General features: G+C 40.9%; 1 protein-coding gene and 2 long non-coding RNA genes across 4 annotated transcripts; 1 reads left to right on the forward strand and 2 right to left on the reverse strand.

Moving 5' to 3' along the window:
• Window positions 1-7665: 7665 nt before the first annotated feature.
• Window positions 7666-22125, reverse strand: LOC111096374. The gene is made up of 4 exons (XR_005354023.1): window positions 21754-22125; window positions 12422-12531; window positions 8721-8828; window positions 7666-7828 (listed from the first exon to the last, which is right to left on the reverse strand). It is a non-coding gene; the product is annotated as an uncharacterized LOC111096374 (long non-coding RNA).
• On the reverse strand, window positions 13525-14442 carry LOC100682577 (complement component 1 Q subcomponent-binding protein, mitochondrial-like). Its single transcript, XM_038526903.1, has one exon. The coding sequence runs from the start codon at window positions 14145-14147 to the stop codon at window positions 13674-13676; it is 474 nt and encodes a 157-aa protein (XP_038382831.1). The 5' UTR covers window positions 14148-14442; the 3' UTR covers window positions 13525-13673.
• Window positions 22113-92316, forward strand: LOC111096376. 2 transcript variants are annotated; one of them, XR_005354025.1, is made up of 5 exons: window positions 22113-22545; window positions 77456-77538; window positions 88596-88683; window positions 89458-89513; window positions 91790-92316. It is a non-coding gene; the product is annotated as an uncharacterized LOC111096376 (long non-coding RNA). The 2 variants fall into 2 exon arrangements; XR_005354024.1 differs by lacking the exons at window positions 89458-89513; window positions 91790-92316 and having other exon boundaries at window positions 22114-22545; window positions 88596-89449.
• The last annotated feature ends 51863 nt before the right edge of the window (window positions 92317-144179 follow it).

Here is a 144179-nt window from a genome sequence, read left to right on the forward strand (position 1 = left end):
TACATCAGCAGTTCTCAAAGTGCTTTCCAGGACCTCCGAAAGTCCCTCTTTCGGGGAATCTGCTAGGTTAAATCTATTTTTTCAAGATGGTCAGATACTACTTGTCTTCTTCCCTCTTGTCATTCTCTTACCAGGATACAATGGAGTTTTCCAGCAGATCAAATACAGAAACAGAAATGAGAGTCCAGCTATCTTCTATGGAGCCAGATAGGAGTGTGATATACAAAAGGGCAAAAGCAGTGCCATCCTTCTCACTCATATTTTTTTGTTTTGAAAAATATACTTATTCACAAAAGTATTATTTTACATTAACACATAATGTTTTCCTGTTATTTTGTAAAGATTTATTTATTTATTTTAGAGAGAGAGAGCTGGGGGAGGGGCAGAGGGAGAGAATCTCAAGCAGACCCCCTCAAGCAAGCTCCCCTCTGTTGAGTGCAGAGCCTGATATGGGGCTCTATCTCAGGACCCTGAGATCATGACCTGAGCTGAAAGCAAGAGTCAGATGCTCAACCAATTGAGCTGTCCAGGTGCCCCTTGCTGTTATTTTTAAAGTAAATTAAGACAAGACATCATCAGTTTAATTTCTAATATAGTTACCATTTATAGATACTATTACCCACATAACCAAAAGCACTCTGGGAGCCTAAATAATTTTAAAAGTGTGAATAAGCACTGAAACCAAAAAGTCTGAGAATCAGGGCCTGTCACATATCATTTACATGAAATGTCCTTGTCTTAGCAAGCTTCCATTATTATATGAGTCCAATGGCATGTTCCTTAGAAGAGAAGTCAAATACACCAGGCATGTGTAAGTGTGTTAACACTTTGACAAGGGCTATAACAAATGGTTCCATCATCCATGGAGATGACCTCTGACCACCCTGAGCCAGCTTGCTCTAGAAAGTAACCTCATGCATGATCATGCTCTTATGGGCAGAAGCCAAAGGGCTGAACATGAGAGAAGCTGGTGGCTATGGGTCTAGGAGAAGGGAAAGATAGTCTTGGACTTGGATTGGTGCCTGGGGATACAAACACTCATGGGGAGGAACACTGGCTATCTACAAAATTTTTCCCTTTGGTATTATTCCTTGAGAGCAGAAAATCCATTTTCGGAATTCAGCTCTTGCCTGCACTGCGGTTTTTGTGAAGACAATAATTAGTAGCTTTCAGTGGATTTCATGTGAAAGTCAAAGTGGCTCCAGGCTGGACCAGAGATGGATACATGTCCAAATGTTTAAGCAGAAATTTAAATAGCTGAACCACAAAATATTTGGATTTGATTCCAATTCCCGTAAAGTAGGTGCCATCTTGGAACTTCCTGTGACTGTATTCTGCTTTTCTCAGAGCTCATTGACAAAAAGTCTTTCCAGCAAGCAGTGCTTTATTAGCACATTAGTGCTCCCCCTCTCCATTCCATTCTAAGAAAAACCTCACACACCCACAGCCAAAATTCATTTCCATTCTATTTGCAGAATCCAAATAATAGCTTATTCACACCAGATTTGACAAAAGTCATAGTCTCCTTAGGAGTAGAAACAAGTATAGCTTTATTCAACGAATTAGTTTTTATTGAATAACCCAAGACATCACATGATAAGAATGAAGAGACACCCAGCCCAGTCTTTGAGCGCTGGGTTGTAAGTCCCTTAAACATTAATATTCAGATTTCAATGATTCATTGTTTCTTCCTGCTCATACATTGCTACACATACCTCAAAATTACCTTCAATAATTTTAGGACCCCTTAAGGTGAGGATGCTTGGTTATGTCCAATCAGCTTAGAAATTAGCTCCTAAGTACATTCCTTATTTATCCAACCTAAATAGCACTTTCCAGCTCTGATACTTTCAGAATGCTATATGTAGCACTGAATTCTACTCCTGAAACTAATATTACACTGTATGTTAATTAATTAGAATTTAAATAGCTTGAAACATAAAAAATACAGAATGTTATTTGTCATTATTTGAGCTTGTCTTTCTTATTTATAGGTGTGTGTTCTGACACCCTTTTTGTTAGAATGGAACTCCATGAAGCAGGAACGTTATATTCCTTAGTGCCAAAGCAGTGACTGGTACATAGTAGGCTCTCAGTATTTGTTGACTAGAAGAATGAAGTTGCAATATCCTTTCTGAAAACACTTTTTCTCCGGACATAGCCACTTACCTCTGATGGGTCCACTCTGAATCTCAGGGTTTTAAGTTCTACTAACATCTGTGGTTGTATCTTGGGGGGGGGACAGGCTCAGAGAGAAGCATAAGGCAGGGGATTCTATCACCAAACTGCCCATAGTCAACTTGTGAACAGTATCAGTCAGGGTCCTTCAGGGAGCAAAAGTTAACCCTAAGTGGACAATTTGAGGAGAGGGTAATAAAGGGACTATCTATAAAGGTGCAGGAAAGGTTTAAAGAATCTAATGAAGGATGCTGTTGTCCACTTTGGCTAATGATGCCGGGAGCTGTTCTCTTTCTGGAATCCTGAGAATGTGATCATAGGGAGAGGGCTACGTGAGAGGGGTTGGGGCATTCGGGAGAGAAAATATGGCCACCTTTGCAAAGTGCTGCTGGAACAGAGCCAGAATTATGAAGGGAAGCTTGAGAGGCTGCCAGTGGGGAGAGGACAAAGAGAGATTGGAGCCCTCTTGGACTTGCTTGGTGGGAAAAGAAGCATTATGTACAGCAACTTCTGGATGTGTGTTTGTGATTGCCTGATGGTAATGCTGTGTTCTCAAAGTGACGACAACCACAATTACGGGCTTTATCCTGAAAAATTACCTGTAGATCCTCAGACCTGTGCTATTCTAAATTGGGAGTAGCAAAGATCTGCCTCCATTCCCACCCAGGGAGGATGAGGAGGACAGAGCAGGCAGTGTGTTGGGGAACAGGACACCCTGTCTCTCCCCATACAGAAATCATGTGTTAAAAGTGTCTGGCAACCAGTCAGTGACCACAACATGGTCAGTAATAATTGTATTAGACTCCCAATAGATAGTTGGGCTTTTGTAGGTTTTTGTGGCCTCTCTTAGACACTTGAAACAAGTGGAACTGGAATTTGTGAGTGATCTTTCAGTGATATCATCCAGAGTTGTCCTCAAAAGAAGCAGATCTATCACACTCAGAAAGTCTGGCTCCAGAGCCTTTGCTCTTAAAGCATTTGTGGGTGCCATACTTGTGTCTCTTTGGTTTCTGCTGTTCTTGGGCACCAACAGCTCCTTACTGCTCCCTAGGCTCTCTCCTGATGAATCTCTGACTGGAGGCTCCAGTAGACCAGAAGCACTGAGGAGTTAAAACTAAGGAACATCCCTCCACCAACAGTCAAGATTTGGTCACTGGAGTGATTTAGCCTCCAGTGGGAGAACTCCCATACCAGTTCTTCACCGTCTTGCATGGCTTCCTGGTGGGACTCAGCCTTGGGAGTCTTGCTCACCCACAGCATGACCTTACTCATTCCTGCACCCTGATTTGCTGTCTTCCCTTCTCTGGCCTGCTGCCAACTCCTCTCCTAGTTCTTTGTGGGATCTTCACCCTCACAAACTGTTTATACTCAGATTCCTGTCTCAGGGCCACTTCGGGAGCAAAACAAGCTTAACATATTGCCCAATCTGATCTCCTTACCTTAAATCTCCCTCCTTGCTCTAGTGTTTTCAACTTTCTCGTAAACTCCTCCATTAGGAAACAATCTTATATTGATTATTCATACCTTCAAGTGAATTGAAGTTAAAGCGTCATGATTCTCAAAATTTCTCACATTTAATACAGTCAACCAAACTGATTATGCTTTACCTTTATCCTTCATGAGCTCTAGGAAGAATTCAACAGAATTGACTTTCTTTTACTTAAATCATTCTTCTGCTTTGCATTCCAAAGTATCACCAAGCTCTGTCCCTCTTTTATCTTCAATGACCTGCTATGTGTTCATTCTTTGGAAAACAGCTACTTTTTGGAAAAAGAAAGGAAGGACACGTGTATGATTCTTGTCCCTTTGCTCTTCCTCTCCACCTGCTGGAAGTAGTCCGTTGGTTTTTATGGTGTTAGTGATTGCATTTAAGCTGATCTAAATCTGTATCACCATAACTGGCTTTTCATCAGAATCCGTGTCTCCCATTTTTTATGTTTCAAACATTTCTATATACATGCCCCTTTTTCTCAAGTACAGCCTGTGTATATAAAGGATAATTCTTGATCTTCACTTTAAAATATCTCCTTTTGGGATGACTGGGTGGCTCAGCGGTCTGCCTTTGACTCAGGATGTGATCCCAGAGTCCTGGGATCGAGTCTTGCATCAAGTTCCCTGCATGGAGCCTGCTTCTCCTTCTGCCTATGTCTCTGCCTTTCACTCTCTCTCTGTGTCTCTCGTGAATAAATAAATAAAATCTTTACAATAAAACAAAATAAAATATCCCCTTTTATTAAGTTGCCTATTTATATGAAAGGTAACACCATTCTACAATCATCTGTCTTTAAAAGTCAGCAGTCAGGTGTGACTCGTCCTTCTCTTTTGGCTCCTCAACCCCTTATCACTTCCTAACTCTTCTCTAGCCACAGAATCTCTCTGTCTAGTTTGCCCAATAGAAGACTGGGCTAATTTTCCTCAAATTCTGCATACATCATGTCCCTATTGTAGCACAAAACAAAACAAAACAAAACAAAACAAAAAAACAACAAAAAAACCAATAGTTCTCAACTGACTTCAGGATAAAATTCAAATTTCTCAGAACCATGTGTGTGCTTTCCTGTCTTTCTTCTTTTTAAATTTTATTGCTTGAAAAACCTGTTCTGGTCTAATTAAAAACTCTTTATTCAATTTATTTTTCTCTATTTTTCCAAAACAAATTCTCCTTTCCAGCCAGACTGGTTGATCCAGTGTCCCTAAACATCATGCTTACTCTTATCTCTGGGTTTCTGCTCACTATGTATAGTGGAGAACATATTTTGAGCCCTTACTGAGTGGTAGGTGTTACATAAAATACTCTCATTGCATATTAGCTCATTTGTTCTCTACTGTAGCTCTACGAGCTAAAAATTATTGTCTATACTTTATAGATAAGAAAGTGAGGAATGAAGAACTTAAGGTACATTGCACATCACGTAGCTGGTAAGTGGTAGAACAAGATGAGAACTCCCTTCTGCCTCAGAACTGTTAAGGAAATACCCCGCCTCCTCCAAACCTGAAGATCTTTTCAATATCATGTCCTTTCAGTGTTATACTGGAGCTTTGTCTAACGGGCTTCAAGAAAGCACCTGATTCCTCAGGAAAATGTACTTTTGTTTGACTTCCAATTGACCATTGATCGGGACCCAGATTCCATAAAGTTATGTTAACTTAGTGAAGATTGTTAAGTTGCAAATGATATTTATGCAGTAGACAAAAGTTATAGTTTTCTTGTCCTATAGAACAAGAACCAATTTTATTTTTAACTTTGCAATTTCATTTCGACATTTTGACTCTAATTAACAACAAGTCTTTTGATTTCTTCTTTATTCTGTTGAGTCAGCGTTATTATACTACTGATTTCCTCATTAATGGGCTAAGTGGATCTTAGAAAGATGTATGTTCTATATTTTTACAAAAGTCATACTTTTAGCTTTTTGAAAATTATGCTTTGACAGCAAAGAGCTTGCACTCTGAATTATTGTGCTAATATTATTAACTCAGTACCTACCAGTTCCAGAATGCCTGCCCCTTCTCTAGCCAAACTTTCAAATTTAAATGAAGGCTCACCTCTCCTCTTGAAATCTTCCCTAAATATCCTAGCTCATGCTCATCTTTTTCTTCTCAGAACTTCTAGAATACTTACTGCTTTTAATGACACACTATTTAATTTTACCTTAGTGTCTTACTCATTTATCTAGATCTAGATGTAGCCATCCATCTATGTATTTTCTATCCCCTCCAGGTGAATAGAGAGAACCTTATGAAGTATTACTTCAAGAAGATTTTGAAATTATTCATGCATTCTCCCAACCTACTCTGTCCCCAAGGTGCCTAGAATAGCTTTAGGCACAAGGTATATGTTCAATAAATACACAATGAGTAAAATTGAATTGAACTTTGAAGATTAGCCTTTGCTATAACTCATACTTCTCCTAAATTATATTTAAGCCACTCCAGACAAGACAGAGAGGAACTGTATCCAAGAATGAGTAGCCTTTAGGAAAGAATAATAACGATGAGGAAATTTTGTTATCACACAAGGAGGGGGAAAACATCTTATGTAAGCTCAAGGATCCTAACAGTTAACTTTAGAATTTACCCTCATAGTTAAATCTCATTCCAAATGCCACTTCTCTCAAAAGCCAGCCCAGTGGCAATCTGTGCTTTCCCCTTTTAACCACAACTCTGTTTAATTTCAAAACAAGGGCAGATAAAATATGCTAATACACAGCAAGTCTCCTATTGCTATTCATTAGGAAGTCCCTTTCCAGTGTGAAAGTCCAGTCTTCCGTGAATTCACAAACAAATGATTGCCCTTGTTACTGGCATTCCACACCGGTGATAAAACATGGGAGAGAATCAGCCTTGGCCCAATTGTGTGGGTTTTTTCCTGGAAGGTGCTGTGTTCTTTGTCTTTAATATATATGGAAATGTATCTATGTACACTTGTAGGATGTTTTAAAATAAGTGTATTTCTACCTGCAGAAACATTAGTAGAAATCCTCTGAGATTTCCATTTGGTGGTGGTGGTGGTGGTGGGAGCAGCGGCGGCGATGGTGGTGGTGATAGTGGTGTGTTTTATGAGTTCAAAGTCTTTGCGCTTGAGCTATAGGAGCCTGCTGTAAGCTGTGGACTGTTTAGCATGCCATGTGGGCCACAGTCTCTGACATCTTTAACTAGAATAGCAAAGGGCTGGGAAAAGGAGCACGGTAGAGTACTAGCAGCCACGAGAGAGCAGGGTTGGAATGCTGGCTCTGACCACAAATTGGTACACAGAACTTGTGTTTTTCATTAGAGTTGCTGCAGTAATGCTGGTTTCTAACATTCCGAAGGCTATTCAGACTTATATTAAATTAAATTCTCCTTTAAAATCACTCTATGTTGGAACAACATGAAGGATCAGACTGTAATCAAGAAACTTCAGGAAATAAGAAAAACTAAGTCTAGCTCTGGACTTTGCTTATGCTATTGGTATGAATGTGCAACACGCATTACCTGTGATTCAGTAGTTAATTTGGAATGTATCTGAAAGATACAGTATTGCTTTGAGCTTTTAATTGACTACTTAGTTCAAGTTTAATATATACAATATATGCAATTTGTGGATTATAGAAGCAACTCTGAGTGACCATAATACATTTATATACCAAAGCACAAAGATGAGAGAGTACGTTTTATACTGTGTATAAATAAACACTTATGCAAACCACATATTTGTTTAAATATACTTAAACATTCATTTGTGCAACCTACAGCTAAAAGTTCTGACTGGCAGAACTCAAGCATTAAGAAATTTGCCTCTTATTCTATAATCAAACCCTCACCATAGTCAATTCTATCATCTAGCTAGCTAACCAACTCTATTTCTCAAACACATACACATACACATACCACACACATACACAGAATTTATACCTGCACAATGTTTTGAGATCCGCAATCAAGCACATGTATTAGTCAGGCTAGGCAGGGCAATGTTGCAGTAATGGACAAATTTCAGTGGGTTAACACAGAGTTTATTTCTCCCTTATGTAAAACACCCAAGGAGTACAGACAATCTTCCGGACCGCTGTCCTCTGTGAGTTGGCTGAACAATCCAGGTCTCTTCGATCATAGAACACTTCCACATCAACATGTGCATCCAGAACTATAGCAGAAGAGAGGTAATAGCCTAGAGAGTCAACCATAGTATTATTGCCTGTTGTTCCCATGCATACTTCCTTGGCCAAAGTAAGTCATATTGCCTTATGTAACTTCAAAGAGGTAGAGAAAAGCTATCCTCCCATGTACCTGAAAGTACATATTGGTATGTGACAAAATCCTATCACATGATTAATATAACCTAATGAATGTGACTGATTTTGAAATCAATCAACTAATCAGTCTGTCTCTCTGTCACACACACACACCTGTGTGGGGGTGCGAGATTTCTGGGGCACAAGTGAAGGCCATCCTTTCTTTCTGCAAAATATACCAGCCCAGATTGACTACAGAGGCAAATGGGACATTTCTTTAACTGAAACTTTATTTATTTTTTTAGGTATTTCACATTAGGCCAACATCCAGTCTTTAATGAGGAAGATTTTCAGTTCTCTTTCTGAAAGTAAGTTGTAAAACAACGATAGCAACAACAAAGCCACAAGTTTTTCTTTCTCAGTAAGAGTCAAGATGAGAAAAGAAAAGAGGAAGCAAGCAGGACTCAGGGAGTGTTTTTTTTTTTTTTTTTTTTAACAATTTTATTTACTTAGTCATGAAAACCACAGAGAGAGAGAGAGGCAGAGACACAGGCAGAGGGAGAAGCAGGCTCCCTGTGGGGAGCCCAATGTGGAACTCAATCCCAGGACCCCGGGGTCATGACCTGAGCCAAAGGCAGACGCTCAACCACTGAGCCACTCAGGTGCCCCAGGAAGTGTATTTTGTTTCAAGCCAAAAGCTTGAAGGCTTGTAGGCTTGGGGTCCTCCCAAGAAAAAAGTGTATTTTCAGCTGTGATGGGTCTAACAAATGAGTAGCATGCAACAGGCTTTTCAGGTTCTAGAAAGGAGGAGTAAGGGAGTCCACTTACAAAAGGCCTTCTCAGCAGTGTTTCTCCCATGGAGGCTGAGAGAGATTGGGGCATCAGGGAGAAAAGAGACAGTCTCTGTCCAGGAGGGCTTCACAGCATCCAGGCACACTGCACGCAAGGACAAGTGCTGTTGTATATACCCAAAGCCCTGCATGACCTAGCCCCTAGCTACCCTGCTCCAGCTTGGTTTCAGGCTGCCCTGCATCCCTTCATCACCTGCCTATTGTCTCTGTTCCCACCATGCCCAATCTTATTCTAATTCTTGAGTAATGTGCCCTCCTGAATAGGGCCTTTGCATAAGCAGTGCCAAGATTGCCTTTCCTCATCTCTCCCCACGTAAGTAAAACCTATTCATTCTTCTGACCTCAACTCAAATACCACTTCTCAGAGAAACCTTCCTTGATGGTCAGAACCATCATTATTCGTGTATCACATGCCCTGCCTTTTAACAACTTCTACGGTTTGTGATTATATATGGATTGGTGTAGTGGTCTGAATAATGTTGCTCTTCTACCAGTCTTCTAAGCTTCCCAGGGACTGTATCTTTTTTTCCCTAACTTTGTATCTTTATTCTCTCTCTCCCTCTCTCTCTTTTTTTAAAGATTTTATTTATTTATTCATGAGAGACACACACACAGAGAGAGAGAGAGGCAGAGACACAGGTAGAGGGAGAAGCAGGCTCCATGCAGGAAGCCGGATGTGGGACTCGATCCCGGGACTCCAGGATCACACCCTGAGCTGAAGGCAGGCGCGAAACCACTGAGCCATCCAGGGATCCCTGTATCTTTATTCTCTATCCCAGTGGCCCAAATGTGTTAGGACTTCAATAAATATTTGCTGAATAAATGCAATATCATACAAATAAATGACCACAATCTCTCATATTTTTATAGCTCTATTTAGGTATCAAGTACTTTGCCTATATTTTCTGATTTTATATTCAAAATAGACAAGTTGAGCAGTGATACGTGCTTTTAGGGCCAAGGTGGATGGTGCTCCAAAGCTATGATTTTCTATCCAGTGCTCTGACCCTGTAAAAATTACCACACTCCCTTGAGTCTCATCCCTCTGTATGTAAAATAAGTGCCAGATTCAATGCAATAAAGTGGTCCTCCAAATAAAGAAGAAAAAGATCAATGCCCAAGAAACAAATGGACAACTGTATAAATAGAAAATTGGTAACAGAGGAACTATGATTAAAATATATATAAAAGATATTATTCCTTAGTGAAATGCTGGGAAGCAGGTCACAAATGTACTCACGTTGTTGTTCAGATACCCAGAGGAAATGTTTCTTTATTCTAAAATGTAATCTGGTCTCCCTCTAACTCTTACTCACTGTGCACCAGGAAAAAAAAAATCTGCATCCTGATTTCAGAAAATCCACATTCTAAGAAATGTATCCCAATCTAGTAACTGTAGTCTGCAATGATGTGATCATTTAAACAGTCTGCCAATAGTTTTGTTCAATGGCCCTAGGTAAAGAGGCCTGTGTCCCAGAATTCTACCTATTTTCCTTGTTTCTCTGTAACCTGACATTGGATATAAAAAGAACATTAGTGGGTACCTGTGGTGTGAGAATAATGGGGAGGAAGCTCCAAACCTGTATATCATGTCTGTGTAATGCCTTCTACTCCAGTGTTCCTGTCCACCTGCTTTGTTGGGGACCCTGATGAAGGCCATGAACTTGTCCACTATCTTTACTGACTTGGTCATAGCCAGCTGAACTCAGGGACTGGCTGTACCTCATCTCGGTGCTCACTGGCCCTCTTTCTGTCTCCTGACCACACCTTTACCCAGCCTCCTGCCTACTTCCATAGCTTCTTCTGGGGGGCCAGTACACCATGCCACAGTTGATCCCATGTCAGAACTGTTGGCTGCCAACTCAGCATCTGTACTATGAAGGAACCATGAGAGGCTTAGAATGCCAACTCAAAAGAGAACATCCTCCAGCCTCTTATGTGAAAGCTTAGATTCAATGAGGGTAATTTTGCTGGATTGACCAAAAATGGTGTGGTTGGAGCAAAGTATTTTGAGTTTAAGAAGCAGAAAATGCTTAAACCTGCAGAAAGAGGTGGCATTTAGCCAGCCAGTCTACATGAAAGAATGGGCTTCTTAGAGTTGTCTGAGGAGACATCATCTAGCATCCACTTCTCTGCAGCATGCAGGTGGGAACTGAACTGGGATGCTTTGGGGTTGAGTGAAGGATGTATCCTGGCTGGTGGTATTGAGAGCAGTAGCCAAGGACTCTGGGGACGCTTGCCCCAGAGACTTCAGGATGTTGCCTGTCTTCAAGAGAGATACAGACAGGCAATGAGCCTGTCAGAATAGATCATTGTGAAAGGAAAATACAGAACCTTCCTAGAAGGCTCTGGAAGGTGTGAGACTTCTAAAATTAGTCCTGATGGTGTGAGGTTATAAGAGAAAACCCCCAGAATCTACTGGAATGGAATTTCCCACCAGCACAGTGAGATGGAGTTTAGAGCAGATTACATTTGTTTAGGGCTAGAAATAAATGTGCTATTTCTCTCACTCTAGTGGGTGAACTAAAATTGTTACACACAAGAATGTAAATATGTAAAGAGAGGTCAGGAAAAGAGAAGAACTGAATGGTTTTCCAGAGTAACCTTTGCGGAGCAGTAGGGGTAAGCTGGAAGAGGGGAATGGCAATAGGGACCTTTCTGGGTTTTATTTATTTATTTTATTTATTTATTTTTTCCTTTCTGGGTTTTAATCTGTATTTATTTTTATTGTAGATCATTGGCCTCAAGACTCCTTTCTTGTCACTTGTGTAATAAACATATACACTAACAAGAAAATGCTTGAGTCTGATGATCCCTGTGAGTTTCTGACCACTCTGCCATCCTCCCAGCTATGTAATGGTGCCCCCTGAGGCAGCTGGCTCAGCTCCGTAGGTGCTCCGCAGGTGCTCCCCACCAGGGGCCCTAACCCTCCACCACAGGACCTTGCTACTTATCCTGTTTCACCTGTGGTGCTCCCAACTTGCCCCTTAAGGTCGCCTGAGGGAGCTATCAAATCACCGGAGACTCCTAGACCCCCCTCCCAGAGACTCAATGTCCATTGGTCTCAGGAGGGCCTCAGGCCTCAGAGCTTTAAAAAGCTGCCAGGTGAGTCTAATAGCAGCCAAACTCAGAACCCTGAGAGACACTCTCTGGAGGTCAGCCTGAACACAGCAATTGCTTCCTACCTCCGTTTGTCCTCCCTCTGCCTCCTCCCTAGTCCCTGCTATTTCCTTCTGTCAAAATCCTATCTCTCCTGGAAGACTCTGCCCAAATCCTCCCTTCTCCAAGAAGACTTTGTTCTCTTCCATCCTAAGCGCCCCCCAATGGACTTTATTCATCCTTCTTGTGTGATCTTTATTTTGGCACATTTTGCACTGTAGCTAGTTGGCTGTTTGCTTATGTCCAAGACTGGAAGCTCCTTGAGGCTGGTGGCCGGGGTTTATTCCTCTCTGCCGGGCCTCTTGGGGAATACTTTGGGTCTTATACACAAACAGTGGGGAATCGAATTGCACCAAACCTTCACACTTATTTTAGTCCAACTACATCCACACAGACTAAAGTACATACGTTTTTGAGGGAAATGGAAGGATAAATGAATCATTCATTTTCAGAAAAACACAGCTAAATGCTTCTTCCTTAAGAATGTATTCCATAGAGTTACAATCTCTGTGTACTTACTGGGTGTCCTGCCCATTGTTGGGACAGTGTCTACTTGATTGGAGGGTCTTGGATTTAGAAATTCTGACTTCGTGGAAATAAACTCATAAATTTAATCTTGTTAATGTCCTCTGGGAGGAAAAATATATCCAAAATTTTAGTTTAGTCCTACAATTATGGAGAAAACCCAAGTCCCTAAGAATCAAGAATGTGTTAAGTGGGAAAGGAGAGAAAAAATACATTCATCCTTTCCAAAATATGCACTCATCTCAAACTCTGACTCTTGGAAATGAAAGTGATAATGGAAACATTGCCATGAAGTGGTGTCATCCCATGGTCCTTGTCAGGATGCAAATCTAAATCATGCAAGCCTCTGGATTTAGCTACCAGTTTATTGGAAACACAGGGATAGATAAATACATTAAAGGACAGGACAGGGATACAGGCAGCTAACTCTAGACTGGGAAAATGTATAGGGTAAATGATGTGGTTGTGTCAAAAGATAAATTGCAAAGGGTGATAAAAAATTGCAAAGGGGAATAAAAGAAATAGAGAGGTAAGGTAAAAGAGAACTTAGGGCCATTTTTTTTTTTTTTTAAGATTTTACTTATTTATTCATGGGAGACAATACACACACATACACACACACACAGAGGGAAAGAGAGAGAGAGAGAGAGAGAGAGAGAAGCAGAGACACAGGCGGAGGGAGAAGCAGGCTCCATGCAGGAAGCTCAATTTGGGACTTGATCCCAGGACTCTGGGATCACGCCCTGAGCCAAAGGCAGATGCTCAATAGCTGAGCCACCCAGGCATTCCTAAGAGCCATTTTCAACCTGCTGCAATGGATGCCTTCATTATGGTCCTGATTCAAACAAAAAGCTGTAAAACAAAAAGCATTTATGAAATAATTAGGGAAATGTGAATAAATGAAATATATTTGATAATAGTAAAAAATTATATATCTTGTGATAATGGGATTATAAATATAATTATTACATATTATATAAAATACTGTTATTAAATACATACATATATAGTAGTATATATTAATATATACTGTACTTATTAATTATATCATTATATGTTAATATATGAGAATACGTATCTTATTATATGTCATAACATTATTAATATAATATGTAGTTTTATTTTGCCATAAAATGAAAGTGTTTAGCATTTTATCTGCTCTCCCAACTCTTTACAAAACTGTTGAGGTCTCCAAGGCTGTGCTGAGCTCCACCAACTCATCCGCAGAAGTGTTATTCACCACCCCTCAGCCTGCCAGAAAATCCATTAGGTGGTCATATAAGGCCCGGGCCAGGGAATGGATGTTGAGTGTGTAATTCATGTCCTTCCATTCAGACTCTCCAGGGGACTGAAAGCTCACTTTCCTGATGGACAAGATGTCATTCTTGTCCTCTTCTTGCCCAACCTCATCTTCTGGATTGTGACAGTCCAGCAGAAGGGCCTTCTTGCCACCATTCTTTATAACTTCAGCCACAAACCTGGGAGTGGCCGTCAATTCAGGCTCCTGTTCTTCAACCATGTGTCCTTGGGAGGGCTCCTCATTCCTATCATATGTTGGTGAGATAGTCTTGTTAACGTTCCAAGTGACAGTGATCTTTTCTCCAACAGTTTTCTGCATTAATTTGGCTTCTGTCCCATTCACTTCCAGCTCGCAGCCTCCAGACATCTTAGGGAAGGGACTTGTGCTTCTGTATCTTCCTTTTCTCCTTAAGCCCATCATTTAGGAATTCAACAAATTTGTCCCCTTAAGTGTGCAGCACATCACAGCCGCAAGCGCAGGCCCCAGCACCTGGTAGTCCCAGAGCCGCCAGGCCAGTGCCCTACTAGTGGTGGACTCCTGTGGGTGCCTTGGTGCCCTAGTCTTGAAATCTCAGAGGAAAAAAAAAAAAAAGGAAAAAGAAGAAAGAAATCTCAGAGCAACAATATAGAGTTGAAATTATATAGTATCTGGGATTTCCTTCAAAATAATCCTGGGTGGGGCATCTGGGTGGCTCAGTGGTTGAGCGTCTGGTCTGTCTTTGGCTCAGGTCATGATCCCGAGGTTCTGGGATCGAGTCCCACATCAGGCTCCCCACAGGGAGCCTGCTTATCCTTCTGCCTGGTCTCTGCCTCTCTCTCTGTGTCTCTCATGAGTAAATAAGTTTAAAAAATCTTAAAAAAAACAACAACAATATAATCCTGGGGTCAGGGAGTAAGTGGGGGCATAGACAAAATGAGATTATCCCTGAGTTAATTTTTGAATGAGTACATGAAGTTTATTATATGATTCTTTACTTATGTCATATTGTGCAAGAGCATCTAAAGTATTTTTTTAAATATTTTATTTATTTATTCATGAGAGACACAGAGAGAGAATGAGAGGCAGAGACACAGGCAGTGGGAGAAGCAGGCTCCATTCAGGGAGCCCGACGTGGGACTCGATCCCTGGTCTCCAGAATCAGGCCCTGGGCTGCAGGCGGTGCTAAACCGTTGCACTACCGGGACTGCCCCAAGCATCTAAAATATTAACAAAAAGGCATTAAAACACATCACACTCATTTAAGTAAAAGCAAATTACTAATAAAATTGTATAATCATCACATTTAAAAAAAATATCTGGGACCGGATTAATGATAAGAACTGTTTGGGCTGCTCAACCTCTTGATTTCCTTGCAGTACCTAAGGGATAAAGCATATTCTGGCTAATAATAGGGGAAGGGTACGGGCTGGAGGGAGAAATGGTGTTGATTCAAGAAAATGTTTGACTCTTGCCTTAAAAGCTGATTAAAACAGAAATTAGAGTTTCAAAAAATTAAGACAGTCTGGAGGGGTGGTGGGTGGGGGGAAGGGATAATTGGGTGGAGGGCATGAGATGGAATGAGCAGTGGGTGTTATAAGCAATTGATGAATCACTAAATTCTACCCCTGAAACTAATAAAAAAATTAAGGCCATTTGACTTATGATAAAAAAACACTACCTGATAGTGATAAGAAACACCTGGAGGTTTCATCTGAAGGTTACGAAGTGAAAAATATAGCAAAGAACAATTGGTTTTTACAAACTTTCTTTTTTTAATAATATATTTTTTAAAATTTTTTATTTATTTATGATAGTCACACACACACACAGAGAGAGAGAGAGAGAGAGAGAGAGAGAGAGAGGCAGAGACATAGGCAGAGGGAGAAGCAGGCTCCATGCAGGGAGCCCGACGTGGGATTCGATCCCGGGTCTCCAGGATCGTGCCCTGGGCCAAAGGCAGGCGCCAAACCGCTGCGCCACCCAGGGATCCCTAATAATATTTTTTTATTGGTGTTCAATTTGCCAAATACAGAATAACACCCAGTGCTCATCCCGTTAAGTGCCCCCCTCAGTGCCCGTCACCCATTCACCTCCACCCCCCGCCCTCCTCCCCTTCCACCACCCCCAGTTCATTTCCCAGAGTTAGGAGTCTTTATGTTCTGTCTCCCTTTCTGATATTTCCCACACATTTCTTCTCCCTTCCCATCTATTCCCTTTCACTATTATTTTTATTCCCCACATGAATGAGAACATACACTGTTTGTCCTTCTCCGACTGACTTACTTCACTCAGCATAATACCCTCCAGTTCCATCCACGTTGAAGCAAATGGTGGGTATTTGTCATTTCTAATGGCTGAGGAATATTCCATTGTATACATAGACCACATCTTCTTTATCCACTCATCTTTCGATGGACACCGAGGCTCCTTCCACAGTGTGGCTATTGTGGCCATTGCTGCTAGAAACATCGGGGTGCAGGTGTCCCGGCGTTTCATTGCATCTGTATCTTTGGGGTAAATCCCCAGCAGTGCAATTGCTGGGTCGTAGGGCAGGTCTATTTTTAACACTTTGAGGAACCTCCACACAGTTTTCCAGAGTGGCTGCACCAGTTCACATTCCCACCAACAGTGTAAGAGGGTTCCCTTTTCTCCGCATCCTCTTCAACATTTGTGGTTTTCTGTCTTGTTAATTTTCCCCATTCTCACTGGTGTGAGGTGGTATCTCATTGTGGTTTTGATTTGTATTTCCCTGATGGCAAGTGATGCAGAGCATTTTCTCATGTGCATGTTGGCCATGTCTATGTCTTCCTCTGTGAGATTTCTCTTCATGTCTTTTGCCCATTTCATGATTGGATTGTTTGTTACTTTGGTGTTGAGTTTAATAAGTTCTTTATAGATCTTGGAAACTAGCCCTTTATCTGATACGTCATTTGCTAATATCTTCTCCCATTCTGTAGGTTGTCTTTGAGTTTTGTTGACTGTATCCTTTGCTGTGCAAAAGCTTCTTATCTTGATGAAGTCCCAATAGTTCATTTTTGCTTTTGTTTCTTTTGCCTTCGTGGATGGATCTTGCAAGAAGTTACGTGGCCGAGCTCAAAAAGGGTGTTGCCTGTGTTCTCCTCTGGGATTTTGATGGAATCTTGTCTCACATTTAGATCTTTCATCCATTTTGGGTCTATCTTTGTGTCTGGTGTAAGAGAGTGGTCTAGTTTCACTCTTCTGCATGTGGATGTCCAATTTTCCCAGCACCATTTATTGAAGAGACTGTCTTTCTTCCAATAGATAGTCTTTCCTCCTTTATCGAATATTAGTTGACCATAAAGTTCAGGGTCCACTTCTGGGTTCTCTATTCTGTTCCACTGATCTATGTGTCTGTTTTTGTGCCAGTACCACACTGTCTTGATGACCACAGCTTTGTAGTACAACCTGAAATCTGGCATTGTGATGCCCCCAGATATGGTTTTCTTATTTAAAATTCCCCTGGCTATTTGGGGTCTTTTCTGATTCCACACAAATCTTAAAATAATTTGTTCTAACTCTCTGAAGAAAGTCCATGGTATTTTGATAGGGATTGCATGAAACGTGTAAATTGCCCTGGGTAACATTGACATTTTCACAATATTAATTCTGCCAATCCATGAGCATGGAATATTTTTCCATCTCTTTGTGTCTTCCACAATTTCTTTCAGAAGTGTTCTATAGTTTTTAGGGTATAGATCCTTTACCTCTTTGTTCTATAGTTTTTAGGGTATAGATCCTTTACCTCTTTGGTTTATTCCTAGGTATCTTATGCTTTTGGGTGCAATTGTAAATGGGATTGACTCCTTAATTTCTCTTTCTTCAGTCTCATTGTTAGTGTATAGAAATGCCACTGACTTCTGGGCATTGATTTTGTATCCTGCCACACTGCCAAATTGCTGTATGAGATCTAGCAATCTTGGGGTGGAGGCTTTTGGGTTTTCTATGTAGAGTATCATGTCATCGGCGAAGAGGGAGAGTTTGACTTCTTTTTTGCCAATTAAATGCCTTTAATGTCTTTTTGTTGTCTGATTGCTGAGGCTAGGACTTCCAGTACTATGTTGAATAGCAGTGGTGAGAGTGGACATCCCTGTCTCATTCCTGATGTTAGGGGAAAGGCTCCCAGTGCTTCCCCATTGAGAATGATATTTGCTGTGGGCTTTTCATAGATGGCTTTTAAGATGTCGAGAAAAGTTCCCTCTATCCCTACACTCTGAAGAGTTTTGATCAGGAATGGATGCTGTATTTTGTCAAATGCTTTCTCTGCATCTAATGAGAGGATCATATGGTTCTTGGTTTTTCTCTTGCTGATATGATGAATCACATTGATTGTTTTACTAGTATTGAACCAGCCTTGTGTCCCAGGGATAAATCCTACTTGGTCATGGTGAATAATTTTCTTAATGTATTGTTGGATCCTATTGGCTAGTATCTTGTTGAGAATTTTTGCATCCATGTTCATCAGGGATATTGGTCTGTAATTCTCCTTTTTGGTGGGGTCTTTGTCTGGTTTTGGAATTAAGGTGATGCTGGCCTCATAGAATGAATTTGGAAGTACTCCATCTCTTTCTATCTTTCCAAACAGCTTTAGTAGGATAGGTATGGTTTCTTCTTTAAACGTTTGATAGAATTCCCCTGGGAAGCCATCTGGCCCTGGACTTTTGTGTCTTGGGAGGTTTTTGATGACTGCTTCAATTTCCTCCCTGGTTATTGGCCTGTTCAGGTTTTCTATTTCTTCCTGTTCCAGTTTTGGTAGTTTGTGGCTTTCCAGAAATGCGTCCATTTCTTCCAGATTGCCTAATTTATTGGCGTATAGCTGTTCATAATATGTTTTTAAAATCGTTTGTATTTCCTTGGTGTTGGTAGCGATCTCTCCTTTCTCATTCATGATTTTATTAATTTGAGTCTTCTCTCTCTTCTTTTTAATAAGGCTGGCTAATGGTTTACCTATCTTATTAATTCTCTCAAAGAATCAACTCCTGGTTTTGTTGATCTGTTCCACAGTTCTTCTGGTCTCGATTTCGTTGAGTTGTGCTCGAATCTTTATTAACTCTCTTCTTCTGCTGGGTGTAGGATCTATTTGCTGTTTTTTCTCTAGCTCCTTCAGGTGTAAGGTTAGCTTTTGTATTTGAGTTCTTTCCAGTTTTTGAATGGATGCTTGTATTGCGATGTATTTCCCCCTTAGGACTGCTTTTGCTTCATCCCAAAGATTTTGAACGGTTGTATCTTCATTCTCATTAGTTTCCATGAATCTTTTTAATTCTTCCTTAATTTCCTGGTTGACCCTTTCATCTTTTAGCAGGATGGTCCTTAACCTCCACATGTTTGAGGTCCTTCCAAACTTCTTGTTGTGATTTAGTTCTAATTTCAAGGCATTATGGTCTCAGAATATGCAGGGAACGATCCCAATCTTTTGGTATCAGTTCAGATCCAATTTGTGACCCAGTATGTGGTCTATTCTGGAGAAAGTTCCATGTGCACTTGAGAAGAATGTGTATTCAGTTGAGTTTGGATGTAAAGTTCTGTAGATATCTGTGAAATCCATCTGGTCCAGTGTATCATTTAAAGCTCTCGTTTCTTTGGAGATGTTGTGCTTAGAAGACCTATCGAGTATAGAAAGAGCTAGATTGAAGTCACCAAGTATAAGTGTATTATTATCTAAGTATTTCTTCACTTTGGTTAATAATTGATTTATATATTTGGCAGCTCCCACATTCGGGGCATATATATTGAGGATTGTTAAGTCCTCTTGTTGGATAGATCCTTTAAGTATGATACAGTGTCCCTCTTCATCTCTCACTACAGTCTTCGGGGTAAATTTTAGTTTATCTGATATAAGGATGGCTACCCCTGCTTTCTTTTGAGGACCATTCGAATGGTAAATGGTTCTCCAACCTTTTATTTTCAGGCTGTAGGTGTCCTTCTGTCTAAAATGAGTCTCTTGTAGACAGCAAATAGATGGGTCCTACTTTTTTATCCAGTCTGAAACCCTGCACCTTTTGATGGGGTCATTAAGCCCGTCCATGTTCAGAGTTACTATTGAAAGATATGAGTTTAGTGTCATCATGATATCTTTTTGTCCTTGTTTTTGTGGACTGTTCCACTGGACTTCTTTTTAAAGGGGAATTTTAAGAGTCCCCCTTAAAATTTCTTGCAGAGCTGGTTTGGAGGTCACATATTCTTTCAGCTCCTGCCTGTCTTGGAAGCTCTTTATCTCTCCTTCCATTTTGAATGAGAGCCTTGCTGGATAAAGTATTCTTGGTTGCATGTTCTTCTCATTTAGGATCCTGAATATATCCTGCCAGCCCTTTCTGGCCTGCCAGGTCTCTGTGGAGAGGTCTGCTGTTACCCTAATACTCCTCCCCATAAAAGTCAGGGATTTCTTGTCTCTTGCTGCTTTAAGGATCTTCTCTTTATCTTTGGAATTTGCAAGCTTCACTATTAAATGTCGAGGTGTTGAACGGTTTTTATTGATTTTAGGGGGAGAATCTCTCTATTTCCTGGATCTGAATGCCTGTTTCCCATCCCAGATTAGGAAAGTTTTCAGCTATGATTTGTTCAAATACATATTCTGGACCTCTGTCCCTTTCGGTGCCCTCAGGAACCCCAATTTAACGTAGGTTTTTCTTCCTCAGGCTGTCGTTTATTTCCCTTAATCTGTCCTCGTGGTCTTTTAATTGTCTCTTTTTTCCTCAGTTTCCCTCTTTTCCATCAGCTTGTCTTCTATGTCACTCACTCGTTCTTCCACCTCGTTAACCCTCGTCGTTAGGACTTCTAGTTTGGATTGCATCTCATTCAATTGATTTTTAATTTCTGCCTGATTAGCTCTAAATTCTGCAGTCATGAAGTCTCTTGAGTCCTTTATGCTTTTTTCTAGAGCCACCAGTAGCTGTATAATAGTGCTTCTGACATTGAATTGTAATTCCAGATTTTGTAAACTCTGTGGGAGAGAGGACTGTTTCTGATTCTTTCTTTTGAGGTGAGGTTTTCCTTCTAGTCATTTTGCTCAGTGCAGAGTGGCCAAAAACAAGTTGTATTGGGAAAAGGAGAAAAAGAGAGGAGAGAAAGAAGGAAAGAAAAGAGAAAAAAAAAGAAAAAAGGAAGAAAAAAGTAAAAAAAAAAAAAGAGAAGAAAAAGAGAAAGAAAGAAAGCAAAAAGAAAAGGGTGGGGGAAGCAAACAGACATCAAAAAGAAAAAAGAAAAAAAAAACCCCAAAAAACAAAACAAAAAACAGAAAAAACAAAACAAAACAAAAAAACCACGGGGGAGTATCTTCGGATTCTGTATACTTTAAGTCCCTTGACTTCCCCTGGAACTTGTCCGTCTTGCTGGTTCTGGGGGAGGGGCCTGCTGTGCTGATTTTCAGGTGTGAGCACTTGGGGGAGCTGCTCTGCCCCTGCCTGGTGCAGGGCTTAGTGGGGGTTGTTTACCCCGTGAGGCCCCAGGAGGAACCACCCCAGTGACAGCGGCCAGCTCTGGAGCCCTGGATTCAGCCCCCGCAGTAACTAGGGAGCTCTCTGTCTGCAGGGCGTGGATGCTCGGGGCAGGGCCGCTGATCTGCTCAGCTGGGGCAGGATCGTCCTTGCTGTCCCGGGCCCTCCCGGTCTCTGCCTGTCCCGGGGGAGGCCGGATCCTGGGCTGTGTCCCGGCGCCCTGTGCCCGGGTTTGCGCTGTTGGATTCGCGCTCCCGGCAGCACAGCCCCCTCCGCGGAGCCGCCGCCCGAGCCCCCCTGAGCTGCTCCGGGTCCGCCGTGCGCGCTGCAGCCCTCAGGGAGCTCGGCGCACTCTCCCGGGGCGCAGGTGCCTGTTAGTGTCCCAGGGAGCCCGAGGGCATCCCCGCCCTCCTGGGTCCTGCTCCACCTCCCTGCGAGCCCCTTTCCGCCCGGGAAGGTTGGTGCAGCTCCTGCTTCTCCAGGACGGGGCTCTCCTGTCCTGGGGACACTCGCCCCGGCCTCAGCCCGGCTCCTCGCAGGGCCCCTCCCCCTTGGAGGCCTTTTGTTTCTTTCTTTCTTTTTCCCCATCTTCCTACCTTGATAGAAGCGTGAACTCTTCTCACTGTAGCATTCCAGCTGTTCTCTCTTTAAATCTCAGGCTGAATTCGTAGATTTTCAGGATGATTTGAAGGTTATCTAGGTAATTTGGTGGGGACAGGTGACTTGGGGACCCTACTCTTCCGGCATCTTGCCCCTCCCTCTTTCGGTTTTTACAAACTTTCAAGCTGACTGGGAAATAAAAAGCGGAAAGAAAGAGAAATACAGAATGAGGGGAAATGCCAAATCAGAGGCTGGAGGCTGGAGGCTGGAGGCTGGATGGCAGAGATGGGGCCGTTCATGGATGGTGAGATGTTGCTTGGATCCTGTTATGACGTTTGCAAGGATACCCACGAGTCCCATTCTTTTCCAATCTAGTCACGTGTGTAAGATGAGAAAGAATTCATAATCCGCCTTTGAACGTGAACTTCTGGAGAATGACAAACAATGAAGAGAAATAATGATAAAGATCAACGTCAAGCTGGAATGGAGCAAGCAGAAGGGAAAGAAGTCAGCATGGCTTGGTGTAAGGAAATGTGTAATTCCTCCCCACTCTGAATTTTTCGTTATTCCTGCCCCTTCTCAGCGTGGAGCATCGGCTGCCCTGGTTAGCTGTGATCATCCCAGGAAAGGATTGTCGTAGGAAAATGAACTGGGAAAAGACAACTGACTCCAAGCGTCTCAGGGCAAAGAAATAACTTGGGGGGTGACTGCATTCACATCACTCGACACACACACCCCCTAAGAGAAGACTCCCCGTGCTTCAGGAAGCGGGAAAGGCAGACAAAAGGGTGAGTGAGCTCAGCAAAAATCATGGAAATGCAGGTTGAGGAGGCATCAGAGACCACCCAATCTCCCTTCAAGGATCCACCCCAAAAAGCATATCTGAGGTCCCTTGAAATCTTGGGTGGCTGCGCTGTGTGCCTTCTACATCAAGAGTTCTTGTGGGACTGTCCCTTCTATCCTCCAGGAATCTCTGAGAAGCCTCAGGAACTGGAGCAACAGGAATGTCTAGAAAAGGCCCATTGAGGGTTTGGGGGCATGGGAGACTTGATTGAAATTTTGCACAAGAAGCTGTCAGATGTGTGATACAAGTGATAAAGTACCCGATGTGTAGAATATCTGTGTAAGAAACTGGGGATGGGTTCATAGAAAAAAAAAAAAAAAGTTTAAAAAATTTTAAATTAACTCCAGAAAAAGCAAAATTTTGTTCAAGAAGAGAATGTACTTTCAGTATATTACATGGCTCAGTATGAATAATATTCATGTTACCATAATAATGTAAGCAATGGAAGCTCATTTATTAAAAAAAAGTAACAACTCTGTTGGGTGAAAGGGTAGGATATTTATGTGGGAAGGTAGGGAGAGCTAAATCTTCAATGATCATAATATGAAAACAATTAATATTTAAAGGTGGTTGGAATCAAGAAATTAGCAGTATATTCGCTGGTTATTTTGAAATATGGATCTAAATACCACAAGAAACATTAAGAATATGTGGATAGTGGTTGCCTCTGGAAAGCTGAAATTGAGGACAGAAAGCATGAGGCAAGGATTGCTGGATTCCTTTCTTTCGGAGGGATGGCAGTTATATTTGAGCCTTTAAGCCATAAACATGTATTACTTAGATTAAAAACATTAAATAAAAAATGTATAAAGTATTTGTGCGTCATTAGATTACTGACCTAGTCATTAGTAAATTCTTCTAACTTTTAGAACCTATGATTCTCTACCAAAATATGTAAAAGCCTGCAATGTAGTGCTTGGGGCAGAGGAGGCACTTAGTCATTGTTAGTTCCCAGAAGCTTCCAGAGTCACAAACATTGTGCCTCTATTGGGAGTGGATTTGTCTGTTGAGAATGGGCTTTCACTTTGGCCATGAAAATCTGCTTTAGCTCTCTGCTTTGCCTTTGTGGTGTTGTGTACGCATGTGTTCATGTGTTACACCGTTGTCAATCAAAAAAGACTTTTATTTTTTTAAAAAGATTTATTTATTTATTCAAAAAAGACTTTTAAAAATAATTTTGTTATTGAAGCATAACATACACATGATAAAGTACCCAAAGCTTAATTGCCTAGCTTGATAAGTTTTTGCAAAGTGAACACACCTACACAATCAGTGCTCTGATAGAGAAGCAGAGCATTACTAGCAGCCCTACCAAATAACCCTCCCCTCCACTCTCTCCAACTAACTAACCAGTGTTCTCAATTCCAAACTAAATATAGTATGTATCCTTTAGTGTCTAGATTTTCCCTTCCCTCAACAGTTTTCATCAATTGCCAATTATCACAATGTATCTATGTTGATGGGTGAATAATGCTACTGTGAATAATCTGAATTTCTCTTGGGCAATTACCTATGGGAGGAACCACCATGCCACAGGTGTTCTTAATGGTCAGCATTAGTAGACATTATCAAGTTCTTTTCCAAAGTGATTTTTTTCCAATTTACAGTCCCAAAGGTTGGATATGACTGTGGCCGTGCACCTCAAGTTTGCCAACAATTATACTGTCAGCTTAAAAATTACTAGGCTCCTTGGTGAGTCGTATCTTATTATGATTTTAATTTCCATTTCCCAATGGACTAACAAGTTGAGAAATTTTTGTAGATTTTTATGATTTTCTTTCTATATTTTTGGCTTGTCATTCATTGTGCACCTTGAACCCACAATTTGATATCTTTATTCAGGTTCTAAAAATCATTTCAAATAATACTTTTATTCCATCTTCCTTTCCTTCCTGGGACTTTAATAACGCATGGATTAAAATTTTCTACCATGCCTCTTGTCTTACCCTCTTCCCTAGATTTCCTATTCTTTGTGCTTCATTATATATGTATCTGATCTAACTTATCATCAAGTGTCTAATATAACAATAAATTCATTTGACAAGTATTTAATATCAATTACTACATTTAATTTTTTTTTTTGTAAAATGGAAAATATTTTAAACATGAAAATTCTAGAACTGAAAAAATGGAATTCCTACTTTTTGAGGAACCACTATAGCTGCCATCCTGTTTTCCATAGAGGCTGCACCATGTTGTGATCCCACCAACAGTGCATAAGTGTTCCATTGTCTACACATCTTCCCTAACACTTGTTATTTCCTTTTTTCTTCCTTTTTTCTTTTATATTAGCCATTCTAATGGATGCAAGATGGTATCTCATTGTGGTTTTGATCAATGCACTTTTGATGTTAACTGCCTAAGTTTGCAGTTTGGAGTTTGTTTTATATCTGTAGATTATCTTAAGAAGGAACCTATATGTCTTCCTAAATAGTGTGTAGCAGGGACTCAGCTTGAGCCAAGCTGAGAATTTTATTCGTTAGGGCTGCCAGGTGAATTGATGTGATATGCCAGTTGGAAGTCTGTCTTTATGATGGCAGAGCCTCAGTTAAGGCCTAGGGCTCTTCTTGTCCAATGCCATTGCTTATTTCTGCCCCAGGCCCAGTCCCTGGGACTTCTGTATCCCTTGGATCCTAAGAAAAGGCTCACATTAGTAAAAACTAATAAAGGTGATTTTAATAAAAAATCTGTTTATGACATTGCTTTGTGTTTCCCTAAGGAGTAAACACACTCAGAGAGAAAGGGAGTTGTCTGGCTTTGAAAACATCTTCCAAAGTGGGAGCGATTGGATTATGAAACACAGAGAAAGTGGTCAGAAGTGGAATGGAGTCTGTCCGTGTGCTCACTCTCCTCACGAGGAAGCTGACTGCATTATGAGGGGCAGTGGATTTGGTAGGAATCATGCTCTATTCTGCAAGTGACAGCAGCGCCTGGGGGATGTCAAGAAACATCTGACTAGACTTGTTAGTAAGCTCATCTGAGCCACCCTGGATTATGTCAGGAATATTTCGGGGAATTTTTTATGGAGAATAAATTTAGAGCGCAAAGGAGAGGGCTGGTTGGGTGAAATATGGGCTATTTTTGTTAATGTGACTTCATCTGTACCCAGAGTTGGTGAAATATCAGGAAACTTAAGATGCACACAGGTAGAAGGTTTTGGGATCTAGTTGCTAAAAGGAGGCTGGCTGGAGCCTGCTGGGGTTAGCAACTGTCTGAGGAAACCTATCCCCTAGCTCTTCACACACATTCCTGAGACATAAATCACCCATGTTTCTGGAGGCCATTTCTCCCATAGCATCTCTCACTTTGTTGTACTACAAAAGCAACAACAAAAAACCCTCATGTTCATATTTTCAGGAAGTGATATCATATGTACATAATGGTGGAATTAGCCCCAGGACTTTGCTCTATTGAAATACAACAAAAGAAAGCTTTGTCATAATTACTTACAAACTTATTGTTGGTGTCATGTAACTGTATAGGCAATGATTGCAGCAGAAAAACAAGAATTGTATGCAGCTATGCCAAAGTACCAGCACAACCCACACATTATCAGTAATAATGGTACTCAAAGTAGCTTACTCTCAGGCCCTTAAAAGATCTTGGTTTGTATGTAATGCTTGTGTCTACTGTTGAAATATAATTTGAGATAGGCCCATTTTTAATACCTAGGGTGAATAGAGAGTAAAGTGATGTGTGTGTATGCGTGTGTGTGTGTGTATGTCCAACCTGCAAGAAATCCTTTTCTATATGGGTAAAGCTATGTGAACATTTATGTGCAAATGCATTTATGAAGATTTTAGAATATGGATGAATATAGCTTCATTTTTGCCCTCAATGAACATAAAATCTAATTAGAGACACAGTGTTTATCAGACCTGGGAAAACAGAAATGCCTGGGAGTGGGGTAAAGTTTGGGTTATATTTTGAAGTACCAGATGAGCTAGGGCTCAGGTCTGACCAGGCCTGAAGGGTTAGGAAGAGTCCCAGCACCAAAAGTTAAAACAAGAAGGTGGAAAAATGAAAGCTGGTTAGATTGATATATCCCCAGAAAGCTTGAGGGAGAATCTGTGACATAAAACTCCCCTTGCCCTGGCAAAGAAAATGGCCAGAATCTTTCTCAGAGCAAGGGAGAAAGCTGATCTCTGAAAGTAAGGCAACTGTGTTGAAGTTTATGCATTGAGTCTTCTGTGTGTGAAAACTTTATTTTCTATTACTGAACTCATCTTTCTCCGGAGTCCTCCAGCTAATGTAAACTTGCCAAATTGAAGGTAATCCAATCTCTTTTGGTTTAAATTCAAGTTCAGTTCAAGGTTAAGTCTCTATCAGGATGGCCCCTTTCTTCCCTCCTCTCTCTAATCTCCCAAACTGGAGGTTATATGTGTGTGTGTGTGGGCAGGGGAGGGAGGCGTGGGGAGAGGGGGATGTTCCCACTATGTCCTGGCGGTAAGAGCCAGAAGGACCAGAAGTTTGAACACTGTGTGCTTGGTCTTCATAAGTTTCTAATATACTAGGGCCAAATAATAAGGAAATGGTGCCATCTGGTTCTGGGCATTGGTACTGGCAGCCAAAGCATGTGTGGGTAGGATGAGTTATGGTCCCTCTCTCCTCATACATAAGATGTCATGTGGATTGTTTTGGGGAATTTGTCCCTTTCCTCAAGTTGGGCCTAACTTTCTTTCTTGTTTTGTAGATCTGGCAAAGTCTTGCTGAGTCTACCATATAGTCCTAGGGGTGGGCATACCACGTGAGAGCCCCAGTGGTTTCTCTGCCCCACTATGGTAGATCTCCCTGGCGAGCTAGCTAGCATTTCCCTACTAGTTGTCTTTTGTGCACCAGCTCCAGCACTTGTAGAAACTTCTGGATCCCTCATGTAGTGCAGGGAGACTAGGGAATGCCATGTTAGGCTCATCTGCTTAGAAATCTCATACTGCCCTTGCTATTCTACTGTGCTTGGCCATATTGGTTTCCATGGGAAAGTGGAAAGCCAGTCTGGATGTTCTGAGATTCCCCTTCATCTATCCAAGATTTCCATAAGAGTTTCTGTTGTCTCACACTCTTCCTTTGGCTGAGCCTAGGACTGTCTGGCACTTGGTTGACTTCTCAGTTAAGTCATATGTTTTCCTTTTCTCTATCTCCTCCAACTTGTCCTATCCTCTTATTCAACCCTATGTCCACATAAAAACTCTGTTTTCTGAGTAGACAAGGACCAATATATAATGGTGATATTTATAGAAGGGAAGACTAAAAAAAAATATATAAGGAGGAATTCGGAGGAAAAAATTATTCTCAGAAAAGCCTGGCTTTTAACAATATTGTCTTCCTATGAATCCAGAATAACTAACTTTGTGAATGGAGGTGGTATAATAATCTCTTTATTGAAAGTATCTACCCCTCCTTCCCTGGGGTAATAGACTCATGAATTATCCTCAGTATAAGATAATTCACAAGGCAGTTTATTTGCGGGAGGATGAAAAGAACATTGCGGCTATTTTTGACGTACCTACATACCTTCAACTACTGAGTAGATACACTTCTAAAATACCTTCATGCCCATCTTTTCAGCAATGTTCTCAGTGTGTCCACTTTGGGTTGGGCAATAAAAAAAAGACAACTAGTGCACCTATGTGGCACGGTCAATTAAGCATCTGACTCTTGGTTTATGCTCAGGTCCTAATCCCAGGGTCATGAGATGGAGCCTGGTGACAGGCTCCAAGCTCAGTGCAAAGTCTGCTTAAGTTTCTCTCTCCCTCTTCCCCTCCCCCACCTTAAATAAATGAATAAATCTTATTTTAAAAAAAAGCAACTCGTTATACCTCAGGAGTATGGACAGGTGTCCTTAATAAGTAATCACCTAGAATGATGTGTGGGTGCACAGATCCTGACAGGCTCCACACACATCCTACTCCATGTCCTAACTTTGATATTAAATGGTACATGTCAGGGATCCCTGGGTGGCTCAATGGTTTAGTGCCTGCCTTTGGCCCAGAGCGGATCCTGGAGTCCCAGAATCGAGTCCCGTGTCAGGCTCCTGGCCTGGAGCCTGCTTCTCCCTCTGCCTGTGTCTCTGCCTCTCTCTCTCTCTATGTCTATCATGAATAAATAAATAAAATCTTTAAAAAAATAAAATAAATGGTACATGTCACTAGGTTTCATTTTCAAAACATTCCCTCGAAGTTCAATTTTTATTTTCTTCTTCAAGCAATGCTGCTAATGAGATAGAACATCAAGTCATCAAGGTGAGGCTCTATTTCCCAAGGGCTCTTCTCATGTAAAATTTTTTTTTATCTGAAAAGGAATTTAAATAGTATAAATTCTTCCTAGACATAAATAAATCATTTCAGTTTTATAGGTGAGTTTTAACTTCCTACTACTCTTGCCTGAAATTCTTCCTACACACTGAGTTAGGTTTTCCTTCTAAGTACAAGCCAACCGGGAGACAACTGTAATTCCTGAAATCTTCCCATAAATAACAATAGTCCTCTGGAGCTTATGTTCCAATCCTGGATATTTCCATATTGTTCATCATCACAGGTATAAAAATAATAGAATTTTGTGGAGGCAAAAGATAAAATTAATTGGGAGTGGCAACCAGATTATAGTGCCTTGATGTGCCTTACATTAATTTAATTAAAATATATTTGATAAATATTTATTATGTGCCAGGCATTGGGCTGGAAGGAGATGCAAAGTGATATTATAATATTTTTAAATGATTAGGTATTAAAACCATGACTTACTAATATATAAATATCTGCACCTATGTTAGGTCAGTTTATTACAAGATAAAATATATTTATTTAGTAACCATTGATCAGATCTGGCTTCCTCGCCAAGGATTGTGCCCACAGGGACAGGAGCAAGTGAGATGTTATTACCCTAATTCATAATTCTATTACTAATCTCACTATTTTTATCCTTCTACATAAGGGTTTGCTGTGAGTCTTTAAAAAATAAAAAATTCATAACTACCTAACGCAAGTCAACAATGAATTATCTGAATTTGCCAAGCAGTGTTTAGTGAGAAGGGCTTTATGTGAAGTGGTGCTTCTTTGAAGATGTTCTCTTTGCTATTCGTTTCAGAAGACAACTCATAGCATTTTTAGTCTTGGTAGCTGCCATTTCTCTTCTGCTTGAAAATATTTCTTGCAGGTTATTATTATTATGTTTTAATCATACAATAGAAACAAGAAGACAAAAATGTCTGCTCTTGGTGAGGAAATGCTGACAGCATAGATTCATAAAAATAACCACACACACATATATACAGGGCTTTTTATTTCATAAGGTACATCTGCATGTATTATTTTATTTCTCTCATAATAAGAACTCTGGCGATATCAAAGACTTTTAAAATAGAAAATAGACCACTGGCTTGGAGCCATCAAAGTCAGATTCAGGGTAGGAAACGGATTTCCTTTTGGTCTGAGGAATAAAGTCTCTCTTTGATTTTTTTTTTTTTTTCATGCTATGCTGGCCTTTTGAATGTATGTGCTTTGGCTAATTTAGATCATTGAAATATGTACACTTCAAACCATCCAAAAGGGCAGTTATGGTAAAGGGGCTTTGACCCAATAAACCAAATATGTGAAGTCCAAGCCAAGGAGAATTTACTTCCCATGGACTGTAAGGGTACATTTTATTATTTCTCTATCTGTACATAGTGAGATGTTTCTCCTGGTACATTAGAGCATTAGAGGCCCTTTCTTTATTACAGAGCTGTACTAGCTCATTATGGTGTAACAATACTAGGTGATGGAGGGATTGGAAGACTATGGGCAGTGGAGGAAGGCAAGGAGGAAAGGAAGGAATGAATGAAAGCAGAAGGCAAAAAAATCTGCATTAAAGAAAGGGAGAGAAACAAACCAAGTGTGCAAGTGGGAGGGGCCAGGGCAGGGGTGGGTGTCCAAAGACCCTCAGCTTGATTAGAAAGGATCTAGTTATTTCTTTAAAAGAAAATTTTATAACTATATGCCTTGTACTATCTCTAGAACTATATATATCTAGATAGAGCAAAAATTAGCAACAAGTATGCTAAACATTAATAGTGATTAGTTCCAGGCTGAAATTGAGTGATTATTATTATTATTGTTGTTGTTTTCATTTTTGCACTTCTCAGATCACATCTGACCAGACCAAGCCAAAGTCAGCTCAAATGAACCCTCATGAACTCCTTTCTGGCTTTATGATTGACAGTTGGCAACATTATTCCCTCTTTGGAGAAATTGTTTTATTTATGCCCAAATGCAATTACTCACAGCCATGACCATATCATAAGTCAAAAAAGTTGAACATGTACTATGTGCAACTTGGGCTGGGTCAAAGAGAAAATTTAGAGAGCGTTTTATAAAGTGAGTTTAAATTTCTAATTCCTAAAATAAAGCTTTTTTTTTTTTCTTCTGCCAGCAAGTGGTTGTATCCCTTTGGTTCATTCTGGTCTTTGGAAAGTAGAACTTAGTATTAGTAAATGTAGGAAAACACATTTATGCACCCTGGAAAGTTATTGTTGATGCTGGTCATCGTCCAAATAAACAACCGAACTGAACTTTATTGAGATGAAAGAGTTATTACAGTTAACTCCCAGAATTACTTGGTTCCGTCTGGATTCTTGTTTTAATTGATTTAAATACTGTATGCTATCAAATTCCTATTTCCCAAGTTCAAAGAGAAGTGGATGATCCAGAGAGATGAATGGTAATGATAAGAAAAGGACAAATTCAATACTCCCAGACTATCCAAATAAAAACACAATATATTTTGATCCTTGGCCTACTAGGGAAGGAATTTAATCTTTAGTAACATAAGGCTTTTGGCTCAAGATTTTCAGACTGCTGACAAAAAAAGATGGTTGTGAACAATTTATACTTGTAAAAATAATTTGTAACTCATTATTTATTCTTCAGTAATGAACTCATATTTATTTAAGACCCAGTCACATGGATGACATGGATGATATTGCCACAGGATTTACTTGCTTATTTAAATGAAGTTAAAACCTTTGGGTTTTGGCCGCTTTATGCATTTTGCAAGCTGGGAGAATGAGTTTTTTTTAGTTAGTTTGATATCAGAATCCACTAACATATCTCAGAGCCTTTGGTCATCATTGTGCACTTTCACAGGAGAGAAGATCGTTTTTAACTTTTAAAAGACTCAGTTGGATGTAGTTCATTCTATTGCTAGTTCATTCATTGACCATCAATATAATATGGGCATGGCCCCAGCCTAGAAGCAGAGTGTTTACTAGTGAAGGCTTCGGAGGTAGTCTCACCTATTCTCTCTGGGCAAATCTCTTTCCTCTCTGAGCCTCATTTTTCTGCATCTGTAAATAGGGACTAAAATGTTATTACATGAATTAAGCGAGATGATGTAGGGAAAGCATTAAGACAGTTTCATAATACACATTTAACTTTTAAGAAGAGGCTTTAAGCTATTTTGTTATTAACAAAAATAGCTTGTTCAAAATCAACCAATCCCCCAGTGTCCTTATTGAAAACCTACCTAAAGCCATTTCTAAGCTGCCATTTCCTTCTCCACCCCTCATGTCTCTCATCTGTTCACTCAAATCTCTTATTCTGTATGTCATTTCCCACATAATCACTCCTTTCTTGAGTCTCCTGAAGATGAACAGACTTTTTATGCAGCAACATGGATAGACCTAGAGGGTATTATGCTAGAGAAAGACAAATGCCATATGATTTAATTTATATGTGGAATCTAAAAACAACAACAACAAATGAACAAACAAACAAAAAGCAGAAACAGACCCATAAATACAGAGAACAAATAACATCGGCTACTTCTTGATAAGATACATTGAAAAGGATAGAGAATCACTTCTGTGCAAAAATACCCAGGAAAACAATGCACAAACTGATTTTAGTCATGAGGAAACAAGCCCAAGTTGCTTGACTTCTTCAAAAACATCAAGGCCATTGAGGAGAAATGAAGACTAAGAAATTGCTCCAGATAAAGAGACAGAATAAACATGTCGAGTAAATGCTTGCTGCGTGTGATTCTGGGTTGGACCCTGGGTAAGATTTTTTTTTTCTCAAAATGACATTAGAATAATTAGTGATATCTGAATAAAGCTTGTAGATTAGATAATAGTGTTCTATTGTTAAGCTCCTGGTTTGATCATTGCACTCTGATTTTGTAAAATATCCCAGTTCATAGGGAGTATGCACTGAAGTATTTAGATGTATCTGCAACTGGATCAGACAGTTCACAAGAAAAAAAGAGCATGTACACATATTTACAGAGACTGAGAAAACAAACATGTAAAATAATAATAGCTGAGAAATCTGTCTGAAACATATATAAGAATTCTTTGTGCTGTTCTCATAACTGTTTTACAATAAGAAGTAAAAAAAATGAGCTTTTTCTATGATGACAGCCATAATGAGTAGTATGCCACTTAGTAGATATTTTGGGGAAAAAAACCTGTAATCTGCTCCTATTAGGAAAAGTGATGTTTTAAACAATAAGTCATTAAAAAAATGCTTTTAAAATAGAAACTGTGGCAGAAAGAACATTTTGCAAATGAATGTTTGAAAATATTTCTTGTTATCATGACTTTAAAAATTTTGAGTATACCAATAAAACATTTCCGTGTCTACACCACTTGAATGAAAACATGAAAATGAAATTAACCCATTGAAAAGTCTTCCAAATGTAGCATTTCAGTAGAATTCTTTTCTACTGTTTGTTATGCATCAATATTATCTGTTTGTTATGCAGATAATATTGCTGCATAACAAACCACTCCAGGACTAGGAGGATTAAAATAGTTTACTATTATCTCTAACAGCTCTGGGTATAGACGGGCTCAACTAGATGATTCTCACTTGGGGATCTTTCACACAGCCACAGTCACAAGGCCACTGGGGCTACAGTCACCTGAAGTTTCTTTCATCCACGGGTCTGGTGTCTGGGCAAGGTTGGCTGGGAGTGTTGGGGGCTGGCCAAGCCTCTTTCCTTCCCTACCCACAAGAATTGCCTGGGTTTCCTCATGACCTGGAACCTCCAGGTACTCCATCTTATATGGTGGCTGGCTTTCCCCAGAACAAAAGTTCTAAGAAAGAGGAACAGATGGAAGTCCAAAGGTTTCTTTATGATCAAGTCTGAGAAGTAAAGAGCTTCACTTTAACAATATCTTATTGACTAAAGCAGTCACACATTAGCCAAGATTCAAGGGAATAGAAGAATAGACTCCACCTCTCGGTAAGGAAATGACTTGCATTTACAAGGAGGGAAGGAATTGATGGTGGCCATCTTGAAGACAAATTGCCAAATTTTTGAATCCAATTTGTTAAAAATACAAGAAAAAAAAAGTGCCACATCTTTATTACTTTATAAGGAGAACATACTGACATACAGGAAAAATGGACATTTATCCATCAAACTTTAAGAAAAGGCTATGATTAATTAATTGGTGAATGGGATTTAAAAGTGAGCATCAAGATTTGGTCAGTACAATCAAGCATGTACTTCTTCGCTATAAGTTTATCTCTGTGGGATAACATTTTCAGCTGTGACAGACAATCAACTGAACTTAGAACAGAGTTTTGAATTCTGTATCATAAAGCATAGAGTCAAATTTTTTAAAAAGGGAGCATATTCGGGGTGCCCGGGTGGCTCTGTTGGTTAAGCATCTGCCTTCAGCTCAGGTCATGGTCCCAGAGTCCTGGGATCAAGCCCCACCTCAGGCTTAGTGGGGAGTCAGCTTTTCCCTCTCCCTCTGCCCTTCCCCTTGCCTGTGACTCTCTTTCTCACTGTGTCAAATAAATAAATAAATAAAATCTTTAAAAAAAAAAGGGAGCATATTCTATTGTTTATTCTTTAAAAAATTACTATTAAAAGAAAAAGCTTTTGACTAATAATATTATAAAATAGTAACTAGTTTATTTCATTTCTTTTAACTTCTATTTTTGTTTATAGTTTAGGTATATATTATGTCCACACTGTTACACGTTCAAGACAGGCAACCCACTATTGTGCTAGGAACATAGATTCTGGGGTGAGGTGACCAGATAAGAATTCTGGTTCCTATTACTTGCTGTGTGACTTTGGACAAGTTACTTGACCTCTGCGCACCTCAGTTTTCTCAACTCTAAGTAAGGGCAATGTTAGTACCAATATCATAGTTGTGAGGACTGAGATAATATAGATTCAAGAATGTAATATTTAGCTAGAACTACTACTATTAGCAGTATCTTTGAAAATAAAAACCTGCAGGGACACCTGGGTGGCTCAGTCAGTTAAGTGTCTGCCTTCAGCGCAGGTCATGATCTCAGGGTCCTGGGATGGAGCCTGGAGTTGGACTCAGAAAAGTCTGCTTTTCTCTCTGCGTCCCCCACCCCCCCCCATGCTCTCTCTCTTCCTCTCTTAAATAAGTAAATAAAATCATCAAAATAAAATAAGAACGTGCATCCGATATTGACCGAATGACTCAATATCTAGATATGACTTTGGAGAAACGCTCATGTGCACAGAGCAGCTTTGTGCAAGGATGCCCATGGAAGCATCACTTGCAATAAGGAAAAATGGAAAGTGTGTAAATGCACACGCATAAAGTACGGTCGATAGACACAATGGAATACTTCACAGTAGTTTCAAAGAGTGAGGTAAATTTACACGTATTGATGTGGAAACTTCACCATGACATTAAGTTAAAAATCAAATTATGGAACAGTGGGGATAATATGATTCCATATATGTAAAAGATAATCATAAAATTAAATCATGTACCTTTATATTATAGTAGTATATAATATAAATATTTGTATTTATATATAAATATTTGTGTGTTTATATATGGATATAAAAAACGGTCTGGAAGGATATATGCCACACTTAGTTTACAGAGGAGTGGGTTAAACAGGACTGTGGGCTGTTCTCTAGTTTATAAGTGTTTTATAAGACTGTGTCAACATGGGGCACCTGGGTGGCTCAGCGGTTGAGAGCCTGCCTTTGGCTCAGGCCCGGATCCCGTGTCCTGGTATCAAGTCCTGTATCCCGCTCCCCTCAGGGAGCCTGCTTCTCCCTCTGCTTGTGTCTCTGCCTCTCTCCTTGTGTGTCTCTCATGAATAAATAAATAAAATCTTAAAAAAAATAATGTGTCAATATAATGATTGTATAACTTAAGATAAATGTTACAAAGTGTGAGAGTCGTTCATCTAGGTGGTAGAAGGGGGAGTGCATTGAACTTGATCATTTCTTACATAATGTGGTCAGAATGGGGGAAACAGATAAAGTAGGGTTTTGATCTTTCTTAAAGACTACATTTCATCCCTCAACTTCAGGATAGTAAGAATTTTTTCCTTCATTTTTCAAGTTCACAAGTGATGGAGACGGATTTCTTGAAAACATTTATGTAGTCAGTATGACAAGCAGAACATCCAAGTATTCCTGCCTTTTGTTCCGTTCAAAACTCGTCATTGATCATAGTTTGTAAACTTAAAAAAAAACAAAACAAAACACAGTACCGATTAATCACATCCATGGCAAGAGATTTCTTTTACTACTGTAAGTATTCCACTCACTTCCTTGAGGAAAAGAAAAAGAAAGCAGCATGGCAGATTATTAAATTCATATCATGTATTATTCCTGAGTGAGAATCACTTTTCAGAAGTCCTGAGTGTAATCTTGTCTTAATACATAACTTCACTACATGCCTCCAGGTCATTGGCAGGTCTCCAAAGAGACCAAACAGAACTTCAAATATTATTTCAGATCACCGAGGGAACTTGGGAAAAGTGAGATTGATTTTGCTTTAAGTGACTAGAGTCCGGCCGGCACGGGCGAGTCTGGGCCACCTCATTCTGGGGGTGTCACCTGCGTTGCACCAGAGCTCCGCGGAACAAAGAGGCAGAGAGGGGCCCTCCAACAGGTGTCCACCGCCGTCCGGCCAGGTCGCGGCCCACCTGTGTCCCCAGGTTTGGGGGGTGGGGGGGGGCGGCTCGGGGCCAATGGGAAGAAGAAGTGACTCCTGGGATTGCAGGATCCCCTGAAGGCAAGGGCGAGTGCTCAGGGGTAGGCAGGGTCCAGGGAGAGGCCCCATCCGCAGACTCTGCCCTGCCCCAGGCACAGCCACCCTGACAAAAAACCCAAACACAGCTCGGGAGCCCGGGAGGCATCCTGCCACGTCGGGGTGCTCGGAGCCGGCTGGGGGTCGCGGGCTTTGGTGCCTGGAGGACGGGAGGGGAGGAAGAGCTTGCTCGCTCTGCCTGGTTTCCCTGAGAACCCAGTAAGCCCCGACTGGAGAGCTGGGAGCGGGGCGCAGGCTATCATCCGCAGCCCCACGGTGTTTCCAGAAAGAACGTCTTCTCAAAACGCACGGGGCGACGTGTGAGGAGCACAAAGCCCGAGGGGCTGGGAGCGCCGCGGAGGCAAGTGTCCAGGCGCCAGTGGCCCAGGCCACCGAGAAAAAGGGTTCCCGCCAGCAAAATGCATTCATGCCCCGCTGTGCGTCTGGGGTCGCAGGGCTGCACCTTCCCGGGGGACGGGGGATGGTGGACCCTGGAGGGGGGACAGGGGACGCGGGGCGGTGGACGGGCGCGGGGGGGTGGGGACGGGGGGCGCAGAGGACGGTGGACAGTGGACCATGGATGGTGGACGGAGGACGGGGGACTGGGGACCAAGGGAGGGAGACGGGGGACGGCGCAGGACCACACCCCAGCAGAAGCATCCGTGCTCATACTGAAGCCACGTTCTTGGAAACTCAGGTTTGGCTTCCCGCGTCCAGGCGCCCAGGGGCCTCTAAGGCACAGCCCTGGGATTGGGCGGTAGGACTGTTTCTGCTTTGCGGGTGTGTGGGTGTGTGGGGGGGTTAACTCCTTTCAGTTTCATTTTATTCAGATGGGCGATGCTCCCCCGCGGCTCAATAGGCAGACGTATTAGTAGGCATCGAGGATTTTTTCCATCCTCCGGGCCCTGCCCCTCCCCCCGGGCAGTCACCTCCCGCTAAGGGTCCTTCTAGCGTCTCTTTCTGCAAATACACGCACATGGCACATGAACATAGACTATGCTCCCCTTTTATTTACGTATTAGCGTTGACTTTAAATAGAGAATTTTCATCCCGCTTTTTTTTTTTTTTTTTTCCAGTTTTATAGTCTCCTATTGTATGGACATATTCGTGGACTAGTTCAACCAGCAGCCTGTAGATGAACCTTAAATTATTTCTAGTCTTTAGTGATCATACAGCATAGCAAAGGATAACTTTGTCATGTCACCTGTAGGCAAATATTCTATATAACAGATCTCCAAAAGTAGAATCATAAGGCCAAATGGCATGTGGATTTTAGAGATGTGGCCAAATTAGTCTAGATACTCATAAACCATAAACTTACTTCACTTAGCATTATACTGTCGAGCTCCATCCATGTTGTTGCAAACCCACCCAGTGATTTAAAAAAAAAAGTTGTTTACTATATTTTTCTTTTCTAGAACTTTCCACTGTTTCTTCATTACATTTTCTCTTTTTTGGCTGTGACTTTCTATCTTTTCATTTGTTTCAAGAGTTTATAATCACTTCAAAATTGCAACATGCGTGGAAGGGCTGCTTTAGCATTCTCATCAGATCATACCAATATCTGTGTCATGCCGATGTCTGTCGATTGCCTTTTTTAAGTTAAAATTTTTATGGTTCTCAGTGTGATAAGATTTTGGATTGTTTCCTAGACATTTGGGTACTATGTGACTGATTCTTACTTACATTTTTATTTTAGCAGGCAGTCAACCTATTTAGTTGAGAATCATGTCCTGATCCACTTTGTGGGCTGTGGTTCAAGTCAATTTCAAAGCCTTGGCAGTGATGGCACGCCCTACCGTGCGTTAAATCCTGAGGCCAATCTGGAAGCAGGGTGATGTTTCAAATCAGTATTGGGCTTTTCTGTCTTTTTGAACCATTGCTGTGTTGTTCTTTGTGTGTTTTATGTTCACGTCACTGAGTGTTCTGCTCTGGAGTCATACACCGATTTAGAAATTTACTCTTTCCAGTTCTGTCCTCCATATAACCTTCCCCACCATGTTCTAGTTAGGAGGGGAGGGATATTGCCTCCTTGTTGCAGGAGGAAGAATGGCTCCTACCTGTAGCACCTGGGAGGGAGGGGAAGGGGCAAGCCTTTTTTTTTTTTTTTTTGACATTTGACTGCCTAAGGGCAATATGTAGATACAGTCATTATGTTTTTGCCCTACTGGAAATTTTGGTCCTTTGTCTATAGAAAGAAGACTTTTCTTGGGCTTTAAAAAATCTGTACCCATGTACCATGCACCCATGGTGTTTCTAGGTGGTCTTCTCCAGAGCTCATGCTGTCATATATAGGAAGTGAAAATTTTAATAAAAAACAAACAGTGAACAAACCCTAGGGACTCACTGCTGGATGGGTTCTTGAGCCTGGAGGACCCTCACCAGTCTAGCTTCTTTTCTGTAACTTCTCAGTCTCCTATCAATCACTTTATAAATTTTGTCCAAGGCTTTTTAATGTCATTGGTGGAAGTAACAGGGTGGAACATGTTTGTTCTATCTCGTCTGGAACCTAATCTAGAACCTTATTCTACCTAGTTGTAGAGATCTACTCACCTTTGAAGAAACGATAACCCAGAATCTACTCTTTACATGCCCAACTTCACTGGTCCCTGAAAACCCTTATAGGCCATTTCCGTAAGTCTGAGTCACTCAGTTTGGGTTGTGGTCAGGGCCACTTTCTGATCCCACCTCTGTCCAGCAGGAGCTGCAGTGTATCCTGACTCCAGCTCCACTTGTCTCCCACCTGGGTAAGTTGAAGGCTTTCAAGCCCTCGTAAACCATGCTCTCCCCATGAACCATGGTTATTGAGGTAGTAACTCTTGGATTAGTCCTCCTGTTTATCTCTGGAGGGCAAATATTAATGTTCAGAGGCAGCTGCTTAAGCCTGTAAGAAGGAAATACTTGCATAACCACCTCATAATATGCAAAATCCTCTCCCACTAAGTCTTCAAATTTCACATTATTCTGCCTCTTCTAAAATCCTGCACCTAAATTATGCTCCCACAAGGCTGCCAGGCAAGGAAAGGGACCCCTCCCTGAGCCAGCTGAGTCCCTGAGGCTTCCTTGCCTGTCAGTACTCTAGATCTCCCTCTGCAGGACTTAATTATGTTCTGTCAAGAGTCTTCACTTGAAGCCCTTGCTGTTTGTCCCTCCATCTGGTTCTTTTACTCACATCTCTTCCTTTTTAACAAACAAAAAACCCAGCATGGAAACAGCAACAGCCACAAGAAGAGCAATCAAGCAAAAACTTTCTTCACTTTGCTCTTCTCCTCAAGCTACCTTCACTTCTTGTCTTTCCAGCCAAGTTCATTTCTTTTTTAAAAATTAATTTACCCATTAAAAAGAATTCTTATTTTTTTCTAGTTTTATTAAGATATTATTGTCTTACATCACTGCATAAAATTAAGGAATACAGCACAATGGTTTAACTCACATGTGTTGCAAAACGATCACCACTATAGGTTTAGGTAGCACCCATCATCTCATATAGATACAATAAAAAGAGAAAAAGGAAGAAATATTTTTTTCCCTTGTAATGAGCACTCTGAGGATTTATTCCCTTAACAACTTCCCTGTATCTCACACAGTGTTGTTAACTATAGCCATCACACTGTGCGTTATATCCTTAGTGCTTATCTGTCTTGTAACTGGAAGTTTGGACCTTGTAACCACTTCCTCCTATTTTCCCTTCCTGACCCCTGCCTCTGGTAGCCACAAATAAGATCTCCTTTTCTATGAACTTGTGGGTTTTTGTTGTTGTTGTTGTTGTTGTTGTTGTTTTTAGATTCCACATGTAAAGTGAGATCATACAATATTTGTCTTTCTCTGACTTATTTCACTTAGTGTAATGCCGACAAGGTCTATCCATGTGGTTGCAAATGGCAGGCTTTGTTTTTTTATATCCTTCCAAGTTTCTTAAAAGAACAATCTCTGAGTGTTCATATCCCAATTCCTAGCTTTGCTAAACTCCTACCATATCTTTAAAAATTCCACATCAAGGTCCCCAGCAACCTGAATATTGTCACTTCCAGTGAGAATACCCTAGCTCTCCCTACCCTCACTCTTTCTCAAAACAGTGAACTCTTGTGCTTCTGTGACCTCCTCCATTCTTCACCCCACCTCTCTAACAGTTCTTAGTCTCCTTCTTGGTTGTCTCAGCAGCCCATCCCTTTGACACAAATTATGATCATGATAATATGAATAACATTTTTATTGAGCTCTTGACCAAACTCTAGGCTAGGTACTTGGATAGTATTATTACATCAAATATCATCTATTCTCATTAAAAACCCACATAAAAATCCATTGTGGAAATGTGGACACTGAGAACTGTGAGGCTATTTGCCTAAGTTCATGCAAGTTATTCCATGACAGAGAATAGGCATAAGTTTTCTCAAGCTGTGCATCCTTAACCAATTTCTGAGTTCACTTAATATCCTCTCCTTGTCCACTTTCATGGTCTTTAATGAGTGATATCTATGAAGTGTTTTTCCCACTAGATTCCTAACTCCTAACCAAGTTTTCTTCAAACTTGTCAATCTGGGTGATCCTAGCAACCTCTAATTCACCATATATCTATCTTGCCTCATCCTATTCCTCTCCCTACCATACCTGATCATCCTTTAGTATTCTAGATCCTTGGAATTGGGATACCCAACTTCCACCCACTGTACAGGAGACACAGAGACTCTTCCTCTCTTCTTTGCTCATCATTTAACATGAAGTCTATCAATTTGCCTCCTGTTTCTAGAATACTGCTTTTCTTCGTTGTTCCCACTGGCAATCTCAGATCCAGGCTCTCATCTTTCTTTTGACTATGGCAATGGGTTCCTGCCAGGTCTCCTTACTTCCTAAGTCAGTTACTTGACTCCCTAAGTCAATAAGCTGTACTCCAAGGGTTTTTTTCCCCTCTAAAATATAAAAATGACAATTCTGGTTATCTGTTGCTATGTAACAAATGAAGACTTAGAAATCTAAGACAAAATTGATTATCTCTCAAATTCTGTGAGTTATTGGGGGCAGTCCTCCTCTGGGGTCTCTCATTCAGATGGTAGCTAGGACTGGAATCCTCTACAGGCCTAACCTTGGCTGTCCAGGTCATTCATGATGGCAACCCACATGATGGTTTTTGTCTGGGAGCTCAGTTGGGTGATTGAGTGGAACATCTACATGTGGCATCACCCTTGGTTTGGGCTCCTGACAGAGTAAGTTTGCTTCCAAGAAGAGGTGTCATGTCCCCAGAGCAAATGTTCCCAGAGACGAGGAAGAAGCTGTAAAACTTAAGAGGTACCCTTGGAATGTTTCTTCTGTTACCTTCTTTTAGTCAAGCTGTTGCTCAGGCCAGATCAAGGTTCATGGGGAGGGAAATTAGACCCCATCTTTTAAAGTGATGAGTACCACACATGTGCAAAGGAGGGAGGTGCTGAGTTGATTTTTGTGGAGATTATTTACCTCAATACCCATATTATTTTTGTGTGTTTTTGTCTTTCATTCATTCTCAGTTTCTAGAAAGTGAAGCAGAAACTCCTTAGAACAGTGTGCATAGACTTTCCATGGTTTGTGACACCTACTTCTCCAACCTTTTTTCCTTCCACTCCCAACCTCCCACAACTATTGCTTATAAATCTCTCCATCCCATCTCTGCCATAAGTCTTAATGGTTATTCCCTCCCCAGTCCATCTTAAAATTTTTACTTATCCTTCTTCGCTTAGTCAACTCCTACTTCAATCTTAAAGACTGTCTAGACACCACATCCTCCAGAAAAGCTCACCTGGGTAGAATGAGCCACTTTTGTGGGCTCCTATTATACCCTGGGTGCATTCGCTTATCATAATACTTGTTATAATACCTGTATTGATGTTTTGTTTCTCTTTCTCCACATACTCCCAAACAGCTAGTGTTTTAAAGATGGGACCCAGGTTCCATTCACTTTTGCAGCTTTGGTGCACAGCCCTTGTGCAAAGGAGGCACTCTAGGCATCTGTTGGTGGCAGAGCCGGGTTTTCTCCACTGTCTGTGGTTACATACTTCTACATAGAATGTTGAAGCTCCTTTAATGCAAGAAAACAGGGAGAAAAGAGTGTGTGTGCACAGTGGCTTTGTAATGTATCAACTTGCCTAGACTGAGCTTCATTTCCCACAATTCCTTCCCCTGTATGTGTCGGGTTAGGGTTGGCCACAAGAGAGACACGGTGGGAGATGTGGAAGGTGGAAGTGAAGGAGCAGCCATGATGTAGCTCGCACATTGTTGCTGTCTGCTGGCTCATCTCGCTGGTGTGGGGCAACAGCCAGGTCTGCAGCTGCTCCTCCTCTCACATTCTCTTTTGGGTTCTCTGACTCCTGGGCCAACTCTGTGATGAAGGGCACCAGCTTGTCCTACAAAACATTAACACCAGCAAATTCAGAGACATGATACGAGTTTCTGTTTGTCCTTATGGGGGCTCCAGCTTGTCCTTGCTTTTCCACGGCCTGCTCTGTGGACAAAAGCCTTTTGGAGACTGATTAGCTCCCACAATTTTGTAAGGTAACAGAGATGTCTGTCTGTGTCTATAGCTATGCATATGTGTGCGTGTACATACATACTCATGTATTACCCCCTGGTGCTTCTGCTTATCTGATTGAACTATGACTGACATGGGTGGGGGAGTTCATTGGGCAAAAGTTGAGACACATCAGAAACAATGGAAAACCATCTGGCTTTGCTGATAGCCATTGCTGTAATAATAATAATACAACTCAACAGATCTCCATGATAGCTCTTTATTACCTCACAGGACACCACAGAGTCAGTCACAAGCCTTTGGAGTCAGAGAGACTGGATTTTATGTCTGGCTCCATTATATTCCCGCTACGTTCATTGGGCAAACTCTTAATCTCAGTTTCTTCATGTTTAAAATAGAAGGAATAATTATATCCACCTCATGTGTTCATGGAGGATTAAGGGATAATCCATATGTTGGGTGACAGGCACTGAGGAGGGCACTTGATGGGATGAGCACTGGGTGTTATTCTATATGTTGGCAAATTGAATTTAAATAAAAAAGTAAAAATAAAGATAATCCACATGTAATTTTTAAGTATGTAACTAGCATGTATTAATGCTTAAACCAAGTTAGCTAATATTAATTATGAAAAATACATAACTACTTGTAGATGCTACTTTTGTCCTTAATGTATAGTCCACTGATTTACATTTTTACCCATAACTCATAAATTAAATTTATGAAGTACATGCACACTCCATTCTATTCTTAAAGATCATACATGTATTTTGAAACCATCCTTAGTCATTATGGGCTAAAGAAGTTAGAGTAATTAAAAAGTCAGAAATATTAATAAGATTAAAGATTAAAATGATATAGTCAGCTTGTTTTGATAATATAAACTCAGAGTTCTAGAACCCTTTCATTTCTTTTGCTCCTCCAGAAATCCTCCTTTAGCCTTAGATTAAATTCCACCTGCTTTAAAAATTGAATCAAGGGACCTACTAAAATAAGGAATTAAACACATGTCTTCAAAGTCCAACTGGCTGTCAGGAATGAGGTTTGCAGGAATATGCAAACCAGAGAGTGAGAAAAGGGTCTTGGAATGATTTGACTTTTCTTTTTGCCATTTGGAACATTTGATTTTTCTGAGTTTTCTTTGTTTATGAATTGAAAATGCTTTTGTTTATTAAGCTAATTAAATTATTTTAAGAACATAAACAATGCGAGATAAGGGACTCAAACATTGTGAGCCTCTCTGTCTCTCTCTGTGCTAACAAACGGTCCGTGTCATAATAAAACAAGTCTATTTCTAAATAAGGCAAAAACGACTGGGTCTTGTCTGGTGAAGCAAGACACCGAACACAGCATCCCACTGTGTCTGCTGCCCCTGCTACATCTTGGGAACTTCATGAAACCCAGTATTATGTAGCAGAGACCAAAGGTCACTTCCCAGACCACAAAACACAAGGCTCCTGATATTTGCTTATCACCCTCAGTTATTGGGGAAGCCTCTAGATTATGAGAATTTAAAGTAAGTTCTTCTTCATATTTTCCTGAGATTGTGATAATCTGAATTTATTCATGTTCTTACCTCTCAAGCCCATAAACACCTTAAGAAAACTACATAGTTTATATTCCCACCTGTCATATAGGAGGCGTTAAACATTGATTTTATTCTACTGAATAGAGAAACAATTTGCAATTTTTTTGGAAATGAAACTGTAGTCAAATGTAATCTTATTCAAAACACCAATTTATGAGAAAAAGCAAAGACAGAGCTATAGCCACTCTTCTTTCTTTCTGCTCCAATGGGATTCTTAGGAGTCTTCGAACAGTGTCTTGACGATAAAAGATGAGTTGAAAATTCTTGCATTTCTAAATGTTACTTGCCGAAAAACACATGGTAATATTCTTCAGGTCCAAGAAGTTAGGGGGGATGTATGTATCTTAGGCAGACAGAAAATATACATTTTGCTTGGTGCATCTTGGAAGGTGTGCGTCAATACTGGGCACTGTGCAGGACTTACAGGTTCTGAATCCCGCCTGGCTCAAGTGGCATTTCCAAGGCCACCTCCTGAAGGGGTCCAGGTCTCCGAGGGCAGGGCTCAGAGGCCTGATATGCACTCTCCATATCTTTCCTGCCTTCCCATCCACAAGCCTCCTTCCACGAATTGATTTACTACAGCTCCAGGGAATTCACTGGAAGCATTTTGTTTACCTAAAATCCAGGAGCAAAATCAATCAATCAATCAATCAATCAATCAAATCAAATCAAATCAAATCAAATCAAATCAAATCCAGGAGCAAATACAAGCTGGGGAAATCAACATTTTTAGGGAAGCAAAAAGAATTAGCATTTGAGTTGCTACTATGGGACACATAACATTCTTCCATCGGAAAGCAAGCTCTATAGTTTAGAATATACAATCTCTTCAAGAAATCATGGTGTCATTGGAAAGGTAGCAGGTGCTGCCTTGTGCTATGGATTTGTCCTGAGGGCTAGATGATGCCATGCCTATTGCAGAGCTCTTTGGTGCAAGAGTAGGGTTCTAACCATGCCTGGGACTGTTGATCATTGTGAGCATGTGGTTGTGATGCACAGACATGACCTAGTCCATTCTTAAGTTTCTAAGTACATTTTAGGAGTCCTCGGTGTCATGATCTCAAAGATGGAATTCAGAGATGACTGTCTACATTTATCTGCTGTTATAAAGGGAGGCCCAGGTTACAGGAAGCAAGGACCAAATGTGAAGTCCTCTTGTTGTGCTTTTGGGTCCCTCCTATCCTGGGTGATTTGTCAGTCAGGAGGGTGAGAGGAAGTGATATACTATGCCTGGGCCATAAAACAGAATTTATGAAGATCATCATTCTTGAGAGTCATGGCTTTCATTCTTGAGTAACATGGGGTTCACTGCTAGCTATTGTAAAGTAAAACCTCCACAAGTGGACACAATCTCTGGTGAGTTCATGAGACTGTAGCCATGGGACTGGCATCCAAGATGGTGCCTGTCGTTTCCTGTTTAGGTGATAGAGTATGTGAACACCCAGATTATAGCCAAAAGAGTGAGAAAGCTGACTTGCTTCGTGTATAGCTGAGTAATGTTTTTATAATGACTACTGACAATTTTTCAAACATCAGTGATATATACTGTGAGGTACTCAATACTTAATACTTTGCTTCTACCTCAAAACATAATCTATTGTGCTTTCTCAATTCTTCACCAGGAACACTTGTTTGGAACATAAATGAAATGTTTTTCATTATTTTTTTTTAAATGGTTTAGGCAGGCCTTCATTTAAGAAGATCCTAGGCCCCAGAAGGGATGTGTGTGGATACTTTCTAGTGCTTTTTCTCACACCCATCATGGCCAGGATGCAGAATTTTCTATTTTCTTCTTTTTTGATGTGGCCCAAGTGAGCAGTCTAACCTGTCCCCTGTCTCAACGCTTGGGTGTAGGGAGCAGCACCCTATCAGGGAAGGAGAGAGGAAAGAGGTAATGGTGACCCTTTGTCACCAGTACCTTTTCCAGTTCTGCTCACTGGCCTAATGTTGGGCTCCTCAGCACCATCTTCCTTTTGTCTCTCTTCTCCCTTCTTCTCCTCATATTATATGTTGGCAGGTTGAACTCCAATGAAAAGTATACAAAAACAAAACAAAACAGAACAAAAAAAATAAAAACAAAAAAAAAAACCAAAGTGATGGAGGGGTTGGGCGGAGAGGCCACAATTTCCAGATTCAAGAAGACAGAAGGGAATGCTGGTGAGAGCAGGGCTGAAGCCTGCAGAGATGGGGATGGAAACCCCCTCCTCATTCTCGATGCCCCTCTTGGTAACAACCCTTAGTTTCCAAAGAACCCAGGGCAGAGATTGAGAGACAGAGCTGCCCAGCGTGTCTGAGACAGCAGGGGGATGGCAGCTGTGGTTGGCAGTGAGCAGAGCTTCTGGGGAGAGGAAGGAAGCGGATACTGGAGGAGGAGAGATGGGAGATTGGTGGGGCCATCCAGAAGCATCTCCAAGGATTTCTGTTGGCAGAAAATCCTTGACCCCCAGCCTCTGGAAGACTCCATCTGTGCTGCTAAGTCTTCCTGGAGACTTTTCTGCTCTGTCCTCTGTGTGTGACCCCTGCCTTCCTGTGGTCTTCTCTCCTGCCTCCATGAAGACAGCCTCTCCCCAGGACACAGGGCCTTCTGCTGCTCTTCACACCTGTCTGGTCCCAGGGAAAGGCAGAGGGGCCTCTGGCAGAGGCAGCTCCTGCTTAGAGCATCAGGATGAGGGCCCGGGTCTAAAGCTGACCCCAAACCCCTGCAGAGGACACCCCCAGCCCAGGTAAGAGGGAGGCCATTTAAATATCAGAATGCACTACTGTAATTCTTGAGCCCTCCCAGAATTTTCAGGGCTGCCACCTGCTTGCTTCAGAGGCCATGGTGCTCCTCCAGGCAGGAAGCCCCCGGGCGCACATGCTCCCGTCTGCTGGGGCACTGACAGAGAACTTCTGCTGCCTGGCACGCTGGGAGGAAGAGCTCATGAAACAGATTGTAAAGCCCTGGGCCATGACTTGCTCTCCTGTGACTTGGCACTTACGTAGCTTTTTCCACTGGTGCAGACGGAGCAGGAGGCCAGGCCTCCCTCCTCAGATGGACGCCTTGCCCAAAGCATGCTTATGAGGCTCTAGTCCTTTGGCCCTCGATTCTCCAGTTCTGCCCCCAGGCCCCCCAGAGGGTTTATTGAGTGGAGCTGTGCTTGACACGGAGGTGGCAGGTTGGAGGCCATCCCTATTACACATTCCAAGTGTGAAATGGCTTGAATCTGTGGGCCTGGCCCCAGGAGGCCCAGAGGCACAATGCTGGCTCCCAGATCACGGCCAGTCCCAGTCACTGGGTATGAATCTGCTTCCCCACTGGCCGCCCTGCCAACATGGGGCTCCTGGCTGCTGGACCGGGGAGGGGGGTGCTTCGCTCCCCCCACCCCCGGCAGTGTTGGAGTTGCAGGAGAGCACGTTTCTGGCCTGCGGGGGAGGGCCCCCCGCCAGCTAGTTCCAGGCCTCCAGGGTGGCTGCAGTCACAGCTGTGATGACTTCATGATTCTCAAATGGCAGAGGGGCTGGGAACAGGGCTGGATTGTATTTGCAAGGTGCAAGCAATAAGCGTGGAGGAGCCCGGGCAGACTGGCCCTCCTGCCTCTTGGGTTGTGAAAGTCACTCCTATCTCCAGCACCAACTCTCTGAGTGTCTCCTCTCTTCCTCCAAAAGCCCCTTTGATGGTAAAGAGTCAGTGGGGCCCTTCTCAGCCGGGTGATGAGGAGGGAATGTTAAATGCCAAACTGCTGTTAGGTGGGTTTGCAGGTTTTAGGGGGAACAAAGAAAAGTTCATTTGAATCTGCAAATGGGCCCAAGTCTGTATGAGCTGGTTGGGGGGTCTACCAATAATAGATGGCTCTGTTTCTCCATTAGCTTCTCTGCCCCACCCAGGAGGACAATCTGATGGGAAATGGGACCACCAGACCCCCCTACCAAAAGCCCTGCCTCACCAAGGTCTAAATCAGGTGAGAATCAAGACCTGGGCACCATGTCACTAGGTTGTCAAACTTCCTGACATTTCACTGTGGAGACAATGGTCTTGGACACGATTGGGGTGGGGTGTATGTGTGTGTGGAACACGTGTACACAGACTGTCAGATACGATTACGTCCATTGCAGCATTGTTTGCAATGGTGAAAATTGGAAAAGCCTAAGTATCTATCAACAGAGGAACGGGTAAATAAAATATGGTGTATTTATATGATGAAACTGGATGCAGCAGTTCAAATAAATAACCAGCCTGGCATAAAGCTCAAAAAAGAAACAAATGAGCAAGTTGCAGAATGATAACTACAGGATGAAACCATTTATGTAGAGAGAGAGAGATAAAAAAAAGAAAAATCCTTACAAAGCACAAGGCAATGTTATGTTCTCCATTCTGTCCTGCATTAGGCATATTTATGTACACATTTATATTTATGTTTATATGTATATATGTACATGTGTGTGTATATGATCCAGAAGCCAAAACCCCAAACCCCACACTGTCTATGAGAGGGTGGGAGGGACTGAAATTGGGGAAGATGGCAGAAAACTCCTTTTAAGTAAACATTCTAATGTTCAAGGGGAGGATGATTTCACTTCTTTCTTATGTAATTAAAGATTCATTATAAAATAGAAGAAAATGAGGTGTTAGTGGTTTACAAACTTAATCCATCCAGATTTAGCAGATGTAGCTTTGAGTGTTTGGCCTACTTGTGGATCGTCAGTGGTTTGAGTTCTTTTTTCCCTTTTCCTCTGCTGAGATGCAGCAAATTGATATGATGTAGAGGGTGACACAAGGCGGCACTAATGTGTGTTCTTAAATCAACAGATGATGCATTAGGTAACACGCAAGAAGGTCCTTTTCTGAGTAGTTAGTCTGTCACACTAGCAAGATGTGGCCTTGCTGAGCCACAGGGCCATCATCCTGTCCGCCAAGTATGGGAGTGCAGCACTCATTGCTGTCACTGGGCCATCTACAAGGGGTGGGGCTGGGTGAGCAGACGTGGTGTATGGCACGTAGTTCTGACATCTCCCTTTGCCCCTTCCACTTGGAAAATATTGCAAGTAGATGTAAGTCAGCAATGCAAGCACCATCTTGGAGATTCACTTTATTTGGCGATTAAGTGAATAACAAAGTGAAAACTGCAAACCTACAGGTGGTGATTATTAAAGTCACAGATTTTCAAATACAAGGTGTCGTTTCATGTGTGTTTATATGTGTGTATTAATACTATATAATTTTAATGATAATACAATAAAAATGCTTTTTTGTAGAAAACATTGAAAATCAAAAAAGAAATGACAATAGTTATTTTAAAAAATAATCTTTTCCCTAACTTAAAATAATTTGTGTTCTCATTGTAGAAAATTTAGCAGTTAAAGAAAAGTATAAATAACAGAATTAAAAACAGACACAGATGAAGCAGTGACTAAGTCTTGATGCCTTGATTATGAATGTTTTTGATTATTAATATCACAAAATTGCCATCCTACAAATCATATTGTTTTGTAGCCTATTTTTATCCTGCTGTTATTAATATCTGAAAGCCCATCACCCCCTAGATTTCCCTCATACACTTTTCATACACTTTTCTAGTCAATTTTCTACCCAGAGTCCCTGTCCCATGCTCTCAAACCACCACACAGCTTTCCTTCTGAGCACTAGCCAGAATTGCCATTTTGTTAGCATTTTACTTAACTGTGAAGTTGTTTGCCTCCTCATCTAGAACATGACCTCCATAGGACAGATGTGGACACAAGCCCCATCTTTGTTTATTATTGCTTCCTCCTCCATAGTCTGGTGGCTGAAATATCATAAGATCTTAATATTTTTGAAAACTATGTTGAATGAGTCCCTCTCCAGCTACTTGGGGGCCTGCCTCCTGAGATTGTTCTAGTTGTCTCATCATAGGTCAGAGTATGTCATCTATGCCTGCACACCAAGCCTCCCACACTCAGTGATTCTTTTTTTTTTTTTTTTTTTGTAGATTTTATTTATTTATTTGAGAGAGAGAGGGAGAGAGAGAAAGAGAGAGAGAGTTGGGGGAGGAGCAGAGGAAGAGGGACAAACAGACTCCATGCTGAGTTCAGAGCTGATACAGGGCTCAATCTCACCACCCTGAGATCATGACATGAGCTGAAATCAAGAGTTGGATGCTCAACCAACTGAGCCACCCAGGTACCCTAACTCAGTGGTAGTTTTATGTTTTTTTTTTTTTTTAAGATTTTATTTATTCATGAGAGAGAGCACAAGAGAGAGAGGCAGAGACACAGGCAGAGGGAGAAACAGGCTCCATGTAGGGAGCCAGACATGGGACTCGATCTCAGGTCTCCAGGATTACAACCCAGGCTGAAGCAGTGCTAAACCGCTGAGCCACCTGGGCTGCCCTCAGTGGTAGTTTTTATGGTAACATTTCTTATGTACTGACTTAGTTGACTTCTTAGCTGGAAGATCCAAACACTTCTAGGAGGACAGACACACTGGAGATTCTTCTGCTGTAGCATAGATAGAAAACCACGTGAAAGCAGAGAAACAGTTTGAATGTAACTATAGTAGACAACCCTTGGACTCATGGGAAACTGCTGGCTCTTTTGGCTGAAATCTTGGTTATAAACTTCTAATTTTGTGGCTTGACATAGCATTTCTCATTTCTGGGAAACAACTGAACCAATTCAAAAAAGCTTCAGTTGCTTGTGACTACCATTAAGTTGCCACATTGCCTTCTTTTCATTGCTGTGCTTTGGGAGAGCACAATTTATTTGTCCTATCTTTCCCTTCTTTGCTTTTTCTTTCCTCTCTCTTTCCATACCTTCTTCCCAGGGGAAGACAAAAAAAATCCCTAAGTCCAAACAGTGAAATTAGTATTTCAACCTAGGAAGTTCTACAAACGCATTCCAGGGGACATAGAGTTTTAACTGGCAGAGAAAAATGAAATAGGACTTCCTACATAATGTATCTAATTCCACAGGAAGTGGGAAACTCCCCATGTTTCCATATACATGCATATGGAAATTTGTGAATCTATAGAGATAATAAGGGTATGGAGAAGAAGATAAGAGTAAGAACAGCTAAGATTTACTTATGGCATGTGCCTTCTTAATCCTTCCATGTATCTGCACAGGAAGTTATTGCTATTGTCCATTTATAGAGAAGGGAATGAGATGCTCGTTGCAGGACATCTGTGTAAGACTGAGAGGAAAATCATGGAGATTATGGATGGTGCTACTTTTATGTTAACCCTTGTTTTTAGGGAAACTGCACTGTTAGCAAATTTAGTTGCCAATGCATAGTTCTGACCAAGTTCCTCTACTGTTTAAAATGTCCAGTGGTCCCTTAACCAATTTTCTAACCAAGGCCAGGCAAAGTTTACATGTCATGTGACTTCCCGGACAGTTCGCTGTTCTAGTGCACACTGGGAATTTAAAAAAGACTGTGTGTCTCAAACTTATTTGCCATGGAATGCATTTTCTTCTGGAGCATCTTCCAGTTTTCCAATGACCTTTGGCATGCTGGCTTATAAAGTAAAATTAAATGACTAAATCTTGTTCCTCATACCTTGGTTTGTTCCCTTCTATCTTGAAGGTTTGCAGGGGCCAGACAAGCAATGTGAATGAAAGAAGCCAGAAGGAATGAAGTAATACATGATAACTAGCCTTCTGCAATGAGAGGAAGGGTGGAGCATGATGTGCTAGGAAATGTATGCCTTGTCCAGAGGAGAAAGCAGCTGCTAGCTCTGGCCAAATGTTGTCATGTGAAATGTAGAATTGCTTTGGAATTGCCAGAGATTTTGATAATCCAAGAGAATTTGGGAATCTGGATTTTGATTTAAACTATTCTTATTTTTAAAGGATAGCAATGAATGCATGTTTAAAACTCCGTATGGGTGAACACTGTGTGAGCCAAAGCAAAACACATCCATAAACTGTATTTGTTTGGTTCGTGGATGGCCAGTTTGTGACTTCTACTTTTCTACTTTATTCTATTATAGGATCTCGATTCCCTTTTTCTGCTTTCTCTCTAAAATAACACAGGATTGTTGAATATAAACTTCTTATTTTAGGGAGCAGTATGTCAATTATTTTTATTTGTTTTCAAGATCAAATATTAAATGGGCATCACACTCACACATTTACATGCACATATATGCAAATAGAAAGTGCAGTCACACCCATATTTGGCTCACAGATTTTCTAGATTCACCTTCATTTTGAAGTTTGCTAGTTTTATGACTGGGCAGCAGACTGCTCTTCTTTTTCACATTCCTTAGGAGACCATGTGCAGTATGTGATAGTGGTCAGCACTCTTCAATCATAGGCCCCCCAGACTAATGTCGATTTGATCCTACTTTTATAGGATCTATTTGTATGTGTAAGATTGGTGGATATTTCTGAGTGCCCACAGGTTTGCAACTAATGCCTCCTAAAATATCTGCAGAGGAAGATGAAATTTACATTGTGGGATGGACTCATTTGCAGCCACATGGACAAGAAATGGAATGGACAAGTAAGGAATGGTTAGAAGTGGGAAACTGAACAGAAGAAAAGATTTGATATTCCCTTTAAGAAATGCCATGCTTTTTAAAGTAGATAATAAGTCATTCCTCATAATCCGATTTAAATGTGCTCTGGTTAGAATACTAGTGGAGCACACATTCTGTTGGTTGAGGATGGCTATTGGCATGCCTACTGTTTGGAGGAGATTAGATATGGCCATTGGGCCTGTGCTGGGTATGTCTCCCCTACCTTGTCCCGCTTGTAGTCAGGCTTAACCTCCTCTAACTGCCTTGCTCTCCCTACCTGTGGTGCGTTACAGACTTCCTTTTCTGTAGCGTGCAGCTGGGCAATGGGGCACCTTATGAAAAGCTGCATGAGAATAAATCATGATGATCCATCTTCTTGTGGGCATGCATCTGTGAGAGCTTTGGTCCTGTTCCTTGCGTTGCATCTACCACCTAGGAGATGGGGAATGAATGGTCATTTGAACAAACATGGAAATTTAGAAAGTATCGATAAGAACAATAGCTACAACTATCTACACACGGCCTGGGCAGCTTTGATGGCTGAGCCCCCTGCCACTTGGAATGTTAGGGTAGAAGTTGGATGATCCCTATAGAAGATGCTTCTGCACGGAATTAGGGCTGGTGGGGACCCTCTCTCTGCTTGTTTCTAGCTGTGACACTGAACAGGGTTTTTAGCTTGCCCAGCTCTTTGCTCTGGTCCCTGGGGTTTGAGGTTAGTGGGGCAGATATTGTGGGTATTCTGCTCTATTTCTACCCCTATGAGCACCCTCCCACACACATGCACACCAGCCTTACCATTTTTACACACAGACCTAACTTTTACTTGCCAGCACCTACATTTCTCTGCTGGGAGCTTTGTCGGGCCCCTGGAGCCCACTCTGCCTGCAGACTCTGCAAGCCAGAGGTGCTGGAGAATTAACAGCTCCTGGAAACATCCCTTAACACAAACACCACAGCTCCCTTGTCTGTCAGGTGCCACCCTGACTCCTAGTGTCCCCTAGGAAAGTCAAGCTTCAGGGCTCACAGTGGAAACTGGCCTGATAGTTCACCCTTTACTGCCTATCTTCCTTTCCCAACTCCCCTACTAGTGATTCCCGGGCTCACCTCCCAGACAAAATGGCTTGCACTCTAATCCTTGCCACGGGGTCCTCCTCTTGGGAAACCCCCAAAGACTGCTGGAATCTCAGTAGGTTCTTTCCATGGACTAATTCACAGAATACCCACATCGGTTGCCCAAAGTAGGATTCAGTTCAACAAATAGCGGCTCCCAGATGGAAGACTCAGAAGTCACAGGGCCAGGGGCCTTGGCTAGAGAAGCAGCAGCAGGAATACAGCTGCGTTGTTTCAGATGCTAATTTACAGCTCCCACACCTCAAAGCTGAGGCAACGTCTAGCACTAAAGCAAACAGTGTGATTGAAACTCTCCACAGTGCCCACATCCCCGGCCAGCAATTCCGTGTGTGTCACCTTTGCTGGCTTCTCTCCTTATGCGACACAGTGCGATTGAAAACACTGCTCATGGCTGAAATGATAGTAACCAAGGGTTCAGTGATCTCCAGGGATAATTGTGTGGGAACTAGGTAAGGAGACAGGTGAGAAGTAAATTAAAATCCTCATAGATTGTCCTAAACTTGGAGCCAGTTAATATGCTGTGGCAACGTGGGCAGCGTTTACAGTTAAAAACACACCCACGTAACAGCAGGGGGTGGGGGTTTTACAGGATCCCTCCTAATGACCAAGCTATTAAACATCAAGCAGGAACTGGCTTCCCCCCGCCCCTCATCTAACCTGAGATTTCTCCAGGGAAAAACACAACTAGAGGCAAGTACAAGATGCCATCCTCAAAGCAACCCAGCCCCGAGAGTGGCATGTGTCATGATTAATACTGACTCCCAGGGCCCCCAGCCTTGGGCTGGCCACATGGACAGCCAAACCAGGAAACACGATATGGGCAACGCGTGATTGATGAGAAACCCCAGTCCACTGGGAAATGGCTTGGAAAGAACAAGCCACAGAGTTTGACCAATGTGAGAGTTCTAGCCTGGCGTGGCTCCTGCTGGCAAAATCTATTATCAGAACTGGAAAGAATACATGAGTGGTGGATAAAGAGGTCCCTTTCATTTCCCTCGGTTAAAGAGGGTCTGTTGCTCTTCTAAAAACAGAACTCTGAGAGATTCTAATGAAGGCCGCAAAGCTGTAGGCTGAGCATGGGGTCATTGGCACACTGCCTGCTTGAACTTGACCAGACTTTCCAAGCCAAACCAGGCTTTTATATGCATTGGAAGGAGTTTCTCTGCTTCTACTCAGTTCTTGAAACCTAGACAGTTGTAGAATAAAGAACCGGGGGGTACAGTGGGGGGGACAGTGGTTTCGATGGCTCCATGTGTATAGATGCCGCTTGGAAAAGAGTCCATTTGTTTTGTTTTGTTTTTTTTTAAAGGCAACAATAAACAAACAAATAAACCTCTAATTTTATTAAAAGGCTCTGAATACAGACTGCTGCTGAGCCCGGTCGGATTAACTCAATATTTGTGTTGAGTCTTTGGTTGGTTCCTACTTATTTCATGGTATATGAGAATCCAGATGACAAATAAGCAAACCTAATTGTTAAACATAAGATCCTACAACTCTATCCCATCTGACTTGCCGACCCCCCTGCTCTTCCCTCTCCCCAATTTTCTGACTGGCATCTATTTTTCAATTCCAAGTTGGCCTAAATAAATTCAGTGTTTGGGGAAGGCTTTATAGGCATTTCCACCTTTCTAGCTTCTTAAAAAAATGTCGAACTCGTGCTTATTCCTGCTCATTGTGTCCCCAGGGCAGATAAGTCAGTGATTTCCTCCTGAAGCCCAAATCAGTTTGCCTCCTGTGCAAAATCCTGAATTTGGAAAAGAAACAGTTCAACTCAAAGCTTCAGACTACACAGGTAATAGGACTCTGTCTTAATCATGTGATGATTAAACCTGGACTTAGCTAACTCGTTAAGCATTCGCTCTGGGTCACGTTCATGACTCTTAAATCTTCTCATCCACATGTAATGAATGTAGCACTTGGGACTTTCTTGTCTCAGATAAAGAAACAACCTCTGTGAGGCCTTGGTCACTGGTTTCAGGCTCTGTCATCTGTCCAGGAACAGATTTAGAAAGACCCAAGCTGGAAACCCGCTCTAAGCCTCTAGTTTTTTCCATTACAGATGTCTGAGTAATAATTAAACTGAAATGACAGCAGAGAGGAAAATTCTAATGTACCAATAACTTCATTTTCCTGGCTGCTCTTAAAATGCAAAAGAGTATAATTTAAACAATAAATCATATTAAAAAAAGATGGATGTCTGAATTTTTTCCTTCTTGCCTAGGACAGACTCCTCCTTTCTCAATTAGGCTTCTCTCCTTTCTCTGTTGGATTTCTTTGTCTGTAATGTGTGTAAAAGTGCCACAACCATGTGTACTACGTAGGGGGGTGGGGGTGGGCGAGCATAGGCAGTATTGCTTTTCGAATGCCCCCAGCAAATCCAGTGGTATACACTCACCACTCACTGCACAGAAATGGAATTTCCAAGTGCTGCACAGCACACACCAGCCATGCATCAGACTCAAACATCAATTTTTCAGATTTGAAGCTTCTGATTTTTCCTGCCTTCACTAGGTACTTTTCCTTTTTTTGTGAACACTGGGAGATTTTGAGTAAGGTGATCTTGGCTGGCAGGATAATATATGAAGATTTGGTGCTGGTTTCAAGTTTGATAAAAACAAATGATTACACACCAAGGAAATGTGAATTGTTAAAAGGTTTTTGTGTCATCCACTTAGGGAATACAGGTGTTTCTATTTTAAATACAGTATTTTTGTTACAGGGCTTGGAACTCAGAGTCTTAATTTAACTTAATTTTAACCGAAACAGCAATTCCCTGAAATCTCAAAGTGGAGGAACTTCAATCTGAGACACATAAATTTGTTTTGTGGCAGTGTCTACCATTGCAAATAAGATAGTCAAGTTCTGGAGTGTGAAGCCAGTAAAGATAAAGGGAAAGGAAATACCTTTAAAAAATAAATATTAAGGGATATTTCTCCCAACTCTTTCTACCTTTTAGGGAGAAATCATGGAAGTAATTCTCATACAATATTAAATTCTTATTCAGAAGACCCTACAAACTCTCAACGTTTGGCATGTGATTGATTCACTGATTTGTGTGTAAAGCTATGTCACATTTGAAATCTCCAGAGAAGCACTTCTGAGGCTGCAAAATTCTGGATGCAATAAATAGGAGTCATTTTTATCATGAAGTTGGATGGTTTTGTTGTCTGACCAAGTAGACCAGACATTCTTGAGATTTATAGTTCAGATAAGGTTTCTTATGTTTTAAAGTTATTTCTTGTGTTGTTATTATTATTATTTAAGTGGAAGCAAGTTTGGCACTAATGAATCGTATAACGAGTTAAGGAAGTGTCCAAATAAAGGAGTTCATTGCTTCTCCAGAAACAGACAAACACCTACCTCATTGAGATACCAGACCCTGTCTCTGGGTTGAACCAGCACCTGCCTTGATCGATAGACTGTGCTTATAGTACTTAATGACTTCGCTCTTCCAGGATTATAAAACACCTGCAAACCTAACTATACAGATGCTTACACAAAGGTAAGAAGTGTCAGCTGCAAGCTTTATAAATTTAACATTTTGATGCCTATTTCTATTGAGGAGTTTAGTTCAAATCCTATAGAATCTACGTGCAGAAGGCAGGAGAGTGGCAGGAAGCTGGGGCACCATTCTCCACTGAATGATTGGGGTATTGGCTTCCATCCAGTGCCACTCGGCACTTGGAACCCCGTCTAGCCCAAAGCCCAGGTCCACAGTCCCTTCCCACAGCTCCTGCTATATTTTCTCCAGTTAATGCGACCAATAAGTGCCTGGTAGTTACAAATTTCCTTTACCCTCACTTTTACTCTTTTTTTATATGGGCTTTTACAGCTATAGGCATTTCATGGGAGATAAATCACAGAGAACAGCCTGGGACACAGCTATCAGCAAAAATGCACAGGCTGCCATTCTCTCTAATCCAGCAGCAGACCTGGATTCTTAGGTAACTGAGCAACAGTATAACCTGGGAACTGAACAAAGTAAAGGCATGCCTTCAAACCCAACTACAAATATGGTTTATTTATACGCAGACATTTAAAAGTCCCCAGAGCCACACACAGAAAAAAAATCACACTTTTAATTAAGGACATTTCCTTTTATGAGTTCCTGAAGGTAATGGCATCATGTGCAGGGATTTAATAGTTTGGGGGATTTGGTTTAAGTACCGATCATTCTGTCACACAACTGAAGCCTATTTTATGGATAAATGTCTTTAATTTTCAGATATTTTTCATGATGACTGCCTTTTTCTAAAGTAAGAAGAAAATTTACTGATTTGAATTTAAGGATTAAAGGTACATGATGACTTCAATTATTCATCATCAATAAGCATTTAGTGAAAACCTAGCTGTGCTCTCCGATGTGGTAACCACTAGTCATGTGTGGCTATTTAAAATGAACTTAAAATTAATTAAATTAAATAAAATATTTGGTTTTTCAGGCACACTAATCACATTTTTTTCTTTTACCCTCCTCTCTCTTTTTAAAAATTCCAGCATAGTTAACATAGAGTGTACAATATAATGATTCAACAGTTCTATACTTTGCTCAGGGCTCATCATGACAAGTGTACTCCTAATCCTCTTCACTTGAATCACCCATCCCCCGTCCACCTCCTCTCTGGGAGCCATCTGTTTGTTCTCTGTAGTTTAGAGTCTTTTAAAAATCTGTCTCTTTTTTTCTTTGTTCATTTGTTTTGTTCCTTAAATTTCACATATGAATAAAATCATATAGTCTTTGTCTTTCTCTGGCTTATTTCACTTAGCATTATACTTTCTAGCTCCATTCATGTTGTTGCAAATGGCAAGATTTCATTTTTTTATGCTGAGCAATACTCCACATTCCACATATTCCAGATGTGGTATGTATACCACATCTTCTTTATCTATTCATCTATTGATGGACACTTGGGTTGCTTCCATAGTTTGCCTATTGCAAATAATGCTGCAATAAACATAGGGGTGTATGTACCCCTTTGAATTAGTGTTTTCATATTCTTTGGGTAAATATCCAGGAGCATGATTACTGGATTGAAGGGTAGCTCTATTTTTCTAATTTTTGAAGAACCTCCACGCTGTTTTCCACAGTGGCTGCACCAGTTTGCATTCCCACCAACAATGCAGGAGGATTTGGTTTTTGTTTTTGTTTTTCCTCACATCCTCACAACACTTGCTGTTTCCTGAGTTTTTGAGTTTAGCCATTCTGACAAGTGGGAGGTGGTATCTCATTGTGGTTTAAATTTGCATTTCCCTGATGATGAGTAATGTTGAACTTCTGTCTGTTGGCCATCTGGATGTCTTCTCTGCAAAAATATCTCTTCATGTCTTTAGTCCATTTTTTTACTTCGATTGTTTTTTTTTGGGGGGGGGGAGGTGTTGAGTTGTATAAATTCTTTATATATTTTGGATACTAACCTTTTATTGGATAACATATGACATATCATTTGCAAATATCATCTCCTATTCAGTAAGTTGCCTTTTAGTTTTGTTGATTGTTTCTTCTGCTGTGCAGAGGCTTCTTATTATGACAAAGTCCCAATGTTTATTTTTGCTTTTGTTTCCCTTGCCTCATGAGATGTATTTAGAAGGATGTTGCTATGACCAATGTCAGAGAAATAACTGCCTCTGCTCTCTTCTAGGATTTTTGTGGTTTCAGGTCTCACATTTAGGTCTTTAATCCATTTTTATTTTATTTTTTTGTACTGTGTAAGAAAGTGGTTCCGCTTCATTATTTTGCATGTAGCTGTCCAATTTTCCCAATATCATTTGTTGAAGAGACTGTCCTTTTCCCGTTGTGAATTCTTGCCTCCTTAGTCGAAGATTAATTGACCCTCTAACGGTGGGTTTATTTCTGGGTTCTCTATTCTGTCCCATTGATCTATGTGTCTGTTTTTGTGCCAGTACCATACTGCTTTGATTACTACAGTTATATAATAACTGTAGTCTTAACTTGAAGTCTGAATAACTTGAAGTCTGGAGTTGTGATACCATTTTTTTTTTCTTTTTCAAGATTACTTTGACTATTTGAGGTCTTTCTCCATACAAACTTTAGGATTGTTCTAGTTTTGTAAAAATTGCTACTGGTATTTTGATAGGAATTGCATTAAATCTATAGATAACTTTGGGTAGTATAGGCATTTTCACAATATTTGTTCTTCCAATCCATGAGCATGGAATATGTTTTCATTTCTTTGGGTCATCTTCAATTCCTTTTGTCAATGTTTTATAGTTTTCAGAGTATAGGTCTTTTGACTCTTTGGCTTAGTTTATTCCTAGATATTTTATTATTTTTGGTGCATTTGTAAATGGGATTGCTGTCTTAATTTCTCTTTCTACTGCTTCACTATTACTATACAGAAATATGAAGGATAGAGGATCCCTGTGTGGCTCAGCGGTTTAGCGCCTGCCTTTGGCCCAGGGCCTGGAGTCCCAGGATCGAGTCCCAGGATCGAGTCCCATGATCGAGTCCCATATTGGGTTCCCTGCATGGAATCTGCTTCTCCCTCTGCCTGTGTCTCTGCCTCTCTCTCTCTCATCTCTCATGAATAAATAAATAAAAATCTTTTAAAAAAGGAAATATGAAGGATTTCTGTACATTTTTTTGTTGTTGTTTCCTGTGACTTCGCTGACTTCATTTATCTATTCTAGTATTTTTGGTGGATTTTTTAGAGTTTTCTATACATAGTATCATGTCATCTGCAAATAGTGAATGTTTTACTTCCTCTTTACCAATTTGGATGCCTTTTATTTCTTTTTGTTGTCTGACTGCTGTGGCTAGGACTTCCAATACAATTCTGAATAAAAGTGAGAATGGACATTCCTGTGTTGTTTCTGACCTTTGGGGGAATAGCTCTCAGTTTTTCCCCATTGAGAATGATGTTCACTGTGGGTTTTTCATATATGGCCTTTATTATGTTGAAGTATGTTCCCTCTAAATTTATTTTGTTGAAGGTTTTTGTCAGGAATGGGTATTGTACTTTATTAAATGCTTTTCTGCATCTATTGAAATTATCATATGGTTTTTATATTTTCTCTTATTAATGTGATATATCACATTGGTTGATTTATGAATATTGAACCACCGTTGCATCCCAGGAATAAATCCCACTTGATTGTAGTGAATGATTTTTTTTAATATACTGTTGGATTCAGTTTGTTAATACTTTGTTAAGGAATTTTATATTTATGTTCATCAGAGATATTGCATGTAGTTTTTTTTTTTGTGGTTTCTTTATCTGGTTTTGCTATCAGGGTAATTTGGGCTTCATAGAATGAATTTGGAAGTTTTCCTTCCTCTGCTATTTTTTTTTAACAGTTTGAGAAGAATAGATATTAACTATTCTTCAAATGTATTGTAGAGAGGAGCCTGAGTGACACGGTCAGTTAAGTGTCTGACCCTTGGTTTCAGCTCAGGTCCTGATCTCAGGGTCATGAGATCGAGCCTGGATCGGGCTCTGTGCTCAGCAGAGAGTCTGCTTAAGACTCTCTCTCCTTCAGTCCCTCTCTCCCATTCTCTCTCTCTCTCTAAAATAAATAAATAAGTCTTTAAAAACAAATTTGATAGAATTCACCTGTGAAGCTACTTGGTCCCCGATTTTGTTTGTTGGGAGTTTTTTGATTATTGATTTGATTTCATTGCTGGTAATCAGTCTGTTCAAATTTTCAATTTTTCCTGCTTCAATTTTGGTAGGCTATACATTTCTAGGAATGTGTCCATGTCTTATAGGCTGTCCAATTTGTTGGCATATAATTTTTCCTAATATTCTCTTATTGTTCATATTTCTGTGGTGTCAATTGTTATTTCACCTTTTTATTTGTGGTTTTGCTTGAATCTTCTCTCCACATTAGTCACATTTCAGGTGCTCAATGGCTACATATGATGAGTGAGTACCATGTTGGACATACAGATAGGACATTTCCTTTATTGCAACAGTTATGCTGGATGGCATTGAGTCCTAATGCATGAAGATGGATAGATTGCCCAGTGGGCACTCCAGAGATCTGGGAAGTTGTCAGCCCTCTGAAGGTGGACACCATTTAGTTAAAGTGGCAAATGATGAAACATGATATTCTGTATGGGCAAACTACCCAGGCAGAACAGGGGTATCAATGCAAAAATGGAGGCATGAAGTTCAAAGCTGAACAATCCTAGGCAGGGTGGTATAATCTAGACCATATACTGTGACCAAACTTGGGGCTGAAAAATGAGTGATTTTAAAGTCTGTGGGGCAAGAGAGAAAAAGGGAAACCATACACAATTGTAATGTGGAAGTAACCTAGAATTCTCAAGGAGTGTTGTATTAGATTACTGCTGCTGTGACAAGTTATCACAAATTTTCTCTATTAAAGCAACACAAATTTATTCTTATAGCTCTAGAAGCTGGAAGTCCCACTGTGCTTACAATTAAGGTATTGTTGGCAAAAGCATTTCTGCTACAGGCTCTAGATTTCTTGCCTTTTCTAGCTTCTAGAAACTATTTGTGTTGCTTGGCTTTATAGCTCCTCCTCCATCTTCAAAGCCAGCAGCGTAGCCATCTTCTAATCTCTGATTCATCCCTAGTTCCATCATCATATCTCTTCCTCTGACCCGTACCTTGCTGCCTCCCTTTTATTATCCTTCTTGGATAATTCAAGATAATCTCCCCTAGCTCATGTTCTATAGCCTTAATCATATTGGCAAGGTTTCTTTGCCATGTTAGTGACATATCCAGAGGTTTTGAAAATTAGGATGTGGACATCTTTAGAGGAAGCATTAGCCTGTCTACTATAAGTGTGGTAACACCATACTGTCTGCTTGAAGGTCTGTGACCTCATGGGTATTTGTAATTTAGAGGTTAGCAAGCTTTCAGACTATGAGAAAGTATTTATTAATTTATATTCCACCTAGTTCTAAAAAGGAGTTCATAGCTTTTAACAACATATACATATAAGAGAGCTTATGATATAAAAAGGATACAAGGAGAACTATGGAGTATAGTAAGAACATAATGGTGGAAAGAATGAGGCCTAATGACCTCATATTCTCAATTAGTCCAGGGCCATCTTAAAGGCAGAATACTTTGAATGTAGAATCTAACAGCATGTTGTAAATGTTACCTTTGTGGGATCCCTGGGTGGCTCGGCGGTTTAGTGCCTGCCTTTAGCCCAGGGCATGATCCCAGAGTCCCAGGATCGAGTCCCACGTCAGGCTCCCTGCATGGAGCCTGCTTCTCCCTCTGCCTGTGTCTCTGCCTCTCTCTCTCTCTGTGTCTCTCATGAATAAATAAATAAAATCTTTAAAAAAATAAATAAAATAACACAAATGTTACCTTTGTGATTAAGACAAGGGGTGCAATCAGAAATTCCAAATAATCACATTCCAAAGGCCAAAAAAATAGAGATGGGAGCTATAGGTATAGGGTAGGATATTTTTTCAACATAGCAAAATTGAACTGCCCCCACCACTTTCCTTAAGATTTGGAAAGATAGTCTCTGTAAGAAGTGATGCATCTTACATCATTCACCGATTTTTCAGGCACTGACCTTGAGGATATGCAGAACTTAAAGTTCATTGATCTTTTAGACTTTACAAAGTTATTTATTAACTTATATTCTTCCTAATTTCAGGAATGAGTTAGCTGATTATAATAACATGTATAATAAAAGATATGATGGCAACTATAATTTAGGTAAAAGAAGAAAGATAGGTCAGGATAAGAATATAATGAAGGCTTCAAAAATGTGTATTTATCTAAACCTGTTTTGGTTGGGTTGAACCAATGAACTTGATCATTAAGCAATCAACAATATTTTTAAGATGGAAAACAACAAGACACATTACCGAGAAAAGTTCTAATTAATATTCTTACTAAAGATAGGTAATTCTTTCTGGGACACTCACAAACATGACATAGTGATTGATGTCCTCAGCAATATCCTTTCCTTAGATGTTGGAGTTTTATAAAGATTTTTCTAGTAATGACTCTTATTTGGGCTCTTGGGATCCCCAAAGCATAATTCATAAAAAGCAATTCTTTGGGGATCCAATAAAATGAAATCTGTGTGCCTGGATTCTTTCTAATCTTCCTAAGCCAAGAGGATAGTTGTGGACACCTAGAAGAACAAATTGACATTGATCCTTCAAACAGTTCTGAATATTGCTTTTTTCTATTGGACTTTTGAATAAGTATTGGGCCCATGTCAACTTGACATCATTCTCCCCAGCAAATGTCTGGATTGTGTTATTTCATATTACTAACTCAGTATAACAAGAGCCTTAGAAGGCCTGAATAGCATCTTCCCACCTCTTCCCAGGAGAAAACAGAGTGTCTGCAGTGACACAGGCTTCTCAAAGCATAACTATAAATCTTCTCCAAGTAATAGAAAACCATCAGACATTTGAGAATGAGGTAGAGCTAGCTGGGTGGGTTTTGTGCCAGGTTAGGCCTCAGATGCCCTTGACTGGCCACACACACCAGGTCTTACACCAAACTATGTTGAAAGTGTTCCTTTCTTCAGCAGTGTTCTCCTCTCTAATTGAAGTCAGACTCCTGTCTTTATCTTTATCCTTCCAGGACTCAAGAATAGTGCAAGCATTTCATGGCCTTACAGAGGTCTTCAGGAGGGGGCTTTACCCATATTTGATTATATTTCTTGATTCACAGGCCAAAAAATATGATTTGTGAACTCAGAGGAACATAGGAAGAAAAATGTGGGAGAGAGCAGAGGTGGGTTTGTAAGAGGAAGCAAGTAGCCTTTGTATGGCTCAAGTGAGAGAAACCCCTCATGTTTCTGAGTATGTACTCAAGCCCTGCTAACAAGTTAACAAGGGCCTAAGTCAGCACAACACTTCAGGGATATTTCCAGAAAGTTCCAGCGTCCCTCCATGGTTCATGGGGAAATCTTTTCTACTACTTCTCATCTCTTTAGCAACTTAAAAACAACAAACTCTTTGATTTATAACATAAGGGTCTGGTAAAACTGTGAATGAAGTATCTTGAGGGAAAGAAGATAATGTTTTTCAAGTGCCTTGACTAATATGTTCAGACTTGGGTCAGACGAGTCTGTGTAATTTGTGAGCTCCCATCATGGATTTCACAAAGGCTCCTCTGTCTTGTCAGCAGTACAGAGGGAAGACAGGGATAAGAGGAGAACCCATCCAGAGAGCACATTAAGCTGTTTCCCAGTGTCCGACTTTCTTAACTAAGAAAGAAGCAGCATTGTGTTTGGGGTCCAGTCTGCTGTATGGATGGCACATATGTGACCCTAAATGGTAGAAAAAAAGGCCTTTATTCCTTCTGTGCTCTCTGATCTGTTTAAGATCCAGAGAAGTGTAACTATGGACCTTCCTGGGGTGGAGAGAAGCTGCTTTCTTGCCATCCTTCAGGTGTTAGCCTAAATGTCCTTTCTGGAAAACTCCTCTGAGCTCCAACTGGGATAAGCTGAAGTAACTGGCCCCCACATGACTTTCAGTTCCCGCTTTTTCGGCACCACAGATGAGAGGCAGTCTAGTGTCAGGTTTAGAAGCACAGATAGTGGAGGTGAATGGAAATCCAAATTAAAATCTCAGCTCTCTCATAATTGGTGAAACTTTGAGAAAGTTATTGAACTGTTTTTTTTTTTTAGCTTCATTATATGTAGAATGAGGATGTTAATTACTCCTACTTCACAGAGAAATTCTGATGATTGAATGGCTTAAATCATTGTAAAAAGCTCAGCACCTCACATAGGAAGGCTCTGTATGAATATTCACTATACTATTTGTATACTTGTTTACTTATTTATTGCTTCTCTTCCCTAAAAACTGTAAGATCTATTAGGATGAAGGTTATAAATATAAAATTTTGTTTTCATATTCAATGAAAGACAAGATATCAATCTTCTAGCATAAAAGATAAAGTATTATCTTTGCCTCAAACCATATACAAAGATCAAGGATTAAAGGCCTTAATGTAAAAAATACACCATTCTTTATAAAGTTTTAGAGAATGCCATTATGACCTTGGGGTTAAGGAAGGATTTCCTAGACAATAAAAAAAGTGCTTATCATTAAGGAACTGCTAAATGTGTTAAAATTCTGTACAGTAAAAACCATCAGAAAAAAAGGAAAAAGTCACATTCTTGGGAAAGATATTTACAACCACATAGCTGATAGAGAATTAGTACCTGACTATACATATTGTCCCTCTCCTGATCTGATCAAAGTAAATAAATGTTTAAAAACAACTCCTTCTACTTCAGAAATATTTTCAAGATTGTATCAGAACAATGGTCAGAGATATTAACTTGCAAATAATTTTTTTGGGTTTTTTGCATATAGAGTTGTTTTCTTTCTTTTGAGAACCAAGGACACAAATTATTAGTAGTAAAAAATAATATATTTACAATGACTCAGAGTCTTCTACAGACCATCAAAATGTCAAATGTATATTTTCTTGAAAAAATTATGTATCTCCTCTTCATATATACATATATGTGTATATATACATATATTTAAATTCAATTAGCCAACATATAGTATATCATTAGTTTCAAATATCTATGTTCCCTTTTAGTTCATTTAGTCAACATGTATGTATTAAGCAAATGCTATCTTGGCATTTGTGTCTTTCTTTAACTGATGGCTATGTGTCATACTCAGTGTTCTCCTTTTGACTAGGATATGGTTCTGGTATATGGATATTTTAGTGTACATACAGAAATATATTTAAATAATTATCAATGTCGTCTTTCGTGAGCAAATTTTCTTCCTGTTGTAATGTTTTTGTTTTGAAGCTGGTTTTGTTGGCCCAAAGAAGATGCTTAAAAAGTGCCTAAAGACTAAATCAGTGGTTGAATCTGGTTTAGGGGTTATATTATTATTAAATGTTCTTATTAAAAATTAATTTGTTCATTCAACACATATTTACTGTTCATCTACTGTATCTCAGAGTGCTTGGGACACAGCAATGAAACAAAACCATTGTTTATATGGAGCTCACTTTCTAGTGGAGGTAACATAATAAATAAATATGTTAGGTGGTAGTGAGGGTGAAGGGAAAATAAAGCAGGGTAAGTAGACAGAAAAAAGATGAAGGACATGGGGCTACTTTCAATAGAATAGAGGGGAAAATTCTTGGATAATTTGACATTGGAGCAAAGCTCTGAATGAAGTGAGATGGACAGATATCTGAGAGAAGGAAGTGTGGTAAGAGCCCAAGTAGCTGGATGTGAGTGGGTGAGGGAGAGAAAACCACAAGAGATGAAGATAGAGAAGTAGCAAGGGGTCATCAGGTAGAGTTGTATAAGCTATGGTGAAAATTTTGGATTTTATCCTGAGAGAGATAGAAGCTCTTGTTAGATTTGGAGCAGAGGTCGATTTTAGATCTTAAAAGCATTCGTTGTTGTGTTAAGACAAACACACACACACATGCACACTGAAAGGGAAGCAAAAGGATAGAATCTGGAAGAACATTAGAAGGTTATTGCAATAATTTTGCTAAGAAATGATGGCAGAACAGAAGCAGAACAAAGGGCGTGAGACATGGCCAGATTCTGGATACATTCCAAAGATAGAGTTGTGAGTATTTCATGATATATTAGAAGAGGGATCTGAGAGAAAGAAGTCAAGGAATGAACACCTCAAGGATTTTGGCTTCACCAATTGTAAAGATGGAGTTGTCATTTATCCAGAAGAGGAAGGTGGGAGAAAAAGCGAGTTTGGGTGGGTAATCAAGAGTGAGATCAAAATTCCTGGAAGGCAGGAAAATAAATGTCTGGAGTTCAGACGAATGACCTAGGCTGCAGACAGACATTTGGTAATCATTAGGGTGTAAAGAAATTCTGTGGATAGATCAAGAAAGAAGACCAAGAAATGAATACTGGATTGGATTGACAGGAGTTTTAGTGGCAAAACCTGACTGGTCAAGAGAGGATTAGAGAGATACTAGGGGGACAGTACATTTAGATAATTCTTTGGAGAATTTATATGCTATGAAGGAGTAGAAGAATGTGGCAAGTAGTGGAGGGATGAAGAGATGCCAAGGTTGCAATTACAACGTGGCTGGGAGCTCACTGCAATAATCAAACTGAGAGAGAAATGGGCAATTTTGTGAGAGGAGGGCACAACTGCAGGAGAGGTGCCCTTGAAAATTCTCTTCCCTCTAAGGGATAAAATTCACTGTCTGAGGGAAGGAGTGACCTTAGGAAGGTGTGGGACAAAGGAACAGGATCAGGGTGTAGTTCATGGGCCCAGACGCAGGTGGATTGGTACATTTGGTACAATGTGGGAACTTTTAGGATTTCTCTTATTACTAATTCTCTCTTTCCTTGAAGTAAGAAAGTCTTTACTTGAGAGAAAGGAAAGGGGAATAAATTTTAGTAGGTTAGGGATAGAAAAGGAATTATGAAATGGTAGATTCAAAGATTCATAGTGTGAGTTGACCAGGGAAATGTGTAGAATTTCTGGCCAGCATTCTGGGCTCACTGAGGTTTGGTTAATAATTTAGATCCAGATGAGACAGAAGGCACAAAGTTGGATTTAATTATGTTGTAGCTAATGGAGGGAGCAAGGAGGGGAAAGGGAGTTGAGAACAGTGCAAGGGACTGATCACAGTTATAGAACAAGGGATCAAAAGCAGGTCTGGAAGGAGAAGAGGACACTAGGAGGTGGGAAGCCATGAAAAAAATAGGAGAGGGGGTGCTTAAAAGTCCCAGGGGGCCAAAGGTTTAATGAAGTTTGTACTCTAGAGGTAATCATCTGAAAAAATAGGATGCTGTGGTCATCAGGTGGAATGTTTGAAATCGAGATTATGTAGGGGCACACCAGCTAATAATGATAAAGTCTGGAGTGGGATGGATTATTTGAAATGGGGTAGAGGGCAAGCACATAGGAGGCAAAGAGGGGGAGGGAGGATTAAGAAATGAAATTATTAGAAGAATTCTCTATGTGGATATTGAAATCCTCAAGAATCATGACAAGGTAGCAGTGGAGAGAGTGACAGGATGATAAAAGAACAACTAAACTCTATGAGAAGTGAAGATGAGTGATTGAGGGTCTGAAGATGACCACCCCAAAGAGACTAGTTTGTAGCATAGTCTTACCACATGGACTTCGGAGGAGCTCAGATGGGGGATGAGAAGGGGGGTGGTGGAAGGAAGAGTAGATGGTCCCCAGGATGCAGCAAGGAGCTGGGAAGACAGTCATTTTGTCATACTGTGGGAGACAGACATGGTTGACCTTCTGAACTCATGCACAGAAGAATATAAAAATACTCGAGCACAGCTCTCTTCTTTTTCCTGGCCTCAGCAGTTAAGACCCAATTGTATTTTTTCTTTTTTTCCCATTTCCAAATAAAACTAATGATCTTCCAAGTCACTGAGTAAGAAGCCCTTAGGTTCTGTTTGGCTGAATGAGACGTGTACCGTCTGTGTGTTTATGTGTGTGTGTATAAAAGCATCTATGCTTGTTCATTTATTATGAAGAACTAGCCAGTTATTTTATGGTATTGTCATTTCCCTGGTCTTAAAATAAATGAGTTTATCTAGATTTCTAGTAATGAAACTGCCTAGTTGACATCTCATAGCTGCTTGGGGTCCTCTGGGACTTGAGTTCTTTATAAACCTTTGCCCTATATGTGAAAACAGCAAGGAACAAGAGAGCACAGACAATAACTTACAGAATGAAATGCAGCTAAAAGCTCAATTTGAAATGAATGTTCATCTATTGCTGGAAGTCCTTTAACATTTCCAGCAGCCTTATCTGCAAAATTGCCTGGATTAAAAAAATAATCTGTCTTTTCTCTCAAATCTGTCAACTCATTCAGTACAAAAGCAAAATAAAATTAGTTGGGTCACAGCATTCATTCAATTGTTCACAACTATTGCAAAAAACTCCATACAAGTTTTTCATTCTTGAAGATCATTTTCTGTTTTTTCGTCTGTAGAGTCAGATGTAGTCGATGCCGGGAAAGCAACTTCAGAGCGAGAAATGATCCAGTAGTGACTTGGCAGTTCTTCTTACATCCTGTTCAGTGCCTGGAGAATGTGGTTAATGGGGGGAGGGAATAGGTTACTCAGCTGAATATATGCTCGAAGTATGCCTTAATTAAAATGATACAGTAATGCGTTTCAGATAGAGGTTAAATTTCCCTTTCTGGAGGGAAAATAATGTGCTATTTTCCTCACCTATCTTTATGAATACTGTGTTAGTCAAACAGAGAGTAATAATATATTTGGGGAAACTTGGATGTGCCTCTTGCCCATGGGTCTGTTTTAACTTCCTCTTATTTTGCCCAGATACCTCTTTGGCCCATTTGTGAATAAAAATAAATTCTATTCTCTCTTGATAATTCATGATTGCCTTTACAGCAAAGTTTGATCTTTCCAACTTCTTGCTTAGGAAGGAGTGGGAAGCTATTTCCTTCACCTGGTAACTATACAGGGAGATGAAGCCCACACCAGCAAACCCCATGCATGAATTTGTTTTTAGCCCATGAAAAGATCTCTGATTTACACACAGAACTTAGAGAGGTTGGATATGGGTATTCCATGTACTCTCCCTCAGAAAAAGAAAAGAGAGGAGGAAAAAAGAAACCGGAATCTTATTGCGCCAGAGACCTTTCTTCATTCTCCTTGGCATCATTTTCTCACTAATTCTTGCTTAGTATTTACTTGTTGAGCTCACTTATTTAAAATGAAAATACCTTCACAAAAATGTTTCTGTGCCATAGAGAGAGTGAAAGGGACGATGCTACCCCTGGATAGTTCCAGGAAACCCCTGCCTGGCCGTCCATAAATATTCACAGCCTTCCCAGGGTCCAGGGGCTGGTGGACTGTGGGCAGTAAATTACTGCCCTGGGCCTGTGTTAGGAACAGCCCCATAGGCAGAGATGTGCAGGCTGCTGACATTTTAAAAGCTTTTGTGGAGGGAAAATGATTTGCAAGTGTTTGGCAAACAAAACCTTTCTGTAGCTCTGTGTCACTTTCAGAGTCAACTTTGGACTTCTAAAACTTCCATGTTTATGAGAACAGAAAACTATTCTTTAGCCTAATGCATATGAAGAACTCCAAGCTGCTCTGTGTGCAAAGGTGAAGCCTAAGGATTGAGAAGAGGAGGTTTATGTTCTGTAGCTATGAACTTCAGCTGGAGCTCAGAGAAATGGGCATAAGTCCAGGCAAAAGCAGGCAGAGCCTCTTAAAGATGAAATGTACTTGGTCTATTTCGGTCACCCTTGGGTTAGTTTCCATGGACACTGCTTTTGCTGCCAGGGTGGTCAGCACCCAGATAGCGCAGGCATGTGCTCCCCGAGCTGTAGAAAGGAGTAAAAAGGTGGATAAGCAGAGTGCAAGGAAAGGCAGCCCTTTTAAGTAAGGTCGGGACCAAAGGGAATGTGATCGAACAATTATTTAACATGGAGGATGGAAATAAACTGAGTAGAAAAATCACTCGGGTCCCCATTCCCAGGGGAATCCTGGTCATTGTGAAGGTAAGCCCTTAATGAGAACACCTTGTCTCTTTTTGAAGCCAAATTTCTGAGTTAGAGATGAACACTCTGCTAGAAACCCACCCGAAGAAATCACAGGTAAGTTACATAAGCAGGTTATTAAAACAAAACAAAACAAAACAAAACAAAACAAAAAACAGATTCTGATAGTGTAAATGAAAGCTCTGTAGAGAACCAATTTGTTCATTTCAGAGGGCAGGGGACTGGGTCAATCTCGTAAGCTTTCCCAGCTGTTCTGGTGGCGGAGAGGAGACAAGCACCCAGGTCTCCTGGACTCCTGGCAGAGAGGGCTCTGTTCCTGTCAATCATTGGATCCAAACATCACACACAGACCCTCAAAGGTTAGGAGAATTCCTGCCACCCCCAAACCATATCCCTAATGAAAAGAAATCTGCCTCTGCTCACTCTCTCTTCACCCTGACCTTTAGGATGCTTTTGTAAACTCTTTTCCCCTTCAAATATTTCTTTAGAATTAGGAGATCATGGGGATACAAAGGAAACGAGAGAATCCAGAGCATTTTAGAGCTGGAAGGGAGCACCTAAAATATCCCTGGCCTCCTTTATGGATGAGCAGAAAAGAGGAATGCTTCTAGAAGGAACTTTCAAATGCAGATTCTGATTCAGTGAGGTCTGGGGTGGGACCTGAGGTTCAGCCTTGCTACCAAGCTCTGGGATGATGCTGACCCACAGACCACTCTCGAGTATCAAGGAATAGATCAAGTGACTAGCTTCAGGCTCTACAACCAGTTAGTGGTTACTCCAGTAACCATAATGCTGTTCAACTAATTTCAGATGGTTCAGAGCTGTGTAACCTTTAGCAAATTCCTGAAACGCTGAGTCATAGTTACTTCATCTGTAAAAGGTATAGTTTATGGGATTTGTGACCTCTTTGGTTAGCTAATAGGGATAGTGTTGCCTTCATATAGATCTTTATTTACAAAGGAGACTAATAGCAAGGAAAATTTTGAATTGGGAGTCAGGAGCCCCTGGGTGACCCATCCCGGAGGAAACACTCTGGTCTCAATTTCTTTCCCTAAAAGAAGGGATTGGCCTGGGTCACCTTTAAGATTCCTTACAGCAGGGATCCCTGGGTGGCTCAGCGGTTTAGCGCCTGCCTTTGGCCCAGGGCGCGATCCTGGAGACCCAGGATCGAATCCCACGTCAGGCTCCTGGTGCATGAAGCCTGCTTCTCCCTCTGCCTATGTCTCTGCCTCTCTCTCTCACTGTGTGCCTATCATAAATAAATAAAATTAAAAAAAAAAAAAGATTCCTTACAGCAAAACAAAAACTCTAAATACAGTTTATTATTTGTGATAGGCAGTTTTTTAAACAGCTTCCTTCTGGGGAGATATGAAAATACAGTAAGAGCTGACACTTGCCATGTGCCGGGCAGTATTGTAAGAGCTTTCCACATAGTAATTTGTAATTCGTTGTGTCTTCACTACAACCCGGAGAGTTGGACACTGCTATCCTTGCTTGACAGAGCCAAGATGAAGAGGCTGAGGCCCGGAGAGCCTCAGCTTATGCAGGTGTTAGTGGAAGAGCCAAGCCCTAGTGGCTTCAGTCTATGCTTTCACGGACTCCGTTAATAGCAGTGGTCCACTCTGAAGAGTTTCTGGCTCTAGAGCACCTCCACTTGCATTGTTGAAACCAAATCGCCATCTTGTGAATTGTCAGAAGTGTCATCACTGTCTCCATTGTGCATGGGTGAAAACCAAGATTTACATAAGTGCCAAATAGAGGAGCCAGGGTTTCAATTGGATCTGATTGCATCCAAAGCTACATCCTTTGTGGCTTTCCTGTTCAAGCCTGAAGCTCTACCTATGAACACCAAACTTACTCAGATATGGGGAAACTTGATCTCCATAGCTGACCAGCCTGAAGGAGGTGGAGTCCACAAAGTATTTCTAACAGTTAGTGGCTGGTTTTAAAATTTAAAAATTAGTTGGGGGGCATGGGTGGCTCAATTGGTTAAGCATCCAATTCTTGAATTTAGCTCAGGTCATGATCTCAGGGTCATGATCCCTGCTCAGCAGAGAGTCTGCTTGGGATTCTCTTTCTCTTTCTCCCTCTACTCCTCCTCCTTGCACTCTCTCACAAATAAATAAAGAAATCTTTTAAAAATTTGAAAAATAAGCTGATTTATCATCCACTAAACTTGCTATATGTGTTTGCTAAATGTACTAATATAGATACAGAGACTTCTGGGTTTCCTGTGCAGATAATAATACCAATAATAATTTTTTTGTTTTTTATTTCTCAAATTATGTCTAGTTCTAATTGTCTATCACATGGAACATAACATTTCTAGTTTAACTAAGTACAATGATTTGGAGCCATGGTATCTTTATTCTTGCAGCATATCAATGGTCCATTTAATGCCAAGTTCTTGAACAGTAACAGAGACCCATAATTATGCATAATTTCTATGGGAAAACTGTCCTTGATCCACTTGAGGACATATTTTTTCAAGCACATAATGGTTGGGGGGGGATGTGATAGTGTCTGGAGGCTTAAAACTTTCCAGCAACTGGGAGTATTCTGGAGTTATGCCTCTTTTTGTTCTATCCCCAAGCTGAACACTCTAATTTTTGCATATGATCCCATGAGATCACTACACATCCCTTGGCTGCAAGTTACTCTGATGCCAATCTGCAGTCACTACATACTCAGGTGAACCGCAGGACGTGTACATCTTTGGCTGTCTCGCAAGATGAGGAGTCCCAGAGTTAATTTGTTTTTTTCAAAAAAGGGGGGAAAAAAGAAGAATTTGGGCATTTAAGACACCCACCTGCTCCATCAAGAGTTATGTTAACCATCCAAGGATGGTTGGATATGCCGTTCAGGAAAATGCCCCCTGAGGGCTTCCTGATGATAGTTGACACATGTACAACAGATACCACCTTTACAAACTATATTTATTTCAGTCTGCATTCCCAGAACCAGAAGAAGGAGGTACTCCCTTCCCTTCTATAGAGGACAAACTGAAGCTCCCAGTTCAGTTTCGGAAGGGGCTCCCTTCTCCCTTGCACAGAGCAGTGTCAAGACTACAACTTGGGCCCCTCGGTTTTTTGTCCAGGGCTTTCTTCACTCCACCAAGGCTATGATTCTAACATCTTACAAATGTCCTGTGAGAACGTCCATATGAAATATATGCTCTTTCTAAGTCTGTTTACTTCTGACTCTGTGGAAAAATTTAAGAGACATTAGTAACGTTTTTTTTTTTTTTTTTTTTTTTCTTTCTCAAGTCCCTGTGAAGAAATGACCGTCTTTGTAGTGTTTCTTGTCTGGGCCCTGGAAGGAATCCAAAACTGTCATGTGTTTTCCATCTGGCGCTCTTTCAAGAATCTCTTTGCTGCTTCCTATAGCCTGGAGGCCATCCTGCAGAACTCTGTAGAGCACCCCTGGCAGGTTGGCCGAGGCAGGAACACAGGCAATGGGGAGTCTCAAAGAAGATTGGAAAGATTTGTGGGGCGTGCAGCCGCACCCCACTATGTGCAAACTCACTCTAAGACAGAAGAGGCCCCCAGAGAGACTGCTTTTCAAAAGTGGACGACTACCTGCTGATTTGTTATGTGACTTTTTTAAAATTTTATTTATTTATTCATGAGAGACACACAGAGAGGCAGGGGCACAGGTAGAGGGAGACATAGGCTTGCCACAGGGAGTCCAGTGCAGGACTTAATCCCGGGACCCCCAGATGATGACCTGATCTTGGCAGAAGATCAACCACTAAGCCACCTAGGTGCCTTGTCATGGGACTTTTAAATAGTGAAGTACCCAAGTAAATTTTTACAATATAATTCAATTTATGAAAAAAAAATTCAACTTGGCTTTCCTGAAGCAGTCATGGGTCATGGGTTTGAAAGGCAACACAGAAAGGAAATACCGAACTTCCAAAAGAAGGTCAGTGGAGAGTGGGCATTGCAGTTTGAGCTGTCCCACATCCTCAAGGCCCAGCCAGAGAAGACCAAAGAGACAACAAGAGTCACAGGTTTGCTGAAGCTTAGAAATCTATATTTACAAAGGGGTTTGCAGTAGAGACTGGTGTCTATGTTTTCCTTCTGAAATAGGTCAAGAAAGTGAAACTTTGCAGGCAATCAGTGGGCATGATCTGAATAGTGTATACTGAGGATGACTGAGTCATTGTTACCCAAATTCTAAAAGGCACCTGCAGCCCTCCATGCCAACCAGTGCCCCACCCCTGACCAAGTTCAAGTTAATTAAGGTGGAAAAGAAATAAAGACAGCTTTGTCTAGATATTTTTATTTGGATGAGCCCAAGTGTGAATCCACTTTTATGTATTAAGCTTGTTCCTGATCATTTGAGCAGACTCTTGTTCTCTCTGCTCCTCTTCACCTCTTCTCTTTTTCCTTTGCTTCCTCTATTAACAACCACTGAAAAGGCTTTGGGATAGCCTGTTGTTTAAGGACTCCTGTGGGCGATCCCAGGATTTGGGAGCTGGAAGGGAACCAACAACCACTTTATACCTTTACAAATGAGGCAAACCAAGAGTCAGGACATTGAACCGATGTGTGCAAGGTTTGAGGGCTGTCAGAGCCAAGTCCCCGGCACTGAGGTGCTTGGAGCTGCCCCTTCTTCTCTCTCCTGCTCTGCTCTCAGGAAGAACAAGGTCCTCTGAATCCCTGTCTATAGGACCCGGCCCCCAAGGAGAGCAGCCTGGTACTTAGTCCAGGTGACAAGGTCCAGGTGACCTTCCAGGTGACAAGGAAGTTCCCTTCCATGTATCTTTTCCTTTTTTTTTTTTTTTTTTAAGATTTTATTCATTTACTCATGAGAGAGAGAAAGAGAGAGAGAGAGAGAGGCAGAGACACAGGCAAAGAGAGAAGCAGGCTCCATGCAGGAAGCCCGATGTGGGACTCGATCCCGGGTCTCCAGGATCACGCCCTGGACTGAAGGTGGCACCAAACCGCTGAGCCACCTGGGCTGCCCCCATGCATCTTTTCCATTAGGCATGATGGCACCTGTAGGACTTTTGTACAGGTGCGTATATAATTTGTCGTAACAAATTACCACAACCTGGGTAGCTCGAAACATTTATTCTTTCACTGTCTGAAAAGTCAGATGTCCAAAATCAAGGTGTAAGCAGAGTCACACACACCCGCAAAGACTCCGGAAGGGCATCCTTCCTTGCCCCTTCCCTCTTCTGGTGGTTCCAGGTGTACCTTGGCATATGGCTGCATCAATCCAATCTCTGCCTCTGTGGTCACCTGGTCTTCTCTTCTGTGTGTCATTTCTCTTCTTTGTCTTTACAAGAATGCTTGTCACTAGGTTTGGGTCGACCCAGCTAATCCAAGATGAGTTTTTCATCTCAGGATGTTTAATTTAATTACATTTTTTCCCCAAATTAGGTCATATTTGCACATTCCAGGGGTTAGGCCTTGGAAATATCTTTATTGGGGGCCACCATTCAACACACTGCAGCATTCATATAAATAAGCTCTCAGAAACACCACATATCCTCAGTGTAGATATAGTAAACTCCATATTTGCATTTCCCAGGGTGTGTGTATTGTACCCAGTTTTGAGGAGTTATTTTCCAAATGAGTCTCATGGTGGAATGATTCTGGCAATTTGCTAATTTGGTATAACAAACTTAAACAGTAAGAAGGTTTTTCTATTTTGTTTTGTTTCCTTGTTTGCTTAGGAAAAGGACTCTTTAGAACCTTTAAGCAACTGATGGGCATCATGGCTTTTCAGAAATGGGATTCAGAGCATGGCATTTCCCAGGTGAGTATGTTTGGAATGATTATATTTTGTTTGGGTTTCCCAGAAAGCAGGATTTAAGACAAATTTTAAGTGCAAGCTTTCTACTGGGGACTTTACTCAGGGAGTCAAGAGTGATGGGTAGGACACATCAAAGACCAAGGGAGAGGCAGCCAAGAGTCTGGCTGCTTCCCAGGCTGTTAGCAGCCTGATCCCACAGAGCAGCTCAAAAAGCTGGGTGAAATGTGTCTGGGGGGCTCTCTACTAGGGGAAGGAAGGAGACAGTAGTCATCCTCTGGTTCCCTCCATAATTAGTTCACTTTCCCCACACATGCAGTCTCTATACCTAGGTCTAAGCACCTACCTAGCAGATCCTTACCTGCCTTTGAGTAAGAACAGCATGAGCACCTGCAGGAAGCAGGTCAGAACCCACCCAAAAGTAGTCCTACCACAGTCACTGGATTAGGAGACACCTGAGACCCTATGAATCTGAAGCTGTGCTCAAGGAGTATATGAAATGCGCCTGGGCCCATTAGTTCAGGGAACATCCCATGAAACAAGTGCTCCATGAAAGACTCTTTGAGAAACCAACTCATTATTAAATTACTATGAAATGTTATTTCATTAACAAACTTGCATTAATCCAATTTATGCATTCTGGTATCACCGTATACTCACTCAATTCTATACTTCAGAGACAATCTCATTAGTCTAACTTGACATATGTTACTAGGCCTTTTAAAATTTTAACTCAGGAGAAAGTTCATTCTTGGGAGAACTACTTATACATATTGGTAATAACATTATATTCTTGGTGCTGATTTAACTTCATTTGTATTAATATCTTCAGACTGTATGCTATGGAAATGGGAAAGTTACTTAGGGTAGGAAATACTTCTATTCCTGTTCATCTGGATGATGCAGTAAATACTATCTTCCCAACAGAGAAGGGAACAATAATACACAGCAGTCTCTTATCTACTGAGTGGGAGAGAAAAAGAGGAAAAGAAAGAGCATTGTCTGGTCCAAATTTGGGGACAGTTACATTAAACAGAAGAATCAGTAAATGAAAATGTATTCCTGGAACACCTGGGTGGCTCAGTCAGTTAAGTATCCAACTCTTGATTTCAGCTCAGGCCATGATCTCAGAGTTATGAGATTGAGCCTGTATTGGACTCCATGCTTGACATGGAGTCTGCTTGAGATTCTTTTTCTCCCTCTCCTTCTGCCTCTGCCTTCTCTCTGAAAAATAAATAAGTAACATCTTAAAAAGAAAAAAAGAAAATGTATTCCTTTGCAGTGATTGTAATTGACTGATGTTGAAAGGAGAGTAGTGAAGGAGAATATGGCAGAAGAGAATATTAATTGTTCTTGGTGATGAGGGATATATGGTCACATTTTCAAGAAAGGATTCAGACATTGCAGAGAAGCTGGTTTTCAAGATACCTGCTCTGCTTGCAGAAGTCTGTTTAATTGGCGTGGAGGAACCATGAATCTCAGCAAGCCCACATCCTCTCCATGGCAGGCACGCAGGAAGCATATGCTCCCAACAAAGCCAACAAAGTAAGAATTATCAGGAAACTCAGAGCTGACAGTTTTAGTTCAATCTGGCTTTCATATTGCCATCAGTGAAACAAGTTAGAACCATAGATGTAGAGAGGGGAGGAGGTAGAGGGGCTGGTGAAGGGTAGGACAAGATTTTTACTTTTTAAGAATCTAGAAATGTTCATTTCTAAAGTTCATAGTAGAAGAAAAAGACCACAGGCTTTGTAGCCAGTGACTTAAACTCAATTTCTGGATCCCCCTGGCTTATGAGCTATGGGGGCCTTGGGATAGTTAGCTTCTCAGCCCCAGTTTACTAGTCTGTAAAATGGAGAGAATAATATTATGTCCCTTAATAGCAAATAACGGAAAACTCTACTCAACTTAATTTAAATAATACAGGGCATTTCCAGGCAAAATGGCTCCTGGCACTCCTCCAAATACGTAGCATAATAATGGATAAGAAGACATAGTTGGGGCTCAGAACACAAATAAATGTACAATGGAAAAATAATACAATGTGTCTCATGTCCTGAGGGATGCAGCCTTGGCTAGAAGTCTGTCCTAGGAAACGTTATTACATGGAAAAGAAAAAAAAAAAGAATAGAAAAAAGGATCTAGAGATCAGTTCATAGCCTGGCACTTGGACCTGGGTGAGACTTGAGGCTACACATATTTATGACAGAGGAGAAAGGATGAAAGTGCAGCCTCTTGACCAGGATTTCAATCAATTCACCCTCACTTCGTGGTTAAATCCATAATATATGACAGTGGAATTAGGGCCTATGGTGCTAGGGAGAGGAAATACAGAAGTGTGAAATGGTATGCATCTACCAATGTAGCCTCAAAATACAAAAAGCAAAAGATGATAGAATTATAAGGAAAATTGGGAAGCCCCAGTGGCCCAGTGGTTTAGCACCACCTTCAGTCCACGGCATGATCCTGGAGACCTGGGATCGAGTCCCGCATCAGGCTCCCTGCATGGAGCCTCCTCCTCCCTCTGCCTGTGTGTCTCTGCCTCTCTCTCTCCCTCTCTCTCTCTCTCACTCTGTGTTTCTTATGAATAAGTAAATAAAATCTTTTAAAAAAAGAATTATAAGGAAAAACTGATTAATTGTTTAAAACCCTGAGATATTCTAATATGTCAGAAATGATTGGTTGAACTGACCCCTAGTCAGTAAGAATAAAGAAAATAGGAAGAGAAGATAAAGCTTTGTTCTAACAAATATAAAGACAATTCTACAACTCTCAAATGCAAATATATCTTATTTCTAAGTACACATAGGGTGATTATAGAAGTTTACTATGTATAGGTCACAAAAATATTATCTCCAGATTTCAAATAACCATCATCATATCTACCATGGTTTTCCAATGAAAGGGAATTAAAAGAGACATAAAAAAAAGAGAATAAAAATGAACAAACATACATTGGGAAACTAGAAATGTACTTCCAAATAATCCATGGTATATTAGTTTCCTATGACTGCTATAACAAATTGCCACAAACTTGGTAGCTTAACACTATAGAAATACATTTTCTTACAGTTCTGAAGACCAGAAGTCTGAAATCAGTATTACAGGCTGAAATCAGTGTTTCCAGGGCCATGCTCCTTTTGAAAACTCTAGGGGAGAATTCATTCCTCACATCTTCCGGTTTCTGGTGTCTCCAGAATTTGTAAGGCTTATGGCTCCATCCCTCTAATTTCTACCTCTGTGGTCATATGCCTCCTTCTCCTCCTCTGTCTGTAATGGAATCTCTCTCTGCCCCTATCCTATAAGGATACATGTGATTGCATTTTGGACCCACCCAAATATCCAGAATAATGTCTCCATATCAAGATCCTTAAGTTAGTCATACTTGCAAAGTATGCAATAAAGTAATATTCCCAGGTTCTAGACATTATACATGGGTATATTATGAAGAGGGGTGGGGTGAGTATTACTCAGCCTACCACATGAGTGAATGAGAGAAATCACAGTGACAACTGAAAGGCAATGCAAGTCACATATATCAAGCCTTGTAAAATGCAGCAAAAATCATACCTAGAGGTAAATTTGTAGCCTGAAATGCAAATACATTAAAAAAAAAGAACATTTAAAATAAACTATTTGATTCAATGCAAGACATTGAATCAGGAATCAAAACAGTAGGCCCCCCCGCCCCCCCGCCCCAAGCAACCTAGTTTTATTGGCACGTTTTTGCAAACTTCAAGGGAGAAATATTCCCTATGTTATACAAACCATTTATGAGTCCAAATCCAAAAAGTCAGCTACCCACATAATTTTATCAGGCTAATAAAACTCTGATGTGGAATTGAGACAGAACAGTACAATTATAGACCAATATTACTTATAATCAATGAATGCAAAAATCCTAACTAAAATACAGTAAACTAAAAAAAAAATAAAGAAAAAAAAATACAGTAAACTGAATTCAATAATGATTTAAAAATATATAGGGACAAAGTAAGGTTTATTCCAGTAATTATAAGGTTAGCTCAATACTAGAAAATCTCTGAGGGTGGCTGGATGGCTTAGTCGATTAAGCATACAACTCTGGATGTCAGCTGAGGTCGTGATCTCAGGGTCATGAGATTGAACCCCATGTAGGGCTCCATGCTGGGCCTGGAGCCTGCTTAAGAGACTCTCCTTCCCCTTGCTCATGCACATGTGCTCTCTCTCTCTCTCTAAGAAAAAAAGAAAGAAAGAAAAAGAAAATCTCTTGATGCAATACATATCATTAACAGTTTAAAGAAGAAAAATCATATGATCATCTCAACAGAAAGCCTAAGGTAGCCTAAGGTTCCACATTCATAATTAATTCATAATTAAGAAACTAAAAACACTTAGCAAAGTAGGACTGGAAGGAAGCCTCCTTAACTTGATAAATGGTATCCATCAAACACTGATAATAAGCATTATATTTACTAATGAGATTTTTGAAGTTTACCTGCTAGATCAAGAAGAAGGTTTGCCTGTATTCACTGTTATTTTTATTTTTATTTTTTTTGGCATGTTCAGGTTTGGTGGTTTATACTAATTTGCCATTTTTTAAATAGTGTTAGGTTTGCATATGTGGGTGGTAATAGTATAGTAGCATGGCCTAGAGTAGGCTGCCGGTTTTCTACAAAATCCATGCACCTCTTTCTCCATAGTTGGAGAGTCTTAGGTAGGCATGTGGCAGTGTAGCCAGCCTGTGGTTCCTCACTTCCTGTGAAGTGCTGTGTGGCTGTATGCCTAGGTTCTCACAAGTGGAATGTAAGAAGAAGGCATGTGTACTACATAGGGGTCTGCATTTGAAGACATGAGCATATCTGTTCCAAACTCTCTTTCCTCTCCACTAGCTGGCAGTTGGAAGTGGCATGCATGATATAGCTTCAAGCATGCAGGTGGGGACAGTCCTAGGGATGAAGAAGTTACAGGAAGGAGGGGAGTAGGCAGAAGGACCTTGTGGAACAGTGCTACCCCTGCCTGGGCTGCTGGTGTAGGGGTAAGTGACAAAGAAATAAAGCTGTGAATTCTTGAAACTGCTGAAGCTTTGTGTCTCTTTGTTACAGCAGCCCTGCCATACCCACACCGTGAAATAACAAATACCTGTCATTGTGGCAGTTGAGGACATTGGACTAAATGGTGTTGCAAATAAGCTTCAACAGCGTCTGATGTCTTAAGAAATATGCAAAAAGAAATAGGCCGGGATCCCCGGGTGGCGCAGCGGTTTGGCGCCTGCCTTTGGCCCAGGGTGTGATCCTGGAGACCCGGGATCGAATCCCACGTCGGGCTCCCGGTGCATGGAGCCTGCTTTTCCCTCTGCCTATGTCTCTGCCTCTCTTTCTCTCTCTGTGACTATCATAAATAAATAAAACTTAAAAAAAAAAAAAAAGAAATAGGCCTTTTTTAAGATGCTGGGTTGCAGATACCCTGATATTTGCTATATAATTTTTCACTCTTTTCTAATGAAGTTAGAGTGAACGACAAAAAAAAAAAATGATAAAGGGAATTTACTGGCTACAGATACATCTGACTTTAGGATAATCTCAATTCTGCTGCTTAGTAATATGGCCAAGAATTGTTTCATTTTTGACTTTGTTCTGCCTTACTCTGGATTTTGGTAGCTCCTTAAAATGCCCTTCCTGATTGCAAGATAGCATTTTCTGGAATTCATAAGCCTTCTTCATTCCAAACAGAGACTATCTTTGCCTCCAAGTTGGTAAAACATTCCTTCATAAAACACTAAAAGAGCTTTTATTCTTTGCCAAGGATTCATGACACAGAAATGACTTAGACATGAGTCCCTACTGGAAAAGCTCAGTCATTGCCCTAGACATCCACAAATTATTTGTTTTTCTTCCTGCATCAAGTTTTTTTTTTTTTTTAAATCCTCATATTCTGCAAATGGTGGTATGTATAGAACTGGCACCCATTGTACTTTACATGGTCTCCTTGTCCATGAACATGAGATGTTCACATCTTCTTCCCAGTTTTATTGAGATATAATTGACATACAGCACTGCACAGGTTTAAGGTGTCCAGCATGATGACTTGACATATGAATATTGCAAAACTGATTACCACAGCAAATTTAGTTAACAAACATCACTTCATATAGTTAAAAAATATTCTTGTTTTCCTCGTGATGAGAACCCTTAAGATGTCCTCTCTTGGTAACTTCCATTTTTTTTTTTCTAAAAGATTTTATTTATTTATTCATGAGAGGCAGAGAGAGAGAGAGAGAGAGAGAGGCAGAGACACAGGCAGAGGGAGAAGCAGGTTCCATGCAGGGAGCCCGACGTGGGACTCGATCCCAGGTCTCCAGGATCACACCCTGGGCTGAAGGTGGTGCTAAACCGCTGAGCCGCCTGGGCTGCCCTCTTTGGTAACTTTCAAATATACCATGGAGTATATTAGCCATGGTCATCATATTGTACTTACATCCCCACTATTTATTTATCTTCTAGCTTAAGATTTGTTCCTTTTGATCGCCTTCATCCATTTCCTTCAAAACCATTCTTTGCTTCTGGTTACCACAAGTATTTTTATACCCAACATCAAGCTACCTCAATAAGGCAAATACTAACAGAACTCTTTATTCATTCCCTCTGCTTTGAAACCCTTTCACTTCTTTTTCATTAGGAAAGCTTTAATGCTTTTTCCTAAGTCCCTTAGGACATCTTTATAAGGAGTAACAGGAAATGAGGTCCATGGCAAAGTTAGTGACTGGGATAACTTCTCCCTAGCTACAATGTCATTGCTTAAGAGTTAGACTTCCTGGATGTCAACTCCAAGCAAGTTCATTGTTCCCTTTTTTTGTGTTGCTATAAAGCTCTGTCTAGACAACAGTATAATACTTAGCTGTATATAAACAACTATAACATGGCATGATTTCTCTTATACTGTTTCTTGAGGATAAGAACTGCCAATTATTTGCTTTTGAGTATCAGTCTTCTGGATCATAAAAGAGACTTATGGGAGAGAATGCTGATTGCCTATCTAATTTCTTCATCCTCAACAACAGACTTGTGTTGGAAATGTCATTATGCTTAGTTAAAAAATTGTTTCCCATCATCCCTTCCATATAATAGTGGTCAATGTGCAAGTGAATATTTTTGGATAGGACATCCAGAAAAATTCTTTTTAAAAAGGGGCTTATTCAACTGGGAGGAAAGTGCCCCTCTTCTCCTCTTCCCTTCTTTTATCTTTCTGGTTGAAGTTCTAGCAGCCACCTTGTGACCATGAGTCAACTTTGAAGATATAAGGCATGTGCTAAGGGTGGCGAGCAGAAAGAGAGCAAAAATACAGAAAGGAAGGATAATCATATGGACATTATTATACTGCCAGGCTGTCTATCTATGGTTTTTTTAAAAAAAGATATATTTATTTGAAAGAGAGAGAGAATACATGTGTGAGTTGGGGAAAGGAAAGAGGGAGAGGAAGAGAAATCTTCAAGCAGACTCTCCACTGAGCATAGAGCCTGATGTGGGGTTCAATCCCAGGACCCTGAGATCATGACCTGAGGCAAAACCAAGAGTCGGACGCCTAACCGACTGAGCCACCCAAGCACCCTTACCCTTGGATTTTTTTAATGTGAGAGAAAAAACACACATTTATAATTTTTAAGCCTTTATCATTTTTAAGTCATTGTCACGTTAGGTTTATATTACTAGTAGCTGAACTTCATCCTAACTGATATAATGCTTGATAAAAGTTTACAACTAAAGTAAAGAAGTATAATGTCCAGGACACTTATTAGTACAGGCAACCTAAGCCAAAGGTAGCAAATCATCAGGCTGCAGGCTGAATCCAAAAACACATCAGGTTTATTTTTGTTTTAACCGCATTAACTGCCAACATCAGAGAGCTGGGGGAGCTTCATATAAACACTTGGATTTCTTCTTCTTTAAAATCAAGAAGGTTTAGCAAGAAGGAGGGCCCATACTCCTGCCCCACATCAGTTGATGAATGGTGGCTGTCCCATTGGTGAGGGGCCAAGAGTCTTCATGTCATCTGTACCTTCACCCACCCAGCTCCTCTTGTCCATGGGAGCTGCCCAGCCCTTTCAGGCAATTATTAAGTGTGTGGCCCCAGATCTGAGGAAATGTCGTTCCAAGCTAGATTTTTAGCCTTATTTTTTCAGATTGTTTAATCTGCTCTGATCAAAGGCATCCTGTATCATTAGGCACCTTTAGTTTGCAAAAACAGAGCCTACATGAAGCCTTGCAGCGGGCAATCCTTCTGTGATGCAGATGAAGAGCCAGGATTATATTTGATAAATCACATCACATCTAGTGCTCACATTAACTAGATCAGTGCAAAGCTAATTGTGAAGAATGATCTATCAATCTATCTGTCATCTATCTATTGACTTCTTTTTTTTTCAATAGAAGAACAAAGAAGATAAGTGGAAAAAAGGGAAGGGACAGGGGAGGGGAGGTGAAGAAGAAGAAGAAGAAGAAGAAGAAGAAGAAGAAGAAGAAGAAGAAGAAGAAGAAGAAGAAATAGAGGAAGCAGTCACCAGAACGTAACTAACCAGGTAGAGAGGGGACCCTAAACCAGGTCACAGAAGATCTGTCAGAGGCCCTTCTGATGGTTAGGCCAAGAGGAAGGAAAAGTACACAGAACACAAGCAGCCATCCCCAAACAGCTGCATCCCTCTGAAGTGAGCTGAGGCACCTCTAGAGACCCTTCCACAGGTGTTTTATTAAATATGTGTCAAGTACTTACGTAGATGATGAACTAGATCAATGAACAGATATGAGCCACTCTGTTCATGTTTAGCTTAAGGCCTCAGAGACAGAAGTGACAATAATCTCACCTGCAGGTACAGTTGTGATGTCTGATGGGGTTCAACGTATTCTCTATGAATCTGAGGTAGAATCTTAGAGAAATGATTTTGTTGCAGTCTGAACCACCTGGCAATGCAGTTGGTCCTCGGAGCTTAAATATCAGAATCTAGACAAAGCCAAGAATGCTGTAGGTAAATGCAAATTTGGATTCAGGGATTGAGACAGCCAATTTTTGTCAACACTACCAACCTTGAAACCCAATCATGTCTTGTTTTCTGCCTCCCCTTTTGCAATATCCCCTTTCTTCATAGAACTCTCTAGAATAATTGAGAGTTGACTCCATAATGTAAGAGACCAAGCAGCAAGTAAAAGATTTTCCATGTAGCCTTTCAATGGAATAACCAAAATGACCTTTTAGCTGTTTGCCTCTCTCCATGCATTTCTCATCACTTTCTTGGTCTTTGGATAAAAAAAAATGTATTTTAAGAAATGTGTATTTAAGACACGGGTACTGGAAGAAAGGGTATGGAGTATATGAAAGCTCAATGCAATAACTCTTCAGGCACACATGTTTAAAACAGTGTGACAGTCACATCTGAGCCATCCAGCATGTTGCTGGAGTGAACACAACAGAAACAAAGAATCAGAGAGGGCAGAAACCCCATTTAAGGTCAAAAGTGGCAAAGAGAAGATATTTTAGGATAAAAAACAAATATCCAGTCTTCTGTGCATCTTTGCACGACTTACTATTTCAGCAACAGTGGGAAAGTTTTAAACTACTTATGTGGGGATCTTTGGTCAGTAATGAACTTCATGTTCACAGGGGAAATCTTTTTTCTCAACCTGAGGCCTTATGACCTAAGTCATGATAACTCTTTTTTTTTTTTTTTAAGCAAGGTCAGTTTCAAAAGCATATGGGATTTGATCTGTGTTTCTTTAAAACATGGGACATACACCAAATCCAGAATTTTATATTTCTCCTTAATAATCTGACATGAAAACTAAATGCATAAAACGTTTGACCTTGTAAAGGCCAATCTCTTTTGAGTTATGGATGAGGAAAAAGAATTTTAAAAAACCCTGAAACACAGCAAAGAAAAAAATTTCCTCCACACAGTCTCATTTTTCAAAGTGCTGAAATTTCCAAACAGTTTGATGATTTATCTACAAGCTTTCTCCCTAACAAAGGTTTTTCTTCTAGCTTGAAACCGAACCCGAAGAATTCCAGGCTTAAAAAGATCATTGTCTCCCTGTCCCTCTCTTTGTGCATGAGTGTATGTGTGCTTGTGTACGTGAGTGTGTTTGTGTGAGTGTGTGTGTGTGTGTGTGTGTGCGTGTGTTGCCATCAAAGACGGGTCAGTGGTACTCTCCTTATGATTAAGTGACACTATTTTGGACAGCAATCTTGCCATTTTGGTAAGACCTGTACTGGGGCTCAGCACATCACTTGAACAAAGAGGATCCATCTGCCTTGGGCTTAGTCCAAACTCCCCATCAATGACAATGGTCTACTTGAGTCCTTGCCTCTTCTTGGTCCTATTGAATTTCTCCACACAAGAGATAGGTAGTACAAATCAGAGAAGAAAGAACCCTTATGTGAGCTGGGAATTCTTCCTTATTGCAAACCCAGTGGGAAGCCACAGTCCCAGGCCAGTGCTAGAGAGAGGTTTTACCTGGTTCTCCCCAGGCCAGGCAGCAAGACAATGCCTCTCATTTCAATAAATCATTCCTTTGCCCTTCTCAAGGGGGAAAGGAATTTTACATTTGCATGTGTTTCAGGTCTTCCAGACAAAAGCTGGACCTGGTAGGAGAAGGACATATTTTGGGAGGCTCCCGTGAACTCTTTGGTGCCACAAGTACTCTTTAGGAAATGATTGTTTCCTGGACAGTAGCCAAAGGCACAGCTTCCAAGTGATGGACAGCTCCCAAGGGTGGAAGTTGGGGCAAGGACAAACTGAGAGAACTAGATGACTGTGCATCTGGGGAGACTGAGTCACGCAGGGTCAGAGCATGTGAGGGAGGAACAGAAAGAATGCTTTTCTGGGAAAGAGTCTGAATTTGAGGTATTTGACTTCTATGGGCGAGATCTTTGCTCCATCCTGTGATAAGAAAGGAGTGGTGTGTTTACAAGTACATACATGCTTAGCATATTTTTTGAGGATTTATATGCTTTACTCTCCTTAAATGCTATAATTTAGATTTAAATTCAGAAAATTAAAAGGAAATGTCTGACAGTGCTGTGTCAAAATTTTTCAGATTCCTGCTATTATGGAAGCTGATTTCCTGTGATGAAAAAAATGTCATTTCAGCGGAGCTCTGAGAACTTTTGGAATGTGTGCACCAGGTCTGAAAATGCAGAGTGGACTATGACACAGAAAGAAAGACATGTGTACATGCTTTTGCAGGAGCAAGGAGTGGATGAAATTAGTTTCCTCTAGCAATACCTCATGATTGAAATATCCAAAGATCTCAAGGAAAATTTAAAAAATCAGAACAGTTGAAGAAATAGATGATGGGAAGAAACTATTTCTTTCCCCAGCTCCCCTGTCCCTCAGGCAGGGCTTTTGCACCAGCTCCCAGAGTTTCCCTATTGGAAGATGATTTAATAACACTCCTCCCTGTGTCAATGTATTTCACTGTAATCTCTCACCACCTAAACTAATTGCTTGCACTTGAACCTTTGTCCCAGCACCAGCTGCCAGAGAGACTCAGAGTAAAACACATGTATTCTGGGCACTGAAATGTTGGTACGAACAAGCATGTAAGGGCCATGCTGCCCAGGGTCTCTTGTCTGACAACAGCTGACATAGTTCCACATCATCTTCACAAATAACAGTAACCTGGCTTTCTGAGCATAAGCTGATCTAGATACTAGAATTTAGCTTGAGCATAAACACATGGACAAGAATATGATTTTGTGAAGCAGGGAGGTCAAAATGAGAATTTCTTTTCACTAAGGAGTTGGTGAGAAGAGCCATGAGGCTGAGTGAGCCACCTTTGCACCTGCCACGAGAATGTGTGGATTACTATGCCTCTTGTTTTATGCTGTGCTGCCTTCCTCTTCGGAGTGTCTCACATGTTCTTACCCTGCTCTGGGGTTTTTCATTCCTTGTTTCAGGATCTGCAACAACTCTCATCACTCCTGGTGGCAGTTATTGATGTTACCAGCTGCAGGTACCCACAGCCCACTTGATGGGCAACCCACTCACCACCCCTCCCAAAGCCATCTCTAGGAAGGTGAGGTTCTTGCTGAGGGCACTGAAGACTCCCTGAACCATTGCTCAAAACCAAGTGAAAGATGGGATGAAGCAGCCAGGAGAAAACCTACCCCTGAGAGGCAGAGACTAATTTCCCAATTGCTGATGCCAGTCATCCTTGCAATGAGTGCCACAAGAAGGTACCATAGGCATTGACCAGAGACGAAAAGCAACTGCATCTTTTCAGGAAAAAAAAAATGTGGTTATTTCAGGGATAGCAAATCAATCAGCAGTTGTTGCCATTTTTGAATATCCACTTTGTGCCAGGAACCATACTAGGTATTTTCTTATGTTGTCTCTAACCCATGTGTCTCCCAACACCAACACTGAAAGAAGAGTCTCGCCTCCCTCCTACCCTCCCTCCCCTCCTCCTCTCTCTCTCTCTCCTTCCTTCCTCCTTCTTCCTATTCTCCTCCTCCTTTCCTCCCCCTCATCCTCCTTCTTCTCCGGCCAGTCAGCCTGCATGCCTTCCTTCCTTCTTTTCTTTCCTTCCTTTCTTTCTTCCTTCCTTCCTTTACAGCAGAGATCACCAAGCTGCTGAGAAGTTAGGTTATTTGATCAAGGTCACAGCTACACTACAACAAAACTGTGATTTGAGCCCAGATTTGTCTGATTCCAAAATCCATTCTCTCTTGTACTCCTTGAAAGATATAAAGTTTTGTAGCTTTAAAAAAAATTATATATATATATATATATATATATATATATATATATATGCCTGGAAAATGCTTTTAAGAAGATGGCCATCTCAGCAGAGGCTTTTCTAAAATAGAAAGAGAGGAATTCTCAAAGGATTGTTTATGAAAACACAAATCACTTGCATTTCTGCATTTGAACTTCTGGGTAATGAATTACAATAGTTATTGAGGACTTACTGCAACAAGTAAAGTTTAAAATATATTTTCTCTTCTTTTCCGGACCACTTATAAATTCACCCACTACACAAGTATTTATTGGACACATATTCTCGTAACAATTGATTGTTTATTATCTTGCATCTGAAAAACTCCTGAAGTTGAACCTTCGACAAAGTATTTGAAACAGAAGTAGTCATTTCTGAAAGAAACAGAACTTCAAAAGCATATCGCCACCCGAGAAGGACTTGGCTGGGTAGTTCATTTCTTGCTATCACCTGGTTGGACGAGAAGGCCCAACTCAGAGCTGTTGGAATCAGTTTCAAGGTTTCCAGTTACTATTACTCGCTTTCCTTTATTGAGTCACCATCGACAGGATAGCCAGAAAGATAGATAGCTCACAGGTATCTAGGCACCTATTCAGTCATTTATATTTTAAAACTGAGTCCAGTCCAGTTTAAATTCTGAAACTCAGAGTTTCCTTCAATTAGCACCAACAAGACTTGAAATCAGCTTGTGGCAGAAAAAGGCTTCTATGTCTCTGTCTTTCTCTGTCCCCCTCTTCTTTCTCCCTTTCCCTGTCGTTCTCTCCCTCCCTCTCTTCCTGCATCTCCTTCTCTCAGCTCTGTGGTCCCTCAACACTGACCCCACCAAGAGAGTTTCTGCTTTCATCTTTTGCCTCCTCCCTCCCTCCTCTGATCTGTCTGCAAAAGCAGTACCCGGATCTCTTTCCTGAGGCTCTGAGACTCTAGGCTGAATGACAGAAAGGATTGCAGGGGAGGCAAATGAATAAACAAAACAAAGTAGACCACTTGGAACAAAGAGTCAGTGGAAGGTATTTCAAAACCACAGTACCCATTGCACTTATTTTTTCCATGTCCTTTCTCTTACCCTTAAATTTCAGGAGGGGTTCTGGGTTTTTCACCACACTCCCCCAGCAAAGTGCCTAATGTAAAGTAGGCCCTCAATGAACGTTTGTTGAATGAATAAAATTCAGTGTGGACATATCAGTGCAGTCCTGGATCTTGATGGAAGTGTATGACAAAGGGGAAAAAGACAAATGAATGGGACAGAATGTCCTGGCTTCAGTGACTAGGTACTGAGCATGAGTAATACACCAGGCACTGCTGCTTGCGTTCAGCTAGACCTACTGAAGAATAAGAGATGTTCTGTGTCCTGAATTCTCATAGACTAGTGGAAAGACAGCATAATGAGTTGTAGTGTTGTTGTTTAACTTGTCCAAATTCTACAATAGAGATACCACAAAGTTGTAATAAATGAGATGGAGACATGCAGGTACTAGACTTTGTAACCAAGAGTTGAAATTCTCTTTCTCCAGAGACGAATGCCCCCTGGGAAATACAAGGAGGAAGCCTTGTCCCTAGTCACAGTGAAGGTGAGGAAAATTATTGACAGTATTGTCTTCAGCATCCACATGGAAAGAACTAATGCGATGTGCAGTTTTCTTCATCTAGAAAACTCTATCCAATAGCTGGACTTCTAACAATTTGCAAAGTTGCTATAAAATGCCCTGTGCACATTAAGAAATACTGTATAAAACACATCACAAAACGTTTCACTATTGGGTAATATATGGTGATAGCTTTCATTGGAATAATTTGATGGGAGGGGGAGAGGATTTAGGTTGGAATTAATAAAATCAAGCAGTTCTTCTTCAATTCACTGCTTACTCTATACCAATTGATGTTTTGCTGAGGAAGGAAGAAGTATTATAATAGAAATAGTACTACTTGACAAGTCCTATACCTCACAGAACTGCTATGAACATGTTCCAATACTCGGACTTATTTTCCAGTAAGACTTGGAGTCTAAATGCTTTCTCTCTTTTAAGACTGGGCAAGAAAATGGAAATAAAAGTGAAGTGTCAGCATAAAAGATACACAGGCCAATGTGGCCCAATATAGTAGCTAATAGCCATGTGTAACTATTGAGCACTTGAAATGTGGCTCACCCAAACTGAGGTGTGCGGTAAGTGTAAAACCACACTGGGTTTCACAGACACAACTCCACACACACACAAAAAGGAAAAATACCTCATTAATAATTTTCAATATCTATGACATGTTGAAATGATAGTATTTTGGATATCTTGGGTTAAATCAATATCATTAAATGAAATTTCACCCATTAATTTCACATGTGTCTTTTTCCTTTTTTAAATGTGGCTACCAGAAAATATAAAGTTATATATATGTAGTTTGTACTATTATCTAGTTTTCAGCACTACTTCAGGTTGTGATATAGGGCTTATTCTCTCTCTCTCTCTCTCTCTCTCCTCTCTCTCTCTATTTTTTTAAACCAGGAATTGGGCAAGATTTCTATTCAGAGCAACTGACCTGTTTTAAAAGAAAATCACAACCATGTGGGAATATGAAAGACACTTAATTCAGTTTTATGTTTTGTTTTTGAAAGACAAAGGTATCTAAAATGTCATGCTAAACCAATTTTAAAATTAAGAACAGAGATCATAAATGTCTTTTTGTTGTTGTTGTTGAGTAAAGACTCAAAATCCACTTCAATTCATGTGATGGCCGAGGAGAAGTAGGAACACAAAATCGCAGGAGAGGGAGGCAGGCCACTGGGGTGGAAGAAACTCGTCCTTCCCTCAGAGTATTAATTTCATGCTCATACTCCTAAGAATCCTGAAAGAGAAAGGTATGCCTAGAACACAAATACCTTCTTGGGCCATGTGCCGATTATCCATGCTAATCATGGTTATTCAGCTGAATTACCCCAAATTACATACAAGGGACGCACCCGAGTGTCCTCTGGATTTCTCCTTTGTGGTATAGCCACTCTCCGGGGATGACCAAAGATTCCCTCCCTAGAGCATACAATGGGCTTTTCCAGTCGGGAACTAGGGTGCTGCTGGGTGAGAAGGAATAGCTGCAGGATGGGATTGGCTTTCCCTCAGCATGTCTGATGGTCTCCAGTTGCAGCCACTTCCACAAAAAGCTAGAACTGTAGAATCGTAGAATTGAAACACCAATCTGATCTCCTGGTTGCATTTGCCCAGGGAAGAGCATGAGAAGGAAGGTGTCATGATCCCTGGCCTTGGAAAGAGGCCTCCTCAGGGAGGATGACTACTCAGGCACTCAGAGCTAAGGACACAAAGCCATGGGGGTAGGCCTCTCAGTGCAGGTTTTCTTCTCCCATCCGCAGGCTCAGTAGCCGGGCTCAGGGCTGATGCTGAGAGCTGCCAGTTGTCCCCTCGTGTCCCTGTTGTCAGACTTTGCCAGCCCATCACCACAGGATCCAGAAGCAATCGATCAAAGCTCTTGTCCGAGGCCTTGGGCACTGGTTTCCACTCCCACTGCCAACCTAGAGGCCACAAAATGAATTCCAAAGCATCTGCTTGATTTCAACACTGTTATTGCTGCTATATATAAACAATGTTTTAATTTTAGGTATTCTACAAAGCAAAATAAAACAAACAACCGCAAAAACAAATAAAGAGATCATTGACTTTGAGATGAAATTGATCCACATGGTTTTATTTTAGTTCAAACGTCACTTTTCACAGCTGGAAATGCCACATTACCAAGGGGCTGGGTAACTTTTCTGAGCCTCGTCACCGCCTGGGATCAAACACGTTCTTCGTGAGGGCCCTCGACTCTCTCTATCCTCCCCAGTTGCTCCACAGGCCCTCCAAGGGGGTTTGGGCAGGGCGAGAGTGTGGGCACTCTGGAGGCCTCGGTCCTATCTGTGAGCATCTTTGATCGCCTGCCCTACAAGTCCCAGCCAGAACATCTGCTCTTCATCCTACCTGGGAGCTCAACTCATTTGGGGCGTTTTTAGGCTGAACTAACTTCCCATGATCCACCTGCTGTCAGTTCCTTCCCTAAGCAACCACTGCCCACAGCATGCTACATATTTGCTCTCCTAAATCTTACTCGAGCATCCTGTGAATTATTTTCTTGCCACGTGTGTTGGATGCTTGAGCAGAGTTGGTTGAATTGTTCCCAGAACTGTTTATGTTGTTGTCTTTGTTATTACAACTATCTAATTCAATTAAATATAACATAAATCAGTGGAAAATGAATTTGGAAAGAGAATTTTCTCTGTCAAAATTAAGTCAAATGTTTTGACCTGTCTTAGGAGACCTGTAAAATTAAGGGGAAAAGAAAAATCGTAACAAGGGGAGGGGCAAAAAGAAAAGAAGAGAAAAGAAAAGAAAAGAAAAGAAAAGAAAAGAAAAGAAAGGAAAAGAAAAATCGTAACAATCTGGAGGGAGTCCGTGTGCTGATTATTTCACTGGTTTTCATTTAAGACTTGCTTCCGTTAAGAAAAAAAATTAAAACTGGAAATGAGATGATATGTATTATTGCTGTGGCTCATCTATGAAAGACAATGCAAAGCTCAAAGCAGCTGTCGAACTCAAAGAGTAATCTTTGGTCTTATATTAAATGTTAACAAATAAATGTAAATGTATACATTTTGAGTTAGAACAAATTATGTAAAGTGTGCATCACTTGTGATGGATGAGTGAGTCCATAGTAACTGACTGACCTATCATGTATTTTCATATCACAAAGATAAGAAGGTTCTATATTTGAAAAGCAGGAAGGGGGAAGGGCATACATGTATTTCAAAGAACAAAGGTTAATATCTTTTGCGACTGTCACATGACTAAAGCAGCCATTTTTATTGCCAGAAACTTTGAGAAAGTTACTTTCCCATACTTGCTTCTCCCTAAGCCTTTTAACAACTGGTCACAGAACACAAGTTTTACTCCACAGGTTAAGTTCTTTTTTTCTTGTTCCTTTTTCTCAAGACCAATCTACGTGCCTATAACATGTTTCTGGTAACTGCTACGAAGCAGGGCTGCTCACTTTCCGATGAACGCTTCTGCCTTAGCAGCCAATAGAGTTTACCTTTTCCTCCTTTATTTTCTGGTTGATTTTATTCTAGGACTCTTGACAAATAAAGTGCTTAAAAATATTAATAATCAGCTGATCAAATAGAGTCAAAGCTCAGAGACAGTACTGTCACTTATGTTAACTTTGAATCTCACAGGAGTTCCTTCATGTCTCCTCTAGGGATCCTACACATCATAGGAAAGTAATAATCCTAACTCAGATGAAACTAGAACCCAGCCCTTCAGCAAGATGCTGAACTTAAAAAAAGTGCAACATCCCCCCAAATGTATTTTGGAGCTTCACAGAAGTCTCTCAGACTCTAGAATATAAAGCCCCCTCCTCTCCTGTCTCCTCAGAACTCCATCACAATGGCAAATTGCCCTCCCTCCCTTCTACTCCCCATCAAGCATTGGCACTCAATCTAGGCTGTCTGGTTCTCTCCCTCATCCCCCTTCCTAGGTCTAAGAATCTCTTGTTTGCTTATCTTCCAATAACTTCCTTCCCTTGCACCATTATCACACAAGTCAAGACAGACACTTTTCAATATTCCCCCCACTAACCCACCCATTTCCCTGATCTACATAACAAGTCTTAGGTGCAGAAAAGTGGGAAAGGCTTTTAATCCCTTACAATAATAGGAGTTGATTTCTGTGCCATTCACATGAACAGCACTGGCTCTGTTATCTGCTAAACTTTGGTCTCTAACTCTTAACAACAGTCAAACTAAAATTTTCTTATGTGTGTGATCTTTAAAAAGTCACATCATCTCCTTGAGTGTGAGTTTCCTCAGCCTTAAATATAGAAAACAACCACCCCTCACAGACTGTGAACATTGAATTTGACGCTAATTTGCAGGATGCTTTACAATGTAGAAGCACTTTCTCAGATGGTAAATCCACGGGATGGCAAAGACAAGACCCCGAAGAGGAATTATGACTCATTGAAAGTCATGTTCTGGAATGTTTTCAGACATGGGCTCATAGAATTGCATAAAACTGCCCAAGTTGAAGATGATAATTCACCCTGAACAATTTTCAAATGGTAGAGGATAAAATTCTTTTTAAAGGTAGTAAAGACATAGCTTTCACCTAAGTATAAAATGAATACATAGCAAAGATTTCCATATAACTATTAATTAGTTAGGAACCAGACAGATATTACAACAATTTTAAAGGAAATCTAAAGTGTGGACACATATGGCATTAAGTAATTAACCAGGGCGGATGTTAGCCTGAGGTGGGCACTAATGTCTTGGCAGCTATATAATCAAACCAGAACTTAAGCTGGAGTCAATTCCTAGAAATGCCTCAAAGTTAAGAAATCAAAATTTAAGAACAATCAAACAGCCAATGAGGCTCTCCTAAATAAGGCAACCACTTAAGCTGTAGCCATCAAATAATCTGCTTTGCTTTGCTTCTGAGCCTGATCTGTAAAAGTCTTTCCCAGCTCCTGACAATGGAGCACCCCCGACCACTTTTGGTTAGAATGGTTGTTTGCTCAAATAAACTCTTGTAAATTTTAACATGCCTCAGTATATCTTTTAACAGTTCATAGGTGGTCAGGAATGGCCAAAATAAATACGCTTAATAGTTGCAAAACTGGCTTCTTCTATGATCGGGAAAGTGGGGGGATAAATCATTGGTGTATCCATTAGACACAATACAGTGAGTTCTCATTATTTGCTGATTCAATATTTGCGAATCCACCTACTTGCTAAAATACATGGGTTCAAAAAGCTTCATTTGGGTGTGAGTTATAGTGCTGTTGGCCATTAATTAAAGGCTAATGAATCAACACTGCCTATGAAAGAAGGTGTGTCTAAACAGAAATACACATAAAACAAGGCTATGTATTAATTGGTTGATAACAATGTAACCAGAGGCTCACAGGAACCTAATACCGTGTTTCCCGTAAAAGCAATGTTTCATTATTCACTAATTCAGTGTTCATGGCAACTTTATAGAAATAACTACTGTGAATAATAAGACTTAACTGTATTTGTTCTTGGATAAGAATCAGTTTTATTAGCATCAGGTATCTATGATTTACAGAGTTTTAAAGTAGCTCAAAGACAATAAAAGAACAGATAACTCAGAAGTGTTATCCTGTCCAGGCAGGACACCCAGTAGTGTTTTTGCCCATTTCAAAATCTTTCATGATTTTTTTGACACAGAAAAAAGAAGTTATTTCAATTAAACAAAATAAGCAGTGGCTATCAGATTACGAAACAAATTCTCTTAAAATTTCCACTTGCTTGCTAACAATCTTCTAGCCTGTTAAAATAAATGATCCCATTCATTGCATTCCTATTTGTATAATTGGTCATACGATGACTTCTTCAGGAAATGATGATAAAATTGGAATAATTTCAGGGGAGGGGTTATTAGAACGAAGGTAGGAAGGAGGTAGACATACAGGCTCTCTCATTCAAGCCTAGAACTTCTCAGCAAGCAGGTGAGATTACAGCTATTTTGCAGAAGAGAAAACATAAATTCTGACAAATTAAATAATGTTAAAAAGGACACAAATGGGTAAATGGATTGGACCTATTTCTACATCCAAGTCCAGGGCTTTTTCTACCCCCTAAACATCCTCTGTGTTTTATCAGTTTTTGGAAATCACTTGTCTCACCTTTCCCTCTGGTTGGTGATTGAAACTGGAAGGTAGATTCAATCTCAGTGTAGGATCTTGATGTCTTCACAAAGCTGTATCTATTTGTTGATTTATTTGCCTACAGTCTTAACTTTTTTCCCCTAGGAAGACCAAAGGAAAGGAGAATTTCTGGGCTTGGATCTGAGGAGGAAAATAAACTACAGGGTTAAAGAACCTAAGATGTGCTTAGAGAGGCAGAAGCTAAACAAATTCCTAATACTCCTATGTGGTAAGAAACGTACCCTACTCCCTCTTCTTTAACTCTGCATTTCCTATCTCTAACTATCTCAATAATCTCAAGAAGCCAAGGTGAAGGAACAGTTTACATAACTGTCAGTTCTTTTGTCTTTTGGACTAGTGACAGGTGTTCAGTAGTTGACATAATTACTGAAAAGTTACAATATCAATTTCTCGGTCTGTCAGCTCACCGTGTCTAGATATCTGTTTATTCTTTTTTTAGACAAATATTTTATTTATTTATTTATTCATGAGAGACGCAGAGAGAGGGGATGTGCAGAGACACAGGCAGAGGGAGAAGCAGGCTCCATGCAGGAAGCCCGATGTGGGACTTGATCCCAGAACTCTGGGATCACGCCCTGAGCCAAAGACAGAAGCTCAACCGCTGAGCCATTCAGGGGTCCCCTGACTTTTTAGTCTTGAAAAGTGTTCTTCCTTAAATCTTTATAACACTATGATAGATGATAGATAGATAGATAGATAGATAGATAGATAGATAGATAATAGAATGAACAAAGATACAAACATATTTACTTAGCTACATAAATACATAAGCATATGGTTCCATAGGTAATTATGTCAAATGGATCCTGAAGTTTTTACAATCCTTATTTACATGACATACATAATATTAGAGGACCTGTTTTTACTGCAGTATTTCATATATAAGTGAAACACAAATATTTCAATATTTTATATATAAGTGATACACAAATAAGCTGTAGTTTTAATCATCCCAAGAAGCACAACAGAGCAAGAAAAGGATTCAAGGCAACTGAGTTCTCAGGGTGACAGAAAAGCAGTAATTCCATAAAGGGAACTGCAGAGAGGGTCTCTATGTTCTCTTCCATATTTGAATTATTCTGTGTTTTGTGTGAAGAGAAAAATCAAAGACATCTGCAAATACGTTGACAAGCTCTAGCATGGTGCAGAGGTTTTTTTATTTAGCTAAGCTGGAGTTGACTTCCCAGAATCCCCTTCGCCAGCAGTTGAGTTCTGGGTTGGGGCTGCAACAAGAGAATCTGCGTGTGATTTGGAAGGTGGCAGTGAAGCAACGGACATTACACCCACAAGATGGGTGCAGGGCCGCAAGTGCAGCTACACCTGTGGATGCTGATCGGTTGGCTCCCATGATGCCTAGCAGCAGCAGCTGGGCCTCATGTGCCCCAGCCTTCGGCTGACCCTCATTCTACCTTTCTGTGGCCTGGGCCAGGTGTGCATGTGACTTGGTGGAGATGGCTGCCAGCTTCTTCTTGCAAGTCAACCACATCGTTGAGGTTGGAGGTGGGGAGAGAGAAGCAGTGTGGAGTTTGTCCTATGGATTCCAGTGTGCACTTGTTTGTTCTTCTTGACATTCAGCTTTTCTTCCCAAGTTCAGGTCCTGCTGACTTGCATCCCTTTTAGGCCTACCACAGAACCAGAGCAACATCTTTTTAAAGACTTCTCCACCAGCTCCCACCATCCATATGATAAATCCCTTATTCCATATCACTCAGAGTGGCTCTGCCTCCCTGATTACACTCTGGCTGATTCACAGATCTCATGGAAAGAATGAATGTGAAGTTAAGAGATTGGATTCTAACCCCAGCTCTACCGCTGCCTAGTTGTGTGTTGGCATACCACTTGGCTTCTCTGAATCTCTGTTTCGTTAGATAAGATGAATACCAGTGGCCGCTCCAACTCAAAGTCTGAGGCGGTTAGTAAAATACCACCACCTCATTTACAACTTGCTGAGACGTGATTTTCACTCAGAGTTTTAGAATTTGTAAAAAGCAAGGCAATTGCTTTAGTCAATTCAGGCTCTGTATCTAAGATCCCTTTTAAAAATTAATTTTGTCTACTGATATTGGCATATGCTTTTGCTATAATGCTTTAAAACATTCGTTAATATGGAGCAAATGCAAATTATAGTGTTCCACGTGACAAACTACAAAAATTCCCAGTGAATATGTGCTTGTAAAATGGCCAAGAGTATTGATTGTCATAAGGTTTGGGTTATCCTGAATACCTGTTAATGTGAGAATTGCAGGAACCTGGGCCTGGGGTCTGGAACACATCAATGGTTATTCAGTGGGGTTAGCGGAAGAATGTCCAGGAGTTACCTGATAGCCATTCTTTCTTTGTCCTGCAAATTTCTGACAGTTTTTTAAGACATCTTTTTCATCAGAGCCATCAGGAACAAGTATTTCCCAAGAGCTCTTTCATTCTTCTGCATCAAAGAGCAGAGATGAAATACAAAGTTAGAGTGAAAAGTAGATTGAAATGATTGTAGGATGGACCAGGGGCTCTCTGACAACTCTTTTCAATAGAATGACAATGGGGTAAATTCTGTCAAGTCTCCCTCCTCCCCAGTGAAAGGCTGCATGGTGAAAACATGGCGGTGAGACAACTGAATTCGTTCATCACCATCTCTGTGCCATGATACATCATCAAAGAAATAATGATGATAGTGATAAGAGCTACTGCAACAATACCACCCTGCATTTCTGAGGGGCTCATTTCTGAGCTGCTTTTGTGCTCTTTCTCTCTCCAGTTAATGACACAGATGTCTACAATCCAAATGCACCTGTGTTTAGAAACATAAGGTTCATTATGAGAACAGAGCACTGATCTCCTCTGGACCATTCCTGGATCATGAACAATAGCCACATACATAGCTGCAGAGCCAGCAGCCCCAGAATTAACTTCTCTGATGGCAGATGCATTCTTAGACTTCAAAATTATATGCCAGTGGGAGCAAATTAGAGGCTTAAGGGATTTATTTCTTATTACATGAGGAATGCATGCACATTGATTCTTTTCCACCAGTGAGAGGTCAACAATGGCTTTCATTTAAAACACAAATATCTCATTTAACAGAAAGGACAAGGGGAGGCCAGAGGATAATGTCTAGGTAACTCTCCAAGGGTTTGGAGGAGTTTAGTGGTGCAGGAATCTTCTGGGGCCCTGGTTTCTTACAAGGCAACAATAAATCACTTTTAATTTCCTAAACATTTAGCCCAAGAGTTAAGCAAACATTTTGGGGGGCATCTAATTTGTAACAGGCACTGAGGCCATGCTTCAGGAACTTTTAGTCTGGTGAAGAAGAAAAATTGCTGCCTTATCCATTGGTTTACCTCCTAGCATCAGTTATTAGGGTGCCTTTTTAGCTTAGCTTAGCTTATAACATCAGTTATTAGGGTGCCTTTTTGTGTTACCAGGAAATGTGGCTGATTTTGGTGGTTCTGTTTCCAATATAATCTGTTGGCAAGATGCAGAGAGCTCAGAAACTAAGCACAGAGCTTAATGAATGGTAGGGGATGTATCCCAGGACCCCTGAGTTCAATGTCTTTCCTCACCAATTCAACAAATATTTATTGATTACCTACTAGATAGAAGGGCCTGCTTATATTCCCAGAGAGCAGACAGACAATCTTCAACTAAATCAAGTAGAAAATACTAAATAGTTATAAAGTATGGTGAAGCAAACATAAAGGATGATGTGATCCTGCTATATTTAAGCTGAAAACTGAATGGCAAAAGAAGGCAGACATACAAAGTTTACAGAGAAAAGTATTCCAGGTTGAGGAAATTGATAGTTCAAAGGCCCTAACAGGAGAACCCATTGACCTGTCAATGACACAAAGGGAAGGGCAGCATGCTAGGATAAGGAGTTGGCAATGAAGAAAAAATATCTTGTAGAGTCCATAACCCTGAAATGGAATTTTAATTTATTTTAGTATTTCTCAAACTTTAATGTGTATAAGAATCATCTGGAATGTTTGTTAAAACACAGATTGCTAAGACCCATCTTCAGAAATTCTCTAGTGCATCTAGCATTGGGGCTCAAGCACCTGTATTTCTAAAAAAAAAAAAAAAAAAAAAAAAAAAGAACCTGTATTTCTTTAAGATCCCAAATGACTCAAATGTTGCCTCCCCCATTCACCAAATTTAAAAAAAAATTTTGTTTTGATACATAACTTACATGCCATACAATTCACCATTTAAAGTGTAGAATTCATTTTTGGTGTTAATATTAACAGATATGTGCAATCATCTCTTCCCAGCTCTATGCAATCACCAATGTGATTTCTGTCTCTATAGACCTGCCTATTCTGGATATTTATATAACTGGAATCATACAATATGTGGTCTCTTGTGACTGCTTTCTTTCACTTAACATTACATCGTCAAGATTCATCCATGTTGTAGCATCTATCAGAACTTTTTTCCTTTTGATAGCCAAATAAGATTCCATTGCATGGATAAGCCACATTTTACTTACCAATCTGTCTGTTTATGGATATTTGGCTTGTTCTCATTTCCATTGTCTATACTTTGATAGACACTGGTCAAGAAGCAGTTGGAAGCTACCCACACCAATTTTCATGTTGAAAAGACCACTCTGATGCTGCATGGAAAATGGGCTCCAGAAAGACAGGAGTGGCAACAGGGATGATGTCAAAGAGGCTACAGTCTTGTCAAAGCAAGAGATAATGGTCACTTGAAATAGGAGAAGTGGTACTAGTAAGGGTGGAGAAGAGTGGATGGATTAAGAATGTGTATGGGAAGCAGAATCAATGGATTTATTGATGGATGAAATATGAGGTAATGAGGGCAAGAGAGAAATAAACATGCCTAAGTTTGGGACATAAGCCACTAGTGAAATTATTATGCTGTTAATTGACATGAGAAATTTGATTTCTAAGATTTCTGGAGTCCCTCTGTTGCTGTGGCCATTAGAAAGGTTAGTTAATACCTTCCCCAAAATAAAGAATTATTTTGTTCAATGTATACTAATTCTGTTTTTTCCCACTATACCACCCAGCCTATTATGAATGTTGCTATAATTTGTGTTTTCTGTATTAAAGGTTATTCAATTATGCAATAGAAGTAAAAAAAAAAATCAATGGGATAGATGTATGGGCAAGTAGCTTATGAGGAATATATGGAATTCATGAGATGGATTAAATGTATTAAATGATAAGTTAGTAACCTGAGAGACATATTTAGACAAAGTGAGAAAAGCATATATGTACCAAACAAAGATAGAAATGGAGGATAAAACCAATAGACACTAAATATTCATGAGATATATGAGGCTCTGAATATTCACAATGCATTAATGTACACATATTCATGAGGTTTTACATCAGCCACCCATTAGTGACATCTATTATGGTGCCACATGTCCTTTCCCCAAGAAAGATAGACAAAATTCAAAGCTATTTGTCACTAGAAGCCCAATGCGTTATCCATTGCGCCACAGAACCACCTTCCAAGCTATTTGTTAGGCTAACTGGCAAGCCATAGCTTCAATAGAGTGAACATGTATCATTGGGTCTAGGCTCCTTTTATTCTTTGGGCCCCCTTGTAGAATCCTCAAGTGCTGGTCTTTGTAGCATGGCTGTCATGGGAAGGCTGATGCAGCAAAGGGGAAGAGAGACAGGATGCAGGAACATTGCATAACAGAAGATTCTGGGAGTGTGATCCTTCCACCCCGAGCTACAAGTATGTTAATTTCTTACCCTGTCTTTTTCTCCTTGCTTCTGGCTGTATGTTTTATTTTTTATTTTTTTTCTGAAGATTTTATTTATTTATTTGAGAAAGAGAGAGGGAGGGAAAGAGAGAGAATGAGTGGTGGGGAGAGACAGAGGGAGAGAGAGAGAGAGAAAAGCAGACTCCCTGCGGAGTAGGAAGCCCAGTACAAGGCTCAGTCCTAGGACCCTGGGATCATGATCTGAGCTGAAGGCAGACACTTAACCGACTGAGCCACCCAGGCACCTCTGGCTATATGTTTTAAATTGATTTAATAAATTATGTGATTCAAATATGTTAATTTGATTTTTGAGCCTTTCCTTTTTCTGAGCCCTGAAATAGCTGCCTGGTGATCTATTTGGATAGATTATATCCAGGTAATTTCCCATAAGAAGCTACAACGTGTCATTTACCAGAGCCCAAGAGAGGAAGAGGGCCTTCTCCCAGGGATCCAGGGATTAGCATGGCATGGATTTTATTCTCAGCGTATGAACCTTGTGGGTTGGACACGAATGCCAATTTAAGACTAAAGATTTCCTATTTCTCTCACATTTACCCAACAGTGCCCTTTTGTTTGGGGCCAGCCAATCTGAAATCAAATGTGTATATAATAATAAACTGCATTAGAAAAAATAATAATAATAAACTGCATTAATTATCCCAAAAGCACATCAAAGAACCATCAACACAAATGAGATAGCTATAAGTCCAACAACTCCAAAGTGAAGTGAAGGGTTTAACGGGTTTAACACAATTGTGACAATTTAAGGGTAAATGCTGAATTCAGGAGACAAAAACAACCTGAAAATCAAACCTAGTTGAAAAGTTTAATGTCCAAGGATGGACCTGGTATTTACTAAGGCCTAATGCCCCAAAGACGAGAATGGCCTGAATGGTTAAGACTAACCATGCAACCGCCCTCTCTCTCCTTACCTTCTTCTTGTGGAATGTATTGAAAAAATCTTACAGGATACAAGACTTAGCCTTATTTCACATGACCACAGATACATACAAAAAAACACAAACCAAGACGTGTCCACTACAACATATAAATATGAATAAACTGGTTTGGAAATTATTTAACAAAGGAAAGGAGAAGGAAGAGAATTCAAGAAAGAGAAACAAAATGTTATCCTAGAGAAAGAAGGCTTTTTGGCACTTAAAATGAAATTTTCCATTTGAAACTAAGCTCTCCCACTGTGGAATCTGAGAATGTCTAACACTTCTGAGCAGAGCCCAGGTTGAGAAGCAAGGAAAGGGAACAATTTTCCATTCAAAGCTCCCACCTTGCAAATCTATTTCCATTTCTTCATTTGGCACAGCCAATATTGGCTCTGCCTTTGGTTCCACATCCATCTGGGGGAATCATTTGACTGAAATAGAAGGATTAGCAAATGCTTCCCAAATTAGTTATATTACATTACATTCTATATGGCAATTTGTCCACATTTTTAAGTAAAATAAAGGGAGGGGGCATAAAATTAAGTTACTTACAACAGGGTCCACACTGACTTTTACTGATAAATAAGTTTCTATGTGCTTTTACATATGTCATCTTACTATTTCATACTCACCACAACTCTGGTTGGAATGTAAAATGGCATTATGCATTTTGCCAGGAACTCATATCTGAGCGATGCTTTGAATAGTGCTCTAATCTCAAAAAAGAGTTTATCTTGCCTACTGATGTGTTTCTGTGGTCTGCTGAACTGTGTGGACTGGGTACACAGCTGTCACCTGACACGGTGCAGAGAGAGCCAACAGTACATTCACCTCACCTCATCAGGGGCCACTGCGCTACCATATGTGTCTCAGCAGTAAGAGTGAATGGCATGAGCAAACAAGAGCCAAGCACCTAGGATGGCATCATTTCCCTCTCTAACATTGGGAGTCTGGGGGTCTAAGCAGCAATACATCAAGAAGTATACTCCACAAATGGGTGCAAGCTGTCCTACAGCTCATGCTAGATAATGTCAAGGACACTTCTATCCAAATAAATGGATATCAGAATCATTTTCAGGGAGGAATATGGGGTGTGGGATTACTGTTAAAGAGATACAGAATAGCCCTGTGTTCTTAGGCAGCCATCTCCTGGGGGATGGCCTGAGGCAACAGCATGAGCTTTGAATATCGAGTTTGAGATTTCACTGTAAACCCTACTTTGTCACACACTACTTTTGACTTTGGAAGAGTCTTTGATTTCCTCTTGAAAATGGTGAGTTAGGGCCAGATAATTACTTGTTTCTTCCAACTTCAGCTCAAAAAATAGAATCACGGAAAATCAAATTGGTTTTATAGTGTGCCCGGGCTCAAAGCAGGAATTGCTACTGCCTGCTTCAATGAAACATGAACATCCACATTTAAAATAAAATGGAATATAACCCAATGACCATGACAAGAAGTGATCATAGCAATCCTGACAACACTACCAGACTAGATGCATTGAAGTTGAAGGAAGGATGTGGTACCATCAAAAGAATTAACAGACTTCCTGAACTATAAACTCAGAAAATGTGGAGGCTGCTGCTGTATGAAAGCAATGTAACTTGGCTCCAACCAAGAAGAGAAGATAACAGAGCCATCCTCTTGAGTTAAGATCCTGGCCAGCAGTGGCCATACCACACAGCATAGAAAATCTCATTGGGTCATATGATTTGGGAGTTTGACTCTTGGGTATTTGGGTGGAATGAGACAATACAATGATAAAGGAACAACTACCAAAATCACCATTGAAAATGCACTCTTCTTTAATGGCTCCTTGTATTGGTGAATTGGAGCAGGGAAAAGGGGGCTGATGGAAATGTATTTCTCATCCAAATGCATCTCTCTCCTTTTGCAATCTTTGCACAATCTCTTCTGAACTGAACTTGGCACAGTGGCTTAGGCTGCCTGTTAGTCCAACACTAAGGGTGCTGTCAGCACTCTGAAGATAGCGCACTAATCATATTTGTTTTGGCCTCTCTGCTTCAAGGGCAGATGGTTGTCATGCTGATTGGAAGGGAGGTGTTGTGACAGGGGAAGGGCACGTGCCAGAGCTAGCCAAAAAAAGGATGCTGGGATGTTTCCATACAAAACAACTATCTCTAGAAATGTTGTAAGGAAATGTAGCGTTCTAGAAATTTCTAGAAACAAAGGAGCTAGAACCCCAAGGACCAGAAGTCTCCTCAAGTTCACAGTGCAGGAGGACTCAGGTTTGAGTGGAGGCCAATGAGAATACAAACTGATGGGCATGCTCCTGAGGTAGAGTAGCTTCAGATCTCATCACCTTGGAAACTTGATCCTGTCCTTTTGCATCATGTGGGTTCATCTGGCCGGTTTGGCTTTGGCCTCCAGCTCATCTCTAGGACATCAGAAACTCCTCTTGTATAACGGCTACAGGGAAAATATTTGTGGAGGGTCTGCTGTGCATCACACATGTTTGTTGGACCAGGTTTAGGTCTTTCCTGAAAATTCAGATGCTACCAAGAGAAAGTGTGAGCTAGGGTCCCATAGGGTCACACCTCTTGGTCCAGGCACTCCTACATGCCTGCATTCATAAGGAGCTCCTCATTGACTGAATTACTTCCTGCTGTGCTCTATAAATCAGAAAATATTTGTTGGGCACCTATGTAGCACCTAGTACAGTGGAGGGGGTGGTGCCTCAGGAGATGATAAAGATTTGCAAGGCTTTCACCACCTAATCATACATTTAAAATCAGATTAGGGGCTCACATGCTAATGACATGCTCGTTCTGTGATATGGGAATGTCTCTGGACAACTTAATGCTGATTGTTGGGCCTGCGGGATCAAGGGGGTTTCAGGAGGCACCAACAAAATGGCGGCGGGCCCTCCATCTTGTCACCCTCGCCTCGGGGCTTTCCCGACCCTAGCGGACCGCCCAAGGACACGTCATCAGGGAGACAGGACCTATGCAGGAAACTTGAGCCGTACCTCACCCAGACCCCATATAAGGGCATCAGCAGCTATCGCCCCAGGCCGATTCCACCAGTAATATGCCCTGACACCTATCCCCCCATACACACACGACCCCATACTCCCTCCCCACTTAAAAAAGCCCCCTTGTCGTCCCCTGGGCGCCACTTCCCGGGCCCTGCGACTTCCCCTTCACTCCCTTGCGGGTCCCCAGTACCTCGCCTGAGAGCGCTTCCATTAAAAGCCCGTTTCGACCAACTTTTGCCTGGCCTCTCTATTTCATCTCATTACCAATCAGATTAAACCTGACACTGATAAGTGGATATACCATCATTTCTGCTAATACTTACATTTCGTGGCATAGTCCATAACCTTGCAGGGGTAGTGTCCCAGAGCTGCCCTGCCAAACTACCACAAACTGATCCGCTTGGAAGAACAGAAGTGTACTCTCTCACAATTCTAGAGACCAGCAGTCTGAAACCAAGGTGCTAGGAGGGCTGCACTTCCTTTAGTGCTTAAGGACAGGGTTTATTGCTTGACAGCAGCATCCCTTGTCCCATGCGAGGTAACACATTCCCAGGTGGGATGGCTAATTTTACATGTCAAATTGGCTGGGCTAAGGGATGCCCAGATAGCTGATAAAACATTATTTCTAGGCATGTCTGTGAGGGTGTGTGGGGGAGGAGATTAACATTTGAATCAGGCTGAGTGAGGAAGATCCACCCTTACCAACATATAATTTGTTGTGGGCTTATATAGAACAAAGAGGCAGAGGAAAAACAATTTCCCTCTCTCTTTTTGAGTTGGGCGTTCCATCTCCTCTTGCCTTCAGACTTGGTACTCCTGGTTCTCAGGCCTTTGGACTGGGACTGAATTATACTTCTGGCTTTCCTAATTCTCTAGCTGGCAGATAGAAGACTGTAAGACTTCTCACCTTCCATAACCAATCCCTATAATAAGTCTCTTCATATATAAATCTATATATACCCTCAGAGCTCTGTTTCTCTGGAGAACCCTGTCATATAATCCCTAGGAACTAGGGTAAGGATATTCATGGTGGATGAGCACCAGGTCCAGCCAACAGGAAGTCACAATCTTACTTTTCTAGGTAAACATTTTGGTAAACACCGCTCAGCACCACACATCTACATGGGCCACTTCACCTCTCTGAGGTGGGAGAATGGTCTCATCTGTTGGGGGGGGGGGGGGGCAGTGAGATATGGCATGAGAAAGCCCTCGAGAATGAATTTGGCTCAGACACTGTTCATTCATGTTTTCCCCTTTTCCTTCCCTTCCCCTCTCTCCCCTTAGCTATAATTTTCCAGGAAACATTTGCTTTGAAGGTGTATCTTTTCCTCATTATTAAGATACAAATTTGGCATCTCTTAGCCCTACCTGCTATTTATGGATTCCTGCTTATACCCAGAGTTCCCTGGCAGGACTGGGTTAGGCTGATGAACCCTTAGGTTCTCTTTACCCATCTATCACTATTTCATCCAACAGGGGACTTTAGCCAACAGTGATTTACTTAAGGGTCAAGCAATCTCCTGTAAGAATAGGCCATTATGTGTTATCAATAGGGGCTTCAGAAACCTCCTGGTCAGGGTTGGCTTTCATTGTCGTTATGGTGGTTGTTGTTGTTGTTTAATAAGGAAGTGGGGAGTTTCTGTCTCAGACAATGAGGATATTATTTAAGAGAGAGAGACAGAAAAAGATCACAATAAAATCTGAAACATTACTTATAGTTTTATCCTTATATCAGCCATATGTTACATACTTATCTTCTAAAAGAACAAAACAATAAAAAAGAAGAGGGAAAATAAAGTGAAAAATAAAATTCTACTTCCACAGAGTAGTTTCTACTTTGAAATATTTTCTTTAACTTGTTTTTTTGTGATACACACACACGTGCACATGAATAATGCAAGTAAATTTTTGATATAACTAAGTTATCATAATACTTTCTTTTTAAAATAAATTATAAGCACCTATGAAAGTTATCCCCCAAGTTCATTAATACAATAAGATTTGTAAAGTAGATAAATAGTTTCAAAAACATCCATGTTACTGAATATTTTTGATCAGTAAATTTCTTACTTTGTTAGTGATATTCATGGAAAAGTGGATTTAAACATCTTGTGGCTATCCTCTGAAAACTAGTGTAATCTCATAGTTGGATAATTGAACTATATTCCTTTCATCACTCATCTGAGCATTTCCACCAGGAAAGGCCTATGCTAGGTGTTGAGGACAAAATGATGGAGGTGCCTGGCTGGCTCAGTTGGTAGAGCATGTGACTCTTGATCTTGGGGTAGTGAGTTCCAGCCTATGTTGAGTGTGGAGTTTTCCTAAAAACAAAAACAATAACAAAAACAAAGCTTCCCCACCCTTGCTGGTGTGCCCAAGCTTCAGAGTCACTGATTTATTCTTGAGAATCCTCTACTGTCATCTATCCTCATGGGTGAACTTCAGGATGTTCAACTCACAGAGATCAAACCACTTCTAAATGGTAACACTGGTACACAAAACTTTAGGACTTTTGCCTACCAGGAACATGACACAGAAACAACTCAGAGTTTGATCCATGCCACCGTAAGAGTCCTACCAAAGGGAAACAGACAAGTTATTCTGACAACAAGACATTGTCCCAATCAACAATCCTGTTTCCTGGGATGCCTTAGCTCAGTGGTTGAACGTCTGCCTTTGGCTCAGGTTGTGATCCCTTGGTCCCGGGATCGAGACCACACTGGGCTCTTCATGGGGAGCCTGCTTCTCCCTCTGCCTGTGTCTCTGCCTCTCTCTGTGTGTCTCTCATGAATAAATAAATAAATCTTTAAAAAAAAATCCTGTTTCAATGTGTTCTTTAACTTTGAGGATCTGCAAGAGATCACCCAGCACTTTGTTGTCTGTCATGTGGATGCCCTAGGCCAGCAGGAAGGTGTACTTTTTTTCCCAACAGGGTCCCAGTACTCTGCAGTGAATGAGCTGGCTGAAATGCTGCCTCCTGTTCTTACCCACTTAAGTCTGAAAAGCATCATTGGGATCGGAGTTGGAGCTGAAGCTTATATCCTCAGCAGATTTGCATTCAATCATCCAGTGCCTGTGGAAGGCCTTGTACTCATTAATCTTGACCCTTGGGCTAAAATCTTGATTGCCTGGGCAGCTTCCAAACTAAGCACCAAATGGTGTTCATCGGCTCATCTCTCCACCCTCTCTCAAAATGTCTTACTCACATTTTTTATTTTTCCACTAAAGTATATAGCAGTTAAAGGCAAAAAAGTTTTAGGTATACAGCTTGTTGAATGTTTACATATGAAACTGCCACTCAACCAATATACAGAATATTTTCAGGGCCAAGGATTCTAGTACCTTTAATTAACATTTCCTTTCCACACATAACTGTTATTTTGACTTCTGGCACATTTGATTGGTTTTATCTATTCTTAAACTTCATATAATTAGAGTGACAGAATATGTATTCTTTTGTCCCTGGCTTCTTTTATTCATTATTGTCAGTGATCTTCCTTCATGTTGTGTGTAGCGATAGGTCTTTTTAATTCTTGTTCAGCAAGTCTATGGTGTGAATACACAAAGTGAGTTGTTTGTTATTTGGTTATTATGAATAAAGCTCCTGCAATTATTCCTTAAAAAAAAAAAAAAAGAAAAAGATCACCAGGCCTATCTCTGCCTTGAGGAATTCACAGTGAGATAATTCATAATTAATGGGGAAAAGACAATGAAAGAAATCACAGGGCCTCGTGAGAGAAAGAGGGCGTAGAAGTTCCCTTGGCCTGAAGGAAGGGACATCTGAACTAAGTTCTAAGAAAGAGCAGGCATTTTCCGCATGAAGGTGAAAGGAACATGGGAACATGGGGGCAGAGAGGATGAGCAGAAGGAAAGACAGAGAGCCAGGTAAGTAGAACAACATGGGAGGAGCAGTGTAACATGGAAAGGAAACTTCCAACTGGTGCACGTTCTTAAAGCACCACGTTGTGCAGGTCTGCAGTGGACATCTGGTTCGGCTTATTTGTCTGTCTGTCCAATGGGGCCTCTCCTTATTTTGGTAAATCCTTGATTTTCCTTTGGGAAGCTGCTACTTCCCCGCTCTGTATCTTTGTGGTTTGGGACAGGGGTCTATCAAATTTGGAGCTCCAAAGACGAGTGCATGACCATGGTTAGCCAAGCACACATCCCATCATTTCTGGAACAGGCACAAACCCAGTAGATTGTACAGGACAAGTAACCCTAATGTTGTAACAAACACGTCTAAATCTCAGTGTGTAATTTCTCTTGCATGAAAAAGCCCAACACATGTATTCTTAACGAAGTGGCTCTTGAGGATGTCTTCCTCCAGATGGTGACTTAGGATCCAGATTATTTTCATCTAATAGCTGTGTCATACCCTGAGACCTCAGAGTCCCCTGAGGCCCTGGGAACACTTGCTGACACCTCTGTATGAGCCAGCCAGGGAGTGAAGCCTTAAGGTTGAGCATCCAGGCCTGGGGGAAGGAGCTTCACTCCCACTTCCATTTCATTGGTAGGGACTGGTCACATGGTGTGACCCAGAAGCAAGGGACCTGTGAAATGGAGTTAAGTGCATGCCTGGGAGGGAAAGAGAATAGTTCTGCGAGTGCCAGTGCGTAGTAGTAAGTGATCCTGCCACACCCAGGCTGAGCTGATCAGAGCCAATGAGCACAAGCCCTGAAATTGTTTTTCCTAAAATTACTAGGAAACAGGCTTTGTGGGAGAAGAGAAAGGCTACTAAAGTGGTAGAACTATATCTGGAGCTTCTGGTCCTCAAATGGAAGAACTTAGCTGAGAAAGAAGTCAACACAAAATGACAGCAGAGAGATGGGGGTACGCTAGGCCTGGAAAGGTGCCTAAGGCTCAACGCAAGAAGGCAAAGCCCTGCAAATAGGTTCTAGCAAGGAGGGCAGAGTCAGCAGTACCACAACTCTGTGGCCTCAAAGCCTACACCAAAGGCATCTAGTCTGCCTCAGAGAAAGACAAATTCTTGGCAGTATTGTTTGAACTCCTGGATCCATTCGGAACCAGATCCATGCCTTGGAATTTTTAGTCTCATAATATATATAATACATATATATGTGTGTGTGTGTGTATATATATATATATATATATCTTTGCTACCAACAAAATCCTGCTAAATAGGCATTATTGTCACAGGGAGCTAGTGAAAGGCTTAAAGCAGGAGAGTGGCACAGATTTGTGTTTGAGAGAGGCCAGAGTGCGGACCCAAGCTCTCTGCAGCATATCCCATGTATTGTCCCTGAAAGTAGACAGAGTCATCTCACCTCTGTGTAGATTTTTCTCTACATAATTAGTGTTCTTTTGCCATCAGAACTCACATTTGAATGCAAATGTGAAAGATCTGTGTAAAACACAATAGCTTTTATGAGACTACCATTGAGGTTCCTGAGCTTCTTGCTTTCAGCTCAGAGATTTTGAGGCCGGCACTGAAAACCAGGGCTGTTCTGTAGCTTTTCTGGCCCCTCCAGGACCAATAAATGTTTAAGGTCTTGCAGCAGAAAAATGTGCTAGGATTTTAGCACTGGGTCTTAGGGAAGAGATTGAGTGAAATGAATGTTTACCTTTGGGGATGAAACTGATGCTGGGAGAGAACCCCAAAGTTTACATAGTCTCCTTGGGGCATTGCTAGTGCTACTGGCATAGGTGGGCCCATGGGACAGTGGTGGACGTTACCCCTAAAGTCCAGAAAGTGGGAAAAACCCCACTGTCACTGTAACCTATTTCCCTAGACACTGATATTCAGCATTCTTTCTCCTTGCTAGCTGGAAAGAATACTTGGTGTTTGAGCTTCGATCAGGAAAGTGTCAGTGTTTAAATGAAAGTATGGACAGCCTCAGTGCACACAAACAGGACGAGCAGGCTTTTAACCTAACAGGAGACTGTGGGGAAGACAAGAAGGCCATGCAGGGGGCCCTGAGCAGGGCGGGCGGCCGCGGCATCTACCACTCTCACCACACAGATAGGTCTGTGTTTATGCTGAACATCCCTAGAATACTAGGATACCTGCTGCCTTCTTCTGATCAAATACCAACATTGCTTCCTGTCAGCAATCCCTTAATTTTGAAGAGACAGAAAGCAGACATTTCCCTTGAAGCTGCTCCTACTGATAAGTCTCCCAGATCACCTCAAGAATTCCAATTTATCTTATCTGCCCAGCAATACCGCCAGGGGAAATGTCAGACTTCTCATTTTGAGAAGCTAGCAGGTCACTCGAGTTCATGTAGGAGATGAGCAGTTTATGTATTTTTTCCTTCCACCTTGAACTGTCCTGAAACGTTAATGGGCACTTTCTCCTTCAACTTTTTCCCTTTGGTCGCTGGAGTACTTTTATGTAAATCTGAGGATGGCATTAGGAGGCTTGAACCTGCTATCCTAGGACAAAATTCCTTAAGTGATCTGTATCTGACTGGCCTGGTAGTAAAACCCACGTAAAGCCCTTTCTTTGTCAGGATCTGTGAAACACATTGCTACCTTGTCTTACAGTTTTATTTAAAGATAAATCCTTACGAATTCACAAGACATATATTTCTCCTATAAAAATTCCCTGTAATCAATTTCCCCTTGTCTTAGACCATTTTATGGGAATTTTAGAGGAGAGCCAACATTCCGAAGAAGAATGTTTTTGTTAGGAGAGGTACATCCAAAAGCTTTTTGCTTTGCATTATTTTTAATCATGATAATTCATCTGGGGATTCCTTGAAACTCTTTAAGGAAGACATAATGAGCAGTTGTATGCGTAGGGACAACCAAAATCAAGTCTACGCTAAACATATGGATGTGTTGTCGTTAATCTAAGTATTTACCAGGCTGATCTCTTTTTTATTTTACCCAAAATACTACTTGCGTTAATGGAGTCTACCTGCATTCTAGAATCAGAGAGAAAGAATTCTTTCTCCTTCACTGAAGTGATCAGAGCTTGGAAGCGGAGAAAAGCAGGGAAAATGAGCCCATTTTGGAAATGTTTCAAGTAGTGTTTATTCATACAAATTTATAACCATTTTGCAAGGCGATTTGGAAAAGTGGTGTTTACCCCACTTAGAAAGGCTTTCCTTCCCCTTTGGGTTCTCAATAGCCCTCTCATCATATATGGCAGAGTTCCAGGCTCCTGTCATTCATTCATTCATTCATTCCATCAGTCATTCCTTCATCAAATATTCATCAAGCTCAGACTAAGGGCCAGGCAATGTCCTAGGCACTTGAGATGCACTGGTGAACAAAGTCAACAAAAGTTGTCAGCCCCTAGGATGCTTACCTTCCTCCCTGCGGCCCATAACCAGCCTCTCTTTCATTTCACGTGCTTCAACATTTAGAGGCTGAGACACTGACTTTAATTCTTGCACCTGTACTCCATGTGCAGTGACCTGTTTTTCACAAGCTGGACTTCATGGCATTGAGTTAAATGCACAGGGTCTGGGGTCAGGCCTGAGTCAAATCCCAGCTGACAGGGCCTCAGTTTGAGCAACGACTTACACTTCTCAGCCCCATTTTCCTCATCGGTGGAATGGGGAAAACAGAGCTACCAAATCCACAGAGTTGCTCTGAGGATTAGATGAGATACTCATGCAAAATACTCATGCAAGATACTCATGCAAAATAGCCCTGGGTGTGGCATGCGGAAAACACACAGTAAGTGTTAGCTTTTTATTCGATGTGGAGTATGAAACACTCTACAAATTTGAGTGGTCAGAAATATCTTTAAAACTGCCTAAAACCCCATCCCACTGTGCAGGCTAGAAAGTCATTTTTGGTCACTACTGATCTCTCTCTCTCTAGATTTCTTAAGAATCTGAAAGTTTGGAAGTGATGGGGAAGGAAGTTTCCCTCGTGTCCCTTTTATAGCCATCATTGTGGTGGCTCCCTGGTTTGGGGCCACACATGAGCCTCCCTAGGGGTTCAATGCCATCACCACCATTCCCTCAGAGGCCCTGTGAACTCAACAGGGTGCATCCAGGAGACAAGCCCTCTACGTTCCTATTTCTCCAAAAACTCTGAACCTCCACCCACTTCCTGGTGTGGGGGAAAGCTCTGCTTCTCTTTTGTTGCCCTGAAAATAGACCGCTTTCAGTCCTTTATATCAAAGACACCTGGAAAAATGTGTTCATCAATCCAGGCTTTTACGGAAGCAAGAAGAGCAGGACTACTTACTTCTAGAAACTTCAGCTCCTGCCCTGCCTCCCTTGAGGCAAAGGCGCTGAAGGTAGGAAGGACCCCCTCTGGAAACAGAGGGCCTTGGAAGGGTAACTATAGTGCCAACAAATTCAAACAAATATCTCAGTACATTTCCTGCAACTTCAGGTTATTCTTTGCAGTTGAGTCCATGTCCTATGCCTTTCGATATACAATTCACCTGACAAACAGCACTGAATACAGAGAACCCGTTTGGATGCGCAAACCTATTCTGTGTGCACTTGAGTAGGCCAAAATGGTTGAAATGGACGTGGCTTACCTCCACGACATCATCTATGAGTCATAAACTCATAGTCATAAACAGGGAGTCTCCTGTCTTATCACTCCAGATGGCATTCCATGAAAGGAATGTCTTCCTTGGGTCTTGCTCATGTAGGAACAGTTATTAGGAAGGCCAAGAGGATTACTTCATCCAATAACAAGGTCCCATTGATTGGACTCTGAGACTTTCTACCATTTACTTTCATGCAAATGTTGTCAATAAGTAGCATGACTCATATTTTGAGAGATACCATCTGGGACACAAAATTCCACTCCTGACTATAACAAAGTTCCTAACTCTTTCAAATATAACAGTTTCTATCCTTATTTTTCTTTTTGAGTAATTTTTGTTCAATCTTTTTTTTTTTTTTACTTCTTTTGTATTTTTAAATTCAAGTATAATTAACATACAGTGTTATGTTAGTTTCAGGTGTATAGAATTCAGCAATTCTATGTTACTCAGTGCTCAGCATGATAACTATAGTCTTGATCTCTTTCATTATTCCCCCATCCTCCCACCCAACTCCTCTCTGGTACCCACCAGTTTGTTCTCTATAGTTAAGAGTCTGTTTCTTGGTTTGTCTCTCTTTCTCCCTCTCTCTCTCTCATTTTCCTTTGCTCATTTGCTTTGTTTCTTAAATTCCATATATGAGTGAAATCATATGATTTTTGTCTTTCTCTGACAGACTTATTTCACTTAGTATAATACCCTCTAGATCCATCCAAGTTGTTGCAAATGGCAAGATTTCATTATTTTTTATGGTTAAGTAATATTCCACACCTTTTTTATCCATTCATCTGTCAAATGGACACTTGGGTTGCTTCTGTATCTTGGCTATTGTAAATAATGCTGCAATAAACATAAGGGTGCATATATTTTTTCAAATTATTGTTTTTGTTGTCTTTGCATAGATGCCCAGTAGTGGAATTAGTAATTCTATTTTTAATTTTATGAGGAAAGTCCATAATGTTTTTCACAGTGGCTGTACCAATTCAATCTTAATATAAAAAGTTTCAGACTTTATCCCAGAGGGTCATGCAAGAAAAAGAACACATTCAGAAATATTTGTTCAGAGGTGCTAGAGAAGGAAAGGACATATTATTATTACCAAAGAATTTTTCCTTCATTGAATTAGAAAGTATGCATAGGTAAGACCTGCTTATATTTTGAAGAGAATAGTTTAGGGAAAAAAAATACACAGAGGAATAAAACTCATTTTGATGATCATCACAGTGATTACATGTACAGACTCTGTGACCAGAAAGCTGGAATCCAGCTCCTGTACTCTATCCCTCTGACCTTGGGCAAGGTCATCTCACTGGGCCTCTGTTTCCTCACCTGTCAGATGTGTTGCTGTGACACTGCTGCTGGAAGTATTGTAGCAGATACTGGCTGTCCCCATAAGCCCCCTTGGCACTCCTTTTTTTGTGAATGCCAATGTCTTCTTATTGCAATCTCCTGTGCAGGGGTTTTCTGGCACCAAGCGATATACATATAGTGTGAGGCAGGCCAGAAGTGCCATGGAGTTAAGGACCCCTGGGTGCAGTCCCCCTAACCAATGAAGGAAGAGTGGGTAATAAATGATCCTTCTTCCTTGCCCCTATGGGGAGAGAGGGATAGCCTGAGGTACCTGTCCTGCATCCTATCTCAGAGGACCCCAGCAGAATTGAGCCCAACTGCCCACAGTAGTTGGGCTCAATTCATTCATTAAACCACTGTGCATCTACTATCACTTTGTTATTTGGGGAACAAATTACTTCCTCCAAATCCTAATCACAGGGAAACCACAACCTAAAACAGCTATTAAGTGTTCGTATTGTAAGATGCTTAGAACTATTTTTCAGTCATGGGAAGAACTAGATAAGTATTGGTTAAAGGAGGAAAATAATATGGGGCACCTGGGTGGCTCAGTTGGTTAAGTATGGCTCAGGTCATGGCTCCTTTGGCTCAGGTCATGATCCCAGGGTCCTGGGATCAAGCCCCAGTCAGGTTCCCTGCTCAGTGGGGGAGTTTGCTTCTCCCTCTGCCCACCCCACTCCCACCCTGCTACTCATGCTCTCATACTCTATCTTTCTCTCAAATAAATAAATAAAATCTTTAAAAAAGAAAAGAAAAATGATAAATATGTAAGTTATCTTACCAGCCTGAGATAATCCAAGTAGGGGGATGGTATGCTTTACTGGCTTAGAGTAGGGAATTCAAGACCAAATGATAATAACAATTAATAATAATAATAATACTTGAAAGCATCTGGCGATAGATGACTTAGTACCATTTTTGAGTACCTATTATGTGCACAACATTTTAACTAGCAAAGATAGAAGATGAGTCTTAATATTTTTCCTCCAGACCCAGAAATGTCTTGGGCATATACACCAACACACATATATGCAGGTATAGATCTATCTGTATATGCTCTCAACACACACATACTACGGGCATATAAGCACATACATATTTACGTGCCTTCATTGGTAAGCAATGATAAGAAAGGTCATGGTCAATGGCAAGATAAGTGTCTGCAACAGGCAGGTTGATATTGAGTTGGCACGGTATGGAGTTAAAATACTGAAATACCTCCATACTAGTGACTCAGTAGCCACTGCCCTTCGTATCCCACTATTTACAACATTTCATTAACAGAAAGTAGTAGTAAATGTACAATAAATACATGTTCTAATCCTGAGTCCAGAAATAACCGGCTTACATACCCATTAAGAGTGGATTTGCTAATGTTGCCATGCTAAAATTAATCTTCTTTTTTTTTTTAATTTATTTTTTATTGGTGTTCAATTTACTAACATACAGAATAACCCCCAGTGCCCGTCACCCATTCACTCCCACCCCCCGCCCTCCTCCCCTTCCACCACCCCTAGTTCGTTTCCCAGAGTTAGCAGTCTTTATGTTCTGTCTCCCTTTCTGATATTTCCCACACATTTCTTCCCCCTTCCCTTATATTCCCTTTCACTATTATTTATATTCCCCAAATGAATGAGAACATATAATGTTTGTCCTTCTCCAACTGGCTTACTTCACTCAGCATAATACCCTCCAGATCCATCCACGTTGAAGCAAATGGTGGGTATTTGTCATTTCTAATAGCTGAGTAATATTCCATTGTATACATATACCACATCTTCTTTATCCATTCATCTTTCGATGGACACCGAGGCTCCTTCCACAGTTTGGCTATTGTGGCCATTGCTGCTATAAACATCGGGGTGCAGGTGTCCCGGCGTTTCATTGCATTTGTATCTTTGGGGTAAATCCCCAACAGTGCAATTGCTGAGTCGTAGGGCAGGTATATTTTTAACCGATTGAGGAACCTCCACACAGTTTTCCAGAGTGGCTGCACCAGTTCACATTCCCACCAACAGTGTAGGAGGGTTCCCTTTTCTCCACATCCTCTCCAACATTTGTTGTTTCCTGCCTTGTTAATTTTCCCCATTCTGACTGGTGTGAGGTGGTATCTCATTGTGGTTTTGATTTGTATTTCCCTGATGGCAAGTGATGCAGAGCATTTTCTCATGTGCATGTTGGCCATGTCTATGTCTTCCTCTGTGAGATTTCTGTTCATGTCTTTTGCCCATTTCATGATTGGATTGTTTGTTTCTTTGGTGTTGAGTTTAAGAAGTTCTTTATAGATCTTGGAAACTAGCCCTTTATCTGATATGTCATTTGCAAATATCTTCTCCCATTCTGTAGGTTGTCTTTGAGTTTTGTTGACTGTATCCTTTGCTGTGCAAAAGCTTCTTATCTTGATGAAGTCCCAATAGTTCATTTTTGCTTTTGTTTCTTTTGCCTTCGTGGATGTATCTTGCAAGAAGTTACTATGGCCGAGTTCAAAAAGGGTGTTGCCTGTGTTCTTCTCTAGGATTTTGATGGAATCTTGTCTTACATTTAGATCTTTCATCCATTTTGAGTTTATCTTTGTGTATGGTGCAAGAGAGTGGTCTAGTTTCATTCTTCTGCATGTGGATGTCCAAATTTCCCAGCACCATTTATTGAAGAGACTGTCTTTCTTCCAATGGATAGTCTTTCCTCCTTTATCGAATATTAGTTGACCATAAAGTTCAGGGTCCACTTCTGGATTCTCTATTCTGTTCCACTGATCTATGTGCCTGTTTTTGTGCCAGTACCACACTGTCTTGATGACCACAGCTTTGTAGTACAACCTGAAATCTGGCATTGTGATGCCCCCAGATATGGTTTTCTTTTTTAAAATTCCCCTGGCTATTCGGGGTCTTTTCTGATTCCACACAAATCTTAAAATAATTTGTTCTAACTCTCTGAAGAAAGTCCATGGTATTTTGATAGGGATTGCATTAAACGTGTATATTGCCCTGGGTAACATTGACATTTTCACAATATTAATTCTGCCAATCCATGAGCATGGAATATTTTTCCATCTCTTTGTGTCTTCCTCAATTTCTTTCAGAAGTGTTCTATAGTTTTCAGGGTATAGATCCTTTACATCTTTGGTTACGTTTATTCCTAGGTATCTTATGCTTTTGGGTGCAATTGTAAATGGGATTGACTCCTTAATTTCTCTTTCTTCAGTCTCATTGTTAGTGTATAGAAATGCCACTGACTTCTGGGCATTGATTTTGTATCCTGCCACGCTACCGAATTGCTGTATGAGTTCTAGCAATCTTGGGGTGGAGACTTTTGGGTTTTCTATGTAGAGTATCATGTCATCGGCGAAGAGGGAGAGTTTGACTTCTTCCTTGCCAATTTGAATGCCTTTAATGTCTTTTTGTTGTCTGATTGCTGAGGCTAGGACTTCCAGTACTATGTTGAACAGCAGTGGTGAGAGTGGACATCCCTGTCTTGTTCTTGATCTTAGGGGAAAGGCTCCCAGTGCTTCCCCATTGAGAATGATATTTGCTGTGGGCTTTTCATAGATGGCTTTTAAGATGTCGAGGAATGTTCCCTCTATCCCTACACTCTGAAGAGTTTTGATCAGGAATGGAGGCTGTATTTTGTCAAATGCTTTCTCTGCATCCAATGAGAGGATCATATGTTTCTTGGTTTTTCTCTTGCTGATATGATGAATCACATTGATTGTTTTACGGGTGTTGAACCAGCCTTGTGTCCCAGGGATAAATCCTACTTGGTCATGGTGAATAATTTTTTTAATGTACTGTTGGATCCTATTGGCCAGTATCTTGTTGAGAATTTTTGCATCCATGTTCATCAGGGATATTGGTCTGTAATTCTCCTTTTTGGGGGGGTCTTTGTCTGGTTTTGGAATTAAGGTGATGCTGGCCTCATAGAACGAATTTGGAAGTACTCCATCTCTTTCTATCTTTCCAGACAGCTTTAGTAGAATAGGTATGGTTTCTTCTTTAAACATTTGATAGAATTCCCCTGCGAAGCCATCTGGCCCTGGACTCTTGTGTCTTGGGAGGTTTTTGATGACTGCTTCAATTTCCTCCCTGGTTATTGGCCTGTTCAGGTTTTCTATTTCTTCCTGTTCCAGTTTTGGTAGTTTGTGGCTTTCCAGGAATGCGTCCATTTCTTCTAGATTGCCTAATTTATTGGCGTATAGCTGTTCATAATATGTTTTTAAAATCGTTTGTATTTCCTTGGTGTTGGTAGTGATCTCTCCTTTCTCATTCATGATTTTATTAATTTGAGTCTTCTCTCTCTTCTTTTTAATAAGGCTGGCTAATGGTTTATCTATCTTGTTAATTCTTTCAAAGAACCAACTCCTGGATTTGTTGATCTGTTCCACAGTTCTTCTGGTCTCGATTTCGTTGAGTTCTGCTCGAATCTTTATTAACTCCCTTCTTCTCTTGGGTGTAGGATCTATTTGCTGTTTTTTCTCTAGCTCCTTTATGTGTAAGGTTAGCTTTTGTATTTGAGTTCTTTCCAGTTTTTGAATGGATGCTTGTATTGCGATGTATTTCCCCCTCAGGACTGCTTTTGCTGCATCCCAAAGATTTTGAATGGTTGTATCTTCATTCTCATTAGTTTCCATGAATCTTTTTAATTCTTCCTTAATTTCCTGGTTGACCCTTTTATCTTTTAGCAGGATGGTCCTTAACCTCCCCGTGTTTGAGGTCCTTCCAAACTTCTTGTTGTGATTTAGTTCTAATTTCAAGGCATTATGGTCTGAGAATATGCAGGGGACAATCCCAATCTTTTGGTATCGGTTCAGACCCGATTTGTGACCCAATATGTGGTCTATTCTGGAGAAAGTTCCATGTGCGCTTGAGAAGAATGTGTATTCAGTTGAGTTTGGATGTAAAGTTCTGTAGATATCTGTGAAATCCATCTGGTCCAGTGTATCATTTAAAGCTCTTGTTTCTTTGGAGATGTTGTGCTTAGAAGACCTATCGAGTATAGAAAGAGCTAGATTGAAGTCACCAAGTATAAGTGTATTATTATCTAAGTATTTCTTCACTTTGGTTAATAATTGATTGATATATTTGGCAGCTCCCACATTCGGGGCATATATATTGAGGATTGTTAAGTCCTCTTGTTGAATAGATCCTTGAAGTATGATATAGTGTCCCTCTTCATCTCTCACTACAGTCTTTGGGGTAAATTTTAGTTTATCTGATATAAGGATGGCTACCCCTGCTTTCTTTTGAGGACCATTCGAATGGTAAATGGTTCTCCAACCTTTTATTTTCAGGCTGTAGGTGTCCTTCTGTCTAAAATGAGTCTCTTGTAGACAGCAAATGATGGGTCCTGCTTTTTTATCCAGTCTGAAACCCTGCGCCGTTTGATGGGGTCATTAAGCCCGTTCACATTCAGAGTTACTATTGAGAGATATGAGTTTAGTGTCATCATGATATCTATTCAGTCCTTGTTTTTGTGGACTGTTCCACTGAACTTCTTCTTAAAGGGGAATTTTAAGAGTCCCCCTTAAAATTTCTTGCAGAGCTGGTTTGGAGGTCACATATTCTTTTAGTTGCTGCCTGTCTTGGAAGCTCTTTATGTCTCCTTCCATTTTGAATGAGAGCCTTGCTGGATAAAGTATTCTTGGTTGCATGTTCTTTTCATTTAGGACCCTGAATATATCCTGCCAGCCCTTTCTGGTCTGCCAGGTCTCTGTGGAGAGGTCTGCTGTTACCCTAATACTCCTCCCCATAAAAGTCAGGGATTTCTTGTCTCTTGCTGCTTTAAGGATCTTCTCTTTATCTTTGGAATTTGCAAGCTTCACTATTAAATGTCGAGGTGTTGAACGGTTTTTATTGATTTTAGGGGGGGATCTCTCTATTTCCTGGATCTGAATGCCTGTTTCCCTTCCCAGGTTAGGAAAGTTTTCAGCTAGAATTTGTTCAAATACATATTCTGGCCCTCTGTCCCTTTCGGCGCCCTCGGGAACCCCAATTAAACGTAGGTTTTTCTTTCTCAGGCTGTCGTTTATTTCCCTTAATCTATCCTCATGGTCTTTTAATTGTTTGTCTCTTTTTTCCTCAGTTTCCCTCTTTGCTATCAACTTGTCTTCTATGTCACTCACTCGTTCTTCCACCTCGTTAACCCTCGTCGTTAGGACTTCTAGTTTGGATTGCATCTCATTCAATTGATTTTTAATTTCTGCCTGATTAGCTCTAAATTCTGCAGTCATGAAGTCTCTTGAGTCCTTTATACTTTTTTTCTAGAGCCACCAGTAGCTGTATAATAGTGCTTCTGAATTGGCTTTCTGACACTGAATTGTAATCCAGATTTTGTAACTCTGTGGGAGAGAGGACTGTTTCTGATTCTTTCTTTTGAGGTGAGGTTTTCCTTCTAGTCATTTTGCTCAGTGCAGAGTGGCCAAAAGCAAGTTGTATTGAGAATAAGAGAAAAAGAGAGGAAAGAAAGAAGGAAAGAAAAGAGAAAGAGAAAAAAAAGGGAAGAAAAAAAAACGAAAAAAAAAAGAGAAGAAAAAGAGAAAGAAAAAGAAAGGAGAAAAAAAAGGGGGGTGGGGGAAGGAAACAAATCAAAAATCAAAACAAAACAAAAAAAAACAACAAAAAAAAAGAACCACAGGGGAGTATCTTCTGATTCTGTGTACTTTATGTCCCTTGGCTTCTCCTGGAAGTTGTCCGTCTAGCTGGTGTTCTGGGGGAGGGGCCTGTTGTGCTGATTCTCAGGTGTTAGCAGTTGGGGGAGCTGCTGTGCCCCTGCCTGGTGCAGGGCTCAGTGGGGGTTGTTTACCCCGTGAGGCCGCAGGAGGAACAGCCCCAGTGGCGGGGCAGCTCTGGAAACCTGGATTCAGCTCCGGCAGGAACTCCGTCTGCAGGGCCTGGAGGCTCCCGGGCGGGGCCGCTGATCTGCTCAGCTGGGGCAGGAGCGTCCTCGCTGTCCTGGGCCCTCCCGGCCTCTGCCTGTCCCGGGGGAGGCCGGATCCTGGGCTGTGTCCCGGCGCCCTGTGCTCCGGGGCCTGCGCTGGTGGATTCGCGCTCCCGGGCCGCGCAGCCCCCTCCGCGGAGCCGCTGCCCAAGCCCCGCCGAGCTGCTCCTGGAACCGCGCAGCCCCCTCCCCACGGAGCCTCTTCCTCTGCCCAAGCCCCTCCGAGCTGCTCCCGGGGCCGTGCAGCCCCCTTCGCGGAGCCGCCGCCCGAGCCCCTCCGAGCTGCTCCGGGTCCCGCCGTGCGCGCTGCAGCCCTTGGGGAGCTCGGCGCACTCTCCTGGGTGCGCAGTTGCTGTTACTGTCCCCGGGAGCCCGAGGGCATCCCCGCCCTCCTGGGTCCTGCTCCACCTCCCTGCGAGCCCCTTTCCCCCGGGAAGGTCGGTGCAGCTCCTGCTCCTCCGGGACGGGGCTCTCCTGTCCTGGGGACACTCGCCCCGGCCTCAGCCCGGCTCCTCGCGGGGCCCCTCCCCCTTGGAGGCCTTTGTTTCTTTACTTCTTTTTCCCCGTCTTCCTACCTTGATAGAAGCGCGAACTCTTCTCACTGTCGCATTCCAGGTGTTCTCTCTTTAATTCTCAGGCCGAATTCATAGATTTTCAGGATGATTGGAAGGTTTTCTAGGTAATTTGGTGGAGACAGGTGACTTGGGGACCCTACTCTTCCGCCATCTTGCTCCTCCCCCCTAAAATTAATCTTCAAGTAAATATCACAATTTCATAAAGTGACCCAGCAACTCACCACCAAAAATGGTGTTAAGCATGAGGTCAGATAACCCTCAACTGGAAATATAGTAATTATAATAATAAAATAATATAAAATAAAAATAATAAAAGTATCTCAAAATTATTAGCATCATTTTATAGTATGTGCTCATGTGTTCAAGAACTCCCCACCTACACATATTAAAATCAAAATTCAGAGACCATAAATATGGAACAAGCTATGACCTATGTTTTTGTACAATTAAATTCAATATTACTTAAATTTGAATTAGTTGAATTAATTTGATTTAATTTGAGCAAAACACCGTCTATTGCATTATTGTTCACTTGAATTTAATTGGCTTTGTAGTTTCATTTGTATTTAACCTGAGAATTTACTTCGATTTTACAATTGCATAAGAGCTACAAAACTAAAGCGGTAATGCTTAGTTTAGGTTCTTACATATTTAAGTGACATTACAGTAAAGTTGTTTTAGTTGATCCATAGCATTTTTCTCCTTTTCTAAAGACTCAGGATCAAAGTTGGAGAAACATGGAGGCCGTGAACTTTAGTGACCACCAGCCCAAATTTGTATCCTGCACTTATGTCAGTTTCTACTTTTCTGACCCTTTGTTCTCTTACCTTTAAAATAAAGCTGGTAACTCCTCCATCCCAGCCCCTGCCCCAACAAAACAGATTCTCGATGGAGATTTGATGGATGGTGTTGGTAATGGCCCAGCCTCTGCCTGGCTGGGAAAGGGCACTCAGTAAATGTAACTTCCCCTCTGTTTTCCCCCCTCCTTCACTGGGGAGATGGGTCCTTTTTCTTAGCATTTTGTTTTATTTTGTTTTCTCTTTTAATCTGAGTGTTAAAAAGTGAGTCAAGTCTCTACAATCTGGTAATCTTGAGCTTTCCAGTCAGGGCCGCTTCATAGTGTGTAGGCCTAATACAAAACGAAATTGTGAGGTCCTGTTCACAAAGCAGAGAACAATGCCAGGGAAGATAGTGAAACAGCTTTCCCTTCCTTCCATGGTCTTTCCCCAACTGCCATGATGTTTCCTATTTCCTAGTTAATACCATGCAACTTGGGCTACCTGAGCCCACTAAGCCCCTAGACTGCAGGACTCTGCTAGTCTTCTTTTGAGCCCTCTGTCCAGGCCATCCTGCAACACCCAGCCAACCCCATGCTTGTGTCCAGGCCCTGGGGGTACTTGCTGGCTGAGATCAGGAGGAGGGAGTTGGGCAGGACCTAGATCTCCAGAGGATGGAGAGGGGAAAGCCAAGAACATGTCACAGAGGAGCAGTGGGAGGCTAAACCATGTATGAACCAAGGTTCCAAGACCCAGAACGTGCTCTATTTGTTGTCCATTGGGTTTCATTTACACCACACACAGTCAAGATCAGATTATTAAGAATGACAAGATGGCAAGCACAGAATACTGAATTCTAAGACTGCCCCTCCTGAAGGCAGGGCTCTGTGCAACTGGGTGGCCACAGGGCCCTGAGGCCCACTCCGTTCTCAGTTAAGGTGACCAATAGGTGTGCAATGGCAATGGTTATTTTCTTAAGTGAAGGGCTCTCCTAAGGACTGCACAGAAATCTTAAAACATTTCACACATGAAAAGGCCTGTAGCCAAATGGGAGGAAATAAAAGAGTTCAAGAAGCACTGAGGGTATCAGAAGCCTCCTCCTACATGGAGCCTTCCAAGCCTCCACTATTTGGCTAACACCAGGCATGCTGCCAGTTGGCTCATCGCAGATCTGAATAAGTCGTGCATGGAGACAGAGTTGGCTGGGTCACGTGGGACATAGCTCACACAGGGAGTGTTTTCCTTCTGCTGCACACAAGGAAGTGATACCACTGTCATGGGAACTGCCACCCTCCAGACAACCAGGATTTCCCTTGATGTGTTATATCCAGGCTGGGCTCCATTGATCCCTTTTTGTTGTTTTGGTTTTTGTTTTGTTTCCACACATTCTGTGGCTAAATGTAAGATGACAGATCCAGAACCTCTTCAAATATTCAGTTCTGTTTGTACTTGCTCTGTCCTAAACAGTAATCTGACGAAGTTCATGCTATAAAGCACCAACAGGCCAAATTGAATTTTAGTCCAGAATCTTCTTCCCCTGGAGTAAAGACTTTGTAGCCCCAAGACCTACCATGGGCACAAGCACAAGGTACATGCCCGACATATGTCTGTTGAATGAATTACTGAATGAAAGAATACATTGATCTAGAGTTTTGATGTGTGCCCTTGCCCCAATTTCTTTCCCCCCATGATAACTATGGAAAGTAAGCAGAACAAGTATTGTTCTTCATTGTACATATGTGGAAACTGAAACTCACAAGGTTTAAGTGCCTTGCCCAAAGTTATAGGACTGGAATCAGAACATAGGTTTCCTGAGCCCAAGGGTAGGATTTTCTTGCCTCTCAAGTGAACACAGCAAAATTCCACTGTCAGGTTGATCTAGGCTGGTTCTGCAGACAGCCTACTTTTCTTACAAGGCAAACTTGCTGTTATCTTGTAAGTTTTCACTTAATGTATTTTGTCCTTATGTCTTGTCCCTTTGGTGAGCCAGGACAGACAAAACACATGTGAGGTGATCATGTTTCATAAAGTAAAAATGATGGCTGGCCAACAGAAGTAACGCTTTAAGGAGGTCCTTTTCACTGCTGTCATCAAAAAGGCATTTTTTAAAAAATGACATCATTAGCTACGGACTTTGCTCTCCAAAGTCCTTTTGGGGCAACCACTAGAAATAAGGCCCCATTTCTGAGGAGCATGTGCTTAGAGAGATAGGGCAATGGAGAATCATGATTATACACCTTAGTTCCAGAACTAAATACTAGAATTCCTGTTCTGCCACTTTTTAGGTGGGTGGACTTCAGGGGAAATTACTTAATCTCTCTTAGCTTCAGTTTCTCATATGTGAAATTGATATAATAAAAAGAGAAAACTTAGAAGGTCGTTGTGAGGTGGTACGGAGTCCATGGCATGTGGTAAGGGTATAATGTGGGTTATCTTGTACTAGTGAAGGCAGGTGACCTCTGGAAGGAAGAGTGAGCAATGCATTCAGACATAGATTAATTGGTGAATTACTCCTCTTACATATAGGTCATGGCACATCTGTCTGTGAGAACATCAAGAGATTAAATTCCCTTGCCGTAAGGCTAAAAAATAAGTTAAATATATCAACCCAACTTGAATAAAGGCACAGGGTCAGTGTGATTTTTAAGCCCATCATTAGTTGCTTCTCTGTGTTTCATAAGGTTCAGCCGTAGGACACTAGACTTGCCCCTGGATATCAAAACACAAGTCCTTCTGTGTTTCTTTTTGGTGTGTGTCTTTGAAAAATAAAAGCTGTTTTCTGGCCTTTTGAAAGACGTTTCAGAAAGTACAGCTGAGATCAAAAAAGAAAATCTTTATGTTATTTTTTGCTAAATTCATCCCCAACTGTGATCAGAGATTTCACTGAAAATAAAAGGACTCCAGATATTTTTTTTTTTTTTTTGGGAAATTATTCCAGGCTTCTGTTTTCTCAAATGTATGCATGAGATAGAGTCTCTTTCTACAATTTCTAAATCTACAGTTGCCTTGCAATCTTTCTCATATTCAACTACAGGAAACTCTTACTCCTTGCTTAGTTTTCATCCTTCAAGGGTCAGCCCCAAAGAGGGTTAAAGAGCATGGCAAAGGCCATCCAGCAATCCTCAGACAAGTGGAATGGAACTGACCCTTTTGGATTGACTCCTCCCACAAGCCTGGCTGTAGCTGTAAATATAAGCCCAGTATTACAATCACAAATACATCTCCATGCAAGCTCAGGTCTCATGGTGACTTTAAAATTTGCTCATTTCTGGTGTGTGGGAAACAAACAAAGCTATCCAAACCTTCAGTCTTGTTGCTTCCCTTTAGAGATAAACCCTGTTAATGGGTACCTGGGTGAAAGGCCCATTTGATTAATATTAAACCTCCAAATAGTAGGAAAATCTGGGGTATCTGGAGAAAGAACACACTGACTTAAAAGGATATTTTGTGACTCACTTATTTGACAGATACCGAGAACCCTCTGCTGTCCTAGGCTTTGGGCATGGAGCCATGAACAAGGCAGACACCGTCCCTTCCCTCTGGGGCACTCAGGTTACTGGGAGAGATAGTAAACAGACTTTTTTTTAGGAAACACCCTATGGGGACATATATGTCAAAACAAGCAAACAAAGCAGCAGTTAATACAATTTGGCACCTAAACCTTCTTATGATAATCGGGAATTAACTTAAGCCCAAGACTCAGTTTCTTCACCAGTAAAAAAGGAATGATTCTATTTATAGGTCTATGGTAATGCTCAGATGGTGAGCCTTAAATCTTTATGATGAGCATTATGTATGTTTTTCAAATTTTGATGATATGGGCCTTTATTGAGTTGCTATTTTGTATCATGCAGTATACAGAACACATCTCATCCAGACATCACAGGACAACCCCAGAAAACTAGAACAACCTCAAATGGAAGAGTTTAGTACTAAGAACTGGTTTCCTATGGACTTGTTGCCTTGGTTGGGATACAAGATTAAAGTAAGCCATTTGGGGGCACCTGGCTAGCTCAGTCAGTATAGTATGAGACTCTTAGTCTCAAGGTTGTGAGTTCAAGCTCCATGTTGCATGTAGATTACTTAAAAAAAATAAAATTTAAATTAATTAATTAAATTAAATAAGCCAATTTGGAATAGCCTCAAATCAAACCAAGCTGTTAATTTTTTCTTTCCCACATCCACTAAAACTGATATTCATTCTTTGTTGCTAGCTCTGCTTATTTGTCAAATTATGTTGGAATGAAACCAGTTCTGATTTTGAGGCTTCTCTTTTAAGGGAAATGTTGATCCGCTATGCTTCGTACTTGAAAGCCTAAGAGTCCACCAAGACTTAAAAAATCAATTTAAAGTTAATACAGAGAAGCCTTAATAAATGGCTCAACTTTTTAAAGCCTGTGAATCCCTTTGATGGTCGGTGAGTCACTTAATTTCAATTAACGTGGGAGAGAGAAACAGAGGAATTTAGAATGTGGCCATAAATAATGACACTGTCTTAACATATTTTTTACCTTGTGTGTCTGAGTCTTGGCCATTACAATCATAGACACAAACAAGTTTTTACTTTTCAGCATTAGATTATCAGTTAAATCACCTTGAACAAGCAGTCAGGTGATGTTTTATCTCAGGCAGCACCAGCAAAATTTTGACTATGCTACTTGGCTGCCAAGAGAGAAACATCAGAGAAGGGGAGAAAAGAGCTGCAATCTTTGGATGGTAATTGAATCCTCCAGGGCCTTCTCATTGCCTTGTCCTTCATTCCGCCATTTTTATTTTCTAAAAAAATGACATCACACACACAACAGGCACACGCATGTACATGATGTCTCAAGGTACTTCCAATTTAACATACACCGTTGACATATTCATGGTTTGTTTATTTATTTATTTATTTATTTATTTATTTATTTATTTATTTATATTCATGTTTTAGAGTATAACTTCTCCTATACCTGGGATACTTCTCTCTATATATTCTACCTCTCAGAATCTTCTTCAAGTTTTAGCTCAAAAGTTAGACCTTGGTAAGATCTTCTCTGATCTCCCCAACTGCAGAGGAAATTGCTTCAGATTCTCTTCTCCCCTGCTCTGGGGTTTGGGAGCAGATGGGATACTGGCATAGATATTCTGCTTTATGGTTCAGACCAAAAATATCGCCACTGCCTATTATCTAGGACAGACTGACTGCAGTTGAGGATACATGTTCACTAGACAGCAGCAGAACACGCTTTAATTAGAGGTACCTCAGCACCTTAATCCACATACTGACTGATTCACCCCAGGTCATCAAGAAGCCACAGGGTTACACTCTCTCGCTGGGCTTTCACAAATTCAAAGCCACAATTTTAAATCCAGAAGCAACCTTAGGGTGAGGCCCAACACACTCACACAAATGGCAGCCTTTGTCTGGTTCCAAGCCTTGCCACCCAGTGCCAACTCTAGGGCAGGTGTTAACCATATTCTTTCTTGTTCTCTAGTTTGTCACATATCTATCATAGGTTTTGTAAGTTTCTGGTAATGAGGACCAGGGATTCTAAAGTTTGCTTAATTTGGAATTCCTTAATTCTTTAATTTGGAATTGAATCCCACAGCCACGGCCACATCATCTGATAAAATAAGGCCATAATTTTCAACTAGCCTGAGTAATACCAGCACTCATCTTCTCTTGACATCAAAGAACCTCAATATTTTAAGAACCTGGTCATAACAAAATGTTGGGTAAAACTAATTTTAGTTTGGTTTCCAGTTACAGAATAAGTAAATCATGGGGGTGAAAGATACAGCATAGGGAATGTAGACAGTAGTGTTGTAATAGTATTGAATGATGACAGATGGGAGCTACACTTGTGATGAACACAGCATAACATATAGACTTGTCAAATCACTGTATTGTACGCCTGAAACTAATGTAGCATTGTGTATCAACTATACTTCACTTTTTTTAAAAACTAATTTTAGTTCACCAGTCCTCAAAAGGGGTCTCAAATAGCATTGTCGTATGAAACTAACATAGAATTGCAAAGGTCCATCTTTCCTACATTACTGTTAATTCCTAAAGCTGTTATTTTCATGACATCTCTCTAGTCCTTCAGGATTATTCTAATAACCATCAGAGATTGGGCCTCATTGACCCTTCTCTGTTGTACCGTTGTTTCCACAGTTTGTCTGCTTTGGAGAACATACGCTCTCAACTTAGGTCTAGGGCAATTTAATGCAAGTCTAGAGATTAGCTCTTGGTATAATCTCATTTGTAGCCATGCTTCTTACATGAAGCCTCAAATCAGTGGCACAGTCAGAAAAACACATTCTGCTGGCCCCCTCAGTAATTTTTTAATTACCCAAATTCTTGATTTTCATTATAAAGGATACACAAAGGCCACTGCCACAGCATCCCCACCTCTCTCCCATAATATTCCAACAGGCACCATTATCCTGCCTATCACTTGTTGAATACCCCAAGCTCACTCATTTCATGTCATTTACTGTGTTTGGTGATTAATTCATATTCTAGTCTGTCTTTCATGACAAAGTACTGGTGGAGGTAAACTTATCCAGAAACTTCTCTAAAACTAAAGCTGCATGAAAACCCCCAGGAAGGTCTTGCTTCTGACTTTGATGCATCTTGGCTTCAGGTCTCTCGAAGAGTTGCCTTTATTCCAATCTTTTCCCATTGATAAATCAGAATGATGTGTTTATGCCAGTTATCTCACTTTCTGTTCTCCTTCTGGCCCACAAAGGACTTTGGCTCAGTATTGCTCTCCAATGACAGGACAAGTCTGATTCCCATTAATTTGGGTATATTAGACCACGTGACTCCCTTAGTATTGTTGGACATGTAAATTTAAAGTTTTTTTTTTTTTTTTTCCCAGACTAGCAAGAATAGCAGCTCTCTACTTTCTTCTTGTTGTTGTTCATTTGGATATTTTATACTATTATTTGTTTAGGGAGTTTTTGAATTGAATTTCTAGTTGATTTGTTACAGTTCTAACAACTCAGCTTTGAAGAGAGAACTACCAATCAGTTCTGGAAAGTATTCTTTGTCGAATGTAGGACGCCATTTTTAAGACACATTGGTATTTTGTGATGTGTCTTATAAGTGAAAACTCATGACGTGCATTCTGATGCACTCAGGGTTCAAAAATACTAAAATGTGAAAATGGTCCATAGTACATGCATACATAGTTTTTTTTTTTTTTTTTGGTTATCTCAGTATTTTTGAATGAGAGGAATGTATGTATGGCACAAAATCCAAGAAGTCCTGAAGGCTATGAACACTGTAGTCCTCCTTTGCCCTTTTGTTCCCTCCACCTCCCCTGAGGCAGTCAATTCTATCAGTTTCTTGTACCAAGCATACATTTTTTTCTGTTGTTTCTGCCATTAATTCTTTTTTAAAGTCAGATTTGTAGAGATATGATGTATAGTTAGTAAAATACACTCTTCCTAGTGTATAATTCCTCATGCTCCTTTGTACCCACCCCTCCCCAACCCCCAGTAACCACTGGTCTTTGCCCTTACAGTTTTACTTGGTCCAAATTTCAGATAAATGGGGTCATACAGTCTATAGTTTTTGTATTTGGTTTCTTTCATCAGCATATTGCACATGAGATTTTGGTGTGTTGCTGTGTGCACCCAGATGTTCATTCCTTTCTATATGTAAGTATGTTCTCAAATACAACTCTTCAAACAATCTCTTAACCTCAGTTGTTCTTAGCGGATCTGTGAAAATTGTGTTCTTCTCTCCATCCGCCATGCCCACTCCAAAGTCACACAGCCTGAGCACATTCTTTTGCAGTGACCGCCACTCACCTTCCATGCTAAACTCTTTGGTTTAATTACATTTTAAGGTGTCCAGAGCAGGAAAAGTGCTACCTTTTGAGAACCTGAGAAGCAAAGAGCAGCTTTTAAGGAAATGTTTTCTGTCCTTCTTCTAAGAATATTCATGATGTCATCTTGGGACCAGCGTGGCCTCCAGGATGTGATTTAGGAGTATCTGAACAAGGCTTGTGCAGGAAAGTATTTTCTCCCTTTATGTTTCTTCTCAACTTCGTTTTTTGTCCCTGTCCCTGTCTCTCTTTCTCTCTCCCCCCTCACTTCTCCTCCTCTCTCTCTCTCTCTCTCTCTCCCTCAATGTTTTTCTCTGTCTCTCTTTCCCCTGGCAGTGTCTTCCCACCCAAATAGGAAGCTGCTGCTCTTCCATTTGGATACCCTCAAAGTTTGTAAACGTTGTTTTCTGGATCAATTGCTAGCATTAAACAAACACATTTAATGTCGAGTGTATTAAGCAGTGATAATGCTCTGAAGAAAAATAAACCAAGAGAGAAGATGGGAAATACTTGGGGAAAGATAGTCACTGAAGACCTCAACCACAAGCCCTGCAGGTATCTGTGGAAAGCAGATTCCAAGAGGATGGAAGAGCAAAGGACCAAAACCCCAAGGGAGGGACATGCTGCTGTATAACTTTATGTTTCATTTTGCAAATTCTCTAAAAGGTGAAATTTGGGGAGAAGTTTCTGACAATAGTAACTGTAAATCCTAAATATCCTCTGGATTAAAAATAATAACCTAACACAATAGAAATATCAAAGGCCACAGAAAGCCTTACACTTTATCTTCACTGAAGTGGCTATAATTCTCGAGGACAATGACCTGGTCAGGTTCCTTTGACAGCAGCTCTTACCACTAATCACCAGCTCTGATTCCAGTGTCTCAGGCTGCCTGGGGAGACTGCTGACCCCACTTACTTCTAATTGAATCAAGGTTGTAAAGGACACACACACACACACACACACACACACACACACACACACACTGTACTTTGTGAATGACCTGCAAACACTCAAATAAAAAAGTCAACTGGGAAGAATATCTGTGATTGTCCTATTGCAAAACAGAATGAAACATTTTTAGGATTTATGTCTACTTTTGAAAAAGACAGTCTATAATGTACTTTCTACCTTTTCTCTCATTTCTTGCTGCTGTTTCTCTGAAATTAATGATGTTCTGTATGTTGACTAATTCAATTTAAATTAAAAATAAAAATAATAGGCTTTATGAAAAAGAGAAAGGTAGAACTAAAGTGCTCAATTGTCAGATAGAGACTGAATGTAAAATACTGTAATATTTTACTACCCTAAACTCTAAATCAAGAGAATTGGCCATTTACATCTTTAGAATACCTTGAGTACCTTCTCTGGTTATTAGCTCAGCCAATCTTTCTGCATGTAACTGTACTTGTTCATGAATTCCTGTAGCTTATGGTAGCTTTCCAACAGTGGTGTACATATGGGATCCCTGGAAACTGGAAGCAGACATCAAGTGGTTCACATCAAGGTTTACGCTCTCATCATGGGTAAAAGTTTCAGGGGATTAAAAAAGTTTCAATGAAGAAGCGAAATATAAAAGAATGCAATTTCTTTACTCAGATGAAAATCCTCATAGCAGTAGCTCAAAGTAACATTCTTTAAAATCTTGGAAATTCATCCACAGTCTAGAGGTCACAAAGCAGATGAAGCCAAAGGAATCAGACTTCACTCTATGTCTCTACCTACTTCCCTTCTCTGTCTCTGTACCCGTCTGCTTAGGGACAGGTAGAAGGATATGAATATATATTCTTATGCCTAGAGGGGTTTTCTGTTTGCTTTGTTTTTGCCTTTAAATTTTGACTATGATTCTCTTTAAACTTCAATATTTTGTCAGCTTAAAAGAGCAAAAGGAATTATGAAAAAAAAAAAAACATAGGAATTTGGAGAGACAGAGACATTGGAGTCTATGTTTAATTCCCTCTGACCCAGGCTTTAGCTTCTAGCCTGATAATTCTGTGTACACTTGTCTGTTCTCTTGTCCATTTCTTAGGGTTGCTTTTCTCTTAAGACTAATTAATACACTGATTTACACTTCTTTTTTTTTTTGTTCTGACGTAAGTGTGGAGGGCTGATTTAATGCATTACTTCCTTCTCAACCTGCATGTAAGCAATGGAAAAAGCTTTTGCAATGGAAAAAACATTTGTTTACAGAGCGCATTATAAAATATTCTCATGTTTAATCATTATCACAGCTCTGGGGGTTAGATTTTTTTTTTTTACCATCTCCATTCACTTCTCAGGAAATGATTATAAATTTATTAATTCCCAAACAGACAACTACATAGGAAGAAAATTATGCTGCACATCTTTGGTTATCTGCTACAATACCGCACTTCAAGACCAGCTCAACATGTAGGTGGTAATATGAATACTGAGCATGTGAGTCTTTCAGATTTTTCCTGTACATATTGTGATTCAAAGATAGAACAGAGAGAGTTCACTACCTCATCACCATTATTTTCCTATTTTCCTAGATACCAAAATACAAAGTTAATCCAGGTAAGTGCTCCTTTTAACCTTTAAATACAAATATTTTTCTTCATAAACAATTACAGCAAAGTTCAACATCATAAATTTAAAAACGAAAGAGAAAGAAAATGTACAATGTCCACAGTCTCACCACCTGAATTAATACTGTTAGGTATTAACAGTAGGCAAAGGTATTTGAAAATATTCAATATGAATGAATATGTGAGTATGTTAATAATAAATCCATTATTGGTTTAAAGTAGGTTATTTTCATATAATATGCATTCAATAATTGTCATGTTAGTAAATAAATATCTACATTGTCATTCTCACTGAATATTATTCCACTGTATATGTTACATTATTTATCAAAATTAAATTGCCAACTCGCCTCCTCAATTTTTATTTTAAAAATAAAAAATATTGTATATCAGACCTGGGATTGTATAAACAAGACTGTATTGAAGGGGAAAAAGGTTAAGGATATTTTAAAGGAGAAGATGAAGAAGAAACACCACAGAATTCCAAGCCTACGATTAGTTTGCAAGAAGGACCCATTGATGTGGTCTTCAAACACAGTCAAAATTGAGGGTCACAAGGTCTCCATGTTGTGCTTGGTGTAAGTGCCATGGGGACAGTGCCTGAAGCCATAGTTTGCCAAGTGTCTATGGTTTCCATCCACGTTCATCCATGTTTAAAACAATCCAAAGGGTTGTTTTCAGCTGCAACTAGAAAAAAATGGGGTGTTTTAGAAATAATGATATTTTGGTGTTTTCTCAAATATTTGACAACTAATAAGTTCAACTCGGGTCTCAAATATGTACCTTATGCACAATGCTTGACACCATGTCACTATTTTCTTCAGTGATGGTCAGTTATGGTAATCCCTTGCTCCCTCCATCCTTGGTCTCCAAATTCTCTCCATCTGAACTCAGTAGCTAAAAAAAAAAGTAGAAGAAATTTTTGAATAAATTCCTTGCCACTCAAAGAACTGCTGCTTGGTCTCCAAATTGGCTCAGAAAAAGCCACCTCTCTTGCTACTCAAACCTGTTAGCTGACGATTTGCTATCTGAATTGGGAGTATATCTATTGGAGATGTGTACATTAACCAACTCCCAAATGCATGTTCATCAAGGAGGAGGAAGTTTGGAGCAAAACACTGTAGATTTGAGGAACGTTAGTAGATTTCTTTATGTTAGTGTGACTTGGTGACGGATTATAAATTAATGAAATGATGTATCTGTAAGAAAACTGAGAAATGACTTGGCAAATGGAAATAAGGAAGGAACTGTATGGAGCAGAGTAACTTTGACATCATGTTCAGCTCATAAAAGCCCTTCTACTTGCTCTTTAATGAAATGAGTTTGGAATTTCTTACTTTCCTTGCTCCTCTCACCTCTCTGTGTCTTCTTGTTTGTCCATTTATTTATTGGATAATCTAAGTAACAATTCTCATCAGTGTCTCTACAGAGTACTTTATCATCTCAATGCTTGAGTCAACCAGAGGCATAAATGAAAGCAAGGCAGCTAATGAAACCAGAATTCACTTCATAAACAGGGAAACATCTGGAAGACTTTGAGTATTATTTTGCTTCTTCAGCTGGGGGTTTGTTTGCCCTTTGCTTCTGATCTGCTCCCAGATTTTCACATACAAGACAAAAAATACTTTGACTAAAGCAATGTTTCCCAACCTCGCTGGATTATGAGCATCGCCTGGGGACAACTTGTTAAATGCACAGATCCAGACATCATTGAATCAGAATTTCTAGGGAATTGGCTTGGAAATGTGTGTTTTTAACAAGGGTCCCAGATGATTCTCATGATCAGACAAGTTCAGGACTCACTGGACTAAGATGCAGAATTTTGTGATGAGATCAAAAAACAAGTCTATCTGTGAGTCAACAGCACAGAGCCTGTAGCATGTGTAAGGCATGAACGACTCAATAAATTTGTGTCAGGACCTGAGACCTTCATTGACATCCTAAACTTTGGCACTATTATTCACAAGCTTTAGTATCTACCAGTGATATAAACTGCCTATTCCCTGCTCCACTCCAGAAGATTCTAAATCAGTAGGTCTGGGGGAGGACAAAGAACAGTTTGAAAAGCACTGATAAATCAGTGCCATTCATCATCTCTACTTGAAGGCCAGCCTTAAGCAAAATGCTAAAATAATCACAATTGTTCCCAATTATCTCTTCTTCCTTCCATCCATCTCTCTCAGGCGCTCTCTCTCTCTTTCTCTCCCTCTTTCCATTTTGCTCTTTCTAAGCCAGAGGCAACCTTACATTATCTCACAAGGCCTTTCTCGGGCCCCATCAGGAATCTACCCTCCTTCCCCGCAGTGTTCCAATCTTTCTCCCCATTTCAGAGTACAAACTCTATGATCCTCTCCCCATCTATATGCCCACTCTCCCTAAATTTCTTCAGTTTAGGGATATTTCCCTTGAGCTTCAGATATTTTTATCTGCAAAGCATCTAGGGATTTGCCATCTGGATATCTCAGAAGTATGTGAAAATTTGGATGTATAAACCATAAGCTCCTGTGCTATGACTTATCCACCCGGATACCTGAGCAGACCTTGGACATTGTTCTAGCTTCCTCATTTCCTTCCACCTTTTCCTCAACATCACATAAGAAGCAAATGCTGTCAATTCTTTATCAAGCACCCCCATTTGCCCAAGTCTACTGTCATTGTCCACATTCTTATACCAGTTCCTAGATTTCTTCCTCCCATAAGACAACAAACAAGCTAGCAAACCTTGCTCCTACCTTTGGCTTTCCCAGCCCAGGAAATAGCACTACCATCCATTCCAGAATCTCAGGGCACAAAACTTGGAGTCTATCTCCTCTCTATCCCCACCTGCATCTGATCCACAAGCAAATTCTCTGAAATGAACCTACAAAAATATATCCCAGATCTGAGCATTTCTCCCTCTCTCCATTTTGTCACACTGGTCCTAGCCACATCAGATTTTGCCTCAAATACTGCAACGACTTCCTCTTGCCACCACTTGGTGACCATTCTCCATAAAATCACCAGAGCGATCATTCTGGAACATAGTGTATCATTCCCCTGCAGTGGCTTTCCACTCACTTGGAATAAAATTGAATCTCCTTCTAGGCAGACCCTGCATTATCTGATGGTGCCTGCCCCTCCACCCTCTACATTTCCTACCCATGAGCCTTCCCCATTTCCTCTGCCCCAGCCACTCCAGGGCTCCAGTCCTTTCTACCTGCACTCTATGTTCCCTTCTCCTTGAGATCACTGTGCACAGGCACCTTCTCTTCAAGTGTCTGCTCACCACCTCCTCAGAAAGCCCTGCCACCTAGCTGGGCTTTTTACCATAACCCTCACTTGGCCCAAGGACATCCTTACTCATGCTCTTTGTCCTGGCATCCTGTTTGATCTAGCAATTGTCCAATTAGATTTTGAATTTTTTTAACCAAGTGTTATTGGTAGTAGAAACAAAGACTTACTTAGGATATGTGTGGTTGACTTCCATTTTGCTCTGTCAGCTTCTGCCATGGGCTAGTCTGTCTGGTAACCTGTGAGGCTCACGCACAGTGAAGAGAGTCCTTATTATAATGCATAATCAAATCTGAAAGACTCTCAGAGATCACTTTTTTCCTGACCACTTCTAAAAGCAGCTTACCAACACCTCTGTGTGTCAAGCCCTGATGCAGGGCTCCCTAAGAAAGTGTTCTCAGGCAGCTAACTTCCCAATTATTAGGTATTGGTGGGAGAAGTCACAATGTTGTTGCCCCTGCCAGTACCTGGGCATCTATCTTGTGTCGCAAGCTGTAGGATGTACAAGGCCAGCAGGCCACTAGTCAGCAGAATAAAAAGAAAGATAGGCAGTTCTATACTGAGCATACAGGAATGTGTGCAAACCATAGCTGGTGAGCATTCTTACCATAGAAGAGGGAGAGAAAGATCGCATGTTCTTTCTAGAGTTGTATCATTCATTGTATTCGTCCAATCTTCACCTGGGTGTGCACTGTAATGTTTGGCAATACATTTTTATTTTTAGGTAAACCCTATCAGCAACAATAAGCTCATAAGTAAATTGACAAAATGGAAAGTGTGCATTTCATGAAAAATCCAGTACCTCATTTCCACCTCTCAAAAAAGTCGACGAATGTGCAAACTTACACAAAATGTCAACACTTACCATCCACCACAGGGTTGAAGTGATAGCAATGACCATATAGAGAAGACTTTAGATTTCAGTAATTATCCTGAAAAGACTGAAATTGTGAACTATGTGCACACCCAGCCTTTCCCAAGGACATTTCTGCCTCATAGGTTTCTTAACATGGTGGAAACAGTTATTTGGGGGTGGGCAGTGTGATGCCTGGCCCCTAAACATGTCCAGTCCTGTGAATGGTCCCCAAAACCTGTGAATCTGTTACCTTACCTGGCAAATGGGACTTAGCAGATATGATTAAGGTTATAGACCTTGAAATGGGGAGATAACCCTGGATGACCCGGTAGACTCAGCGCCATCAGGGTCCTTCTTAGGGGAAAACAGAAAAAGATTTGATGATGGAAATGGGGGTAAGAGTCAGAGAGATTTACAGATGCTGTACTACCTGCTTTGAAGAAGGAGGAGGCCTCCGGCCAAGAAAGGCAGAGAGCCTCTCAAAGCTGGAAAAGGCAAGGAAACTCATTTTCCCCTCAAGTCTCCAGATGGAATATGGCTGTAGCAATGGTGATGTTAGCCCAGTGAGACTTCTGACCGACAGAACTATAAGATGATGCCTTTATGGCACTTCAAGCCACTAGGTTTATGTGCTTTGTTACCGCAGCAGTAGGAAACTGATTAATGCTCCAACCAAAAGTTGTATTTATGTTATCACTGCAAAAACAACTATCTTTATCCTTCATGTGGGACAACAACAATGATGAGAAAACAATAGAATCTGAAAACATCCTTCATTTAACATGAGAGAGATTTCTTTTCTAAGTTAAAAATAGGATCATCTATGGACATGAGATATTTGAAGATTTCAAGGACTTCAAATTAATTCACCACAAAATGCAAATTTGACAGACACAGCAAGCACTTATATCGATAAAGTAAGACAATTTAAGTGATCTCCAAAACTATTTTAAAACAATCTTTAGGAGAGGAGGGACAAGATGGTGGAAGAGTAGGGTCCCCAAGTCACCTGTCCCCACCAAATTACCTAGATAACCTTCAAATTATCCTGAAAATCTACGAATTCAGCCTGAGATTTAAAGAGAGAACAGCTGGAACGCTACAGTGAGAAGAGTTCCTGCTTCTATCAAGGTAGGAAGACGGGAAAAAAGAAATAAAGAAACAAAAGGCATCCAAGGTGGAGGGGCCCGGCAAGGAGCCGGGCTGAGGCCGGGGCGAGTGCTCCCAGGACAGAAGAGCCCCGTCCCGGAGAAGCAGGAGCTGCACCAATCTTCCTGGGCAGAAAGGCACTCCCAGGGAGTTAGAGCAGGACCCCAGGAGGGCGGGGATGCGGTCAGGCTCCCTGGGACACTAACATAGCACCTGTGCCCCGTGGAGAGCGTGCCACACCCTGAGGCCGAGCTCCCTAAGGGCTGCAGCGCGCACAGCCGGACCCGGAACAGCTCGGAGGGGCTCGGGCGGCTGCTCCACGGAGGGCGCTGCGCGGCCGGGAGCACGAATCCGAACAGCACAGGCCCAGGTGCACAGGGCGCCGGGACACAGCCCAGGATCCGGCCTCCCCCCGGGACAGGCAGAGGCCGGGAAGGCACAGGACAGCAAGGACGCTCCTGCCCCGAGCTGAGCAGATCAGCGGCCCCGGCCCGGAGCCTCCAGGCCCTGTGGACAGAGAGCTCCGTAGTTACTGCAGTTACTGCGGGGGCTGACTCCAGGGCTCCAGAGCTGGCCACCGCCACTGGGGTTGTTCCTCCTGGGGCCTCACGGGGTAAACAACCCCCACTAAGCCCTGCACCAGGCAGGGGGCAGAGCAGCTCCCCCAAGTGCTAACACCTGAAAATCAGCACAGGAGGCCCCTCCCCCAGAACCAGCAAGACGGACAAGTTCCAGGGGAAGTCAAGGGACTTAAAGTACACAGAATCAGAAGATACTCCCCCGTGTTTTTTTTTTTTTTCTTTTTGATTTCTGTTTGCTTCCCCCACCCTTTTTTCCCCTTTCTTTCTTTTTCTTTCTCTTTTTGCCTTTTTTTCTTCTTTTTTTCTTTTTCTCTTTTCTTTCCTTCTTTCTCTCCTCTCTTTTTCTCCTTTTCCCAATACAGCTTGTTTTTGGCCACTCTGCACTGAGCAAAATGACTAGAAGGAAAACCTCACCTCAAAGGAAAGCATCAGAAACAGTCCTCTCTCCCACAGAGTTACAAAATCTGGATTACAATTCAATGTCAGAAACCCAATTCAGAAGTACTATTATAAAGCTACTGGTGGCTCTAGAAAAAAGCATAAAGGACTCAAGAGACTTCATGACTGCAGAATTTAGAGCTAATCAGGCAGAAATTAAAAATCAATTGAATGAGATGCAATCCAAACTAGAAGTCCTAACGATGAGGGTTAACAAGGTGGAAGAACGAGTGAGTGACATAGAAGACAAGCTGATGGAAAAGAGGGAAACTGAGGAAAAAAGAGAAAATTAAAAGACCATGAGGACAGATTAGGGGAAATAAATGACAGCCTGAGGAAGAAAAACCTACGTTTAATTGGGGTTCCCGAGGCTGCTGAAAGGGACAGAGGTCCAGAATATGTATTTGAACAAATCATAGCTGAAAACTTTCCTAATCTGGGAAGGGAAACAGGCATTCAGATCCAGGAAATAGAGAGATTCCCCCCCTAAAATCAATAAAAACTGTTCAACACCTCGACATTTAATAGTTAAGCTTGCAAATTCCAAAGACAAAGAGAAGATCCTTAAAGCAGCAAGAGACAAGAAATCCCTGACTTTTATGGGGAGGAGTATTAGGGTAACAGCAGACCTCTCCACAGAGACCTGGCAGGCCAGAAAGGGCTGGCAGGATATATTCAGGATCCTAAATGAGAAGAACATGCAACCAAGAATACTTTATCCAGCAAGGTTCTCATTCAGAATGGAAGGAGAGATAAAGAGCTTCCAAGACAGGCAGGAGCTGAAAGAATATGTGACCTCCAAACCAGCTCTGCAAGAAATTTTAAGGGGGACTCTTAAAATTCCCCTTTAAGAAGAAGTCCAGTGGAACAGTCCACAAAAACAAGGACAAAAAGATATCATGATGACACTAAACTCATATCTCTCAATAGTAACTCTGAATGTGAATAGGCTTAATGACCCCATCAAAAGGCGCAGGGTTTCAGACTGGATAAAAAAGCAGGACCCATCTATTTGCTGTCTACAAGAGACTCATTTTAGACAGAAGGACACCTACAGCCTGAAAATAAAAGGTTGGAGAACCATTTACCATTCGAATGGTCCTCAAAGGAAAGCAGGGGTAGCCATCCTTATATCAGATAAACTAAAATTTACCCCAAAGACTGTAGTGAGAGATGAAGAGGGACAGTATATCCTACTTAAAGGATCTATCCAACAAGAGGACTTAACAATCCTCAATATATATGCCCCGAATGTGGGAGCTGCCAAATATATCAATCAATTAATAACCAAAGTTTAGGCATACTTAGATAATATTACACTTCTACTTGGTGACTTCAATCTAGCACTTTCTACACTCGATAGGTCTTCTAAACACAACATCTCCAAAGAAACGAGAGCTTTAAATGATACACTGGACCAGATGGATTTCACAGATATCTACAGAACTTTACATCCAAACTGAACTGAATACACATTCTTCTCAAGCGCACATGGAACTTTCTCCAGAATAGACCACATACTGGGTCACAAATCGGGCCTGAACCAATACCAAAAATTGGGATCATCCCCTGCATATTCTGGGACCATAATGCCTTGAAATTAGAACTAAATCACAACAAGAAGTTTGGAAGGACCTCAAACACATGGAGGTAAAGGACCATCCTGCTAAAAGATGAAAGGGTCAACCAGGAAATTAAGGAAGAATTAAAAAGATTCATGGAAACTA

The sequence above is a fragment of the Canis lupus genome, chromosome 1 (assembly GCF_011100685.1).
Source record: "Canis lupus familiaris isolate Mischka breed German Shepherd chromosome 1, alternate assembly UU_Cfam_GSD_1.0, whole genome shotgun sequence".
NCBI classification, from domain to species: Eukaryota; Metazoa; Chordata; class Mammalia; order Carnivora; family Canidae; genus Canis; species Canis lupus.

Excerpts from the sequence above, each read along its gene's own strand:
- LOC100682577 (XM_038526903.1), bottom strand. The coding sequence starts at position 14,147 with ATGATGGGCTTAAGGAGAAAAGGAAGATACAGAAGCACAAGTCCCTTC.